This window comes from Neodiprion fabricii, chromosome 1 (assembly GCF_021155785.1).
Source record: "Neodiprion fabricii isolate iyNeoFabr1 chromosome 1, iyNeoFabr1.1, whole genome shotgun sequence".
In the NCBI taxonomy this organism is placed as follows: Eukaryota; Metazoa; Arthropoda; class Insecta; order Hymenoptera; family Diprionidae; genus Neodiprion; species Neodiprion fabricii.
In genome coordinates this window covers 22072570-22215270 of record NC_060239.1, presented here as the reverse complement: position 1 = coordinate 22215270, position 142701 = coordinate 22072570, and the positions used below count along the sequence as shown (strand labels likewise).

The 142701-nt window shown below is 38.1% G+C and overlaps 12 protein-coding genes across 32 annotated transcripts; 5 read left to right on the top strand and 7 right to left on the bottom strand.

Moving 5' to 3' along the window:
* Positions 1-42869: 42869 nt before the first annotated feature.
* On the bottom strand, positions 42870-48490 carry LOC124176665 (sperm-tail PG-rich repeat-containing protein 2-like). The gene is made up of 8 exons (XM_046558238.1): positions 48223-48490; positions 47919-48143; positions 47670-47786; positions 47300-47444; positions 46996-47234; positions 43751-43904; positions 43225-43346; positions 42870-43089 (listed from the first exon to the last, which is right to left on the bottom strand). The coding sequence occupies exons 1-8, from the start codon at positions 48349-48351 to the stop codon at positions 42895-42897; spliced, it is 1326 nt and encodes a 441-aa protein (XP_046414194.1). The 5' UTR covers positions 48352-48490; the 3' UTR covers positions 42870-42894.
* A 4966-nt stretch (positions 48491-53456) lies between these two features.
* Positions 53457-62229, top strand: LOC124177883 (mucin-22-like). Of its 3 annotated transcripts, XM_046560794.1 has the most exons (18): positions 53457-53597; positions 54734-54987; positions 55087-55146; positions 55232-55546; positions 55776-55910; positions 56093-56189; positions 56456-56571; positions 56647-56815; positions 56958-57158; positions 57229-57558; positions 57645-57941; positions 58123-58472; positions 58844-59310; positions 59392-59586; positions 59682-59759; positions 60295-60342; positions 60754-60909; positions 61977-62229. In XM_046560794.1, exons 1-18 carry the CDS (start codon positions 53525-53527, stop codon positions 62053-62055), a joined length of 3420 nt encoding a protein of 1139 aa, XP_046416750.1. In that variant the 5' UTR covers positions 53457-53524; the 3' UTR covers positions 62056-62229. The 3 variants fall into 3 exon arrangements, with proteins under 3 accessions (XP_046416750.1, XP_046416760.1, XP_046416768.1); XM_046560804.1 differs by lacking the exon at positions 60754-60909; XM_046560812.1 differs by lacking the exons at positions 60295-60342; positions 60754-60909.
* Positions 62230-64197: 1968 nt separating this feature from the next.
* LOC124177897 lies at positions 64198-70388 on the top strand. 2 transcript variants are annotated; one of them, XM_046560835.1, is made up of 5 exons: positions 64198-64437; positions 65994-66332; positions 67121-67684; positions 68546-68870; positions 69057-70388. In XM_046560835.1, the coding sequence occupies exons 2-5, from the start codon at positions 66132-66134 to the stop codon at positions 69179-69181; spliced, it is 1215 nt and encodes a 404-aa protein (XP_046416791.1). In that variant the 5' UTR covers positions 64198-64437; positions 65994-66131; the 3' UTR covers positions 69182-70388. The 2 variants fall into 2 exon arrangements, with proteins under 2 accessions (XP_046416791.1, XP_046416782.1); XM_046560826.1 differs by having other exon boundaries at positions 64198-64574.
* Positions 70389-70643: 255 nt separating this feature from the next.
* LOC124182590 (bone morphogenetic protein receptor type-1B-like) lies at positions 70644-73789 on the bottom strand. Its single transcript, XM_046570059.1, has 4 exons — positions 73538-73789; positions 72102-73107; positions 71196-71520; positions 70644-71031 (listed from the first exon to the last, which is right to left on the bottom strand). The coding sequence occupies exons 1-4, from the start codon at positions 73578-73580 to the stop codon at positions 70897-70899; spliced, it is 1509 nt and encodes a 502-aa protein (XP_046426015.1). The 5' UTR covers positions 73581-73789; the 3' UTR covers positions 70644-70896.
* Positions 73790-76653: 2864 nt separating this feature from the next.
* Positions 76654-78858, bottom strand: LOC124183682. Of its 2 annotated transcripts, none has more exons than XM_046572476.1 (2): positions 78585-78858; positions 76654-77928 (listed from the first exon to the last, which is right to left on the bottom strand). In XM_046572476.1, exons 1-2 carry the CDS (start codon positions 78645-78647, stop codon positions 76759-76761), a joined length of 1233 nt encoding a protein of 410 aa, XP_046428432.1. In that variant the 5' UTR covers positions 78648-78858; the 3' UTR covers positions 76654-76758. The 2 variants fall into 2 exon arrangements, with proteins under 2 accessions (XP_046428432.1, XP_046428421.1); XM_046572465.1 differs by having other exon boundaries at positions 76654-78006; positions 78585-78856.
* A 351-nt stretch (positions 78859-79209) lies between these two features.
* Positions 79210-81737, bottom strand: LOC124183685. Its single transcript, XM_046572489.1, has 2 exons — positions 81191-81737; positions 79210-81105 (listed from the first exon to the last, which is right to left on the bottom strand). Exons 1-2 carry the CDS (start codon positions 81504-81506, stop codon positions 80474-80476), a joined length of 948 nt encoding a protein of 315 aa, XP_046428445.1. The 5' UTR covers positions 81507-81737; the 3' UTR covers positions 79210-80473.
* Positions 81738-82366: 629 nt separating this feature from the next.
* Positions 82367-83492, bottom strand: LOC124174442 (E3 ubiquitin-protein ligase complex slx8-rfp subunit slx8). Its single transcript, XM_046553613.1, has 2 exons — positions 83108-83492; positions 82367-82910 (listed from the first exon to the last, which is right to left on the bottom strand). The coding sequence occupies exons 1-2, from the start codon at positions 83283-83285 to the stop codon at positions 82561-82563; spliced, it is 528 nt and encodes a 175-aa protein (XP_046409569.1). The 5' UTR covers positions 83286-83492; the 3' UTR covers positions 82367-82560.
* A 4139-nt stretch (positions 83493-87631) lies between these two features.
* LOC124182937 (DNA repair and recombination protein RAD54-like) lies at positions 87632-92879 on the top strand. 2 transcript variants are annotated; one of them, XM_046570768.1, is made up of 11 exons: positions 87632-87755; positions 88441-88623; positions 88776-88966; positions 89307-89509; positions 89591-89774; positions 89982-90240; positions 90431-90692; positions 90848-91013; positions 91106-91511; positions 91600-91763; positions 91894-92879. In XM_046570768.1, exons 1-11 carry the CDS (start codon positions 87753-87755, stop codon positions 92093-92095), a joined length of 2223 nt encoding a protein of 740 aa, XP_046426724.1. In that variant the 5' UTR covers positions 87632-87752; the 3' UTR covers positions 92096-92879. The 2 variants fall into 2 exon arrangements, with proteins under 2 accessions (XP_046426724.1, XP_046426734.1); XM_046570778.1 differs by lacking the exon at positions 87632-87755 and adding an exon at positions 88125-88146.
* An 11395-nt stretch (positions 92880-104274) lies between these two features.
* On the top strand, positions 104275-110160 carry LOC124180463 (chromatin assembly factor 1 p55 subunit). The gene is made up of 5 exons (XM_046566048.1): positions 104275-104413; positions 107383-107881; positions 107959-108216; positions 108879-109206; positions 109438-110160. Exons 1-5 carry the CDS (start codon positions 104395-104397, stop codon positions 109615-109617), a joined length of 1284 nt encoding a protein of 427 aa, XP_046422004.1. The 5' UTR covers positions 104275-104394; the 3' UTR covers positions 109618-110160.
* On the bottom strand, positions 110007-123277 carry LOC124179885 (slowpoke-binding protein). Of its 14 annotated transcripts, none has more exons than XM_046564939.1 (10): positions 123031-123275; positions 122500-122726; positions 118194-118558; positions 113564-113736; positions 113214-113479; positions 112355-112649; positions 112147-112238; positions 111862-111987; positions 111573-111646; positions 110007-111177 (listed from the first exon to the last, which is right to left on the bottom strand). In XM_046564939.1, exons 2-10 carry the CDS (start codon positions 122500-122502, stop codon positions 111051-111053), a joined length of 1521 nt encoding a protein of 506 aa, XP_046420895.1. In that variant the 5' UTR covers positions 122503-122726; positions 123031-123275; the 3' UTR covers positions 110007-111050. The 14 variants fall into 14 exon arrangements, with proteins under 14 accessions (XP_046420895.1, XP_046421237.1, XP_046421327.1 ...); XM_046565464.1 differs by lacking the exon at positions 122500-122726 and adding an exon at positions 111242-111295 and having other exon boundaries at positions 111042-111177; positions 123031-123277; XM_046565642.1 differs by lacking the exon at positions 122500-122726 and adding an exon at positions 111242-111292 and having other exon boundaries at positions 111042-111177; positions 123031-123277.
* Positions 123278-124249: 972 nt separating this feature from the next.
* Positions 124250-126790, bottom strand: LOC124180512 (non-structural maintenance of chromosomes element 3 homolog). Of its 3 annotated transcripts, XM_046566263.1 has the most exons (7): positions 126643-126789; positions 126018-126062; positions 125558-125937; positions 125295-125463; positions 125081-125175; positions 124713-124844; positions 124250-124536 (listed from the first exon to the last, which is right to left on the bottom strand). In XM_046566263.1, exons 3-7 carry the CDS (start codon positions 125933-125935, stop codon positions 124441-124443), a joined length of 870 nt encoding a protein of 289 aa, XP_046422219.1. In that variant the 5' UTR covers positions 125936-125937; positions 126018-126062; positions 126643-126789; the 3' UTR covers positions 124250-124440. The 3 variants fall into 3 exon arrangements, with proteins under 3 accessions (XP_046422219.1, XP_046422131.1, XP_046422304.1); XM_046566175.1 differs by lacking the exon at positions 126018-126062 and having other exon boundaries at positions 126643-126790; XM_046566348.1 differs by lacking the exon at positions 126018-126062 and having other exon boundaries at positions 125081-125130; positions 126643-126790.
* A 281-nt stretch (positions 126791-127071) lies between these two features.
* On the top strand, positions 127072-129096 carry LOC124180658 (peroxiredoxin-like). The gene is made up of 3 exons (XM_046566424.1): positions 127072-127452; positions 127799-128007; positions 128213-129096. The coding sequence occupies exons 1-3, from the start codon at positions 127405-127407 to the stop codon at positions 128667-128669; spliced, it is 714 nt and encodes a 237-aa protein (XP_046422380.1). The 5' UTR covers positions 127072-127404; the 3' UTR covers positions 128670-129096.
* Positions 129097-142701: the final 13605 nt, after the last annotated feature.

Genomic DNA, 142701 nt, shown 5'->3' with positions numbered 1-142701 from the left:
CTGAATAATATGTATAACACCTACAGATGGGATAAGAAATTTAAACACTGTCGGAGCGGTGAAAAATTGAGAGAGCAGCTTTAAACCTCCTGCCGTTTTCCAACGATTGTCTTTGTTGCAGCGAAGCTTTGTGAGAAAAACGATAATACAAAATCAGTAATAAATACAGCTTATTTGACCATGGTTAGTTTATTCACACAGACTTTTTGAACTACTGAATTCTCATTCTATTAAATGAAAACTTTTTCAACTGACAACGAGTTTGGCGGATTAAAAGCATGAAAAATATGTTAAAATATAATAAAAAATACAATAAGTACTGTCCGCAATTGTTAATTCAATATAGAAATGCTGCAAATATTTTCAACCATTAATTTCTACTTGAATTAATAGCCTAGCTGAATAAAATACACCTCAATATTCTCATTGCAGCAATATGACGCAGAAGATATGCGAGTAATACATTCCGATTAGCGCATTTGAAGTGCATCCACCCAATAGGTCTGAACTACATGCTCAACGGCAGGGTTTCAAGTTCACTTACAATTAGCAGCGTGCCAAGTCGTACGTACCGCACGGACTGAACTATGCCGGAGATATTTTAATTGTCACCTCAAAGCACTCCGCGGGGGAGTTTAATACAAAAATTCTTGGTCGCAAGTGAAATATATGAAGAGGAATTAGGCGCCGCAATAACGCCATGAGGATCCTTGGCAACGACAAGAAGGCAAATATGCGTTGCGGTTAATGCTACGTCTAAATTTAAGCTATGCTCTAATTGAACGATCCGTTTTACCACACTTCGTGACCTCTTCTGCGCTCCAAACAGAATATAAGTCGTTGATTCATACTTGACTCGGAGTCTGCGAGTCATTCGGGTTCTGATTTACCGGCCGCAGTTCAAGGATAGAAACGGTTTTCCACTCGAAGAAATTGATTTGAGAGTACCTACCAAAAGGATTCGAATGAATTTCGTTTTTCCGATTCTAATTGTTTCTCCACGACAAATCTCAAGGTGGTCGCTTTTCTTCGAACGGAAAACTCTAGTGAGGGCCGATAATTTCGTTTGCATATTTCAGTATACGAAGCACCTCGTCTTGATAGAATATAATTGAGCCCAATGCTAGCAGACGAAGGAAGCGACAATAGAAATTCGATTTCGCCAAGAGTGCATTTTTCCCTGGCTTTAATCTCCGGGTACTTTTGTCCCAGGCCTTCTTTTCTTAGAGGGACGAATAGGATCGGGCTTACTGTTAAAAAGCACCCCTCCATACCCAATTGATTTTCTCGCATTCACCGGCCTGCCCCGGTAAATAGCTTTCGCATTTCGGCTTCCTCATCGCCCGTATATATACGCATACTCCGGGTGCACACGATCGCCTTTGGAGATATAAGGATTATTAAAAAATCCAGGACTCTTTGATCATTCGATGCTGCGTCTGACGGCCACCTGCGTAAACTCCCGACAATCTCTTCAACGGACCGTAATTAGGCTTCGTTCGACTTGTCAAATTGCTCTTAACTACGTAACACTTCAGTTTCGCTAAATCAACCAATGGCTTGGCTCAAACGAATTAGCTTACCTAAGCTGGGTCACCTTCTGCAGGCTAACCAGCTCCTTAACCCGAGATGTTTGCAACTTCTGAACCGCCGTAATAACCTCGGATCGTAATTTCCAGGACCTAGAAAAAAGTAAGGCAATCAAGCCAACCCACCTCTTCTCCTACTGTAGCTTAATTTACAGTTTTAGGCTCTGGGTCAGACCGATCAAATCAGATATTTGTACCGTGTTCGCGAACTGCGCGAGACGTTGTATAATCTAAGGACAGTCGATTTCGTTTTAGGGTTCGATTCCAACTAGATTTAGAAAATAACCTGGCTGGGGTGTGATTCATTCGAAATTCATCTGTTATGCTAATCATTCGATCAACCGGTTTACAATATGCTACTTTGAGAGAACAAATACATATCAACTTCTCAGTTTGACGCGGCTATCACAAAATTTATATAGAGCCATTTGCAGTCGGGAAATGGTGAGCATTCAGTCGAAGCTATTAGGTTTTGCTGCAAGTTCCAGATAGTTTCTGACGTTTAATTGCCAGAGATGTAGTTAACTCGTGTGGATCATATATACGCGATGACGTTGGATTTCATTTTGAACTGCATACTCGCCATTTTTGTCATAGATAGTTCGAACCGTCCGAGAAACGCCGTAATAGTTATGCCAGCGAGCGTTGCTTTCACTGCTAGCAAACTGTTGGGTTATAAAAATATATTACGTCGAAATTAATACTAATTTGTACCTCATGAATTTTGGTAGCTATTTCATTTCATTTTTTCCCCCTCTTTTTCATTTTAATACCGTCAATTCCGCGGGTGCTGGATCCGCATCAAAATGAGTCTTCGTGTATAACATGGGACCTTATCATCCCGCGTACAACGACCAGGACAGGGTGTACAAGGCGTACATCTAGAACATTGAGAAGCATCTTGCGCACCCCACCACACCCTTCATTAAGCCCTAATAGCTCCCTTAAGGAGATTCCTTAAGACCGACTTAAACAATTTATGGAGTAATTATAATCTGCGTAAGCCGCAAAAGAATCTGGTTGACTCGGAACCCTCTCTCCCTGTCTTCAGGGTCACAAAGACCCGCGAAATTATCAAGATCTCAAAGAGATATAAAGATGAAGTTATTGCACGATGAACCCGTAAAGTGCTGACGAGGGGTTCAAACTCGAAACCACCGTCGGAAGGGGAACGAACCATTCAGAATCCGATGACGTGATGTTTTTTATTCAAATAAAAGTTTTGACCGGCGAGTTTGAAGTTGAAGAGTCTTTTTCACGTTTCACGTTAATTCGTCAGAACGTTAACCCCCGTTGTGACTTGTTGCAGTGAAAGTGGCGAGAAAAAAGTTGCTGAAAATATCAAGGACATCGACAAGATTTTATAACGTATTATACGATAGGAAAGAAAAATGCATAACTTGAAAATTCTTTCACTTTTACTTTTACAAAGACGTGAAGTTAATTATTTATCTACAGTACTGTTCGAAGTACAACTTTTCTTACAATTAATCATGCATTTAAAGCTACGGGAATATTTTCCGAGCAAAGTAGACTCCGGTTCCCATAAAGAGATCCGAATGTGCGCATATCATCCAATTCCGATACATCTAGGTCAACGGTTTAATACAGTCAAGACATAACTTTCCGTGTTCAATGGTACGGATTTCTTTATGCCGACTTCGATTTGCCATTTCGATAAGGGGTCGGCACGGAATTGGGGTTGGATAGTCCCGGGGGTGGAGTGGGAGGGGGGGGGGGGGAGGCCGAGCATGGATAAGGTTACGGTTACGCTTCAGGTTATGGCTACGCCCCCGCGATTTTCGCGAGCCTCACGTCGCGTCGGCCGGCGTCCCTATGCCGAAAAAGTTTCGATAGGATAGCCTTTGCGCTGGGAATAGAAACGACGTCTTACTTCGCAGGACTCGCTGTAGGCACCGGAAAACTGGCCCGCATGATCCGAATAACAACCCATTAGTAAGCACTTCAGGGTGTTTACGTGCCTCCCTGTCTTTGAGCCTCGTTTCCTCGTTTTCCCGAGGTTATCGGATGAAACCGATTCCGGCGCGTTAACCATTTCGCACGGATTCAAGCATGTACCCGCGATTCCGCATAGCTGGCTATGTGCATACACGCGATTCCGGTCCGTTCTGGACTCTGGATACGTGTCCAGGCATGTGCCGAGGTCATCGTGTAGGTGCGACGCACAATGAGATTAATTTATTGTTACCGGGTCCGAGCGAGCCCAGTGATAAATTTTCTCTTTGTTTTCTACTCTTTTGTGTGCAAAAACGTTGGAATTATTTTATAGTGCATTCATCCCGATTCATAACTCACTGGAAATAATGACCCCAAAAAAACTAATCATATCCTCTGCCGTCGAGAGTCGCCCGTTTTGAACTTGTGTACACCAGATAATTGCACGTACTCTCGTAACTCTCGACGACTATAAAATCACTTAAATTTGAATAGTATGAACAAACATTCTTTCCTCGGTTGTATTTTTACGAGAATTTAAATAAAATAATTATTTTCAAGTGAATAAACATAACCTACGAATTCAGAGTGGTGTGGTTTAGTATCAAGAGTAAACGATAGGGGCGCGCATATGCAGGCTCTAGATTCGCAGTTTTTAGACTTTGGTCGACGGTGAAATTATTGCTCAACTATTCTTGCCATCATTTCCTTCGGTGTGAAATCACGCTTGACGAAATCGGATTTCTGAGATTGATTCTGCAGCCGAAGTAAAATTCGTAGTGTGCCAATGGCCGTGATGACCCTTGTTTGTTGGTGATTTAGTCGGTTGAAGAAATATTTTCGAAAAACGTTTTTGCCATTTTAATCAAATTTAAAGCTGACCTCGACTATTTCATTCATTAAGGAGAAAGCCCACTGTGAAGGCCAAAGACATGATCAATTAAAAAAAAAAAAATTATTACTCGAATAACTAATTAATAAAGGGGTCGGTATTTTATTAAGTGTGTATTAAACTTGTTTAGCGTAAATTTTTATTAAAAAATATCTAAAATTAACAAATATATGGGCCTTGATGTAACGACTAATAAAAAAGTTTCCCCTCCATCGTGACATTGATATCTCAGTGAAGGGTTATCTGAAAATAAAAAACATCGTTTTATCAATATCTCAACAAATTTCTTTTTTAAATTATATATAAAATGGTGACGGATTGAAAATTTTTTTATTCAAGAGCCTTTTTTTCTTTCAGCCCTCGCCATTATATAAATGGTAAAAAAAAAAAACGATCACGTACAACGATAGCTACTTTTGTAGAGATATTGATAAAATTTTGCTTTTTATCTTCAGATAACCCTTCACCGAGATATCAATGCTATAATGAGGGGAAATTTTTGTATTATCCGTATATATCCGTGTATATCTTGGTTGATTTTAAATATTTTTTAATAAAAATTTTTCTAAAACAAGTTTAATATAAACTTAATAAAATGCCAACAATACGATCCCGTTATTAATTAATTAACTTTGTGAAAAAAATTCCCAAATATCGGTCGTTTTCTCAGCCGTGACAATGGCCTTTCCCCGTTAAATAGATGCAAAAAATTTATATCTGCCGTGCATCCTCAAGACATATATTCTTATGGTTCTCTCTTGAGAATTTACGAGATCTGATGAGAATGAAAAATTACATAACACCATCAATTGTGAAAATCATGCATACTCATTTGGACTTGAGAATTGGAACCGAATGAGAAATAATTTATGGAATTTGGCGAAAGACGCTTCGAGTCATCGATCGGTTCGTTTGGAATGAAGGCCTTGAATAGGAGCCTTATAAGATTATCGAGTTCTAAATTAATGTCACAGTTATTATTCATCCTTCGCAAACCGGTCAGTTTTCCATGCCGTTAAGGATTATTAATTAAAATTTCAAGCGTTAAGTGCTGGGCCGTATTAATCGCATTGACGTTTAATTAAAATTTCGTTGTATAGCTAAGATACCGTAAAATAGAATTTCCCATCCGCCAGTGCCGCGTTCTCTCGGCTTATACCACTACCTTGTCAAACCGATAAATATAATTATCGATTCCGTCAATCTAGTGCCTATAATCTGGACGACAAAATATCAAGGGATAAACTGAGTGAAGCAGAGCTTAATCATCAACTAGATTCTTCACCCTCTTTTCATCGGCAAAATAACGTTACGTACTTCGGGAAAATGCGAAAGACGAGATGGAGAAAAAGCCGAAGCGCCGTAAAGTTTTCCCAGCCAAACCAAAAACTACACTGACAACGCAAAGTCAGTTTGTTCCGTTTACTGTGATTTTTTAGTTCGTTAAAACTTTAACGTCAATTTATTGTTGCACAAGCGTTAAATTTTCGCAACAGTTACAAGAAAATATAGTCACAGTGATCGTAATGAGAAAGAATAGTAACGGATACTAGACTTTCTGGTAACAGCTACAAAATTAATTTTCATTTTGTACCTAAAACTATATTTTTCGATTGTGATAAAAAATGAAAATAGTTTTAGGACTGAGCGGTGAACGTACCTAAAAATTTCTCTCAGTGTACCAGGACTACGCGAGTCGAGCCAAATCAATCTGCTGTCATAATGATGATGGTTAAATTACAAGCACGATGATTATTTGCTTGACGTGATAAGTGAGTGCTGACATACGGTTCGTAAAACTTTGTGTTTGAGGAAAGATCGGGAGTCGGGAGTTTGGGTTTGCGTAATGCCGGGGTCGTTAAGTAGGTAGATGGGGAATGAATAAATGATTGTTGAAAAGGAGAGAGTAAGTGAAAAAGAGAAAGCGAAGAGGAAATACTTGGAAGGTTATACCTTTCCGCACCGCGTTCCGTTGGTGTATACGTAAGCGCTGGAATAAATGTCTCCGGCAAACATATCTCCGGCTACGCTTCGCCCGCTCGTATATTCTCAGGTTTTATGAATTATTAGAAGGGGTGTTTCCATTTCATGGCGCGAATTCTACGGCAGACGCCCGCGGAACTCCGAGAGACCAAGGGCTAACTCGTGCCGCTTGAAATAGTGATAAACTAATGCGCGACTTGCGTTCTGAAATTTTTACAACTCCAACTACGATAAAGGCGAATTAGATTCTTGAATTACTTATGACCCAGCGAGAAGAACATTGCCTTGGGACTCCCTCGTGCAGCTCGCCAAATCCACAACTCTCGACTCTCTGTCTCGCATTTTGCCAAGGGCTATTCACCAACAGGGAATATTTGGGTCAATAACTCCGAAGTTATTTACGGATTCATCCTGTTGTTTTAACAACGAATTGATTCTTGCTCAGCCTTCGTGGGTCCACTGCAAAGGCGATGTTGGATTGGGATGGAAGAAAACACAAGATAGAATTGCTACGCGATATGAAATTGTTCAATTACCTACGTAGAAATCCATTGCGTAGAGTTTCGAACTGTAGAAAAGTAGAAGTGCGAAAATGTTCTTTTTCATTCTGATTATCGTATATTTTGGCTTTCTACACTTTGAACTTTCTACATTTTGTAATTCTGCGAATAAAATTTTCGGTTCGATTTTTTTACCTTTCGATTTTGTGGCCGATCTACTTTTTGATCCCCACCCAATCACATTCCAATCGTACTTTTAACTATAATGTTTTTTTAAAATCCTAGACCTTATGCGAATTTATTTGAAACCGTGTTATCAGTTGAAGTGGTACAAATTTTGCCGGATGTTCATACAACTTAAAGTTGACTTTAGATTAAAATTAACTTTAAGTCACGTGAAAATATTTTTCAGCAGTTTCAAGCTGTTTGAAGGCTTTTGAAGCGGTTATCAAAGTATTCATCTTTTGAAGTCTCGTGGAGTCATTTTCAATCTTACGAAGATCTCTGAAACCGTCTGAAGCGTTTGGAAGTCTCTTAAAGTCAGTGAAATGTTTTTGAAATCACGTTTCAATTAGTCTTACTCCTCGTCTTAAGAGTCTCAAAAACCATAATTTTCAAGAGTCATAAAGCCTTGTGAAATATTTTTAATTTGGAATGTTCTGAGATCTGTTAAAGCATTTTGAAGTGATTTGTATCTTCTGAAATCGAAAGAAGTTCTTTCAAGTTTCTTGAAGTTCTTCAAAGTCTTTTCAACTTATGAATTTGCTAAAAATCCTGTGCATCCAAAGTCACGTGGCCCACGTAGCTTCACACTTACATAACCCTTGGGGAAAAAATTTCCGGTATATACGTACAATTTCAATAAATTGATTAGGAAGAATCGAGCAAGAATTCCAGGAGCTCAGATGCAATCGGAGGTGACGGGAGCCGTGAAAAATCCAATTTAATTCTAGCCCGTTATAAAATTTCCCGATTCTCCGAGCACAAAAGATTTAAGGTTATTGAAGGGCGTGTTAACGAGGCTGAAGGGCCAGCCTCCCCCGCAGAGTCTTACTGCCTTCTAACCACCCTAACTCTCGGCCCCTCCACAATCGAACTCCGGAAACTCTCCACCGCTGCCGAATCTCCTTCCGGGTCGAATAGTCTCGACGACACCTGAGACTCCGAAATTTAGCCAATTTCATATCACGTACGATTTGAAGATAGAAAAAAAATCGATTCGTTAAGGGTGGCGATTTTTGAGCACCGTAGTTTCGACCTACCATGTATTAAAACATGTTACAAATACACGAGCTTTACAATTATACGTTTTTTTCAATACCCATGAATGCGTTGGGTTTTAAAATAAAACTTGGGGATCCTGCCACCTCTGTTCAACATTCTTTTCTTGGCTTCCAGAATCTCTGGAAAAAAAGTTCTAGGCCCAAATTACAATATTCCACTCAATATCGATGCACTTTTAGATCTTTCTCTTTCTCCTCTTCCGGCAGCCCAACTCGAACGTCTACGATCGGATATAACGACACGGATTCGCGTTTAATTAGATAGGCACAGCATCTGGCGCTCAGGGTCCGCAGTTCAAGGGACCGTAATATTGCGCCTACGGCCTACTTTGTATGCATGCCAAGACCCGTACCGGGACTTCCCCTTAGGTATTTAGAGCGAGCTCGCAGGACGAAATAGGACTTAAATCCTTGGAAAATACGACCACCTTACCGCCTGTACTATTGCAGCAATTTTTTTTTTATTTTATTTCCTTTTTCATCTTTTTTTTTTTCTGTTTTTGTTTGCTTGTGTTCTGTTCGATTCAGCGGTCTTAAATCTTTTTTGTGTGCGAACTCCAAGGAACAGGAATGTATCGTCGGAAAACTGTGCGAAAAACATGTTCTCAATTTAAGATCGAGGAAGTTAAGTATCCCGGTATTTTTATTCCGATACCAACCTTACCTGGCCCGCATGAACCACCTTATTTAATTAATATTAAGAGACCTCCGGCGGCCAAGGACTCACTGACTCGCCGACTCGGTCGGAAACTGAAGATGGCAATTTTTTTATTACCTATTTATAACAAAACTTTTCCCGGTGCCTGGTTTAATTTCATTCAAAGCTTTTCGGAGCCGAGACTCTCCATTAAGTGGCCATCAACTTTTATCTGCTACAGACGACCGTTTAGGGGCGCTCCAAGCCTACTCATGCGCTATCTCACCCGCATGACTGAATTCCGTAATTATTTTTCGCGCTGACGACGTCTATCCGTGTTATCCAACCAGACTTCTCACCGAATTTCGCAAAGGTTTCAAGGATGAATCGGCTGGACCGTCCGAATAAAAGTTAGGAAGAGAGAAAAAACTGATTAAATAATCTTCGACAATGATGAATTATGAATATGAGCAAATTTGAGTAACACAAGCTAAAGTATCGACAATTTGACAAAAGGTTCTGTATATACTTCAAAATTTCAAAATGATTACATTCTTGTGTATTTTTTTTTTTTTGGTTTCAATCGCTGATGAAATTCTTACTAATTGTCCGAAAAACATTTGAGAAATCCGAACATCCGTTGTACAGTTGATGAAATTTTTCTCGGCTAACCTCTAAAGATCTTTATAACGAACAAAATGAGCCCAAAAACATTAGAATCGAATCAAAAACAATCGAATTCAATTATTCCGAATAATATATCTAACTGTGAAAGTTTTTCAGACGATACATTATTCCGATTTGAAAAAAAGTTGGAACAGAAATTAGTGCATGTTTTTTCACAATTGCAACTTTCCGCAATCTAGACTCACGATCAAATAAAAAATATGCCGTCCGATGTAACGTCCGTTACCCAATTTCGTGTGGATTTACCATAAAAAAGGGTTAAAAAATGGTAACAAAATCGTAACCTTCGTCAATTTTACTTAACGAAAATTCCACCAACTTGCATGGACGCGTAATAGAAACTGATAGTCAGTAATGTGAAGAAAAAAATCGAAAAAAAAAACGATATCATAAAGATTTCTGCAGAGATTACGGATTTATCAGGGGTGAAAAAAAAATATGGAAATTCGTTGCGAAACACCCTATCAGTATTTTATAAGTCAACGAAGCTGTAATACGGCGGGAAAGATTCGTATATCGGACTACAACGTCGATGAAGCTTTTGAGGCAGTATAAGCTTGTCGCCAAGCTCCGGGAGAACAATGGCACGTGACGCAGTGCGGAAATTAACTTCCCGAATCCTGCTGTAGATCCTGACAATTGTCTCGCATAACGGTCTGCGCGAGTTTCGACGTCCCGTCTACGAAACCGGATAGGAATTCTTAACGCGGAAGAATCCCCGTGCCGCGGGATTATAAACGAGTTACGAGCCGTCGGCTGACGTCATCATCCCCCCCGCGAGAAAAAAAAAAAAAAAAACAGCTAAAAATATCGTCTCATCTCCGGAAGACCGCGAGAGGCGGGGAAATGGGGCGAAATCAATTCTTCGTTAAGCCTGATACCCCGGGTTGGGAGTAGTGACTTGACCTTATTTTAAAAAGACGTGGCTGTCTCGCTTCAACCGAAACCACGCCTTGTTCGAGCTGAAGGGTTTAATCTGTGTAACGGAAGATTAATATCTGTTGTGGTATATTGCAAATATAAAATTTAAGACTTTCTCAATCACCGGCATTTTTTCTAAACCGTTGATTTCTTCTTGCGGAAAAGGTTTGGAGTATCTCTTCTGAGTTATTGACAGAAATGGAAAAATTAAAGTATATTTTTCCGTGACAGAAAGCTGGTGTAAAACTACATTATATTCTAATCACAACGATTATAAACAATCTGAGAAGCAAGAGAACGGTTTTATTGATACAAGCGATATTTTGATTCGGCGAGAAATGTCGAAATGAGTCCTTTTTTAGTGTGAATAATACGGGTCGACAAATATTTTTTTTCTTTTTTCGAGTTTGTATTCAAATGAATAAATTTTGATTCTATACATGGAATAATAACTAAAATCTTCATTCGTGACTTGTAAAATTTGCGTTTGTTTTTTTGCTGGCAGCACGTTGGAATAAAAGCAAACTTTACGTGATGAAACTATTGATTCTTTTATTAGTTACGTGAAAGAAATCAAAATTTGACATCTGAAAGCCATACTGAAAATTCGTGTTGACCAGTGTAATTTCTTTTCACTAAAAGAGGAAAGAAAGAAACCAGTGATCATTTCAGTGATATTTATTGTTGAATGAAACACGGCTTATTTCATTAAACTGTAAGTACTTAGGGTGAATAAATCTCTTGACAATCAGAGATATTGTGCGTCGTAAATCTAACAAATCTTTGTTCAACGTGTTGTATCATACTAATTAATCCCCGGCTACCTGGAATTGTATTATTCAACGTTTGGGGGTTGTATAATAATTTCGATGAGATAACTGCTCGGAGACGGTAAACGCGACCATTAATAAACATGTATACACGTATCTAATTCAGTTTTTGTGAATATTTATTTTCACCGCGGTTCCGGAACCGCCGGCAACGAAAGAGGAAGTTGTTGTCTCTGCCTGATTTTCCTGATTATACATTAAAGCACGCTTTATAATACGTTGTGTAATATATCCCGGCTCGTGCAAGAGGGAGGGGGAAGCCTTTTTTTTCTTGCAAAATGAAGCTTTTTAATGTGAATTAATGAAAACCAAATGTAACGTGTTTACGGTCGCGTAGGATACATTCAGGGAGAGGAGCGGGTCAGTAATTTATGCCGACCTACGGCCGGGGTTTCACCCATAAAGCAAGATAAATACGCACTCGAGTTCCCCTGCGGCCTTAAGGTGCTTTCAGACCGGCTGACCGCCGCAATCTCGTTGAAATTCAAATGTCAGATACCGCACGGAACTCTATGCATCGAAACTTGGCTGGTTTTGGTTCTAGCGGAAACGTTAAAGGTGAATTTCGAAACTTTTTATTTCGACAATCAGTCATCCAATTCGATCAAGGAGGTTTGTTTCGTTCAAAACCATATAGATCAAGCTTCACTTGCATTTTTTTTTCATTACAATCAATTGTTAAGAAGCACTAATGTTTGTGATCATAATGTTAACCATTTTGCTAGGTAGTATATTTTGCAGTATCCATGATATCTCGATAAATGGCTCACCAGATTGACTTTGAATTTGAAAACAGTATTCTTGGATAGTTTATCTTCTTTACGAAAGTCTGATTTTTTTCCTTTTTCAATAAAATGCTTCCAGTTTGTAGTAGAAATTAAATTTCCCGTCCAAAATGTACAACTTTCGTGTTTAAACAAGAAAAAAACATGATGGTGGAATAAAAAGTGAGATCGTACCAAACAGGATGAACATTCCAAGGATACCGTGTCAGAATTCAAAGTACCTCGGTCTTTCTAATACTCGATGCGATGTAATTTTTCCGCGTGAATGAACCTTAAGTCGAGATAAAAACACCCTGTCATTTTCCACGCCGACCTGAAAAGCTTTCCCTTTATTTTTACAAGCCCCTAACTGTCTCGCGAGAAATCGAAAAAATCTGTTTACTGTCGTCTCCCTGGAAAAATAATAATTATATTCAAATTCTCCTTCTTTATCTTTCGTTTCATTTGACTAACTGTACATTTTCAAGTAACTTCACCCCAATTTGTTGTTTATCTGAATAATCCTACAAATGCAAGATATGATCGATTAAGAATTAAGTGATTTGATGTAAATTTATTCTCACATCGATCGTACAAATTAAATAACAAGATCAAATCGTATATTACATAAGACGGTATTGAGAATGGAACACTTATTCCGTTGATCCACAGACTTCCCTCGTTACAAAAACTAATACTATAAGTATTGATTTATAAAATAACACGCCGGTATTAATTACAATAACAGTAATTAATTTTCCTCATATTTTCTCATCAGACATAGATTTACGCTGCAGCTCTACTAGCAGGGTTATTTCGCCATCGCGTGGGGTAATCATTAAACAGTGACGAGGTAATTATTTGGTGCTAATTGAAATGAAATTCCCCGTTGGCGATGTAATTACCGAGCTGTGAGAAATCACATCGTACAGCTGCCCCGATCCTTCCTTGTAATAAAATGAGGTCCCGATCCTCCAACGTTTCGTGGACCAGTTTGGCGCGACTCGATGCATCGACGTCGCCGTTGTCCTTTTCGCCTCCAAGATTTCTTTGTAGAATTTTTGCTCATTAGTCTTCGGGCTTCCAAGGTCTGAAGTAGCCATCAACCTTCGACACGGGTTTTTCATTAAATCGCCAGGACGGTACCCGGGAAGCCGCCTCTCGCCAAAAGCTATGGAAGAACTGGAGAACCCTTAATCACTGGCTCGAAGTGCTGCTTTATTTTTCATTGCATCCCAGGACTAAGATTAATCGTCCTTATTTCGCGACAAGAATATAAATATATACAACTACTTACGCAGCGCCCTGCACTCTCTGCTTTTGCCGTTGCTGTTGATTTGATTTTAATCAGACGATATTATTCCCTCCCTCTGCTCAAAGCTCAATAATTTATCTCTTCGAAGGCTGGAAAATTTCACACGACTAAATCAAAAGAACTCGATAATGCGAAAACGTTCGATTCGACATCCATCGGTTTTTAGAAGCAGTAGCAAAATCACAGAACAGTTTTGGTAAGAATTGCCACCTCTGTATGGTTTTTCCGCAACGATTATTCACCAGCACACACTCAGCGAACCAAAGTCTTTTTACGATCCTTTTCGGCGTAAATTGGTGTAAGGCAGTCTTTGTGAACAGCGTTAATTATAACAGAAGCTATAAATTACCCGAAGCAAGCTGCAGTAAACCATAGAAGTCACAGAACAGTTTATGTAGTTACAATATGAAAGTTCTTCGGCGAGCTGCTGCAGTTTTAAGACCGCTTTACACGGGCAATAATTGTCAGGAATTGCATTATATCACGAGACCCTGCACCCACTTACACATTCTCCGCTATTCTGACATAAATTACTAAATTTTTACGCGACTTTAGAACGCGTCGAAAAATTTCGGTTGCACTCGGCAAAAAAACCTTGATTCTTCTAACCGTTACAATTACGTATTTAAATGGTGAAAACTGAGGTCAAACTGAGGCAACAGAAACACAGCCAATCACATGAAACTGTCATGATCATGTTTTTCAAATTTGGATTGGACTATGATTGTTGCATTTTATATCCGAAAGACTCGATTATATCATCAGTATTCAACTTCGACTAATTGGAAAAATAATGTGGTATCTTCAAAGGGTTAATCGCCCGTTTGGTCTAAATAAAATCCCACAGGAGTTCATGTCACAATAAATAATGTTTATCAGACCAAATTAAACCAATATTTATACCCGGGGTCTTTTTGGGTCTCTGATTTGATTTCATAACTTATTTTTTAACTTTGCCACCCCCTAAGGGTGAAAATAAGGGTGAGTCAGCGTAAGTTTTCAGTTTGGGTATGAGTTTTGTTCTTATATTCAAATTCGAAATTTAATGTATCTGTAGGAGTTTTTGGGGTCTTCAATTCCATTGCAACAGTTATTCCTTGATTCTTTCACCCCCTGAGGGTGAAAATTGGGGTGAGTTGGGGTAAATGTTCAGTTTTATTATGAATTTTTCTTGTTACATTCAAGTTTAAAATTTGGTGCACCTATAGGGTTTTCAGGTATTGCCGTCGCCAATTTGAATCCTCCATTTTGCAATCCTTCTATTCTGATAACGGATTCGTCATCAACGACCCCAAAAACCACCGATTAATAAGTTTCAAAAGACTTATCCCACTTCTTGAATTTTTGGTACAAAGGTGTTGAGACCCAAATGTAATTACCGGTATTTGAAGCCGCCATTTTGAATCCCTCATATCAAATATTTCAATTCTGCTTCCAAATTCGGATTCAGCGACCCCCAAATCGGTAGTTTAACAATTTTCGTCGAAATCCATCGAAAGATAGTAGAGTTGTTAAAAAACGTACATATATGCATCATTATCAGTCAACCGGTTGGTGAATAAACCGCCATTTACATTTTTTTACATCAGGCGTCTCATCGCGAACTAACGCCAATTGATGTCAGCCATAGAAAACCGGTGATACAGAGAAGACGTCTAATGCACGTATGTGTCTAACTTGTCCATCGGACCTTGGCCTAACTATTTTGTATTCAGGTTACAACGATAATCGAACGGAAAAACTTCCGAGACAATCGACGGTAAAATTTTTCACTCGCGCATTAATTCGCCCGTTATACCTACGTATAACTTATTTTCCTCCGTCACTTAGGTTAACTAACTCAGATCAGCCGACGTGGAGTAGAGCGGTAAGAGAAGACTCCGATCCATCAGGACCCCGCACACCCGCCGTGTCCTATCAATCAATGCTCGTGCGGACCAACTTTACCATCGGCCGGTCATCTCCCCCTTACAAAGCCGGCTCTCTGCCTCTATCTCTCGAAAAGTTGGATTTCTTTTCCCTCTTCCCGTCTCCCTCCCTCCGATTTTTCTCCCTCTCTCTATCTCTCTCTCTCTCTCTCTCTCAGCCCTATCGCCTCTTAATTGATTCCATCCGACTGGTTTACTTTGGGGGTCCCGCTGTTTTTGTTTTTCGCGTCTCCGTTCCGCCTTTCCATGTAGGTACATACATATATAATACTATATACACTCATACCAAGATGGAAGATTGGAAGTAGCCCGGTGTTAGACGTAGAGGCGAGAAAAAGGCTCGTTAGTTTTCATTTGCCCCCACCGAGAAAGGAATTAATTTCCTTTACCCCTGCAGTCAGTCTTCCCTGCAAGCCGTACATTATATTCTCTCAGACAGGACAGGCTACAAATTTTCAAGTCCGATGAATTGCGTTACATATTTCCTACTCTCATAAGTGATCAAAACAACGTGTAAGACGATGGAAATCCATTACAAAAAACGTTCTATCGAATGTATAACTTGGGAGAAAAATTTCGTTTCACTATCCGAATGACCAAATTTTGTTCAATGTGATAAGAATTAGGTTGAGTGTATTGTTCAATTCTCAAGACACTAATTTGTACACAACAAAAAGAAAAATACTGAATACTAAAAAATCGTTTTTCAGTAATATACTGTACAAAACGAATTCTGAAGGTGTGAATTGGAACATTTTGAAAAAAAAAGTGACGAGTGGGTAGGTTTAATTTAAACGGCAAAGCTCGTCGAATCCCTGACCGCATTGGAATAAGCTTATGACCCCGTAATAGGGGCTCAGATCTATTGTGCCTCGATCCTGGATCCTCGCGGTGTAGAGCAAGATCCTGAAGCAGGTCGAAGGAGCGATCCGCGTTAGTATATCTGAATGCAGGATTTCGCTAGGAGATCCAATATCGAATCGGCTTACTGTCCCCGTGTGGAATTGGCGCCCATCTTCGAAACTCCCTTCGCACCCTTTTGCTGCTTGGACGCGACGGCAATATCAGAGGGCGATTGAAATTGTCCAGACGTTGCGAAATATGAGGACTCGGTCGTCTTCGCTTTCATAGAGGGGAAGGACTTTAGAATTATTGTATAATATTCCTGGAGGTAATCACACTTGTAAGATTTAAAGGGTAGTGAAAAATGGTAGGAGGAAATTGGCCCGCCCTTACATTTCCTGCCTGCAACACGGATTAAGGCTAATTGGCAAACCGAGCAGGAGTCGAATAATTCAGACCTTTGTACTCGATAATTCCTTGTGCGGCTCGCATACACTTTTCTATCCCAGAATACTGCAGTAGCAGCGATGTGCGATCGTTACCTCCGGATCTTGACGTTATTACAGTCATGTTACGTCGCCTCCATAAAGATGCCGGGTGGCTGTCACCGTTGGAAAACGAGGTCCTGGTAGTAGTGTCAATTCTACGAGCCTGCAGCTTCGACGTCACGTGCTGTGAACAAGTGAGGCAAACTCTTGACGTGGGGGGAAATTATTTTCAAAATGACATTTCCTTCGAGCTGCTCGCCGAGGAGACACCAGAAACACCTTTTAATGCTCTCGAGAGGTTTCAACTTCGATGATCTTAACACGGGAAATTCATCGACTGTAGATTTGAGAGGAGAATTTGCTTTTTGACGAGTGAATGTTTCTACTTGGACAGATTTGCTTGATTCGATGAATAATTTTTTATTTCGAATGAGACGCACCTAAATTTAGATATATTCATGGGATAATGTAACGGGCTGTTTAATTGAGTTTTATTTTTTCATTTCTACAAACAAGCAAGCATAATCTTAAGAACTATTTCAATAATCAAGGCTCTTTAAGTCTCCAAAATATTCACTTGATTTGTCTAAATTTTACTAGAATGTTGGCAAATTTACTCAGAACAAGAAAATTATATGCTAGATATGTATATCTAGCATAGTCCTTAGACCATATTTACTTGCTGTTAAAATGTTGAAAATTGTTTATACATGCAGTTTCAAGTACGGCATATTCAAACCAGATAAATTAATTAGTAGCTGAACCAAATCAGGGCAAACAAGGAAATTTATTAGCTTAAAAAAAGTAAATATTTCTCTGTGTATAAAATACAATTTTTTCATAACAAAATTCATCTAACATCTTATTGTCCAAATTCGTTATACGATAATGTAGCTTGTACCTTTTTGTCTTTTTGCAGTAAATACTAGAGGGTAGAAAAAAAGTTCAATCGTTTGAGTCTCCAAAGTAATGTGATTAATTTTCGAATTGATTAAAATTTCAAAACAGTTTACAATTGGGTCTGTGTGCAATATTTTTCAAGCCGTAAAATTAAAAAATGCAAATCATTTCACTCTTGTAAAAATTCATCACACCTAACTTGCGTGATCCGTAACAATTGACGAGTATTTTCTTTCCGAACAACTGTTATGTCAAAGGTGAAATCTAAACATTATTTATTTAGATTAGGTTAAGGTATTTTCATGACGAGCTTAATATCGTCAGCATTAGACACTTTCTGGTGTAACTTGGTCGTTAAACGCTGGCAGCATAATTATCAAAACTTTTGTCACGTCGTTTACGCATCTAATTGCGAGACTTAGGGATGACACGATTGTTGGCCAAGTAAACTCAGCACCACGTTATATGCTTGAAGCAATACATGCGCAATGCATATACATATGTCGCGTTGTATAAGTGAGTAATAATTTGTGGCGATTAATTTGCGTCGCGCGAAACGCGATTATAAACGCCTCAATCAGAAGTTTGTCCGTCTTGGGAATACCGTCTGGTCTGAGATCCGAGGGGGTTTATTCTTTGATAAGTTTGGGCACTCGGCGAAGTTGGGCATTGCTTCTAATTAGAGTTTGAAACAGGTTTATGGAAACAAGGCTTGATTGTGCCAATATTCGGCAATTGTTGTCTGCTGTTTACGTCAACGAGCCGTTAAACGATTCCCAGAAGATATTTCTCCGCGTCCCGTGAATCGAATTCTCATCGTTATTTTTTTTCCTCCGTTTCTTTCCCACTTTTAACGCGATAGCAATCCCCATTATTTTACTTTTTTATGTTTCGTCTTTTTCCTCAAATCGCTTCTTCTCTCAAACCCCTGTAATATTACTGCAAGCGTATAAACAGAGGGGTATAAAAACGTCGTCGTCGAGAAAAACTTTCGGTGAAAACTTTTCGGGCGGTATAAAATCATTACCTCGAGTCGCGTATATATCCGGCTGCACGTTTTCCCGAAAACTCGCTTCACGCACAGAATCCGCACAATCAATTTGCATATATTTGAAAACACTCGGAATCTCATCATTCGCATAATTTCGAGGTCGAAAACTTTTCACAATGCGTACAACATTATCCTTTTTCTCTGAAAAAAATACATTTCTCATAATTACCAGTACGATCGGTTCCGTTCATTCAATACCGGTTTGAGTATTGTTGAAATTATAAGAAAATAGTGGCAGAAATAACTACACTTAATGTGATCGTAGTTGTCAATATTATATTTTTTAGGAATTCCAACATTGAATCGATTTCTTTAATTATCTACATTTCTTAACATCGAATCATCGCAACAATTGAAAAAAATTGTCACCGCATACTAGATTTTCTACTTACGGATGCAAAACACATTTCCATTTTGTACACTCAAAGAAAACTTTTTGCTTATTCAAAAAAATCAATTTGTAGATGCATTTTGTCGAAAATTTTCCGTTGCCACACTCTTACAGTCACTTTATATACTGTATTCTATGCAACTAGCCATTCCCTTGCATCCTTCCCCCCATATATACACACTGTCAAGTCATCCTTCGTTCGGCCAACATCTAAATTCACTTCTCTCCCCTTTTTACTCCTCCACATCTTCTCAATGCACTCTCCGTATCTTTGACAATGAATCAGTTGTATACTCAAACATTCAACTCCTCGATGCAAGTTCCTGTCATTTCCTCTTATCTTTCGTACGTGCGCGTGGTTCGACGGGTTAGGAACTCGAAATAGTTCGTAATAACACCATGGCTTGAATGTATTAAGTTATCGATATCCGCTCGTCGTGATCTCAATTATCCGCCCCGTAACAGTGGGAAGACAATGTTTTGTTATAAATACCAAAATTAATGAAATAATTATTTCAAATTTGTAAAAAAGTTTTACTGAATAAGATGTATACTTACGTCAAACACGAAGTCTCGACTTTAATTTGATCAGTTTAATGAAAAAATACTTTTTTTATAGTATTATCAATACGCTCTGGTAGATTTAACTAAATCGCTTCGTACAGTTCACTAAACCTAGAATTCGGTGGATGAAGATTAGTAGAGTTTACGAAATCGTGAGAGCTACTAATTGATTACCGCTATCAAATAATATGTTCAAACATCGTAAGTTTATAAAATTTTTCGTTGCAGTAGCAAAATACTCTCTATAACGCATTAAAAATCCCTTCTCGTTAAAGAAGTAAGATGAACAGTTATTAGGAGAGACTACCGACCGATGTTCAGTATAAACAGCAGAACTAAATCATTTGTGATCTAATACCATTAAATCAACCTATCAGTTTGTAACGAAATACTCGTATTTCTTTATCATTGTTGGATGTGGTACTAGATTCATGTAGCAAAAATTATAACCAAACAAATTTTTTTTTTTCAGTAACAACAGTTAAACAGTCATTTTTCAATCCTTACAAAATGATCTACGACCTATGAACAGAATCTTTCGGATTGTGATGCCAATCTTTTCTTAAACATTAATTAAACATTTTGTTTTCTGCGTACTATAAAATCAACTAAACTTTTTGATCGTGCGAAAATAACGTTTACTCGGATATATACATATAAACCCTGAAATTTCGTTACTAACACAAAATTTTGGTCATTACAATGACATTTTTTTCTGAACATAGGTACCCAAAATTATATTCTTTGGTTATGGTTATAGTAAAAAAATTAAATCTATCGTAAGGACTGAGTATACAAGTTACCAGAACTATAAATTTCTGTCACAATCAGTCAGTGTATAAAATTAGATATTAATCCTCCGTAAAACACATCTCGTAGCCTGTGAGACACGTGACGCTCGTCCCACGTCACCCAATTTTTTGCTCCTTCCGAAATTAATTAGCCCCTTAGTATGCTGGAAAGCAATTAATTATGTCTCGTTTGAGCATAATAGAACGGAGCTGAACTCAGATCTAGACATAAGACGTACAACATACGTTGAGGCAAGGTGGAGTAGTCGGCTGCTGGCAATGTGCGCGTTGCCCTATCGGCAAGCCAGTCGATCAAACAATTACAACACCCTTAACCGAGGGGTGGGAAACCCCGAACCCGAGTTTCGCAAACCCCCAGAAGCCGTACGCAGGTTAATGCAACTATTTGATACGTGCGGCGTGATATTTGTGGCGTAAAGCTGTGTTGCGCAGAGCCAACTCGTATCGTGAACACGTCAAAAGCACGGCATCGCGTTTTGAGGAGCCAGACCTGACTCACCCCACAATTTCCATCCTCCCCGAAACCAATAACTACGCAACAAATTCACCGTTGCGTTACTCGAAGCTTATAATGTATGGTTCTGAACCAAAAATACTAGCTTGTTGAAACTAACAGAGCTTGTGGCATTTTTTTTGGTGAAAAATCTATACCTTTTTATTCATTTCATTACGAAATAGTCGTACATTAGGTATAATTGGTCGAATTTTTAGATTTACAAGGTGCAAAAATCTCTTCTGAAATGCAGAGTTAAAATTTTATGGAATCATAAACAGAAGCGTGTTTCATTTCGAATCACTTCAAAATTGTTGACAATCTTCTACATTTCTTCGATTTCCCTCCGCGACGGTTCATTTTATTCGGCAGACAGACTTATGCAAGATCACCGACTGCAAAACAAATTTTTCTTTTATATCAACAATTATCCATTCAATACTGCCAAATGCTGATAATACTCAATATTGGGTGCAATGTTGCAAAAATATATATTCAACGATGTCAACGTGATGTAAAAAAAGTTTCCAGTGAATTTGTAGAAAATATATTTATCTGAATAAAATGAACCGTCGCAAATTGAAGTGGAACGAACAATCTAGATTTTCAATCATTTCAAAGCAGTTGGAAAACAGACATCGATATATGTATACAAATTTGTTTGTAATTCCAGTATTTTCTTTCTTCGTATCTGTAAGAGATGTTCGTAGCTTACGAACATGATAATTTGATAAATACGCCATTTACGATTACCTCGTAATAATATTAATATAAAGTATCGGTTTTCAATCAACCAGCCTCCCCATCCCGAGTGAACCGATTTTAACAATCCTCTATTCTTTCTCTACACGTGATCTGCGACTGATTGTGAGGGAAACTGCATCGAGTTTTCAGTACAGAATACAATAACAGTGCTCTCACTCACAATCAGTTGCAGCCTGCAATGACGCAAAGCACAGAAGCAAACAAGATATATCGAATCGTGGTATGTTACGTAGGAATTTCATATAATCCCTATTCGCGAGCGTGCGGTTGCCTAAGATTCGATTTATGGTGTAATCAATGTAAACGTCGCTTCGGCATATGGGATTCTGCCAGGCTAGTACCAGAACGTCAAACCAGCCGCAGATACCGAGTGAAAAGTTATTACAGCATGGAAATCAGTTCAACTGAACCATAAAAAGCGTTGTTATCGATGCCATCGGTAAATCGTTCGGTTAAAATAAGACTTGCTAAATGCTGGATAATAAATAATGTATAAAAGTTGGAATTGCGAAAGAATTCGGTGATATATTTAAATACAACATAAATCCCAAAATCATACTGACAATCTGAGAAAGTGGCATTGGAATCGATGAGCTAAGTTTCTCGAATCTCTTCTACCTTGACCAATCGTGAACGAAGTCGTAGTGAGTGGATGGACAAAAGTCTTGCGATACGTTCCGCGATTAGAAAACACTAGATAAAAAAATGAGAGAAAAGAAAAACGTTATCTAAGACGACGTGGGTCTTGTCGGAAGGAGCCGAGCAAACAAGGAGCAGAAAAAGGAAAAGAAACTCGGAGAATTCAACTGGCATTTCTAGTTTTGGAAACTTTTTAACAAGTCTTTTCTTTCTCGATTGCAAAACTGCTAAATTTTTCTTAGTTTCTTTCTGTGAACTTGAAGTTTCTGCGACGCAAGCGAATCCTGGCAATCTACTTTATCTGCTGACTAAACCTGACCTCTGGCCCAGCTCCTTGACTTTCTGATAGTCTAGACTTCTCTCGCTGGGCACATCCGACCAGAAAAAGGTGAGAAAATACCGTCCGAATTTTTTTTATCCTTGGATCTTACGTTTCGTTAAAAACGAAATTTTATCGTCAAGCATATAGCGTCGAGGGTACACGGAGAAAAAAATTTCATATTTTATGTCAGGTACTCTAAAAAATTCTATTCGAATGGATAGTACGGTTGCAATTTTGCTGAAATTACAAAACAATCTGACGAAAATAACCATTTAGATTCATTTCAATTGTCAGTGCTACATCTTCTGATCACCGCAACATTAAATCTGTTTGTTCAGTTACACCAATGTGAAAATATGCCGTAGTCAACGCAATTCTACGTGCAATGTCAAATAAAAATATCCAAAAAGGGTTTTATTTTACGCGCCAGTAATGCCGAGAAGTGTATTCCTGTGATCTAATTACCACGTATCGTAGAAATACATGATCCGGTCTCATTCTTACTCGAATAAAAAAGTTGTTCAGCATTTTTTCATGTAGGCCTTAATGGTATTCAAAACGAGTGAAATTTCACTCGGTCGGTAAAGATGAACGTGTAGCATCCTCTTAAGGAGCTTGCAAGTGCATCTCCCGGGTTTCGGACTGCAGTCAGATCCCGTCTGCGAGACAACGGATCGTGTGAAATGCGACAAGGCGTAGGTAGGTGCGCGTACAAAGAGGATCACAGATCAACGTAATCCTTTGATAGCAGGAGCGGGTATTTGTCGTGCTAATGTGAGAGGGTCGATGGTTGCCGTAACGGAGTTTCGGGCCCAGCCCGGAAAGCAGGGGTCGAAAAGAGGGCCGAGGATATGTCGACCCTTTGTTTGCGCTCTGTCACGTGCGATACATTTTCTGTTCCATGCGAAGGGATGGCAGGGCACCGCTATGATGTACGGACCTTCTACTACGATTCAGCACGAGCAGAACACCGCGAATAACTCTGTGTATAATATGAGAGCTCCAATTGTTCCTCGGGACGCAAACGAGACCCTGGATAGGAGCATCTCGCACTGTTCTACACGCTTCCATAAGCGTTGATGAACACGCTCGTATTAAGAGTCCCTCTCTCCGTGAAGCCCCATCGGAATGGGACACCATATTTCACAGTGAAGTGATTTCGTTCACTGGGTATGGGGCATTCCGTGCCAACTCAACCTGGGTCTGACCCTCAAGTTTTCGGATTCGATCAGCGATTTTTCATACGACTGTTTTGAATCGCGAAAGTACTCGGTTTTTTTTTCGAAACTGTCTGAATCGATTTTACTCATCTACAATTTTTAGAAACTAACATACGGGTCGACACAATTTCCAAATTTGGATTAATTTTGAAAAATCCTGTCTTATATACATACAAAAAATTTCAAGCTCTTGAACTGGATTGGACTGACTTTTCCTTGTAATTTTAATTTCTTTTTAACGAATAACAGCTTGGCAAAAACGAAAAGGGAATTCAGACTCAAGGTTTGAAAATTTTTATAAACCTATTACACATCATTTTTCACAATTATTTCAGTTCTTCAAATTGTGTCGATCAATGTGTTGGTTGTCAACAATTGTAGATAATTCAAATCGATTCGAAAGAATTCAAAAAAAATAAATAAGTCGAATGTCATTGAGGGTCAAAACAATCCTTACAAAAATCGTGAATTAAATCAGAGAAGTCAAGGGTGAGACCCAAGCCGAGTTGACGTGGAATATAATTGCTACATTGAACGCTGAATATTGGAAAAAAAGTAACAATTAAAATTATTAATTGATCAAAGAATTTATAAAAAAATTACCGTTTTACCTGCCCACTTAGATTTTGATTGGGATATTTTTGATTTTGGCTGCACAATTAACGAAATTTTTTTCATGATTTTCGAAAATGTCGCAATGACTCTCAAAATATTATCATTTGTAGAGCTCTGGGGGCGTCAGGGGGGTTTGAAAAATCTGAAAAAAATCCGTAATGCTTTTTAAATTTGGAACAATTATATAAAAAATAGTGGATCAAATCCTAGGGCCAGAATCTAGTCGAATTGACCTGAAATACCCCATGTGTACATACGTACTACCTACATTGGGCCACCGTGACCTTTCACTCCCATTTGGATGTCCGTTTTTGCAAATTACAATACCGAGGATTGATGCGATAAAGTCTCGCGGTCCGCCGAGAGATTGAACGGCGCTTAACGTTCACCCCGTTTTCGAGTTACTTTTTTTTCTATCGGTTTCCTCGCCGTGCCAATTTTTCACCGCCTCTCTCTCTCTCTCTCTCACTCTCTCTGTTTTTCCTGCTCGGTTTTCGTTTTTATTGTTCCTTTGTTTTTTTATTTGTTTACTTTTTTTCTATTCAACATTCGGTGTAATCCGTTTGCAATTGTGATATTTACGGCCTGGTCACATATCCCTCCTGCAGGCTGACCAGACCCCGATATTTCAAAAGCTGACGATACCGCGACGTGACGTGACGCAATCTCTCTTCCGCAGATTTGCAATTTGCACGGTAAACCAAAAATGCTGTTGTATCAGTTCAGATCTGCAGATCGCTCAATTCTGCAGTCTGTTTTACTTTTTGCGCTCAATCCTTGTATTCTGAACCGGGTTCGCACAGTTATAAATATTGTAATTTGTTTGCACTTACGCACTGTCTGAATTTTTTGCTACATATTTCGCATTGGAACTATGGTTAGAAATTCGTTTCTTTTGTTTTGTGTGTATTTATTTAAAAATTGGCATCGTTCAAACAAGCAATGTTATTTTCTTCATACGGAATATGGATTTTACATTTTCTCGTACGTGAAGCTTTGTCGAAGCGATTAAATTTGTTGAAAAGTGGTCCAAATCGCATAAAACACTTGGACGTTGAAAGACGGTATAAAAATTGTTTCATACTTGCTTTACAATCGTCAATGCTCGTGAAAATCTATAACTTACATCTATTGTAACGTTTTAGGTTGGGGCGATATTTATTTTCTGTTGAAACATGATGTAAACGTTATTCGCCGAACCAGAATAAGATCCTGCCGAAATATAAATTGTTTAACTCAAGTCAAATAGGTTCCCATTCAAATAACTCATTCCAGTTTCATCAAAGAATTCTTCAAATTAATCGTGTATTACGAGATTAACAGTCGAAGTGGCATAGTTCTAATATAAATAATAACATACCTCTGTTTTCGTAGACCTTGAAAGGTCTCGTTCAGTTCACTATTTTGGATACGAGGAACAATTGGTCCTGAATTGGCAATGGATGATTTTTGGTTTATCCAACGTGAAAAACAAAAATTATCATCAATTTTTAATTATAATTTAACTCTCCACCTAATTATATCCATAAAAATAGACGATTATTTTGAAACATTCTGGGACTAAACTGGCATAAGTATGTTTTTATTCAAAAAAAAACTAGCACCTAGACCTTATTCCAGCAAAAAACGATAAAAAATATTGCCCTAGTTTGGAATTGATGAATTTTTGTACGTCATTTGTATTATCTAAACATAAAGAGGCAGATGCACCGCGCCTGCGCGAATCTATTCAATCGGTGAAATATCGTTGAAACGGCGCCGCGATTCTGCAGGAATAATGGGAAGTGACCTCGGGTCAATTGTCCTTTAATTTACGAGAACCGTGACCGTGGCGCTCTATCTCTGTCTCTCTGGCTCTCTCTCTCTCTCTCTCTCACTCGTTCCCGTCATCCCATTGTTGTTGTTATCGTCGTTGTTCTCCCGGACGTTGTGCGGGTTTGGGTAAAACCAGTGAAACCAAGCCCCATTGAAGGGCGCTTTGCATAATCGCATAGTGGTAAATCCTAATATTGATTCATGACTTCAGAGGATGATTAACACATCTGATTACCAAATAGAAATTGTAGCTGGTGCGATTTTCCAGCGAATATCTAGTGTCCGCTATCTTGTACAACACGTGCACATTTATAGATCGCACGTACGTATATTGATAAACAAACCTTGTGCTGCAGCGTTGAATCCAAGCTGCTGATTTAACCCGACAACGTATTGAAATTTCAAATGAAACAAGTAGATATTGCGTCTATATAATGATTTATTGTTAATATGAATATCCGTATTTAAGTTAAACGAAATTTTCATTCTTCAGTGACTTGGAAGAATCAACATGCACTACAACTATAAACTAACATTACCTTCAAATGCAGGAAAAGAAGTTTAACTTCGGTAGACAAGACTAATCAATTTCAAGGAATATTCCAATAATCAAGATAACAGTATGAAACTTCAATGATAGAACCGTACAATAATGTTGCTTTTCAAAACTTCATGTACGTTGTACACAATCATACCAATATTTAATTACTTCTGTGAAGTAGGAAAGAGAGTCATAATGATTAAAATCCGGGACTGATTTCTAGTTTATCAGGTGAGATAAAACAGCGCAGGTAGAGTCTCAAACTGGTGTTCCGTTTACGCAGGTCCATTAGACAGGGATGATAATCTCGAAAGTTGGAATCGCTGGGTGATAGATAATCCAATTCGCGGATATAATATGGGCGTAATCTTCTCTTCGAATCGATCGTCGACGATAATAATCCCATTGCAATTAGGGATGTGTGATTCTACAATGACGTGAAATACGCGTAAGGTGTTTGTGCAAGCGAAGAGAGCACGTCGATGCAAACACACGAACAGTATCTTGTAAACGTGCGATATCGAACCCCTAGCTTCGCCGAGGCTTCCTTAATTTAATAGTTGGCGGATCCAGGGCTCCCTCACAACCATCTCGGTACACCCCAACTTCGGAGTTGAGGTTTCGCCCGATCACTTGATAATTTAGATCCCCCTCTGCCAAGTCCACCGAAACTTTCTTGAACTTCATAACCAAACGAAATCGATCGATCGTAGCTTGCGGGAATAAGTTATTGCCGCTCTGTTCTCCTACACTTGTATAGGTGTACCTTGGGGAAACGCGTCAATAATGCACGCGTACAATTTGTCGAGGGTAAGCCTATTGCGTAATTCAAAATTCGTTGGCTGTATTGTAAAAACAAAAACCTAGTACACACAACTACGATTCATTGAGAAAGGAAATGTTGTAGTTGTAGAAGTAGAGATTCTCTATAATCATAGAGAAAATGAAGCTGAAAACTCGCCTCGCAATCAGTTAGGAAAGGATAAAAAAAATAATTATGCATTCTACAGAAAAATACATGGATAATTGGTAAGGACTTGCGCTTCTTTCAGAAGTGAAATTAAAACCAGACCTTTGTTACATCGAATCTTTTTCTTAACTTTCTTATTCATACCACAAATACTAATTAAATTTGAAATCGTACCTGGCAGTTTCGTGGTAATGAATATCCGTATCCCAAAATTCAAAAAACCCGACTTCGTTGGGCGTTTGCGTCGTGATTTCGAAAACGAAAAAAAAAAATAATACAAATGACGTCACTGCCACGGTCCTTGAACTACTAACGAAATACATATGCAAGGGATCGGGGATTAGGAATAGAGACCGGCTTGTCGATAGAGATCTTGTATCGATAAGGATCGGTAAGTATACCCATGCAGGAAAATAACTACCGCACGCAATAGACATTGTAAAATCCGTCAAACCCTTCCTGCAATTAAAACGGGACGGTGAGTATGGCTTCGGTGCCCTGCGGCGGGGCCCACATGTCATATAAATCAAGGATCAATAAATTAGCAGACAGTTAAGCTCGGGGTGGTTTTATCTACGGGCTAAAATCGCTAGCCACTGGAGAGCGGAAGCCGCCTCGATAAAACACTTGCGTTCGCGCTTACGCTCGTCGTTCGTTCGTTCGTTACGCCTTCCAGTTTCGTACCCCTTTCCCGTTTTCGTCCCGTTCACCCTGTCCGTCCTAATCTGCATTTTAAATGCCCACACACTCCGATAAGAGAACCAATCTACCGCGAAGGGCAACCGTGTGGCCAAATCCAGTGCCGAGAGCGGATGACCCGGGATTTTCAACGATAGAAATTAAACTCACGGCTATCTACCGCGTGGAGAAAATTACACAAAGTGGACGCTGGGGACTGAGTGAATTTTTTGAAAATTTTACAAGACTAGTGCCACTTTTGAAGCGGCGAAATGAACCGGCTCATCGGTTGTCCTTTTTTTCCTTTTTGTGGTAAAGCGACGATATTTAATATAGAATTTTTATTTTGCTATTGTTTTTTGTAACAGTTTAAATTTTTTAACTGTTTGATATCAGTTATCAAGACTATTCGATTTAATTCGATTGTAGTGAATTAGCTTTTTTGGAGTCTACGAAGAAATGTCAGTTTCACACGTTCCTTTCGTTATTATCATTCCGTTCTACACTAACAGACAAATTGCAACAGAAATCTATGATTATTCACTTCTAATTCTCGGAAACACGTGTATTTGTTTAACTTTTACTTAAATAAATCGCAATTACAGATTGAAAATGCACGATACATTTTTTACATCGATGCTTTTATCTGATTCGGTGAAGCCACGTTTGGGTAATAGTTAAGTTTTCTAAGAACTTTGTTCTTTCCCAGTTTAACCCATGCGATGCACCTCCTGTGTATAACACTGGTATCATATCGGGGTCGCTGGAGACCCCACATCAAATGTCACTGCATAGAAACGAAGGTATCGATTCTAATAACTTGAAAAAATTCTCGAATACTCTTGAATTATTTCGTTTCAAGGCAAATTAGTTATTTTAGTTAAAATTAAATTTTGAATATGAAAAAAGAAATCATAAAACATGCGAAAAACAAGAGCGTAAGAGGACGGTGAACATACCGTGGGGTCGTGTCGACCCCGGTGTGCAGCGTAAGGGTTAAAGAATATCCAGTTAGCAGTTAAAAGAATGTATAATCAGGCAACCTTATTTTATTTAATTAATTCAATCAAACATTATAATCAGTTAAAGTAAAGCATACTTTGAATATAACAGATTCGTGTAAAGATATTAAGTACATTGTGGAAAATTTTATTTTAAACCATGAAAACTACTGCACAATATGGCATTGAATAATTTTATCTCCCGACTAAACGAACGAATCTCATTGTCGTCGGCATTATTTATTCAGTCAGCAGAGAAAATTGGATCTCCACGCGTTTCGCCGTACCAACATAATTCGTCTCAGTCGGTTAAGCCAAGATTTAAGAATCTCACCCAAGCAAAGGTCAAAAAAAATCCTCAACGATTACGGCTAGCAATAAATCCGGTTATAAATCTGACCAAATGAGGATTGCATAGGCGTCGGCAGGTCAACGCAACTTTCCGTGGATATTTTGTTACCGTAATATAATAATTACGTAAATCGTCATGAATGATATGCTTCGAGGGAAATTCACGGCCAAGGATCGTCGCCTCTCTGGCTCTCACCTCGCCCACACGAGAGAGTCGCTCCTCTGGTTACAACTTATGACGGAGACCCGACTCGTTAATGTAAGGCCGGTTCCAGTCGTCCGTTGTCCGATTAATTGTATCCGGTTACAATAGCGATCAGCGCTGTCAATAATTCGAGGCTTATCGAACGCGGACAAGAAGCTGCGTTCTTCAGCGGGTAGAAACCGTCTTTATCGACGGAACGACACGCAACCGATCTCGCAGCGCATGTAACGACGATAAAATATTAAAATCCAGGAGCGCAGGGCTGAACTGGTGTTCCATATTTAATGTGACATTTTGCGCGAACAAAGGGAATAAATGGAACAAGAAAAAAAAAAAAGTACCGCATTCGAGTTCTTCGGCCGTTGATAGTAATTCGAAGAAAAACAGTGGCGCTGATGCCGCTTTTCTCACGCTCCACACGGCACGCATCGTAACATAGGTATATATATATATATAAATACATATATATTTATGATGTAGTGCGAAAGAACCTAGAAATCGCGTGTCAGTGCGCCAAGTTCCTTAAAAGTTTCACGGAACGGTACGAAAGGCCGGGGAAAAAAAGGGAAAGTAAAAAACGTAATAAAAAAAAAAAAGGAATCGCAGGCGCCCTTCCGCAATTACCGCATGTGTGCCTCTGCTTTTCATTTCCCGCGCATTTCGACGCACGTTCTAACCTCTCTTCAGTTTATTTTTACACATTCCGCTCCTGCATGAGCGGTAACGTGTAACGGCCCGATCCCATAACCCCTGACATCCTCGAGAGTCCCGTAGGAGCGTTTCAGCGGATGTTGGGGAGGCCGAAGGTCACGCGGGACGGCAAAGCGTGTTTACAATTACGTGCCCACGGTGGCTTCTAATTAAGATAATTAATGTCTTCGTAATTTTCGCCACACCTTTCGTCCCTAATATTCCTGTTTCTTCTTTTTTCTTTTTTTGTCCCTACTTGCGATGATCCGAAAAAATTGTCCGTGGCTCTGCGACGCTCTACAGTAAGAATAACCAAAAGTAATAAATTTTCAATCAAATCGATTATTTTTTCCCGATTAATCGAATGTAATCGAATACAATCGATTACTTTTTAAAATCGATCGAACGACCGATTTCATTAATTTTCCTCACAATCGGTTCTTGCTTTTTACTCCCATGAACGACGCAATGCAATATCAATTCATGTGATTAAAGTATGAATTATTATCATTGTCTTACTTACTAAATACCTGTTTGATGTAATAAGTGACAGACAAATGAATATTTTCCCTTGAAATTGAGAAATATTTTAAATGAAACTATAAATTATCAAAAAACTTTTCCGTTATGAAAACGACATACCGAAATTTACGTAATTTTGGGTTCGTGTACACATCGGCTTAAAAAAATACGAAACAATCAACTAATTTTTAACGATTCAATCGATTCGTGTTTAATTTTTTATTTTTATTTTTTTTCTCTTGGACTCGATTAATCGACGAATCGATTATTTTTAGCTTATTGTTAGTGGCCAACGCTACTCTCCAGGCTCAGGTTCCCGCCTAATACCGACGTGGCTCCATTTAGGGATTTCGGGAGGTTAGGCACTTGACATTCTTTTCATTGAGATTGACAGCCGTCATGTATTATATATGCTCCCGGACAGCCGGGATGCCTTCAATTGTCTCTACTTTGTTCTGGTCACGTCCGTTTCAAATGGTATCGCACAAATTACTTAATAAAAATCAATCAGCCTTTCTAAATTAAATTTGCATCGATCAGAACTGTGCGAAGCCTTCATCGCTATAATCGATGCCAAATGATCTCGAAGATTTAAAATCGTCGAGTAAATGCACAACTGACTCTCAACGAAAAGTTAAACATTTCATGTCAGTCGCGAGATAAAGTTACAACAACATTCGACTTCTAGTGCCCAAAATATCCTTCGATCTTTCTTATGTTTTTTTTCTTTTTTTTTTCTTTGTTCACTTATTTTGCGATCAGTTGTCACTAGCAAACCGTTCGCAAATTGCTCATTAAAATCCCGACGTATATTGCTTTCGAATGCGGTTAATTGTAGGTACATGTCTTGAACGCCTGCATTTGTAGCCTCGAGTTCGGGAAAGTAATTAACGTTGTACAAAGAGGTTCTCGGAGCTGACATCTTGCTTCATACCAGGTCTACATGTATACGCAGCCTATAACATATCAGAAGAATTTGCAGGGCTGGTTTTTGGTCTGCAGTTGGGGTCAGCTTCGTGACTCATGTCGAAATGAATGTAAGACAGTCCTTTTATACGTTTCTCTGTCTCATCCCCGAAGGATAAGATCAGCAATAAATTCGCAACTTCCACTCCAGCTAATGGCAAATATCACAATAAACTTTTTTATTATTTTTTCGTCATATATATATATACAATTTGTCCAATATAATTCCTCCTAAAGCGGCTGCAATTGCATTACCGTCATCATTTTTATATGAGTAATACTGTGAAGAAAAATCAAAGAGAAACTTGCACGGAAAGAAAGCTAAATCCATTATTTATACCACAAAGCTGTTTCCTCCGGTTTCGCATCGGTTGGGTTTTTCGTTTGTTTTTATTCCCCCTATTTTCAGAGTGGTGCAACCATTGCAAGACTAAAACCTCTCTGCACACACACGACACTGTCAATCAGTAATATTTGGTAATTAAAGAGCATGCAATCGGGGTGAACAGTTACGCAGGGCTCACTGATTGATCGTAAATACAGTAGACCGGTCGTTGCCGATTAAAATTTTCGAACCGAAGGTCTGATCGGTTCCTGTCTAGTTGAACTATCGTCTATATGCAACGTTAACGAGTAGAGATTTATATTTAAACCGTTACGTTACTCCAGCTCGCACGGCTATTCGCGTTAACGAACTCATCGTCAGGGCCCGAATAAACATTACTGAGAACGAGCCTTCTTTCTGCTCTGTAAATCTCGTCCATTCTCGGTACTAACCTGCCTGAAATTTAATTTATTAATGCTCGATGTTCAGTTAGTAACAAGTATAAGAAGGTGAAGAAAAAAGTTACTTTACTCGGTTGGCCCATTAACTCAAGCTAGCAAACTTTTTCCCATGGTACTTGCCGTTGATGTAAACGAAACTTTTTGACGAAAAGATTCGGTACGTCGATCAAGCTCCCAGCCAAAATGGGAAACAGAAGAATTTAATTTACCTTGAAAATTGGAATGCACGTAAACATGAATTCTTGCGGCAGTATCTGAATTCTAGTTGAATCCATTTATGTTGGCCGTAATTGCGTGCCACCACAAACATTTAATCAAAGTTTTTATGAACGAACAAATGAAATCAGTGAAGAATAATTGATCTAACTCTCTTTTCGATCGATTGTGTATCTGGGCTTAAAGTGTATCGCTTACATCAGTTCAAATTATCCCTGCCTTTTCTCACAGTAAAAATGAATAATCAGTTCTCACATCAAACGTATTTTCCGCTTACAAAACCATTTCAATGACTTGCGAGTTCAATTTGCAAGCCTGAGATCCAGTTTCATGAATTTAATGGATTCCTTAACCTATTATTTTCATTATTACCGTACTTCTATGAAAAAGAATCCGAGACTTGAAGAACCTTCCGCGACAAATAAAATACCGAAAGTTGAAAGGAAAGCCAATATACGTATGCATCGGCAGTGGGTCAGAACGTCATTATTGGTGCAATTCTTATTCGAGAACAGGATCTCGAAGTGCAATGGCCGAAGGAGAGTTTACGACGTGACTTTTGTCGAGTCACCACCCCCAGGATCGGATATACCATACGATACTTACACCGGCGTACGATTCCCGGCACGATTCATTAACTTCCTCGCAAACGTCTGGATCTCCGCTGTCGCTCCAGAGAGGGAAGGAAGATTCCTTCGCAAGCCCCTCTCTGCAAACGATCCTGCAGGAGCAGGAGCTGCAGGATGACGTTAAGAAACAGTTGTGGCATTGAATTCAATGGGACAAGAGTTATGGGATCTCGGCTACATGTATACATTCCCCCATATCGTGGCTCGAGACGACTCTTTCTCGGCTGGTCGTCGAGGGGATATCCAAGGTCGCGAATGACTCACGAGCACCGATTTTTACTCAGGATCCATGCGCTCGCCTTGGTGTCTCAACTAGAAAAATTGCAATCCCTCGTCTTGTGTTCGTCCCTCCAGGCAATGTTTTTCAAGTTATTTTCCTTGTCTAGAATATGTTCTGCATTTTTCCACGATTCTTCGTATATCTAATCAATTGTACTTCACAAGCGGTTCTGGTATGAACATTTTTTCTTATAAATATTATACCTAGTACCTGATGGATTCTAGTAACTTCGCACCAAGAGACATATTTTAGTTCTATGCAGTTTCTAGAAAACTAAAATGAAATGGAGTTTGTTATAATTGTATGCAAATATTCTTCGAATGACTGCAAATCGTGCGGAACAAATTGTCTGATATAACCAATATCGGGTGGTTTATTAATTCGAGTGTATTTTTTTTTCCAACTAGACAACGTCTAACTATGATTTTATCCGTACATCGACACGTAGCGCAAATGAGTATGACGTCGGGCGAGCAAAATCGTCAGGTTTACTACATTTTCTAGCCACGATTGAAATACTCACTTTTATTCAGTGCTCAACTGTGTTTTTTTTTTCTAAAGTAATAAAAGACAAATGGACAAATCGAGAAATATTCAGCAGCCACAACCATCTTAAACTGAAAAATCCTAAACCAAACTACAGTGACTAGTCATTGCTACACGATATCTCAATGCTGCAAAGTAAGACGACAAGACCAAGGATGGTCTTTATCCATTGTCTGCAAGACTGCAATGGAACACAGATTGAGCTGACAGTATTAAGTGTCGTTTACGCACGATGTGCACAAAGCTATGCAGCCGGATTCGAGCGCTGGTCGGGACTGGCCGAAATCCAATCGACGATTCAGACAAATCTGTTACATCAACGCGTTAACTTTTATGCGGATAGTCCACACGTGGGTTCTGGTTGTCTCGTGCCTGTAAAGCGGGAGTTTACGAGGTTTGATAACCTCGCGACAGCAGCGACAGTTTCATTGCCTCATAAAAGTCACCGTTGAGTATGTATATAAATGCACATACGTATACACGTATCTACGTATATATAGGAGATCATATGCACACATAGATAGTTTTGCCGAGTGCCGCGCGTCACCGATGCTGCTGCTTACGATGTTCTTGTGCATGTTCATACGGATGGCTACCGACGTCAACAAAACTGTCAAACTCCTTGCGTACAACTTTATTCGCGCTCGAGGAATAAACCAATCGGTGTCACCAGCTGGCATCATCTCTCATAACGATGTGCGCTTGTGAAGAGTCAAGTTCCGTAAGCATCGGACGGTTATTCGGTGAGAAGAAGCGACAGTATTCGAGCGGTTGCGGAATCACCGCGGCCATTTTGACCGTATCGGAATGACCGCGAAGCGGCGGCTACAGCTCCTCTCAACTTCTTCTCAAGAAACCCGGAGATTCTCAGGGTTTTTTATGTACCTATGGAAAAAGAAAAAGAAGCGAGGAATAAAAAATGAAAAGTAAGTGCGCCGCGCTTTGTTTCTCCACGAATGTACCGGGATGCTGTCCTCATCGCTGCGGCTTCTCGACGCCCTAACATTACCACGCAAGAAAGAACTTCCGGTTACTTTGTCGTTACTCTCCCTAGCTCTGAAAGAGCCGAAAGTACGTCCGACTCCCGGTTCCGCTGCGATTTCGTTACGCTTTTCTCTCGCTTTTCGTGCCCCTGACGGACTTATGACGTGCTTGACACGCTGTCTTGCCTAGCATGAAACGCGGAGAGTTTGCAAGTCAGGGACAATGGCGCTGCAGGGTCAAGTAAATCGGGGTCTCTTAACGCGACGAATCTACAGATATACCGCAACTTCTCTCTGAATAAACTGCGACCTTTCCCATGCAGCCTGGATGACGGGGAGGCGCAAATCGCGATAAGGTTGTGGTACCAATTATGTTCAATGGCAGATTACGTCCTCAGCAACCCTTTTACTGCGGGTGCAGAGCTACTTGAGGTATATCTGTTTTTGTCCCTAATCGCGGGGAGAGGGATTGATCCTGAGGGATCCGGAAGCGCCTTTTGGTGCCAAAAAACTAAACTCCACCGAGTTCTTGGGGTGCAATGAAGGCATTATCGAGATGTTGGAGTAATTTCGTTGATTCTCGGCAATTTACTCGTTACAATAGAACTGTGAAAATAACCAGATAACGCCAGAGCACTTAAACTGGTCCCGGAACAAAGGCGGAAGGGATGTATTTCTCGCTGGTAAACTTGAAATGATAAACCTGGGGCGTTTTCTGAGCTCCGGTACATTGTTCGGGTCTTTAACCGTCGAATTTCAGTCGAACCTTCACCGCGATACTGCACTCTGGCAGACATGTTTGAATCGCGAACAAAGCGAGTACCGAAAGCCCCTTCGGATGGAAAGAGGTATTTCTCAATCAGAAACATTCCTATCGTACCCCCATCCCTGTCTTTCCAGAAGTCTGAGAACCGTCTGCCCGAGCAGGAATTTTACCCCCTACTGATCCTCTCTCTTCACCGGGCACTTTGACCATCGGAAAGGAGTTGTTCTCATGGTTAGTTAACGCCGGTAAAACACGGAGTGGTATCGCTGCTAGGTGAATCGAGGAGACTGCAGAGCAAGAGAAGAGAGAAAGAGAGAGAGAGACGGAGAGAGGACCATTTTCAATTTGTACCGCGTTTCGGAACCCCGTTAAAAGTCGACGCATGGTACGTACAGGAGAACAAACCGGCGCTAGTTCCATCCGTCTGTCTCTCTGTCCAAGGCAGACAATGCCGTGCGTAGGACATCGCGTACTATACGAGCCGAACTGCAGGGGCCGCCCCTTCCATGTACCCATCTCTGATTGATACCCTCGGCCCCTTGGCCCCACGTCGTGCAATTCGCGTTCTGGATACCCCGCTACCGCTATCGCGATCCTGCGAAATATAAACGACAAGCCGGGGAACAAATCTCTTCGGCAAAAACTCATACAATCGAAGACCGATTCGACCCCCTGATGAACATTTATTTTCACATTCATTCACGCCCGTGTTTCTAAAAGTATACTATATCCAAATATTTGTTCAAACTTTCCACCAGCAGATGAAGATCTGTGGCTACTGACTTCTTCACTTTGCCCTCTTCATTATCACCGAAGACAGTTGTTTGAACTCATCGTGTACCAATTCCTGATCGAATCAATGGTTGTATGGTTCGAAGTCTGCATTTTGTGCTTTGATACATCTTGAGTAGTCGAAACTTTGAATGATCAGGAATTGGGTAATTCAACTACTCAGAACTGTTATAACCAGAACGCATAGATCACTTACAAAAATCAGTGCACCTCCACGCTACTTATAATGTCGATCACATTCGTGTCCGCAGCGCATGAATAGGAACAAGCTTCCTTTCAGTTGAGGCAATTCGATTTCAAGTCGGGTTGTTTCGCACTCGTGAAATAGCGAGTATTGTAATAGGAAACGGGAAGCCATACGCGAGTCCTGGGAAGTAAGACATAGTGTAGTATCACCTTCAGAATGACGTGGCTTTTTATTAGTCCTGACGACACCGAGGAAGAGACGCGCAAAGGCGATGCTTGAACGAGACAGACATCAGCCAGCCGCAAAGACTCAAACTTCGCTGGCATCCCGGGTTCGCGTATCTCCTGTCCCTTGTACCGCAGATGTCAGCCGCATCAAAGAGACATTCCAGGCTACTCAGGAATCTCAGGAATTGCTCCTTGCATGCATCAGCGCCTCCACCAACCTCCAAATTAGACGCGACGCGGTGGTGACATGGTTCAGGGCGCCTACATGAGATGTACCTCATACGTCGATACAACAAGTATTAACGATAATCAAAGACTAATTACATACATTCTGTCTTATACTCCTCATAAAACCATTTCAATAACGATACCTTAAATGAAAAAAAGCGCGTAGTTATTTCAAACTGTTGGTGTCAGCAGTTTCAGTGTCTTGTCTCTGGAATGAACTCAGGAAGCAGCTACGGTCTCGAATCAAATGAGCAATGATTGCCAATCGGAGTTCAGAAAAAAGATGTAACCAAAAGAACCGGTTTCGGTTTTGCAGCACTTTTTGCGACAGTTTTCAAACTTTGATCCCTCTTCGAGACTCATCCCAGTCTCTTGGATATAATCAAAAACAAATCATCTTACGCGCGATCCTTTTTGGTCTTGAGAGAAAATCTGCGTTCTCTGATTAAATACTCACAATTTTGAATCACTTTCCGAACAAAGAAGTCAGACTATTTTTTTCATGCTCCATCGATCTGTGGTAACTAAATATTCACTGGCCACGTACGTACAACAGGGTACCTGACCTCACAGTGATCTTACTAATGCCAAGGCGCATCACAGGTACGCGAGGCTTGCCCTCGCAGGTATAATCAGTATGCAAATTGTGGGTTATTGGTTATAACCAACCCTGCGTCGGTCATACCTACGTGGGTATATTGTAAGCCAGTCGGCCAGCCAGCCAGCCAGCCAGCCAACCACCCAACCAACTAGCTGCAGTGCACAGCCTGCAGTTTGCTTTTTTACGAGCGAATACCATACCAGACGTCTGTCGTTGCAACTTCTTCGGGGCGTAGATCACCTCTTCACATTATCCGCTATATCAACAATAGTTCTCTGCCACTAACTCGGTATCAGAGACAATTAACTATTACAACAACTCAATAAACACGCTCGGTACATCTGTCACTGACTGCCCAAGATTCTGTATAGGAAGAAAAAATGCCGGATAGCACTTACAGTCACCATATTCGATCTTGGTATTCAGAAACATGTTAGAGTTACAATTCACAATCTTAATCCCTTGAAACACGATGTATTACTTATAGACAATGTTATCTCGATTTAATGTTTCTGTCGTTTTTTTTTTTTTTTTTTTAATCTATTTTATGATCTAGGTTTGTAATAATGTAAACTAGATGAATGACATGGGATTCACTATAGAAAACTAATTCATGTACAACAGTTTAGTAGTCATAACATTGTCTTTGACATAGTGAGCTGTGTAATTAACGAAGAGTAAAAAAAAATCATGTTCAGGATTTAAACTAATTGTAAACCGAGTGTTTTTAATAGCTGTCTACGTTGAACTGTACGAACTTGACACCAGTGACAATTTTATTCTGAGGGCCTTCGGGTCCCTGATACTGAAACTAAAAAATAATGTAGTCGTTATTGAACTTGTCATTTTGAATTCGGTCAGTATTCAACGTTCAACCTTGAATTTGAAATTAGCAAATTGAAGAATCCACGTAAAGTAAATTCCTAATTCGCCATGACTGCAGAAAAATGCAAGCTGAGTCTCAAAATTGGCGATACTTTCAAATAAGGCTCTATACAAACTGAAGCTCAGAAAAATCGTCATCGAGTTAATTGCGCTAATTTATCAATCTGCTTAATAAAATTACAGAGCATTCAATTACTTTTTTCCAGAGAGACGACACTACCAACCTAAAATTCATCGAATCGCCCTACCGTACAAAAAAACCGAAGCATAGCTAAAGTAACGTAACTAATTTACTACCCTACTTAATCTGGTATGCGAACGTACGCAACTCCGGGTCAAAACTCCCATAGGAACGTGTCCAGGAATGAGAATTCACTTACGACTGCGTTTAGAGCAATTAAGGAAAGGATGTGGAACGATGTATGTACATGGGAATGAACATCTCCGTTTCACCATGAAAACACATTATCGCTAATACATGAACACATATTTTCTGTATACTGTCATCAGATCACATCTTGGTTATCACTTGAACACGACAATTCATGAACATTAGTTTCATGACTTTGCGCAAGGATAAACAGTTTTTCGTTAGGCGTGAGTAAGTTATGATTTATCCATCTTACAGCTCCGTCAAGTCCTCCATTGTGAATCTTAGATTTTAGCATCCTGCGCTAGAATGTAACTATGGCAGTGACGATAATAATAAATCGACAGAAAAGAATGCGAGATAGATTCTTTCATAGATTGAGAGCTGCTTAAAATAAAAGATAACGAATCACATAAATCGAACGGAGCAAATAAAGAACCGGCTCATATTTTGGTCTAATAAATAAAGTTCGAAGAATTAATTTATTTTAATTGGGTTCACTGGACTGTGTATTTATCGTTGTTACGGCCCGCCGACGCTCCACAGGCACGTATTCGATGCTCTGGTTTATAATTAACGCCAATCGTCGTGTGCGCTGTATTTTTCTATATACCAAATATAGACCCATTCAACTATTCCCAATGACAAATTAGATAATTAGGAATAATACCGGTCGAATAACCTCCGATAGGTTAAATCGCGTGTTTGACCATAAGCAAGCGCCTCGCGCTACGAATAATTAACACTCGCACATATATACAGACACGTTTAATTAGTCTAATTTTGGCACGACGGCACGTGATAGAGAGACCAATTCGAACATTTGAATAATCGCAAACAATGACGGAGTGATAATGTATAATTTGTCACGCATGAACGAACTAATTATTCTATTCCGATAATAATGAGACCATGCTCAACACTCTCTGAAAACATATTAAAGCTGATCAGCATTATGCTCTCTTTTCACGTAGTAACGAAATTTCTTGACTATTATCTACCCCGACGATATCCACGCCTACTATCGACTTGTACCTAGAATTCTCTGCGTGAGACAGTTCTTACTTCACGAGAGGAGGACAGTGTGCAACGAGTTTGAAATACGCCTGCAAGAGTCGAGAGTACCTCGACGAAAGTTATTGCCCACCGTTATTTTTCCAAGTGCAAAAGCAACTGCAGACTAACTATTGGTCAGTCGCCATTCCCGAGGTCAGAATGAGTTCGCAAGACTCGCAGAGATCTCTGCTGCCAGTGGACAATTAATGCCTGTAACCTCACAGTTCCAAGAATAGGAGAGGCAATTGACTATGTGCTGTTTGCCACAAATACCATGCGTCCATCACGTCGCAAGTTATTAAGTTTAGTGACGTCTGTCGAGTGGGACTCAAATATAATAGCCCAACTCTCAGCAGCACGTGCAACGTTTCTGGTAAGGAATGTAAATCTCGTCTGGTTATATTGCAATGCCAAGCAATATGGCAATCTCCGACGTGGAGAAACCTATCTGGAGGTTCAGGGCCTGTTGTAAGACTGCTGAACGCCAGGGAGACCAGCGGAACCAAGGAAGATACGAAGCAGAACGGAGATACGACGTATATGAAATCATTGCACGATTCATTACTACTACGGATGAGTGATATGAAATTTCTACGACGTTAACGTCCCCATGATCTGGCTTGTGGTTTCATGCTCGGCTGCACTCTTGTGCTTGAACTGCATTTAATCCTATGGCGGGCTAACCTTGTGCAATAAGGCGCACGAATGCACGAGTCATCCATACTTGTAGAAGACAGATGCTGAACTTTAAACACAAATCAATACCGATAAATCATCTACTGGTATTCTCTGCAATAGTTATGATACGGGTATGGAATATATCTGGAATTTGTTCAATAACTAATACTCCGTTCTTCTTTTCAACCACGATCACGAATGTTGATAAGTGCAAATTTATAAACACTGATCGACATTGATGCTTTGAGGAAGTAATTACAGCAATCATCCGTCTGCCGCTGCGGTATACTTACAATGGTCTGGAATACAAGAGAATGTACGATGCTCATCGGGGGATTCCCTGCGAGATTGCTGGTCGCAATGATTTATTGACCTCTCAGATCATTTCGATGACCTTGATTCCTCCGAATCAAGGAGCAGCACGATGTCGATAAAAACTGATATCCAAAGCAGAGTGGTCCAATACCATATTAGCTGTTTAACCCAATTACCGCCAACTGTCTAAAGCTTGCCTGTTCTCGCTCGTTATGACCATCGATATATTGTTATTAGACTTACCAGGAATCTATTAAATTTTGCGGTGTCAGGGTGAAATCACGGCAGTAGGGTTAATCCTCTTTATCCTGTGGACTAGTCCCCCTTCTAATATGTGTAACAAGTATAAGGGCCGGTGGGTCTCCAACGAGCTTTTCTGTTTAATCCTTCAACCTTTCAATAATGACGCCCTCTCTCTCGCCTGAACAAATTTACGTTACATCGTATATCGAGTACACAATCGTCTGGTTGAGAAATACTGAAAAACGTTTTCGGTTAATTGGATGTTTTGTTCAACACTCACCTGTCCTTGATATTCAATATGCATTTCAGCAACGACCAGTGACGCAGCTTCAAGCCTGTGACAACCCTAGTTTAAAGTGCTATACAAAGGACACCGATTTTGATTTCAGTATGAATCGGGTTGCGGGCTAGGGTAAGTGGCAGATACTTCAACTTTTGTCCAGTATTGATCGAGTGCCTTCTTTCTTGAAGAGGCACAATGGGCATCTTCACCCGCAGGGGGGGGGGGATCGCGCCCGTACGCGCTATCACGGGGTGAATCACACCCCATATTGAGTAGCTCCTGACTGACGTTATCAGCCGTTCCTTGTCCCACACTGTCTCGTTCCCTGGTGCGTTTTTTGTTAATTAAATTGCCCCACTCGGGAGGGGGGCCTTTACTGCAGCCATAAAGTAAGAAATTTGGGGCTGTACTCGTTAGGCAATTTTTTTCTCTTTTCACTCTATCTGAAAGTTCGAGTTTTTCAAAACTTCCGGCATCTGGATCATCTGGCAATGCATTAAATTTTGATCAAGCGTAACAGTATAATTCTATGTCTGCAATCGATTCAAAATCAAAGTGTAGTTGTAAATTGATTTATTTTATCAACAATTGAATTATACAAATGTTTCGTAATGTCATTGTTAAAAAAAGCACTTCGGCGAAAGAAAAATGTAAAAAAAGAAATGATCAAATCGTATGTGTAAAAAAAGGGAGGCACTAATGTCTGTGCGAGTTGCAAAATGCGTGGTTCTTCTCTGCAACGGCTTTGCTGAATGAACGGAGAATTTTTTTCGTCCTCAGTCGACGTACCCAGGGGATTTCGGGTGGTTGTAAATCCTTCAGCACTTTTGGCTTACCAAGAGTGACGTTAAAGTGTCTCTGCAGAATTGAAGACGCCGAATACGGATGAAGCTAAACACAGAAAATGTGGTTGACATGTGTGGGCGACACGTGTGATGCGCATATTTATCATAACTAGAATTTAATGCGCGCTGATTGAAATAGGATAAGGAAGACAGCGGTGGAACCTTACGAATTTTGACTTACACAGTAATCCTGTGGTCCTGGACCCGTTTCCGTAACCGCCTTCCTGAATCTTCGCCCGTGGGCAATCGAACCACCCTTCACATTCTTGGATATATCTCCCCTCATGTTGGTCAAACCCGGACCTATTACTCGATACATACGGTTAAAATTTGCTCGATATCTCGATACGAGATCGTAAAAGCTACGTCAGTCAAAGGGAATCACCCTCCATCGCGTGAGTATAGATGTTAGATTCCATACAATATTTGATTATTATCAACCACACTTTTTTCATATTCGTCATATAACAGTATTCGCATGAAATTTACGCTGAACGTATTATAAATTTCAACCTCTTATCCTTCTTCCTCAAAGAAGAAAGGAGAATAAGGCAAGTTATTATAATATCCCAAAAATGAAACGTTGGGTTCTCACCAAAAATGAAAAATTCGCATCTGAACGAGTCCAGAAGTTGTGCTGGCTTATTAAGAACAGCCAGATTCACCATCTATTTTTTTTTCCCAATATGCGCAGATAAGTTTCTTACCAGGGACGTTTATGTCCATCCAGTTCGGTACATCCGGCATACGAATTTGCTTCGAATTAAATGGCGCATCATCAGGACATTTCAGAAATTCACAAGGCTTGTGACACGCCTTGTACGCCGTTGCTACATCGTAAGCATTTGGTGCCACTGACTCCTGTTCATTAAAAAGATATTTAAGATATTAACAATTCTAATTAGTACCCAAATTAAAATTATTCCTTGCAATACTATTGTAATCATGAGTGTTTCAATTTTTTTTTTTTTTTTTAACTTCTGCAAATAACAACCTGGAAACAGTCGATTGACTTAACACGACAGCATCTCTACGTCTTGGGCAATATACTAAATAGTCAAAGCTTGAAGATAAATATTTTTAAATGTGATCATATACTTCTGAAAAAAATGAATGTTCGGCTGAGGGAACAAGTGAACAAAGAATCTTGGAATTTTGGAACATTATTACTTGTCTCATAATCTTGAATTATATGAACGTTTTCTTTCCATTTTCAAGCTGGGAAATGAACGACGATGGTCTAGTGAAGAGTGAAAATGTGAAAGAGGCTAAGTGCCAATTGCTGGAAATATGAATATCCCCTTTCACAGATCAATTATATCAGCGATGTGACATATGAGGTAACACTTTCATAGGATAACCTAATTTTTATTTTTAAAAATTGGCACTTAGCAACTCTCTTCTCCATTAAATATTTCGGAGCGGCGCAAATATCGGCCAGCAAGTTTTTAAATATATTCTCGTGAACAAAAAATGTTTCAACCAATGAAATATTCACGCTCACGCAAGAATCGCAGGCAATTAAGGCAAACCTATGTAATTATTATTTCAAATAATTGGCACTTAGCAATTCTCTTTTCCATTAAATATTTTAGAGCTGTGCAAATGTCAGCCAAGTTTTTAGATATACTCTCGTGAGGGAAAAACGTTTCAACCAACGAAATATTCGCGCTCACGCAAGAATCGCAGACAATTAATGCGAACCGACGAAAAGTGGGCACGATTGTTCACCGCCTTCCATTTGGCGGTTAATCGAACGCGGACAACCGCGACGCTCATAACTCAAAGTCCCGGAAATGACATTCTGTGCGTTTTCGGTTCAGCATGTGTGGGTATATATACTGTTCTACGCGCTAAGGTCATTTCCATATTCTAGTGTGAGTTTCACGTCAATATAGGTACGCGTGCAGAGAAATCACTTCCAGTTCACCGATCCGGAAATTCGAGCCAATTCTCTGTGTCGATGTCTCCCTTGCTACTCGTCTATCTCTATCTCTCTCTCTCTCTCTTTCACTACCCTATATTCCATTCGCTCCACCTCTGTTTTTCTCTGCCTCCCTACATTCGCACGTGATTCGCACGATTCCTGCAGCCGATGGGCGAGATATTTCTCTCTGCATTGCGTATAGCAACCAGTATACTGCAGGTGAGTACCTACAAATACTCGATCAAATATACGAGTTCAAAAATGTTTTTTAAACACCTCAAAGATTTTTTTCTCTCCTAGACCCAAGATCCAACTGTGAAATCTTAACTTTTTAACAACATCGATGATCTGGTATTATTTAGAAGATATGTGTGTTGAGTACCTGAAAACACTACAGCATGGCTATAAAAATCGAAAGGAAGAAATAAAAAACATAAAAATTGGCATTGGAATAAATCGTTCAAAATTCTGACAAACCCAGATGTCACCGTTAGAAAAAGTGCAGAGCAAGCTTCTCCTTGTTTAAGATGTATCAGGTGGACGTGTATATATGTACGGATGTTCGAATACCGCGCCCTGATCCAGACAGCGAAGAAATGCGACACCGTTAATTTAACAAGACACAATTATAGTGGAATAGCCGGTTTATCGATTAGCGCTTATCGGCAGGTTTAGTTGGAACATTTATATGGGCAGGCTAGCCCAGCGATAGCCCATGGACACCGTCCGGACGATCGAATGGAGGGAAAGCCGGTGCGGCGCCCTCTCAATTAACGGCGAAATTGCATCCCGGTATCGGCTACCTCAGATAGATGCATCGCCTGACTTATTACCACTAGACTGACCCTAATTAGTCGAATATTGATGGTCTCCCTCCATGTTACGGTTATAATTATTAATCCTTAGTGAAACTCGAAGATTCGCGGAATTGCGTTGCGATTGCAAGAATTACGCACACGCTCTATACGAAACCAACTCCGGATATGAAAACCAGTACAATCCAACCATAAGACCAATTGCAAGGGACCAAGGAACTTGGTTCCACATTACTATTCAATCAGCCCATAATACAAGGTTTGTAATTGCGAAACATGGTAACATTTTTTCAATTTTTGAAAGTGGCGTCTAAGAATCTAAACATAACGCATGATGTTCGAAATTGACGAAGGAGATTAACGTGAATTCAACTTTTTTGTCTTTGAAATAGTGAAGTTGGCTATGCTTGGTTTTAATTTGCAGCCATTCAAGAATATGTCAAAGAATCGACATGAGTACAAAATTTAAAATCAACTTGCAAAAACGTGTAATGTCAATACAAGCATTTCAGGATAGTGAAAATCAAGAATTTCTTCATCCCAAGAAGTTGTAAAATTTTTATAAAATCACACTTCAAGTAAATTGTCGCATTATTGCCAAAACGTTGTAAATCGTCTTTGACCAATTAAAGCTGCAAAATTATTTTCAAGGGTATAACTTCGGAAATATCCCAAACTAACTGATTCGAAGCTACAACCCTTTGCCGTGTAGCCGCAGAATTATTTCCGACAACATCAATTCGTGTACATGCTAAGACATATTATAAAATTCGCAAACCATTCAGTTCTACCTCCACACCCAGCAATTAAATTGTAATTATACGTAGCTTATAAAGAGGTTTCAGATGGTACACATTAAGCACCCTCGCTCAGTTGGACTGTCCAAAACTTCGGTTAATTACACTCTCTTTGACTCGTGTAATTAGGGGCGCCTCGAGAGCTACTCGTGACATAGTAATTATGCACCTGTTTTTCATTTGCGCTTCCGTTTCAAAGACTACCAGACACCTGGCTTCGCTGCCCAAGAACTTCTTTCCATTTTCTCGCGAGTTCTGACAAGCTACCGAGAGTCGATAACCTCGGTCTCTTCCACAAATTTATCACCCACCGCTTACTTACTGGCGATACACACTCCGTTGAAAACCAATCCCAGCATGGCAAGTTATTCAAAGTAATTCAATATGTACTAGACTCCACCTGTTTTACTGACTTTTTGTGTATACTTGAACCGTTTCGTTGTTGACTTGAATACCGAGTGATGTACCGACTTTCGAGGTACTTTTCTGTCCATATCCGTTGGGTACTTGTCCGGTCCGGGACCATCCGAACCGACGAGAGCTGAGGTCCTGCTAACCGACGAGTTGAAACCCACCTTGACGTAGTTTCTCCGGCATTTTTTGCACGCTTCATAAGCCAGACCATCGTTTGGTGAAAAATATTCTCCTGGCCCTGATAAACATGAATGAGAATTTATTTCAAGAGCTAGAGAATCGCTAAAGAAACACGACTTTTACCTGGCGATAATGTGCCGTCAGCTGACTTGAAACGCGATGCCAGGGATCCAAATGGCGCGGATATTATCGAACCAGGACAGCATTTTCTTTTCATTGGATTGTACGAACCAGGGGCTGGATTCTCGTCGGTGACGTTCACGAACCTCTGCAAATGCAACGATAAGTAATTCAAGAAATTGTTTTAGGTGTACGACCAGAGGATACGTGATACCAGAAGAATGACAATTGGTGATTATTCCAAGAGTGGTAGTGATTTATTGCGACAAGACTCCACCATGAAAATATTCTCTTTCGCAAAACACCTCCGGTTTTTAAAAACCAACCCGTTTAAAGGGAAAATTTATGTTTCAGCAACTTGACTTGGGCAAACCTTGGCGCCTTGTCCAAACGGAGGTGGCTTAAAAATGTACTCTTGGCACTCGCAGGAGATTTCTTGAGTATCGAACGGGCTTTTCGGGATGGCGTATGCATTGGGTGCTGGGTGGCCCTACGGTTCAAGATGGATGAAGGTGAGTCGGTAAGTTGCCAATCTAAGGATATTCGATGTCTGATGACCTGGAAATCGATCACAGAATGATGAGATAACAATTCTAAACCAGAAGTGAAACCAATCTTTGACCTCGCGCAAGTTTTTCGTGAACACAGCTTCGATGTATCGCGTTTGTTTGCAAGTCTTCCTCCTTGACTCCCTCAGCTTTTCCGCCAGTAGTTTTCCAGGGTTTTCAGGCTTCTGCAAATCGTATGTTCCAGGTCCCGCACCACAAGAGAGTCTGGAGTTATCATCCCTACCGGTCATACGGCTCCAAAAGTTTCCCTTGTATGTCCGGGTGGTGAAATTAGCTTCCTAAAACAAACAGTATTTTACTTAAGATTCATTCATCATTAATACGACATACTGTCGACCATAAATCTCAGTCTCGCACCTCTCTGGGAATGTCGTAAAAGAGCGAAGGCTCGTTTTCATCCGGTAAATTTTTCACCAAACAACCAAAGTTGTTTACATCGTATCCGTTCGCGTCTCGATGCGTTGGTACAGACACTGGACTTGCCATGATTGATCGTGGTGGTGGTCCCAAGTACAGCTTAAACCAGCGAAAGAACACTGAAAAACTAGTACAGGCTCCTTTTTTACCGTCTCAAGATAACTGAAATTGGTATTTACCGCTCCAGGAGCACCCCGCCATGTTCCTGGATGAGTCCGCTGCTTGGGAGGCGATCGTTTGAACACATCATCCGGCAGTCTATAGTTGCCAGGCCCAGGGCCATACTGAGCTTGATCCTTCGACCGACTATCGGTAAAGTCGATACTACAACCACCCTAAAGTAAGCATGGCAAATACTTTTTGTTGTCATCCAAAGCAAATTTTACAAGTAAATTTCGTTTCATGTGCCGAAGATTCGAATTGATAAACTGTTCTGTGTCCAATCAGGATTAGATTGTATCAAATAAACGAGATATTGCGATATTATCGGATGATTTAATTGCGACGGGAATAATCTGAAAGTTAATGACGATGCACACTGAGATAAATATGTCATCGAATCGGACAAACCGGCAACCATCTCCTGACCTATCGAATATTCATTTTACAAGAATAAATACAAGGTAGAGCAACCTAGAAATACATGCTGAAATCGACCTCAGCTTATTTGCTCTAGCTGAATCTACGTGAATCAGTATCACAAATATCTTGTTTGTAACTGAGCAGGTACTGATTTATTTGAATCAATGAATATTTTTCTCTTGACGCAACATTCAGGAGAATTTAGAATTTGATCAACGTACTGGTACATGCTTCTGAAATTCTTTTACGTTATAAGCTCCTGGCCCAGGGAAGCAAATTGCGTCTTTGGTCACAGATAACGTATTTCTCGTTGCACTTGACAGAAACGCATAGATGCCTTCTGTGAAGAATCAGGTGACCTGTTCTGAAAACTTTTTATAGATTGCATGGATTGATCATTTCTACGACTAAACAAAAGCCTTGAAATCGAAACTACGGATGATTTTTAGATCCAACAACCACAGAAACACAGACTCTGGTTTCAATGTTCGGACCAAAGTTCGTAATTTGCGCGTACCTGGGTCTCTCGATTTTTTGAAAAGCTCAAGAGGCTCATAAGTTCCTGGTCCAACAACGGGGGGCGTTTGTCCTACAGAACTCAGGAATCTTGTACTTCTGTTGAAAGCCATTTCAGTAAAATTTAAACTGCAGAGTCAAACCTAGTCACATAACCTACAATCTCAAATTGTTATTTTAAAAATCAATGCAATAATTGAAGTCTGCGCTGAAAGTCGTGTAACGAAGTAGCGCTGGATTTCACTGAAACGTTTGACTCGGCGAGTCAGTTGATCACTGAAAAAATATGTGATGATTTTTATCCAGAACATGTCAGAAATTCGTAAAATATGTTAAATAATATCTTACAATTCTTACTCTTTTTGGGAGTTGAAATCTCTTAAAACTTTTGCTTGTGATAAAGCTTATGATTGTGCTTGTAGGTTGGCTCTATAAAGTGCGAATAATTGATGAAAACACTGAACATACAACAAAATCTCACCTGCTTTAACGTGTTATTGGACGAATATTCCCAACCAAAATTGAATCTCGGTGATAATATTGAACACAATCCCCGAAAATTCCAAAAAAATGCATAATCATTCAGAAAAATCAGTGAATTCATTTTATATTAAATAAAAAAAATTACACTAGAGATTTTTTAAACAAATTTTTGTCTAAACAATTATTTAACAACTTTTTGGCATTGTTATTATTCAAATCGAATTATCTTATCAACTGGGTTATGATTGATTTTTTTCAGATTGTTATCTCATCGCAAAGTGTTCAATATTCTCACCGCGGCTCACTTTTGGTTGGGAATATCCGTCCAATAAGATCTTAAGGTTGCAATACGCTACTAACACTTGAGTCGGATGTTGTTCGTATCTTTACATCAATTTTCGAACTTTTTTTGAGCAAATCCGCAAACACAACTGCCAATACCATTATTTCTCAAAGTTTGAACCGATTTCATTTTACTAAAGATAAATGAAGTGTAAAATACGAATTGAGCACTCCGATCCCCCCTTCACGTAACTTTGCGTTTCCGGAAATCATTTTTTTCTGATATACATTACACATTATTCTAAGTACTAAACATCATTTATTAAAGCTATCGATGCAAATCGGGCAATACTCTATTGTTGTTCAGCACATTTAAACGTCCCGAGAAACATCGAGACGGATCACCGTGTGTTAGTTAACTTGCACCGAACTTCAATCAAGAATTATCAACTTATACTCCACCTGAAATTCCAGTCTATTGAAAGTGGGGCTTTATTAATTCACCAGTCATCTGAGTTTGTAATACTGTGAATTATTTAGTTTGAATATTAAAGCTGAAGATGAAACGATGAGCTTCGCGAAGAGCTTCACGTATAATTTTGTAACATATTCACTTCTCCTCATTGATTATTCCAAACAAAGACTGCGTTTAACTACGTTCAAAGCCTCGCGACCGTATCATAACATTCTGCAATAATAAATTCAGTTTGAAGTCTCAAGCAAGTGCTGACAACGTGGATTAGCCCTCGATCGATTATATTCTTCTCACTTACAATTAGCACTCGATGATTTAATGCATCTTATTGTAACAATACGTCTGTAGCGTCACGGCGATATATATAAATTGTCCCAATATTCTACACGTGTACAAACCCGAAAGTGAACTTCTAACTGATTCTACGCGTGAACAACCATGAAATAGCGAATCATCGCATCAATCACATGCGTGATTAATATCCGTTATTGACTGCAGATGCAAAAGATATCCATTAGAAATTAATCTATCTGTTGGAAATAAATTTATTCTCCGATAGTATATTCCAGTGGTTATCTGTAACATATTTTGCAGTGCAAACAGTTGTACGTGATATCCTTCAATTAAAATACATTATGTTAAAACGCATGAGATATTCGATAGAACGTCCGTGTCTTACAATTAGCTAACGCCTTGCATGGCGTATCCTTTTTGGCCCCTTGCTTATATTAACGGTTTATTACGGTCTCGCAGGCCAGCTCCAACATGCAATCTCATGCTGCAATTTGAAGAGCCCAAGAGTATAACCATACCACAAAATTCATCTACACGTATTTTAAATCGACTTATCGCTGTATAACAAAGAAAGTAGATACCGAACATTTGACATGTATTATACATCACATTGATTATCCACAATTCTGGCAGATCAATTCCCCATCTTTGAATACATCATTCATGTCGGTAGATAAAAGTCTGAATAACCTTCTTCATAATTTGACAAATTATCATTCAGACAGCATAAAAACGAAGACATCGTTAAGTTCATATCAAGAACCCGAATATTATACAGATTGGGCTAAGTTAACTTAGAACGAGGATGATCTATGTGGGCTTGACAGTCTACGAGATAAGCTTTCTGTACAATAATCCTTACTCCTAATCTCCTCGCCACCGATGAGGCGATGTTTAGTAGGAATTTTACGACTAGCTAACTATATCCAAAAAACCATACAATAATATTTTGGCCCTTTACATTGTTGGATAATGGAATCACGACACGATAATCGAATTTTTAGTTAGACGAATGATCCCTTTTATAAAAAAGTCATGAATCCTCAAAACTTGAGGTCAGAGTGTAATTGTTGAAGCACTTTAAAAGCCACAGTGATTGGCTCGTGCCGTGATCGTGAGATAAAGTACCAGTGTCGTTTTTGAAGCATTGTAAAAACGTGATCGTTGGTTGTATTGGCAGAGCTGTCGGTCGTTCTGTCAGTATTCGGTGTAATCTGTTGGTAGAATATCTTTCAGCTGTCCAACGAAGCTGCACCTCTAAGAATGCACATTTCAACTTTGAACTGTGAAAATACTAAATTGAATATTGTTTGAGCTGCAAAACGAAACTGGATCTCTAATACCGTGAAGGTGAGTTGATCAACGTCACATAAATTCCAGGCGAACATATGGTTTGCCTTCATTTATGATAATTAATTCACGTCCGTTTTATTGGTATTCTATTATTAATTTAGTGAAGAGATAGTGCACGAAGATAACGGCTAATCCACTAAAATTTGGCGAAGTAATCTCGTAATCACTCACAACTCTGCTGATTCGACGGTTAAATCTATCACAGTATTTGAAACCGCAGTCGCTGTCTTCGGTGCAGTGTGGTTGTATTGCGTGACGTAACGGTAAGGTGAAAAATAAAAGTTACCTCATTTTTTAAATCCTTTCAACAAAAAAAGCATTAACGAATGGTTTCTATATGTCTATGATAAATAGCTTTCGTCCCTTTAATGTTCAATATAGTTTGGATAAAGATATCATGAGAATGGGAGGTTGTAAATTTGCAAAATCGCCGATACCGTTACGTTGTGAAATACGAATTATTATATATTGCAAATTATGTTGAAGAATTTATTACGTAAAAATAAAGATGATCGAGTATTTGGAAATGAGAACAAAAATGCAAAACTCGAAAAACATGGTGAAATGAAATTTGATAACAAGGAAAACCGAAAGCAATTGGTATTAAAGAGAAAGATAGAAAGAAGACAACAAATTATTTTGTCGAAAATATTTCTTTCGTGTGTCTGTCAATTAACATTTTTGAACGTCGAAAAGTTCAACGTACAACGTACTCTCGAAGCAGCAATGTAAAAGTTAAGAAAATTCAAAAAAGGTAGGACTATGTCACGAATGAAAAAATTAAACATAGTTCAAAATCAATTTACTTCATAACGAAAGTTCATTTTTATTCGTTATAATCGTCTCATTAATAATCCGAATAAAATTGACAAAAAATTGGAAACTGAAACACGAAAATTAGAATCTTGATACCCTCAAAGTATCGTACATAGACAGGATAAGCATATCTGTTATTACCCACCCATTAAAGTGAGATGGAAAAGCACTTAATAAAATTAAATCCGGGACAACATTAAGCGGTGTAAAAATTAGTCTATATATGTATACACACAGAGTCAATGTTACTCTACCGATTATCGAGTCTAATTTTTATCGCCCGTGACAAAGACCTTATCACTATCGATGCTTAGATACGGAGATGGCTGTTTGTGGTCAGCTCTCAGTGTATCAGTCTAATCGTTACACTTCGACAAAGCAAACCGACGACGACGGTTTTCTTACAATACTATAGTGACAGTTTTATGTCAAAGAAGCGCGATGAGTATCCTTCATCGGATATCCGTCATTGCGATATGTGCCAGTTTCATCTACGCGGCTAATGGACAGGCCAGTAAGCAAAATATGTGTTGTGCAATTTTGTTAATCGTAGTCAACTATACTTCGTGTAATCAGTCTTACAGTGGGGAGGAATTTTTAGAAGAATTATTATCAGTTCTATCAAATTACGGTGCATTTTGTTGCATCCCTGTCTGAAACTCTTGGTGGAGTATAACGTGAGGATATAAAAGGATGCAACCAAGCAACTAACAATAAGTAGAACGAGACAGTTCTTCCTCTACTTGTTCCTTACTACTTATATCCGTAGCCTACAATATTTTGTGATGTAAATATGTATATCGAGGGGTCACGTCAACGGATTAGACCTTCGGGCTGTCAATCCTGACGACAAAGCAAGCTACAGTGTCGGATAAAATATTACACCTATTAATGAACGTGTATACCGATTATACGGATTATCCAAACTTACTCGCAACGAACTCTACTTCGTAAATCGGAAAAAATACAACTCGACATCATATTTTAAATCACGAGTTTATTTTCAGCAGTTTCAGAATACAGTTGCTTATCAAGTTAACAAATGATTAGATAAGATTTAATAAACTCATAACGGAAGTATGAGTAAAATTTAGATTCATTGTTATCGTCTACAATTTTTTTCTCACGCGCCTGAGTCAGTACCCTCTGATGCCAGCAAATTCTGAAAAACGAAATTCATGTGGGTTACTATATGTAACACCCTAAATACTTCCTATAATTACCACAGTTTCACTTATCTCATACGGAACAAATTTTAATCACAGTCGTATATTAAATCGAAGTTGGAATTTTAAAAGCTCTTCATGCGAGAGAGTTAGATATTTTCATCGATTAATAAATATAAGGAAATCAAATGTGAGACATATAAGTCTTGTGAAATTTGAATCGAAATAAAGCCGTTTAGGGTATACTTTTATTTTTGTTAATCCGTTTAAATGGATATGCATGCTCGAAAATTGCTGATACGACGATTCGTCGATAATTTATCCCTACGCATTTCGACCAGATGAAGTCACACTTAATTATAAACTAACGCGTCATGTGCTCACGAAAGCACACTTGAAAAATAATTCGGTCTGTTTTCGTTATGTGATTTAAATCTTTCATACTCATAAAAGTTATTGAGACGATCACCCGATACTATTTCAGCTTGTGCGCTGTCATATGAAAATGGAACGGAACTGTCGGATACGTATTGGAGTTTTGGATTCGTTCTGGACGCTATAGATGACACGTCTGAATCAGGAACGGTTCTGCTCAATATGACGGCTTCTTCGATTACAAGTATTAGCACTATTGTGGCTGATAGTGACAGTGGGTACTTCTACATGCAGCCGGTTCTGGAAGACGGACAATTCATCGTAACCCTGACCGACTACTTTTCACAATACGAAGAGCTCGAGGTAGCAGTCAATCCTCAAATTTGAGAACAACATAGCATTACAATATAATTCATATCCGTCCGTCTTGCCAATCTTTTTTATTTATTCTCAATGTTTTAGTCCACAACGACGATGCTCGTCACTATAACATTCGTATGTTCAGTCAACACCCGATCACTAGTAAGTCTGATGATGCGGTATCCGATTATCTATCAACGGCACACTTTGAAACTCATTAACAAATCTCTTCTCGAATTGCCGTCAGGAAATCTATCAACCGATAACGGACACAAACAACAACTATCCCGAGTTCCAGAATGCTCCTTATACTTACGAGCTGCCAATGCCTTTCCCATCAGGATTCTCTGTACAACTATTCGGCACAATTTCTGCCAAGGACATCGATCTCACGAATACGAATATCAGTTTCACTTTAAACTCTTCTGATCCCAATGCTAATGGGTTTTCTGCATCGTGGTTATCTCAAGATACATCAGATACCAAACTACATTATGCTCAGCTATTGACTACGGCTCTTCTAAATATCGAAGAAGATGTAACTTTCAAGATTTACGCAACGGTAATCTACTAAAAAAATCTAGCATTCATTAACCCTTTGTTATGTTACGCAAGAATGAGAAACATTGCAGCGATCGAAATTTCCCAGGCCAAGGAATGCACGCTGCTCCTCGATTCCGTTTAGTATCAGATGGAAAAGACTTATACTTGTTAATATTTTAATTTGGATTGTTCACATGTGGCGCACTCAAACAGCTCGACGTGTTTTACATGAATTCGATTCATTGCAGGATACCGGTACACCTGCTTTGACTTCTGAAACGAACATTACTATCAGCGTGGATGAAGAAAACAGTACTCCCTCTAGTCCAATATTCACGTATCCGATTTACATCTCGGATCTCTCCGATCTCACTTTCGAAGAGGTACTGGAAACACCGGATTATTCATTCATGTTCTCGTTCACTATTGCACTCACGCTATTACATTCACACTCAAAATATTATTTTGATCAAAGATTCTGAGGTTTTTTCTCAACCGTTGATCAATTGAATCGCATTATTTGTTCACGTGTACTTCCAATCGTTACTTATCTTAAAATTTTCAGGCAAATGGCACAACGGTGGTCTTCAATCAAGGCGACATCACCTTGAGTCAAGGAGCCAGTAATACAACGTCATTCACAATCGTTGACAATATAGGGAGTAAGTTGAATCAAAAAAAAATTAACCATGTAGATTATGGATAAGTTATCTTCCAAATGAAGAAAGAAAGTCTCCGACCTTATCGTATCTGGATCATAAACACATCGGGATCCAGCACTCAATGTGGATTCGTCATACTCATTACTCTGAAACATGCTATGCGCATTGCGGGACCGATAATTTGATTAACGCCATGAATAAATTAACATCAACGTCACCAGTTGAAGATAGCAATCTGATAAAGCTAATACAGCGTACAATCGCAGGTTACGAAGACAATTTCCTGATCACCGTTAGTGAAGACTACACCACCATTAGCATAACTCTGCAGAATGTGACTGATGAATTTCTTGCTGAATACTACGTCATCCTAACTCTAACTGTGAGTATAGAGTAACGTTATTCCGTAAATTAAAAAGTCTCACTTATTTGAAATTTAAAACATATATGTTTCCAGGCAGCAAGAACTGGCGCCACAGATACGGGAATAACCATTTTGCACATTGCTTTACCCGGAATTGTTTCTACGGAATGCAGTTCAACTACAACAGGAGAAAGTACGACCATTATCACTTCAACGGTGGGATCCACAGCAACTATTTCAGCAGTGACAAGTGAAACAGAATGTAAGAATTCCAATTACTCACAGACGAATTTTATTGTCATTTGAAAATATCCGTGTCTCACACCTATATGATGATAGTACTACCGATTTTTTGAGAACATAATGAACGATGAGGTTACGCAGTAAATTCCTACCTTATTCAGCAACGACAGCAACTACCACAATCACTGAATGCCCGACGATCACCACGGAAGAATGTGTCTGCGATTCTTCCACGACAGTTACGTCTGCATACGAAAACACCTATACGATGACTACTGACGGAAGTGAAAATTCAACAACGACTAGTACCGGTGATGGCGTAACTGATACTACGGAAAGTGTTGCAACGGCCGCGACTACAGGTAATGAAAGAACATACCGAACATCTTTACGTTAACATCGGGATGGTATCATTCCATTTGCGGTTTTCAGTCGAAACGACCGAATGCCCGGTTGTAACTGTTACCCAAGAATGTGACTGCACTGAATCAACGGTGACTACATCCTACTCGGCTACAACTAACACAGAAGCAACTGATAGCTTAACCACAACCCTATCACCGGAAAATGAAACCACAACTTTGTCTACCGAAGATGGTACTACGGTTACGACAACCACGACTGTTACTCCTGGCTTGAGTTTCTCGAGTAGTACCTACAGATTTGACAAGGACTCTACCTTCACTGGGGTTCTTATGACGCAAACAGCAGTGGCCACTAATGCTGAAGGAACCATTGTGTATTCTGTGTCTATTAACGATGGTAACATCTTCCCAACTTTGCAGACCACTTCCAAACAACTTTTGCAATCACACTCGTGAATCATTAAAAGAACTTTTATATTGCAGACGATCTTTCCTCCAGGGTCATCATAGACAGCGACACTGCTGCATTAGAAGTTACAGCGGCAATCAGCCCGGGAGTTTACACATTCCAAATTTTAGCGACTATCGATGATTTGAGCCTAAGTACATCGGCAACCGTAATTCTTGTAATCAGCACGCTAACCGAGTGCAGTGGTGACATCGTATTTGGTTATGCTCTCCAGATTATCGAACTTGAAGAAGAGTCAGCCCATGAAAATATACTCCCACTCGATGATAATGGGTGCAACTATACTATTTATTCACAAACACCTAGCCAAGGTATTACTTCAATCATATCTTTTTTATTACGATTCACTCTATGTCGTGAACTTTCACTCGGTTATATATTTTATCATTACTAATGAATCTTGCATTAAAAAAAAAACGATGTTGACCTCTATTAACCTGGGCATACCTTTTGGCATTTCCTACCAAATACTCTGACAATCTTCCGTTCCAGACTTATTTACTATTACCGGCAACTACCTCAACACGGTCGCCATTGACAGAGAGGCTTCATACTTCAGTAACATGACAGTGGCTCAAGTTCGTGTGATCATCGATGCGAGCTGTCCGAACGATACAGATGCTACGACCAACACGACGACTACCAGATCAAAACGAGACACGGAATATGAAGTCTTAACCGAGAACATCGCATATGAGCGCACCAGAACTATTTTGGTTGTCATTATCACAGACATAAACGACAATGCTCCTGTTTGGAATTCAAACACACCAACCTTCATAGGGTTCCCTGGATACGAGCTGGCGCAACTTATTCTCGTTCCCTACGTCTATCAACTTGGGGTAAGTCTGAGTGGTGAACGTTTTCTTGACATTACCCCGTCTAGCTTTCCATGGTCTAATTTTTTCATTGTACCCGCATTCCAAGATATTAAGAGAAGGTAGGATGTTAGTATGACTTCTAAATAGTTACTTATTTGATAAGAATTCTACTGCAGAAAGGATCACACTTCTTCCCATCGGTGAAGCTAACTGGCCATAACACCTTTTGACATCCAGTTGAACTTGATCACTTTTCAAGCACACTGACAATCATATTGAGAAAACAGATCTGTAATCGAAAATCAGTATTTGACTGTCATTCAAAAACAATCTTAAATAATTATTCTTTTAATGAGAAATTTCTTAATTCTTCTATAATATCCGTATTTCAGGCAACTGACGCCGACATTGATGATAATGCAATGGTTACGTACACTCTAGGAAGTGGTTCCGACGATGTATTCTACATCCACAACACGGATGGAACACTCTACATACAGCAGGGAGTCTACACCGAAGACGGTTACCAATTCACGGTCACCGCGACCGACGGCACCTTCGAAACATCAACAGATCTGACAGTTAGAACACTCGCGAGTAGCAATGTAGCTGTTCTATTCATCAGCGGTGGCCTTTTAGAAGATGTTGATTACATCGTAGAGGAGCTGAGCACGAGTACAGGATATTGGGTTCGAGCGCTCACTTCGGCTGTAATATCCGAAAGCGATGTTGCAAATTTCACCTCCTTAAAGTCACTCTCCAGCTGGACAAAAAGAGCTACCGATACCAATACCCTTCTTCGACTTGTCCTCTACGGACTGAATATCACCGAGCCTGTGGCCAGCGAAATTCTAGTCTCGTACGCATCGCGATCGTATTTGACTATATGCCGATTGCATAACGTTGTTCACATACTTAGACATTTCTTCTGCTTTTACAGAACCGTCGAAAGTACTAACTTCACTTGGGGAATCAGCGACTTGGTGACATTGGAATCCATTCTAGCTGACAGTTCGGAATCCGGCATGTTGGCAGAATTCGATACTCGCGGTTATTGGGCGGCGATCATTGTACTATCAGTGCTTTTGTTATTACTCATAATTACCGCTGGTGTTGTATACTTCTTGTTCTGCAGGTATGTTTTGAATTTACAACCACAGCTAAAAACATCAGCTAACTTCGAATCGAACCTGCTTTTACTCATTGTGAATACATTCATCACGTTTTTAGACCCAACAAATCCACGTCAGTGGAATCCGATGTCTCGTACGAGAACTTTGAGAATCGTCAATCAAACCAAAGTAACGGGTAAGTTACTGAGTATTGTTTTTCCTGCATTTTTCAAATGAATACGTGCAGTATGGCCTCAACGGTAGTTATCACTAGAAACAAAACCTTACAATTATACGTGTAATCCTAGAAAATTGAGCTTTGTAGTAAACCGTTGTTACTATTCTTGACCGATAATAATTGGTGAACAAAGTGATCCATCGTTATTTTGCAATTTATGTTTCTAAGTATTTTTAGAAAAGATGCATCGACTGTTGTATATTTTTAGAAAGTATGTGAAATTAGTTTTCGCGTTATTTTGTGAGTGATTCTTTTACAATGAAAAAAAAAATATATTAAACTCATGTTCGTACAAGTAGTCAAGGCTAAGCGTGGGAATTATTACGCGCGCTCATATACATAATCACAGTAATTACTATCAATCAGTTATATAAGCAGATTGTACCTTACTGTGAAATCTAGAGTCTACATAAGCCGATGCAGTAGTTAGTCCTAGATGAAGCTAGAAAACATTGCCTGTAATCTGATTACATATTGTTTCGTATTCTTGTAGAAGTTACTACGTGAAATCAGTAACCTTGAGCGAGTCACAGGATCATGTGTAAGCAAAACCCTAATATGTACATGTTTATTTTATGTTCCGCTTGTATTTGTTGGTTACAAAAGCTTACAATTCTTCAAGAATGTTCAAAAATCGTTCCAAGTATCAAACTGTTTTCTACTATTAATCAAAAATAGTTCTTGGAGTTGAAATATTTTTGGAACGGCCTTGCAGAGTTCAAAAGTAACTTGATTTTCTATTAAAATATTGATTTTGAAAAAAAAATCGCAGTCAACGCTTATATTTCAAGATATATTTCGCAAACACGGGAAGTAGATCCTTTTTTGTTGCTTCAAATAATTTGTTCGTATCAAATGTTATACACAAGATCGTATATTTGAATTTGATTAAAATCTTACAATACGGAACAACTGTTCTTTTAATAACTATTCGTTTCAATTCCTGACGAAGATCGGAGTCTACAGACTCAACGAATGCTGAATGGGTTTTGAATCAAACGACAAAACCAGACAAATTATTCTTCGAAAATAACTGCTCATTCAGTACTCTGAAAGGAAGTAATGACGGCGATATTACAATCGTCACACGAAACGAGAGTAGACAAGAGTAAGTTGAAATACTATTGAAATGAAGTATGTTTCGCAAACGTCAAATGGTTTTCATCAATGTTTGTTCCACATCATTCATTTGCCTAAAAATGTTCTTCGTCCGTTTCGCTGTTTTTATAACAAGTGTCGCACACAATCTCGGTGGCTGGGGGTAGCGTTTGTTTCTATCATGGTATTATTCAGCCAAATAGAAATAAGGTTTCATACAAATCAACACAACTGATGATTACAGAAATTCTTATAATACTCTCATAATCTTCGTCCATAGTTTCACTCACCTCAATTTGCTTAGTTTTGTACATATGATTATTTTTTACAATTTGATCATTCTGAAACAACGGGAATAATTTGCCTGTTTAGCTAAACTTTGCTTGGAATAGGACAAAACCAAAGATTTTATTCTGACACTTATATTAACTACTGCAAATTAATGTTCAATTAACGGTATTAACTGATATGTTCAGTACAAGTCCATCCGCTGAATATACGAATTTTCTATACTCAAGGCAAATAAACTTGCAGTTTAGTCGGATGCACATATTTTAGTGCAATTTTCTATCAACAATAGAATAATATAGTTGGCTTTAAAAACTTTTTCAACATTACACAGCGAACATGCAATGTTTCCGCGATGTAAATCAACACAAACCTTCGATTCTTCGAAAATATTCAAGTAACCACAATCGTACTTCTAATTTACTAAATAAGGAACAACACAGTACAATCCTTGTTTTTCATATACTAACTGTTTCCATATTCTTTCTTTTATGTTATTTATCAAGAACCAATGACGTCTACGTTATTTGTATCTGAAGTTTCGATCGAAAACTCAAATTATCACTGATACTGAGTTTCAATAAGCAGTTCTGTATAGGTCGCTGAAACCTGGTAAACATGAAATGATGTACTTAAAGCTGGTAACTGATTTGTTGATTATTGGAACTCGGTATTGGTGATTGTTGAAGATTTTGTTCAAGCGTGAGCGATCGAAATTTGAGGTACATTTCGTTACGGCATTTTGAATTATTCCAGTTACTCATTTATTTTTTATACCTCACATTTCAGTACCTCACCTAATCTTACGAAAAGAAAATCAGTGGCATTCAGCAGCACCGTTGAAGAAATCGAAGTTGCCAGACTTTGATTGACTACCCCAAAGATATTATGCATAATCAAAATCATTCTGATGCGTTAAGTTAGTATATAAGAATAGATATGATAATTTTATCACCTAGTCTATACATTCGAATACTTGTAATATACTCATAATTAACGTTATAGTTATAGATACGCTATCAAAAACATTGTATTATGACTATTACTATATTCATTTCTTCCATTTCTATAAAGTTAATTAAGGATGTCACGCTTAATCGGGAAGTATCGACTGCACACACCAAAGTGTCAACATAATCTGAAATACGGCTTTATTGCGACGGGGAATCTGCCAGGTACCAATTATCACTCATAGCTCACTTCTGCATGAGCAGCTTAGCAACTGCCTCGAACGCAATAGAATCGGCAGTGTTCATAGAATGCAAGACGATTGCATTACGACGCATTTAAATCAACTCTTTCAATTCATTGTCAATGCAGTATGAGTGCTCTGCATTCCTGGATGTTGATTGAATGAAAAACTACTCTACACCTTATGAGAAGTTGGTTAGGTTCCACCTTCGAAAGCTCAACATATGCAAGGGTGATACCGCGTTACACGACATGCCTCATCCCCATGTGCCGTCAATTTTAATCTTCACAGATTGCATTGTCCTTCACGTGTCTCCACGTGGATACGATCTGCCGGAACGCGCCGTTTTTGCAAGTTTGATGGACAGCGATGTATGCTTCCAGGTGTCAATCAAATTCGGTCACGAATCATCACATTATTTTCCCTGCTTCAATAAAATAAAAAAACTTTCAATGTCAAAGTATGAGACTTCGGGAAGAAGAATTATCACATTTTTGGTGAAATTAAATGTGTGATTTTCAACGGCCTATTCTAAAACGTCAGAACTTGGGCCGTCGGGAATATGTTTCACACCGAAGTCTAGAAGAGCTTAAGATGGTGTTAGTTGACCTTGCCCTTTTTTCCTGCGGGAGTCTTACATCCGTCGATTACACGTTGATATGTTTTTTACTCCAACAACGACGCTTGAACGACGCGGTCAGTTAATTAACTGGAGCGATGCGCCCGAAATTTGCTCCAGCCTCGTGACGTATAATATTCGGTAGGAGGAATGAAATTTTTACACACCACGAGAAGCAGTGCCTTGAACAAAAGCACCTCAGGGGCACAGCATCCGAAATACAGCCTTTGTTAGACGTTTCAAAATTTTTTGAAGCAGCTGCTGTTCGAGGGGCTCGTAGAAGAGTCGGGTGGCCTGTCCACGTGACCAGAAATAAAATAGTGCAATCTGCACGAAGTATAAGAATCTGAGAAATGAATTGGTATTGTACGTACAATATGGTGCGATAGCAAAAGTTTATTTATAATTATAATAATGACATGCGCACAATTTATGAAGAATGCAATCGATATCGGAAGCATAAAACAAAAGTAATCACGTATTCTAAACGATGAGCGAACGATGATCATTATGGAATGCTCAATGGCAAGGATCTTCGACTTTATCACGTATAAAGTTAATAATGTTGAGTGTATTAATGCATTCATACTCAAGATCACAGAACCATATCTATGACAACTATGATCACAATTATACCAATATGAATAATTAATTAATCGTATGTATATCGATGAAGTTATGGTGTACAGCAAATTCTTTACACGGCGTATAATTTGATAAGTTAACGAAACTCCGTCAAATTAATTTCACACAATTTTAATACACAGTAGATGAACTACTCTTAGCTCTGCACCGCAAAATGTGCCATACCCATCCAATTATCTGTAATAATTGTAGACTGACAGGTTTTTGGCCCACCTAACAACAGATTGCCGTCCTTGAAAATACGATTGACCAGCCGCGTACAGGAACCGGAAGTGAGCCTCGGATCATGTAACGCAAATCAGTTCAAAACACTTTATTATGTGAGAGGAATCAGTCGAGAACATTGTTGAAAACAGAATTTTTTTTTATACAACTAGTGAAATGGTAAGTCATAGAATGATTTAACGACATTTTTTTCTCACAAGCACGCAGCACAGACCACGCTTTCATTTCGTTCCAAACAATTAAGGTCACCCGGTACATGACATCGTGCTCAACTGAAAACAAGCTGTAAGGCGAAGCTGTTCAGTCTGGGCTCCAGTGCGCGCGCGCAGATCGTCGGCAATGTGTGGCAGCCGTCATTCGTTATAAGTTCTGCCCACGTTCCAAACGCATTGCATACCTTGCCCGTGATCGTAGCGGCAACAACGAGTCAATTGCTCTAATCCCGGCTGAAAACTTAGTGATTGTTGTTACGTGTCTCCGGCTAGTGACGAAAATTACTGTGAAATTATGTGAAATACGAAAGAATGAAATAATATCAAATCTTGTTTTGAAAACGCGCCGAATATACGGTAACGGAAAAGTTTGAAACATGTTTTGTAAACGTATAATAAGAATATCGCCGCTTCGATGTCTTTCGTGTTGATAACAATCTACGCTTCGAGTCGTTATCTTTAGGCACGGACTACAGTCGCTTTTCCATCTACAGGTGATTGGAATTTGAATTCTTACGGAGATAACATTCAAGTGTGAAACAGCGCGGTTAATTTACTTTGTTATATTTATCATACCGTCAGTGTTACGTGCAGGTTTTCTGCACCTAAGTTGCCGAAGGATCACGAGCTATTAGACGTCGTATGGAGAATTAATTGGGTGTGTCGTAGATAATTAGTTTCTACATCATGATGTAATTACTTGCCTAACTCACTAGGCACTTTAAGAATACATGCATGAAGTTGAATATACTCGCCGACTATTTCACTTTTTTTGTTCTTATATTCAGCAGTGTAGAAATGGCAATGAAAAATTTCTAATTCCTATGCTGGGAACTACCTTAGAAAATTGACAGGTTTGGCACCCGCGTGTTACGAATAGAACTGTGAGAGTTTTATAACCGCAAAATCTATTCGGCTGAAATGCGTTACCTCATTCTGATATTGATACTATTATCCGGAATACGTGCTGCTATGCCAAAGTCTTATTATACTTCTATTTGCTCGATACAAACACGTGCGACCATGTATAAATAATTCTCGATTCTGCGCAGTATAGGGAAATATGTCTCTGCTCCAACACGAATATTTTAAAAACAAACCATCTTCAGTGTCAGTGTTACAATGACTACTCGATCTGTTTAATTCGATACTTTGGATCCGATACAATCGATCAGTTTTACTTTACACTCTTCTGACCAAACGTCCGCTGACCAAATACTAAATAAAAGAATGTCAGGTGTGATCTTTCGACTCGGTAACCACTGATCATACTGCAAAACCGGATTGATCGCTACTCTTTCTAATGCAACAGATTCAAGTGAGATGACAGGAGTCTGAAACTCGGCGGAATGTGCTATAGAATAAAAGCTAAATAAAAGACTTCGAATCGGTAAAGCGTCTTTTAGGTATTGCGCAACTATAGTTTAAACAGATGTGCTCGCACGATGATTTGTCCAGCCGTTTTTTGGCTCGTTAAAATACAACCCATAAACTTTGCTGGACACCTCTTATCGAAGTCAAGCGTTTGTTCCAGTAACACTGTGCCGAGACCGCATGCTTCTGTTGCTTTAGAATTTTGACAGATCTTTATCACTGTGTGGTTTATTCCTTTTGCGGTAAAATGCTGTAACGGATAACAAACTTTGACTTTTTGCCAAGATAAGAGTCGGTAATTCGTGCGCCGATATGGTCCTGGCCTACGTACGTGACCAAATTAGCAAGTATTCATTGAATCTTAACGAAGCACTTAACGCTCTTATGCAATTACAACACTCAACGACAAAATTGTACAACATTACATACGTACAACTCGACACGTAAATGGGCAAATGTGACTATGGAAATCCATTTCGTTGTGAAAGCTTGCGGAAATCTACACTGCCTTATGGTTACACTGATAAATTTTCTTTTAGATTCACATTTCTCAAAGAGATTTCTTGATGCAGTGAAGGTATGATTCGCATCGTCGTGTAGTGACGATGTAATTTATTGATCTACGCTGAGCAGCAGTGACGATTGTTCAAAATCAAAGTCAACAACGAGTTATCAAAATGGCTATAGCTCGGATTAAATCCTTCATTGACAGTGGCTTGAAGAGCAGCTCGCTGAATCGAACGACCAATCTAGAACCGGAAGTGGGAATAAAAATTGTCCATTCCCCGGCGGCGAAGGCTTTATACGTGACTGTTATAGGCGCAAGGCACTTACCTCAGAACTTTGGCTTTACCAGAGTGAACAGTTATGTTGTTAAGGTGAGAACTTTGTATGTTGAACTTTTCCTTTATCGATATATGTACATCGGGGTATTTGATATTTAAAAAATTTTCAATTTTTCGATAGGCGCATGCTTTCTTCCGGTCTAAAAAAAGCCTCCAAAAGATTGAGCACTGTAGCTCCAGGTTTGGGGAGTACAAAATCAATTTTTCTAAAAAAAAGTGAAGAATCGAAATTAGCACCCCCTTAACATGTATTATTTCTTTTATATTTTACCAAAAAATGCATTATGACCCAAAAAGATTACCTATAGGGCATTACTACAGAGAAGTGTTAATATAGAAAGGTAAAAAAAAATTTTTGTATATTTAATTATGAGATTTTTTGTGATCCTAAAAATCGTTTTCGTACATCCTAAAACTGGGTCTACAGTGCTCAGTTTCTTAGAGGTTTCCTTTTAGACCAAATGCAAGCATTTGTTAAATGTGAAATACCCTAACATACATATGTATTTATTTTTTGTTCACTTAAAATGCGATAAGCGAGATACGTGGGAGTAATTTTTCAAATATTGCAAGTATTGCTACCTAAATAGGTGATTAAGCAAACTTGAAGTGGCTATTCTGGTTGCAAGCACAAGTATTTATCGACCCAACGTTGACATGGTTACAGTTCATAATCAAAAAGGGATAGGCTAGTGGTACTCGAGAGTTACACGTAATCGATATAAGTATAATTACCCGCACGCAGAGTGTTTTAATGCTCAAGAAATGGGCTTAGACTCGTTGTGATCGGAGTCATTTTAACAATCCCGTTAATCACTCAGGTGAAACTTCTGCCAGGGAAGGAAAAGTTCGAAACAACCCCAAAGAACGAGTCCTGGCCGAGTTGGAACGAGGAGTTCACCTTTCCGCTGACGAAAGAAACGAAATCAAAATTCGGGAAGACTAAAGTAACCGAAGAGGAAATCAGTGGGTCGAAATTCGTCGTGGCCACAGTCTACGCTGTTCTAGAGGACAAGCCACTGATAGCCACCGAAAAAAAGGAATCGGAGAATGACAAAGCCAAGGGTGAATCTTCCAAGAAAGGAAAGAAGGATAGTTCAGCCTTCAAGAGTATGGCCTCGACCTCGGATTCATCCAAGGCCAATGTGCTGACCCAATTCTTTGGCAAACAAAGTGATAAGGAAAAGACAAGCGTACCTCAGAGGAGCGCCAGGGACCGGATCTTCGATAAGAGACGAACCCTAGGAGCCGCTACTGTTAAATTGGACCCAGGAGTCTTCGTTTCAAAACCCGCCAAACCAAAGCATGCGAGCGACGTTTCCACCGGAGAAACTTGGTGGCCACTGAAACCGATCAGCAGCGGAATCTCCGGAGCCGATGAAAGGGTGAGCAATCTATCGACTAATCCACCAATTTTCGGCCAGCTGATCATGGTGCAATTTTCGATTTCGATACAATTTGGATGTGTTACAATGCACACGAAGAAGCGAAAATTCTCCAATTTTTAGAGCTCATCGTTTACAGGAATACGTTGAACAAATTTATCATGTTTTTTAATTGAACCTTTGTTTCCGAACTTTTAGCACTTCCTGACGTCGACAAAAATACTATTTTTTTTTTGATAAATACGTCATCCATTTTTAGGTAGATCTTCAGGACTTCGCCCCAAAAAAAAGTACTTTTTCACATCGTCAGTTCTCTACATGCAAAGGCCCAAGAAATAAATCGTTTTTATTCGTTTGTATTAAAAAGTAGACATTTTGTAGTTTATCCTGAAGTTTTTATAATCAGATGAAAACTGGATCATAATCAAATATTCCAGAGGCATGGAATATGTTCAGAAAAGTCGAGATCTCTAGAATATTTGTAACAATTCACCGTGAATATGATCCCATTTTCGACCCACTCTAAAAATTTCAAAGTACAATCCAAAATTTCTTCACATAGTTTTTTCAGTCGTTTTCGTAAATATATTAAGAAAGTTCGAGATTCCTAAAATATTTAAACCAAATGTTTTCCAAAAAGAATAAGGCCTAAGGGCGTGAAAATCGAAAGTATTACATATCTTATTGTTAGTATACACTTCAACATATCCGAATTGCGGTTCCGAAGATAAGAATTTGTACGTTAAAAAGCTGGTTGCAAGTTGGTGAATAGGTTAATATACGTAATTAAAACATGTCATGAATTCTATTCCTTTCAAAGTCAAACAATTTCAACAACAATAAAAATTTGATTTCTTACAGCGGGAGAGCAAGAAAGGCCAGGTGGAGATATCATTATGCCAGGAGAAGGGGGACAAGGACGGAGAAAGTGGAGGCAACTTGGTATTGTCATTGAGCAAGCTGAGATGCTCCTTACATACGATGCACGAACACGAGGCTCTGAAGGGACAACTGTATATAAAGATGTCCGTAGTTGACAACGGCATAGTCACGCATTTTTGGAAAAGCGATAGATTCACGCCGACTATCTCGACCAGCTTTTCACCTGACAATGCAAGGGTTATCGCAAAGAATCCCCAGGGCGATGTCAGTTTTGTGGTGAAATTTGTCTCCAAAAATAAAATGGGTAATGAATCTTTTCTTAGGATCAAACCTGTTGAAATAGTTTTGTTCCGCCCCAAAATTCAATTGTATAAGGTGAAGAACATTTGTTTATAGATATAGTTAAACTGAACTCTTTATTCCCATACTCTGATTGTACAAACTAATCTTTACAAAAACAATTCAACATCCATTTGACTCTTTATCACAGGTAAGAAAACCGCAATTGGACATTTCGTGATAGGACCGGATGGAGGGGGAACCTATGGTGAACAGTGGAAACAAGCGTTGGCTAAACCTGGCCAGCAAATCACCAAATGGCAACCATTCGAGTGATAAAACTAATGCAAAGTTCTTCACAATACACACAGTATTGTGTATCTACAATTGAAGTTCGATTCATTTCGCCTATTTTAATACTCGTGTCTCTGTGGTAACTACATCGCAATTTTTATACTTGTATCATACATAACATTCTTTATCGTCGAAACTGTGAATATACTATCGGTCAATGTGTTGTGAAAATTTACTCGCTTCGGTCCGCTATACAATAACTAATTATACTATTTTATTAATCCTACACGTCTCTCCGTAAAATCAAGCAATTACGTCTGTCATAAAGTATTATCAAAGGTTTTACGTCGTGAGATACGCTAAGCATGAAATTTGAAAAACTGTGTAGGCAAATTTTGCTTAGCCCTACGTTATAAGAGAAGTACAATTATTTTAATATGATCCAATTGGTGTAATAGACTCGATTAGACATTTGTGTGAGAATTTTTTCATTTCAATATGAGAAAATGCGTACGCAAGTATTTATTCGTGAAGCAATCGATTTATTACATTATTCGCTATTTTATACATTTGTACATATTTATTATACCACAAATTTGACTGCGCCTTATTTTATTTATAAACTAATATTATACATTCACTGCACAAGGTAATATCGTTTTTAAAACCTATATGTAAAAGTATTTCTCATTTATGGTGTCCAAACCGTTTTTTATTCGTCTATTACCATATTTAAAAAAATAATGCTAACCATGTTAACTTATATTATCCTTCAATTCTAAAACTGCACATAGTTCATACTGTATAATAATTGGGGCAGCAATAACTGATTTCGATCCAATTAAGGCGTAACTATTCTAAAGTGTAGGTCAAGCTCTAAGGACATTAGCGCAAAACTGCATTTGCTAATTGATAATGAACTAAACCATCTCATGAGTTATTAAATTACCAAGTAATCCGTCCAATAACGACAGTGCCATTTTAACGTGATGTAACTAGACTAGGATGACGAAAGATTCTTGGTTCGTTGAACAATTTCTGTGGTAAATACTTCAAATGCAGACAGCCTTTGAACTTTACCGTTTTTGGCAACTAAATTTTTAAAGGAACACTTTTCCACAGAAAGCCTTCAATTCGCAAGAAACGTTGTGTATTTTCACCATTTTCTATATTCCAGTCAATTAATTATATGTAATGTTTGTATAAAACTATAAGTATTAATAAAACTACGACTTATATTACATTCAAATATATTGTGTGTATACATACATATATATATATATATATATATATATATATATATATATATATATATGTCGATGTGTAATAATTAATAGTAATTTATTGACAGTTATTATTGTATAATATGTATAAATTTTCTGAAATTCAGTACTTCAATTATTGTACCGAGCTCTAATTTATATCAAATCAATAGTTACAAAAGACGTATTGATCTCGTCAAAAAATGTTTCTTTTTACAAGTCCTATCTTTTTCGAGCAATCGTTTACTTTGACCGATATATTTTCTCCATAAGCTAATCATAAATTCTACTCGCACACAACACAGTTTTGTGGTACTGAACAATGAAGAATAACGTGAAACGAATTTCTTGACACTCTTTGTACTGAAAATTGTTCATCTCAGTTGGAATCATAAAATTTGAGCTTGGTGATATGAAAATATGTATATATCATTTAACAAGAGTTCTATGCAACAAAAGATAATAATATCAAAAATTCGATCTTTTACTAAGGTCTTAAACTAAATCGTCTTTAATCATAATATTGCTACGCAGCATTGCAAGAGTTTTTTTAACTCTGAGCGCCGTCAGCCTTACAGCCGGATTTTCGTGCCAACATTCAGCCATAACCTTGCTGAGGGGTGCCAAAATCTGTGAGAAAGAATCGATGTGTTTGATATACGTTTTATATGTAATCCAGATAATCCTCTTTCAGTTTCAGATCCATTTATGCTGGTAGACAATTGATCAAGCGTAAGAACATCCGAAGTGAGCATTATTTTTATTCCAAATATATATTCTACAGTAATACATACCGAATCACTTTTCCACCTCGTTGGTATTTGTGGGCGCAATTTTTTCACGCATATCGCAAGCCTCATGTCTTCGAAGGAAGGATCTCCGGGTACAACATCGTGATACGGCAGAGCGTACGCTTCTGCCGATTGGGAAGAAGAGACATCTTCAGGAGTGCCACATCGTCTGCAGACTTCCCAGAAAACCAAACCGACGGAGTACATATCAGCCATTTTGAACGACTCGAACAAATTCGTGCTTACACGTTCCTCGAGAATCTCAGGAGCCATGTACCTCTTTGTACCAACTCTGGTGTTCGGCGGAATTTCGACGGTGCCCTTATCGCTATGGGAATTGAAAACAAAAGACACATTTATCGGTATTCACCAAGATTTTCCCCGAATGAAAATGTAATGAACACCTTACATCGTTTCTTTCGCCTCGAAACTGATGAACGTTATTATCATTCTACAAAAAAACTTGTTTTTGTTTTCAAAAGAGCAATCTTCACCAATAAAAGCAAAATTAAACGGGCTGCTGGCGATCGTTTCCTAGGAAGACATTTATTCACTGTAAAACAGGTTTAAGCCGTACAAAATTACCGTCTATAAAAGTGCATGTCACATATTCCTTGCGGTCTATTTTGACAAATTGCCTCGAAATCAGCCATCTTATGTTGATAGTTGAAAGTGTACAGTATTTTTCAGTTTCTTGACTTGCTTTTCGTTTCACGGCAATTAACTAACAATAATTTACCTTTACGTATCAACGTAATATCTGCGTTCAGATCACAAAAACAAATTTCAGGCAAAGTCTGGATACCCTATCTTTTTTCTGTACGTGAAACATCAGCAAGCTAACATTCGTAACCTAGGCACTAAACCAAATTTCTAATTTTTTAACCGAGGTAATCGACGGTTACTCACCTCATAAATCGTACGGCCATTCCAAAGTCAGCAAGAACACACTCTCCGTTCGACTTGACGAGGATGTTCCTGCTCTTGACGTCGCGATGTGCAATGGCCGGCTTTCCTCTAGTACCAAAAATTTCCATGTGAAGATGGGACATCCCGGAGGCAATTGAGAAGCAGATAGTCAGCAGGGCCGAGTGGTCGAGAACCGTGGTCTGCAAGTAATCATGGAGTGAACCCCGTTCGTGGTAATCGGTAATCAACAGCATCTGAGTCCATGTCCCGGTGCCCTTGATATCGGCCGCGATGAATCCGAGGATGTTCTCGTGTCTCATGAGGACCGTCTGATAGATCTCGGTCTCCCGAAACCAGGAGGCTTCCTCCAGAGTGAAAAATACCTTGACGGCGACTCTCTCGCCTCGCCAAGTAGCAAGCCAGACCTCGCCGTATCTTCCTTTTCCAACGCATCTGGATAACGACAGCTGCCTAGCTATCGTCCTCTGGACCAGTAAGGGAAGACCGGATCCTGACCCGCTGCTTTTGTCTATGAGTTCCTCCAGATTGCTTCGAAATGACTTCTGTATGATGGACCTTCGGCGTTTCGATTTACGGAGACGCTGCAAGACGATAAAGCCGGCGACGATAACGATCATCAGGATTATCGACGCCGAGGCTGAAGCCGCGATTGTGACGATCGTATCTGCTGAGGGAAATGAATCGGGTTGCCTTGAGGTCCACGGCTTGTATACCGGAAGGGACATCTCGTTGCACAAGTCCCTGTCGTTGCAGCACGTTATACTCCTCTGATTCAAAAGTGGCGCTAGATCTCCTTTGCACTGCATCAGGCTCTGCTCAACGGGGGGGAGACACCCGAATGACCACTCAGGAATGTATTCTTTTATTTTTGGGTCCCAGACGTCCTCGACCGCGCTGAAGCAGTAACCCCCGACCTGCTCTTCGCAAGTCCCGTTCTCTCTGCCATCGGGGCAGTAGCTTTCGCAATAACAAGTGATTCCCACTACTGAAATACAATTTTTCGAGTTTTGAAAAATTTTCAAAAATCACCTACGCTTATGTGACATCAGTGAGTATCGAACTGTATGAAACAGAGAATCAAACGTTAAACGGACAATATTCGGTAAAATATTCTGACATTTCATCCACAAGTTAATAGCGATTTGCCGTACGACTGGCTGTTGAAAACCGTCAAAATTTACGAACCCTTTCAACTCAGATAATTGAATTTTGTAACTGTTATGCGACAACCAACGCAGTATCTACAACATGAATAGTGTTTACATTATACAGATCAAAATCAAACGTATTCGGCACGTTTGTTATGAGAATGAATTTGTTAGATTTATAATCGAAATTTATCAACGTATTCATCACTTTTAAAGAAATTCTGACAAAGTCGAGCTAAACTCTGAATGAATTTTTTATATAATTACCACTTGTTGTTGTAGCAATAACCACCACAAATACAATCCACATCTTATATTCCTTACGAAAACGTCCGGACAGACCAAATCCTCGAGAGACAGTGAGACGTTGGGTCGTTAGAACGGTTCAGGTCAGTGGTAGGTGAGCACGAAGTGTTTATGTGTTGAAGTCGGGGTACTGCCAGAAGTGGGGACTAATTACGATTAGGGTGCAACGATGGGCTCTTAACTGGAAACGATTATTTTTGCAGGCTACTACGAGGATTCCTTAATAGGGGTCACGGAACGATGAGGTTCTTGAAAATAAGCCTGTAATTTTCTAAACCTTGCTAACGTGAATTTACGCATCCCGAGACAACATCTCTTTAAAGAATTCAAAGACGCTTGCTTACCTTCAAGTCCCAGTTCTTATATTATTAACTTTGATTTTATAACCAAATGAATAAAGCAATTGTAACGAATTAAATGACTCCACTAAGGTTTGTTGTTTTTTTAATTTTCAAATTTGTGCTTCACCAGACACATATTCTAATTAACAATAACAATTTTACTCACTGATTACGCCGATAGCGATGTTTTACTCATTTCTTTGTGATTGTTAGCTTGCGTTTAATGAAGCGCACTTGGCAAACAGGCATGTTTGAGCAATTTTTGTGTCAAATACAATTTTTGAAATTTATATTATCAAAAGTTATATGGTGTATTGATTCATATTTACTGTCAGTTTGGAACATGTAAAAAAGCAATCAAGGAAGGAAATAAGAACAACTGCAACGGACATGATTTCATCATTAAAAGTAAGAACAGATTCGTACATGCGGTTTGTGTATTTTTTGTTATATTTGTACTGTGAACTCTTCATTTATAATTCAGTAACTTTCATTAAAATAACAGAATAATTTATTACACAAGATCTACTGTGACTTTACAATACTGTCCTTGACTGATCAGCCAAAGTTTTTGGTATTGAAGACGATGAAATCTAAAAGAAACCATTTTGTATCATGAATTTTCACTTCACGTGAGCTCTGAAAATTAGAGAATACAGTAGTAAGATATGAAATTATGGACAAGCTGATTTGGCTCACAACGGATCTCGCAAAATGTTAGTCCGTGTTTGTTAAATCATATTAATAATTGTGAGTTTTACCTCAAATTATTCTTCTTATTGACGAATTGATAAAATGGTAAGAATAATAATAGCAAAAATGATAATAATATGACGATAACAATAATAATCACTGCATTACACACGGCAGAAATGAAAAAGAGAACAGCTAAATTATGTAATTTTTAGAAAATTATGTTAGGACTATACAATGATATTAAATTTAAATTAGCTTTTGGATGGCAGAGGTTGACTTCCAGCTATTTCATCCTCATGCTTCTTAAGTAATATTACAAATAAACACGAAGACATTTGGATATTTTTTCAGCAGACTATCATTTGAGACAGCACCATGCTTTTGCAAAGATACTGCCAAGCACACGGTGCAAAATATGTGCCCACATCGAGTAACCATGCGCTCACGCTTGGTAGTCAATGCTTCGAAGTAGATGGGGCAGGGTTGCCAGATGGCCGTTGCGAAAATATCGTACCAGGCTGCATAAATTTATCGTATACTTATCGTACGATGGTAAAAAAAATTATCGTCCTAATTATCGTCTATTATTATAAATTATCGTACTAAATTATGGTATACAGCTTTCTGTTAGGAGCAAAGCATTGAGTTGATAAATCGATTCTTACTCCGGACAGTCCTGACGAGGAGGTTAAGCGGAATACCGACTGCTGGTAAGAGGACAGAATAATAGAGAATGAAATTTTCGAAAGTAAAATTGCTACGCTGTACTTATTCATTTTCCTCGATGTTTGGGCCTAAGCTTGACGCTCCGGCGTGACGTTCTGACGTATCGACTAAGGAGCAAAAAAAAAATATCGGACAATCTCACATAATATGGTACAATTATCATACAAATTAGTACGATAATCGTGTATCGTACGGACGGTAAATATATCGTACATGTACTATAGTTATCGTACGTATGACAACCCTGAGATGGGGCAACTAATCAGTTCTGTTACACTGCTTAATGAGTCCATGAGGCAGGGCAAACCCAGGTCAGTAGCAGGTTAAAATGTCGCTAGGAGCCTAATTATGTCCGAATACAACCTCTTCCGAGTTCGCAAGGGAGGCGCGAAGTTTTGGTAAAGTATTTTGTTAATAATGATTTCCGGATTACAGTAATAAATTGACCGTCAAAGGAATCCTACGATTCGATTGACATGATTAACGTGTGTCTCATTTATTTTAATTCGGATTAGCTGTGCATCGACCAACTGTTTTTCGTAAAACAACACCGACAGCAGTTGCCCACAGGTAACGGTGGGCTTCTAGGGACATTTTCTGACAGTTGCGATTGGTATTGCCTCGGCTGCACAATCAGGTGGTAACTGTCAGCCAATAAAATTCGAACGGCTTAACGCACGCGCAGAAGGTGCGCATTTTTCTCACGAATGCACGGTATATTATGCACAGCAAACCGTCAAATAATTTAATGATACAAGCGATCTTCACTAAATAACGCTGTTGAAGTGTCAAATTATCAAATATATTCCTAAGATAAGTATTTAATTATGTTAAGTCCATATTTAAGTGATAATCGGAATGAAAATACCGGCTTCAACACGAATGGCAAATGCAAAAAGCAATGGCAAATCAAGCATGCCGTAAAATAAACTCACTTAACCGAAGAATGAAACATATTACAAGAAATATTTGACGTCAATTATCGCAGTACAAAAGGATAAAACTGATGTGTTGAAGCACGAGTGAAGGGTTTCTACCGATGAAATTGAGTACGCGTTATACTTACGTTATTAAATAAAAGCACTGTTCATAATTTTACTTTTGAATCAAATGACTCCCGTCCAACGAGAGAATAGACTTACTTCGCTCATCGGCGGGTGAAGTGGAGATAGAGAGCGGGCAATGCGTAGCGCGCTCCCCAGTAACGTATACGTGCAGTTTGGGCCTCGTGCATTATTTTTACGTAGGAAATAAGATAGATGGAATAATTTGAGCACAATATAATACGCAATCTTAATGCTTTTAATGTTATAAAAAATTTGTTTATTAGTATTCAAATTTTGAGGTCATTTACAGGATAAATAATATGTACAAATAATTACACCAAAGAAGGAAAACATTGGCAAGTAATGCATGGTATTAATCGCTACCTTCGGTCCAGAAATCTCGTTCAGCGTTCACGTTAGTTGAGAACAGTGGAATTTTATCATGGACTCTGTCTGCGATGTCGTCTATCTCCCATAATCTGTTTTCTTCATTTATTGCGTGTTTAACAAAATTGTTCCAGTGTTGGGCCGTTATTTGAGCAACTCCTTGTTCGAGAAATGCCTTCATGTCTTTAAATATGACGGAGGTATCAACGGTTTTTACGTATACTTTCATCATCGACCATGCCATTTCGATCGGATTGATGTCACAGTGATACGGCGGAAGTCTGAGCACAATTTTATTAGCTTTATTTGCCAGTTCTTCAATCACGTATCTATTGAATTTTTTCTTTTCGAGTTCGACGATATGCAGGAGTTCAGCCTTCGCCATTGTATAGTCTACTACTGCCCCTTTACTTTGTAACCACCCTATGATGGCTCCTTTCGTCCACAAAGTGTCTGGTAGCAACTCTTGTTTTATGCAATGCGGTGGATCATTGTCCATAACAATCACACAGTTTTCGTCAAGCAACGGTAAAACACGTTTAAACCAATTCAGGAACGTATGTTCGTACAATTCGCCGTGGTAGTCATCTGGATATTTCTTCGATTCGGTGCATGATAGCGCACCAGGTACAAAACCCGCTGCACTGCCGATATGTTGAAGAATTACGCTTCTTGTATCGTTAATCGAAAACTTGTTTTGAACATCACCTACTTTGACCAACATTTCGTCCAGATAATAAATCGACCGACCCTGCATCCGGTACTGTGTAATTGTTCTTAGATAGTTTCTTCGCCACACGATGAGGTCTTCATTCTCTATCAGGACGCTAATGCCACGTCGTTTGATACTATAAAAATTCAATTTCTGCAATAACTTGCAGAAGCTCGGCTGCTTGAATTCCTGAAGGTCTTTGTCGTCATTCACGGCGTCTAGAACTTTATCCACTGTTGGCACTTCGTTATTTCGATAGAAATCATGAATCATTCGCCGGATCGCATTTTTATCGCACTCGTTGGTCTTATCTTCTATCCCACGGGTTTGTTCTTTGAAATTTGATTTTAACACTCGACCAGTGCTGATGTAGTCTAATACAATCTGCTTGGTGCTAGTCCTTCCGAATCCCGTCATTCGGCTTAGTTTCTTTATTTTCTGTTCGTGCGACATGTATGGATAGTCTTGGCTTAATGTTTTGTAAATATTCATTAGAATAACTTTCTGATTTTCATGGATTAGCTGAAACCATAACAACGAAAAACAAAAGCATTAAATGATAGTAAAGAGTATGTATGTAGAGATGACAACAGAGATTGGATTGTTGACGTGGGACCCGCGGATTATTGATGACTGACTGTAGCGAGGAAGCGGGATTATAATTAAAAATATATTCTGTTCAACTATCAATAGAGGATACTTTATTGTTTGATGAGGATACGAAAGTAATACGATATATACCGCGAGTGAACAGAACGACAACTGAGGTGTTACAAGGTGAGAATACACATAGATGATACACAGACATGATTTTGCAACAGTAGATAATAGGACATAAGATACAGCGCTGATTTGTTTTGAGTCGCAACACGGGAAACGGCTAGATTTGAGGTAGAAACGAACAGGTAAATAATGCACGCGAGAGTGAGTACATACGTGAGGATGATTTCAAACAGCGAGTGAAATGAGAACGTGATGAAGGCGAAATACTTTTGTTTAAACTTATGCATAGCTACTTTGCCGAAACAGAGTAGATAATGAAATTAAACGGTAGCAAACAGTATGTAGTGAAATACTACTCTTTGTTTATCTGTATTTACCTGACCGTTTTTATTTTTCTTCACGGGAGATAACGGTCTTTCTGCGTATCGAGCTTCTGCCATTCTATCTATCACTAATCACTTTTTATTTCCAATACGAATCACTTTTTAAATAACTATCGTTTGAGCTTAACTCTGGACTATTGACAGTAACCGTTACGTTTCAAATGCCGGGGCTCCGCTGCCGCTCCTGGTTGAACGTCGGATCCGATTCCGGTGTGGAGGGGATAGATGACCATTCTGTGGGCGGAGACCTGACCGAACGGACGAATTTTCGCTCAATTCTTAGGCTGTTCTCTCGTTGAACGGAGAACCGTTCCCGGTATCGCTGTTTGAGACAACGGTAGTCGGTTGAGCACCTATTTCAAAATCTAGTTTAATATTCCGCTATCAACTTTCCGAATATTTGGTACATCTTATGAATGATTGAATGTTTAAATTATCCTATTTTATTTCGTATAACTTAGTCTACTCGCGTCATTGATTTTCGGATTTTCATTCCATTTGAAAAATTGGGTATATTGGTCTGTTTTTTAAGGTAAGTTTTAGGGTAAGTTCATACTTTAAATAAAAACAAAGATCACGGTTGATATTGACTTCAAAGATGGAATACATATAATATTGTTAAATAAATAAAATGTGTAAGAAATACAATCTATGTAATCTAAGAGATATTTGTGTGATAATAAAAACAATTTAGACCCAGTAGGTATTAAAAATAAGGGAATATACAGAAAAGACACATAATAGTCTTTTTTAAGCATATATCAGTACAAATAATTTTGTTACCAACAACAATGGATATTGTTATTATAAATATCAAGGACATGTACGTGGATATCGTAAGTTTAAAAAAATGTTGGTCATAATTTATCATAACTTAATGCTAATAACAAATTCTTCTGTCGTAAGTTATACGTATTCAAACAAAAATTTAGTCTGATCTAAAAATCACTATCCGTTACACAACTATTATTGAATTTAGTACCTAGAGTAGTCTGGTGATATTTAATTATATTACGTCGTATTTCATAGGTTAAAATTTTTAGAAATATATATACTGATAATGAGAGGTGAATTAATCTAGATGTACTTAATATGTAATCCAATATTCTAATCTTTAATTTCAGCCTGACATTTACTGATCATGCCGTTTAACCTGACTGCATGAGGTAATTCGCAAACATGATATAAACGTTTCCGGTCACACATTAAAACACCACAATGGTAAACCTCGTTTGATAGACTATATTATACATAAATTTCTACTATCATTTTCATGAGTAATTAAATCAATACAGCGACAATACAAAAGTTACACAAATAACCATTTGACAAATTGCTGCGCAAAAACAAATAAAATTATAACATGCTTTCATTAACATTTATAAGTAAAAATTAAATTTGGTAATTCAAATTGAACAAAGATCCAATAAATATTTTAAATTTTGAGGCTTAAACTGCTTCATATTTCAGGTCGCATTTTGAACATGCAGAGGCCCGAAATCTGTTATCGAATTTAGTACCCAGATTAGTCTAGTGATATTCAATTATATTACATCGTATTTCATATATTAAATATTTTAGAAATATGCATTCTGCTAATTAAAGTTGCATTAATCTACGTGTCCCTAATATGTAAATCAAAATTTAAATCTCTCATATCACTCTGTCATTTACTAATCATGCCGTGTAACCTGACGGCATGAAGTAAGTCACAGAAATGTTAAAAAGGTACCCGGTCGCATATTGAAACACTACAATAGTAAACCTCGTTTGATGAACTCTATTATACATAAATTTCTACTATCATTTTCATGAGTAAATAAAAATTAAATTTGGTAATTCAAATTAAACAACGATCCAGTAAATATTTTCAACTTTGAGGATTAAATTACTTCGTATTTGAGGTCACATTTTGGACATTTCAGAGGTCTTTGACTCGTCAAGCATCTCTGGCAAAACGCATGTCCGCAGGGCATCAACCCCGATTTGTTTATTTTCTTAATCTGAACTTGACAATACAAACATTTCTTAACACCTGACTCGCTAGTCTTGTGTTGAATATTGGTCGTCTTTTTTTGCGAATTAGGTAACTGAGACTGTTTGGTAAGAGTCGACCTTGTTTGCCTTTCGAGTTGGCCTTTCGGCAACATTTTACCGGCTGTCGCCAAACGCTTACTTCCATTCCTATTCGCTGTTTGACGAATATTCTCTCTTTCCGCGCTATAAATGTCCGGATTTTTCTGGCAATGAGACAATGAATTACCAAAGTTCTCTATCTTCCTCGTTCTCTTGTTATCCGTTGGCTTTGGAGGAAAACAAACGTTCTCTCTCAGCTTAGTGGTAGAAGAAGTGCGAAGGCCCGATGTTGACGGCTTATTAACACAAGCCCGCAGACATTGACACCCACAATCTTTTTTTGGCAGTTTGACTGCCGGCCCTAGCAAATGGTGATTAACATGTGCCGATGTGTGGAACGATGGATTGGCTCGAAGCAGGTCATCACGAGGAGTCCAAGCTATGGATCAAACGAATGCAATTAAACTATGAAAAATGAATTCTCACAAACTTGACATTTTATAATATGTTGCAATTGTAGTGACCTTTGGCTTGTGCAGCTTCACTTCGAGGACTAAGAACGTCTCCCAGAACCTTAGCAACCTGCATCCCCTGACCAATGACCTGCAAGGCTCCGGCGATGTGATGTTCAATTTTGTCGCAATCGTGCAGCTGTTGGTTTTGTTTGTTCGACGATGTTGCATTTGTCGAAAACCAATTTGCAGGGGGTATCGGCAATCCGCCAACACGTAGCACGTCTAAGGCCTTCGATGCATCTTCCGGTATCGGAATCCCACCGACCGCAGCCTGGATTCCGGATCCTACAAGACTGCCGATGATGCCGGAGAACAGCCCGGTCATTTTTTTGAATTTATGTAGATGTTGAGTTACTATTGACGACAAAATTTACTATCACGATCTCGTCAAAATTAAGTAATTGTTGCACGTTTCGATGATACTTATCAGATACTGTAATCAGTCGTATTAATAATCGTTTAATAATCGGTGAAAGAAGTTAACGTCTGACTGTGCGATCAACGGAAAGCAAACTGACAAACGTTCCTTACAGAAATCAGGCTTGTAGAGATATTATACTGATGTGTACATACATTAACTTAACGAAAACTTGAGATCTGTCAAGTGTGCCTGCGAATAATAACGGTATGGTTTCGCGCTGCGAATTTACATGTTGATACGTAGCTAATTATATACATGTAACTCACATATCGTCACATCCCCAATATCCTCTGCTATTGTATATTAGGTACATTCTAAATTGTCTCATACATTTTCTTTATATCATGCAATTTTGTTTTATTTTCTTCAACCGCTGGCATGGTTTGTCCTTGTTCTTCCTTCATTATAAAACAAAGTAATCTGAACAGTAATCTAGGTAAGCCACCTGCCATGCACGCGTGCGCCACAGGGATACTTTGAATATTTACTAAAGATTGAATAAGTGCGTCAAAAATACTGGTAGGTATTCTTTTTTTTTCTATCGAGCAGTTCAGTTCTTCAAAGTTCTCGCGTTTTGTGTCTTATAACAATATAAATAAATTATTTCAATCGCAAGTGTCAATAAGCGAAGAACAGACAAATTTAATTAATTGTGCGGTAAGCTAGAAACTGGAAATGCTCACCTAGTTTCTGATATCTGTAATGTATTCTGATAATGAAGGAGGGGATCCACGAGGCATGTGGATTAAGAGTGTAACAATAAAAAATTATTCTTTATTTCACTAGTTTGATTGGTACACGTTATATCTTATTTGTATGTGTACGGAATGAAGTAATATTTATATGTCTAATACAATAATAATAAAACTACAAAGTTCCTTATTGTTTTACAGTGTGACACAAAAATTTTGATCTGTTTAAAATGCCACAAGATTATAAGTTATACACTTGTCCGCGTTTAAAAATAAATTTTCCGCAGATCGCCAATTTCTTCACGACAAACGGGGCACAAAGGTTCCAGCCCTTTTGCCTCATCACTCGCGCATATATCCTCGATACAACACTTGCAAAATATATGTCCGCACTCTGTCACCATTTTTATGTTGCAGCATTTCACGGACGACAAGTTCTCGAGACAGACAGGACAGCTGAGTTTCACTCCAATGCTGCTACGACGTGAACATCCGTGATTTTCTCGACGCTCTGATTGTGGACTTCCATTCTTTTCCGCAGTTCTAGGCTTTGCCATTTCGAAATCTCGCAGTATTGCTCGCTGCTCTTCCAAGAAGTCAGGAGAAGAGCACAAATCTTTAAAAGAAAAAATCGAAAAAATTATATTATTCACCACATTTATGCCGACAATATTAGGCTAACTCAAAGTTACAGATTCTAACAAAACCGAACCACGTTTAAGACCTAGATTACTACTCTTAAATAATTTTTATGTTTCAGTGCAATAACATTTGTGATTTATAGATCAGTTGAGTGAATAATTATCGATATACCTTGTAAGCACACGAATTCATCTGCGCTACTCGCTGATTTAGAACCGGTATCGTTCTGGAGGAGCTCAATATCCGCAGAAATGTTCTGTAAAAGTTCTGACATTCTTCTGAAATTGTCCGATTGTTCGTTCACAAAATTAATTACTCTTCTCTCTTGTCTTCTCGTAGTTTGGCTCATACTTGATCGCGATTTGCCCCTTGCAGATATTTCAGGTGTCCGACAACTCTGATAATTAATTATATGAGACACAGATATTCATTGAAGTGCAAAAACACTATAAGTTTAATTTGAGACAAAATTTACACTTGACACTGTAACTTGACTTGTCAAAGTTAACTGTTCTAGTATTGCGATTGTTCTGACGCTTCAAAGTCGCATGACACGTTAATATGTACACACGAGCGGCTGTGAAAATTGGCTGCGTTCAATTCTCCCGTACTGACGAATTCCCTGGAGTCCAAATTTGACGCATGTAAATTGAGTGGTAATATTATCCATCACGAATGGGTTCGTTTTTGTATTTCTAGAAAACCGTTTTGTTATTATGTAGGTTATTTTATACTGAAAACTGTTGCAGATGTCCTTCCATGAGGACAAAACGGGATACTTTGAAAGAAGGTACCTGTAGAAGCGAACTTTGTTACGTAGAATTCGATACAGAAATTAATAAAACTAGCTCTTCACTTGTTCCTTGATTATCGTTTATAGTGATCTAAGATTCTCACTAAAATCGACCTTCACCCATCCGTTTAACTAATGAAAGATATTTTCTATCAAATATAATACATGCATACAACACCGGTTTGACAATTATAAACAGGTCAGTTGGAATTATCAATTTACACTCATCTATTACTTCATTGAAATATATATCAAAATAAAGATAATTTTATTGCGAACACGGTAGTATCAAGTTGACTCAGCAAAATTGATCCAGACTCGCGGTTGACACGTTTTAAAGTTTGAATATTTGAGTAAGCAAGCGAAGTGCAACAGAGAAGCACTGAACGTATTACTCTATCCAATAGAGGAAGCAGCTACCGAGTGAGAGTACGCATGCTCTTTTCTGTCTACGATTAAAAAGACAACTCTACTGTCAAGAATATTTTTCGAAGTAAATCATAAAATATCAATTAATAATATAAAAATGCATAACAAAATAATAATATATGTCTAAATAATATTACATTATCTTTCGAATTTCTTTTATCTCATAAATAAAAACGAGTGAATGAATAAAAAGATAAATAAATACTCTAGAAAACGATATAAAATGAATAACGAATGTATTGTCATGAAAAAAAAAATATATTATAGTAAAACTCGAAAGTTATTTTACAACTACAAAAAGTTATTCAGCATCAGATTATCAAATTCTCAAGGATTGTCATCATTGTTATTACATTTTGTTATGTGCAGTATGTTATCAACCTGCTAAAGGGCGTTCGGTCCCCAACAAATCCTGTAGGCTTCAAATAGGCATATATGAACAAACCGTAATTTTCAGCATATAGTTTGACACAAGGATCAGTACCATGAAGCCACATAGAATTTACATACTGTAATAAACTTGTGTTTTAAACAAAACTTTGATTTAAAATATATGCTGTTCTTCACATATTATTCTTTGCTGTAAGATTTCTTTGACTCGGCATTTGCTCGTTACGCACGAAGAACTCATTCATTCCTTTAGACACAGTCCTATATTGCCCTTAATTATAATATATTATACGTAAAATTTTTGGTTTTAGCGATTTCCAACATGGTGGAATCATGTTGAGTCAAAGCTATTTAATCTATTTCGTCAATTGTTCGCTGTCTTTCTTGAGACGATATTTTTGATAAATGTGATATCTACCATCGAAAATCCAAAGTTTCACTATTTTTTTCGTGCAAAACACTTTTTGTTCCAAAACCGATTTGTAGAACCATGTCCGGACTAATTAGACTCCCAGGAACGCAGAAAAAACATGAAAAAGAGCATAGAACCAACACCAGAGAATTTACGAAGATCTTTCATTTTTCGACAGTAAGTTTTGATCGGTTGCTCCGAACGTAATCGATCTGTACGGAATCAATTCCTCTCATAAAATTACGTCGATGTAGTGCATCAAAGTATTGATTACAGCATTATTTAAAATCGTCAAAACTATCAAGAAAAATCCAAAGCATTTGCCTTTTTTACCGTTCAGGTGTTAGCACCACTCTTGCATTATTTTACGTTTAGTAAAAGTTTACTGTTTTTTTTTTCATATGATATTGATATATTGTATCGAGATTTCGTAATAATAAAATTAGGAAAAATAAAAGTCGATTTGAGTCAGTAAATGGAAAGCACGAAGTAAGAGGGAAAAGCACCCATCAGAGTTCAATGTGGTTTAGTAGGATTAAGGATATCGCGGTGGGATAACATTTTTGCTTCGACGGTGCAACGCATGCGCAGTACCCAATAGAAAGAGATAGGCTGGTACATTTAAGTACATTTGAGCTATCTCTCTCGGCTGAACCCCCACCACCGCATCAAGCCTTCCAGTTATATTAGAGTTCACTAGGCTCCATGGTTCAGTGGTTAGCATTCGTGACTGCGGAGCGGGAGGAGACTCGAGTTCAAATCCTCTGCCCGTTAATTCGGTCCTGCACGGCAACTTGCAAAAATGTAGAACGGGTCACGCCGTTCAGGTGCCGCATTGCTGGTAAGTGCTTTGGATTCGGGTCCGGCTAGTATTACTTCGTCGTCCGGCTAGACCTGAACAAGCTTTTCGGCAGTTTCCCTTGTCTCTCGTGTAAATGCGGGTGTTTCTACTGCACTACCGGAAATCCCTGCTATACTCCTTACTTCCTCCCATCGATTGCAAATATAATTGTGATTAATGGAGGATTATTATTATTATTATTGTTGTTGTTGTTGTTATTATGGTTATTATTATTTCTTTCATCGTGGGGTAAAAAACATTTTCCTTCAAATCGATTCTAATGACCCACCAATTAAACCCCGAGCATACCAAAAAAAAGGAGATCAGAGATCGTAACACAAACAGCTCGGAAGATACGGAGAAAATACGAAAGAATCAATTTGTTCATTGATTTATTTCAATAATGGTTACATCAGATAATAACAATATAATGTTATACTGTAGGTATCGCTTCCCGCAGTGGGCCATTGCACGTGCATGCAGGCCAGAGCTTATAAACCCCATTACGACGTACAATAATAACTATCTAATATAACATATTTCATATTCGGCCTAAGGTTATGTATATAGCACTTCGTCTTTATGCTTTTGGCAGATTTTGCAACCAATCATCTACTTTTTTTGACACGTATATCAACGCCTAAAGCCGCGTGTCTGTACTTTTTGGGCTAACACGCCTTTCACTTAACAATAATAAAAATCTATGATGCGCACTTGTAACGCTAAATATTCCAAAAAAATATTTTCATATGATAAGGATGATTATGGTTTGTGGGACAGTGATCTGCATGTTTAATTATAAATACGCGCAAGGAAATTCTCGAGTTATCTTCTTGCTACACTATCTTCGATTACCGTTTTCGGTACTCTTTTTATTGTAGGTAGCTATAAATCACGTATCTCTTTTCGTACAACCTCTTCAACATTTTCAACTCCACCTTTCGGAAACGTAACAATAATATAGTCAATGCTCACTTTTCAAAATTAAATGAATGTGTAACGGTGCAAGGTCTAACTATACATGCTTCAACTTCCTTTGATGCGGAATAACAGTAGATTATAACTATGAGTATCTTTTGATAAAGGCCGTAGTACGTAAAGTAATGTCCATTGATGCATGGCACCGTGGCTAACTTTATTTTTTCGACTTTTGTTTCCTTTCTACTCGTATTTTATGTACCCATAGCCGGCGAAGCAGTCGACAGGAGAAGCTGAGAAACCACGACGACAGCCTCTCGTCGCTATCATTCGTATAACCTCTAACAATAAGATCTCGTGCTCTCGCTCTGGTTCACGGTCGTGTATACAGGTCTGGGCACTCCCATATATTTCGTATACCCCACAGTGTGCCTCTATCTGAGACACATGTTTCCGACATTAGCCGCAAAAGTGCGGAGCGCTGCAATCTCGGCGGCACGTGTGTGATTAGCGGGGCTGTAGTGCGCATGCCCCTCCGTCACTAGCGACGTGGCGAAATGTGGAAATATCGGCCTCAGTTAGAGGCACAGGTTTTTGGACGGAGTGCCCAGACCTGTATACACGACCATGCCCAGACTTGTATACACGACATCAGTATTACCGGTAAGATTACCTGCTCATCAAAGTTTTTGACAGTTCATAACTCGGTGTAAAGTGTGTGTCAAACTGTCTCAAAACTATCGGTATATATCTATATCTATCGTACCCCGGGCCAATGGCGCCCCTAGCGGATAGATAGGAAACAAAACCGTGTGCCTCACTAACGGTGACACCCCCTACCACTCAAAAGTGCCGGAGTTACCAGACCTGTATGTAAGACCGTGGTTGATGTTCATAATCTTGTGTTTATGGTCGCGCCAATCTGTAGAATTTCAATTATAAATACATATTCGAATTGTGGCTGTCCTATAATTGTAATCGTATTTCTGATTGGTACTTTACAATGCTCGAGTGACATAAAAAATCAAGAAAAATGGTGAGTGACAGCAATAATCTTATAATAAGTTTTTCAGAGGAAAGACGGTTTTTCACTTTGGTAAACATACGATAATTTGCTTTCCAAAAATCTAACCTCAATTTTTTTCATGTTAATCTTTGAACATTTCCAAATTAAAGTTTATGAATGTAAAAATTTGTCTGCATGTTCACAACTCTGGTTACATATAATCGACAGATGCAAGTGTATAAGGTCAAAAATAAATTGCCAATTCTCACAGGTTGTTAGAAAAAAATCTCATCAAGTCTAGGCTGTTTTCAACTTCTCGTGAAAGAAATGAAATGAAAAATAAAATTCTTTTTTATACATTAGAAGAAACTCATAGAATACTCACGAGTATGTTCTATAAGCTCTGAAAATTTTGTTGTGGGTATGCTGTCGCTTTCTCAACAAGATTGAACAAAATTCAAATGTGATGTGTTAGGTGTATAAAGTGGAAAGTTGTGAACATTTTTTTCCTAGTTGAAGATGTCAATGCCAAAATTTCTATGATTATATAATATGGATTAGCTTATTTTGTACCTGTGACTCCAGACATTCAACAATCATGCAATTTATGTTTACCATTTTCTATTTGCAAATAATTAGTATCTTGTATGATTGAGTTATTCTCTATCACTATGTTCAAAGATATAGTGAATTAAATGTAGGATTTATATTAAAGATGAGATCAAGCGCTCCAAGCCAAAAAGGCAAACGACCTGGCGAGTTTTCTCCTCTCCAGCCACGCTCCACCATACCACAAAGAGAGAAACGGTTGAAGACCGAGTTGAAAGAAATTAAAATCTCACGTAAGCCACTCGTACAACTGTCAATTGCCGTTACTCCAGAATCATTATCGGAACATGTAAGCTAAATTCATCTAAGTTTTAGAATGAAATCTATTTCAATCTATAAATTTTCCCACATTGAAGTTATCTTAATCAAAATTATGATTGTTGCATGGAATTTATAATGCTTGTGTTAAAAGCGACGGACCAAATATATTTGTATTTACAGGAGGAGAGAATACGAAAGTTATTGAACCGGCCGTTTAAAATTCCAATTCCTGGTTATCAACTCTCTAACAGATCTCTTGGTATGCGTATGTTGGGACCTCGAACACCGCTCCACGATCCTGATGAGGCTAATGCATTGGTTGTTTACACACCACCTGAATTATCTGAACACGACAAACTGAAACTAGACACGTATGCAATTTGCTTTGCATTTATACCACCTCAATTGGTACATTTATTAAATAACTCAGGTTGAGAAGTATTGTTTAATTCAAATTATGTCTGGTTTTTAAAACTGAAGTTATATTGTCATATCTTTGGACCATCTAAACAAATACTAGTTGATGTATTACATCAAGTCAGTGATTAGCGTGACAAGCAAATTAATGTGTGTGTTCATTTGAACATACTTTGTTTTATTTTTATATGGATGATTGTTAGTATACTACTCCATACACATACTTCTTGGAAATAACTACCATATTCAAGTTGAATTAATAAAACGTAGTTAATTTTCTGTTTTGCCATGCAGGACCAAACAACTTGTTCACGTAGTAGTTGACCCAGCTCTGTGTAATATATTGCGACCTCATCAAAGAGAAGGTGTTAAATTTATGTATGAGTGTGTAACCGGGAAACGGATCGAAAATGCTTATGGCTGTATAATGGCTGATGAAATGGGTCTTGGTAAGACTCTGCAGTGTATTACATTGTTGTGGACTTTGCTGAAACAAGGTATAACAATATCAGTTGGAAAATTACCACTTTGGTACATGTAAGCACCATGAACTGCACAAAGTACTTATATTTTTGAAGGACCAGAAGCTAAACCACTTATTGAAAAAGCTGTGATAGTGGCGCCTAGTTCTCTAGTAAAAAATTGGTATAACGAAATACATAAGTGGCTTGGCAGACGAGTGAATCCCTTGGCCATTGATGGTGGGAGTAAAACAGACATTGACAACAAATTAAAAGGATTTATGAAGACCTATGGACGTAGGTATGCTTATACAAACTTTTCTTTTATTTAAAAAACGCCCTCAAATTATTAAATCAAGTTCGTATTGTAATTGTTAAAAGTATTTTTGTCCTTCACTCAATGCTAACACATTTTAATTTTATGATTGGTCAAAGAACTACTTCGAAACTTGTGACAAATTTTTTTTTATGAATATCTAAAATAAAAATTAGAACTCATTCTATACAGATGTGCAAACCCAATTTTGATAATCAGCTATGAAACGTTTCGTTTGCACGCTCACGTTTTACATCAGGATGACGTTGGTTTAGTATTGTGTGATGAAGGTCATCGTTTGAAAAACAGTGAAAATCAAACTTATCAGGCACTTATGGGTTTAAAAGCAAAAAGACGTGTATTACTCAGTGGAACACCCATTCAAAATGACCTACTCGAGTACTTCTCACTGGTTCATTTTGTGAATCAAGGACTTCTTGGAACTGCCCAGGTACACTGATACATTTTACTATCTTCACATCAAACACGTCAGTTCTACTTTCAGTTGATAAACTCAAGAGCTAATTTGTTAAAACTTAGCACAGGCATAATATATTTCTTATAATGAGTATAAATTGAAGACCCAATAGACTTGGCGAAAAATGTTATTTCTTTACTAGGTTACATGAATTTTTATTTAGGAATTCCGTCGGAAATTTGAAATCCCGATCCTGAAAGGTCAAGATGCTGGAGCAACTGACTCGGAGCGCCAAAGAGCGCAAGAATGTCTTCAAGAGCTGGTAACAATAGTAAACAAATGCTTGATAAGACGTACAAGTGCGCTATTGTCAAAGTATTTACCTGTGAAACATGAAATGGTCATTTGCGTTAAACTTAACAAATTGCAAACTCAGTTGTATCAAAATTTCATCAAAAGCGACAGTATCAGAAAATCTATGCAAGGCAAGTAGAAGGTGCAAATCATTATATCTGCTGTCAGCCACTTCTGTATGTTTTATGTTTGTTTAATTGTTCAGCAACCTGTTCCGTGCTAATTGCACTGAATAATATTGTTTCTTTTTTCTAAGTCTCTTTACTATCAAAATTTTATTACTTAGGTGATGAATTTGGCACTGGCAAGAAAGGTAGTCTTTCAGCATTGTCCGCTATTACACTACTCAAAAAACTTTGTAATCATCCTGATCTGGTGTACGAAAAAATTCTGGAAAAGTCTGAAGGATTCGAAAATGCTGCAGAACTTCTACCTCCAAACTATAGTTTAAAGTAAATACAGTAGTGTTTTGTAAAATGTTTGTTAATTATTACTTGCGGCTATCTTGTATGCTTGTGCATTACCATTTTTATTTAACTTTCAGAGGTGTCTTGCCAGAGCTGTCTGGTAAATTGATGGTCTTGGATTGTTTACTGGCTTTGGTAAAGTCAACTACAACGGATAAGGTTGTGTTGGTATCAAATTATACACAGACCTTGGACTTATTTGAAAAGTTATGTCGAAAGCGTACATATCGTTATGTTAGGCTTGATGGATCGATGACTATAAAAAAGAGATCCAAAGTCGTAGATAGTTTTAATGATCCAAACAGCGGCGATTTTATATTCATGCTGAGTTCTAAGGCAGGCGGATGTGGGCTTAATTTGATTGGCGCAAACCGACTAGTTATGTTTGATCCTGACTGGAATCCCGCCAACGATGACCAAGCTATGGCCAGAGTTTGGAGAGACGGACAAAAAAAGCCTTGCTTCATTTATCGCTTGCTTTGTGTAAATAATAATACATTCTCACAGTGATGGAATATTAACCTTTTTAGTCTTAATTATTTGCAAACAAATACAATATTTGAATTTTCAGACTGGTACAATAGAAGAAAAGATATTCCAAAGACAGGCCCACAAGAAAGCATTAAGTTCGACTGTAGTTGACCAAGAAGATGATGTGGCGAGGCACTTTACTTTAAGCGACTTGCGCGATCTATTCACGTTGGAAGAAAACACCACATCTGATACCCATTCAAAGTTCGTATTAAACTTTCACCATTATCAACATTATCATTGACCATGCTCGATTTCTTATAATCCCAAAGTATAAAGACAAGCACTGTTGTCACGAGATTATGATTTATATTCATTTTTATTGTTTATATAGATTCAAGTGCAAGAGGTGCGTAAATGGAGTGGAGGTTCGCGGCCCACCCGAAGGAACAGACTGCAATTCTGACTTGTCGGATTGGAGACATGCCAACAATCCTCGTCATTTACCCGATCTGCCACTTCGGCAGTGCTGGGCTAGTGGCATATCCTTTGTATTCCATCATCGGTCACACGAACTCGTTAAAGCCGAAGAATGAAATCTATACAGACTATAGTAGAACGTCATTTTGATAATTGAAGCGTACTTTAAGACGAGTACGAAAATAATTGCAATCAGCTTTGTTTCTAGTTGCAACTAGTTCCTGTTAAATTCGTTAATATGATGTCTGTCATTCCTGTCTCTTATTTTTTCCATTCATCGATTTTGTAATGGCATAAAACAGATCCCTAAAGGCGGTCACGAAAACATCAATTTGTTTTATAAAATACTTTTTTTCGTTTATAAACAGTTTTCACTCAGCGAAAGATAATAATAATAATAATAATAATAATAATAATAATGATTCGAAGTTCAGTTTGTAGAAATGTTTCGTATTCTTTGATATTCGATAACAAAAGTAATTGTGATGTATTATAATATAAGTTTAGAATAATGTTGAGCTCAGGTGTGAATAATTCTCCGAAATGATTTTTATAGTAAAATCGTCATTCCGTGACAACAAAGAATGAGAATAGTATTAAAAATTAAATAAACTGTTTCATAAAATGTCGTATAAGTTCTTAGTTATACAAATGAATAGCTTTCATGTTTCAATTAATTTATATGTACATTTTTATTGTATACTAAGGGCTTCGCCCCTGCGCGCTTTGCGCCTCACTATTTCCTTATACATTGTCTATTAGACAGGTGAATTCATTTATGCTGATTTGTACTGGTTGTGTCCACTGTCTCCGTCGCTGGTGAAGAGTGGCGAGAATTGTCTTTCATCTTGGGATCCGATTTGGTGTGGATTAATTTGTTCTCCGCGATACACGATTAAACATGTCTTAAAAATGTCCGCAGCTGCAGCTAATTCTGCTTCTCCCCCGTAAATTCCATTTTTATTCATGTGTGATTTGTGACCAGGTGACATAATCACGGCACCGTTTGAGTCATTACCTGTAATAAAACCCGAAAATGTAGACCAATTATCAACTGTATTTGAAACGATACTCTGTCTCACCTCTGCGTGGCGATCTTGAGGGCCGTGTACACAATACGCCAGCGCGCGAAAACGACAATTCCCGTCGGGAATCATCTTAATAATTCTCATTTGCATATTTATTTTTTGTGAGTCAGAAACAGATAACTATAAAGATATTTGTCAAAGACTGTCATAAACAGCCGATGACAGCTGTCAATCACTTGACACTAACTTCATAGCAACAGCAACTTTATTATTAAATGAGTTTATTTGAAAATACTCCACGTTCGACTTCTCAGCGCACATCTTGTTATGAAAATAGGAAGTTTTGTTTTCTAGATGCTGTTTGTTTTCGGCATCTTACCCCACCGCCAACTTCATGCGTATACTATTGTTATTATAATCTTTTTTACCTGTTGCTATTAAAATCTTCTTTTTCATTTGTTCACGCGGAACAGGACTTTTTTATTAGATAGAGAGACTACAGTGGAAAAATTAATAAAATACAACAAAATGAAGTACATGTCAATTATTGTTATTTAAAGATGGTCCACTATCATTGTTTGCACTGATGTTGCAAATGACGAATAATCAGTTTTGAGCATAGGGAGTCTCAGCTTCAATGCAAATCAAATTCGATTTTGGCGATGCCTCGTATTCCCGAATTTTTATTAACTCGACAACGTCTTTATACGAATTTCGAATACTGTTTGATGACTTCTAAAATTTGGCATTCTATTAATTTATCCCACTGATAACATGCTCTGAAAATTACTTATGTGATAAAACATTAACATAACAATTTTCAAATTGATCCGCTGGCTTACGATTTCACTAGTGCTTTGTACAGGTAAGTGATGGGAATTGCTCAGGGCATGTTATTGCTGTCGTTGACTGAAGAATATAAAGACGAATACCCCTGGGTAAATTGTGACCAGTTTTCGACGGGCACATGTGCCCAGGTGGGCCTGGGTGCGTAAGAGGGTTCTACTCTATCGACTCTACCTATCGGGTTCGCACCGACATTCATAGCGGCCAAAGTAGTGTCGGTATGGAAGCTTGAGGTTAAGTCGGTACAAAGTACTTAAAACTACTTGTCGACCGCGACGTAGAAATGTCGATCAGCTCGATCATTCCCCTGAGAAGACGCCTAACAACGCCGTCCGCCAACCGCCACCAACGACCGCCGCGTCCACCGCCGACCACGCCAACTACCGCCGAGCATCGCCGTCCACCTCTACAGCCTCGTCTCCCTCCTGCTGCTCCGCACCACCGTCATCTTCGGTGACCAGGTCTTCCTCAACCTGCACCGATCACCGCCATGCACCGCCAAACACCTCCTACGTTGACTGAAGAATATAAAGACGGTTGCCCCAATCGGCTTTGGTGTGACAAGCGAATATCGTCGTGCGCTTGCGCTCCCTGAGATCTACCAATGGTGGAGTGGAGAACTTATTACAGAGCATCACAGAGTTACCGATTTCGAAATGATGCTGGCTACATTCACCTTCCGAGTAACACAGTCTTCGCAATGGTGAGGCCAAGCCAGTAGTTAGCCGGTGCGTACTTACCGATTTGTCGGCATAACAAGAAATTGATAATGAGAATAAATTTCTTCCAAATTTCGTAGCAAAACAATGATTCAATTAAAGTATAGGTACCCGAGAGAAGAATTTATACATGAATCGTGAATAATAATAGATCAGATGTACTAATGATGCAGATACCAAGGAATATTATGCGGTTCACGTACGATATTAATATATATGATCTATTTACGATTAATACGTGATGCATACCACAAATTTTATAATTTTCCAGGTGACAAACTAGATTATCTACAATAATACCCCTATAATATGAAAAAAGAAGAATTATTCATTTCGATATGGGATTCTATTCGATACGCGCTCGATGTGTTCCATAACATTAGTATTCATAATTATTCCAACAACTTCATTTGCTCTCTCGATCTTGAATTTTCGTAGGCATAGAATCGAAACGCTGATTTAGCTAGTCGCAAGTGAAGTATCTACGTTGGGTAGAGAAGCAGAATTGTTTTTCGAAGTGTTCGTATGGCAGAAAATTCAGAGTAACTGTAATACATCACGGATACGCTAATTTTGATCGAGATGAAATGGATGCTCCGTATATGAGACAGTATTTAATGCAGTGTAGTGATTTGAAGACCTATAAAGGTGATAGGGAGAGAAAAAACGGATCTTCTTAAAATTTCGAGTGTATTTTAACAAACATTTGAAAGGTACGAGCAAAATTTTTTATCATCCAACTATCGCAGAACATTAGCGTTATTAGCTGACCCGTTAACTGAAGAATGTATCGTTTGTCAACGGCTAACTATCGAAGGGCCTGGCCGCCTGAGTCTGGAATCGGCAGAGAGGATAAAGTGCGTATTTCTTGTACAAAACGTGAAAACTAAAATCATTATACATCATATCATATCATCATACATCACACATCATACATCATACATCATACATCATACATCATACATCATCATACATAGTATTAAAGGTCGAAACCAAAGTTTGGATGTCGGATGTTCAGAAAGTGACGTCACCAATCGAAAATCAGCTAGCCGAATTCCTCAGTCTGGAAACAACCGCGCAGTAGAGCGGACGGATGAGAGTCGCGCTCCGCAAATTTCGAGTACCGAGTTCTCAACCTCTCGGATCCCGCGCTTCGGGTCCGCTACGTATTTCGAGTACCGGGTTCTCAACCTCCCGGATCCCGCGCTTCGGGTCCGCTACGTGGTGAAACTCGACTTCCAGGATAAGCGCTCCGTGGTTCCTGGTTCACGTTTACAATAAATTATTTCAATTCGTTTTTCGCGCAACCCCAAATTCAGTAGCTGTCACTGCGCTAATAAAATTTCTCGACTTCCAGGATGAGCGCTCCGTGGTTCCTGGTTCACGTTTACAATAAATTATTTCAATTCATTTTTCGCGCAAGCCCAAATTCAGTAGCTGTCACTGCGCTAATAAAATTTCTCGACTTCCAGGATAAGCGCTCCGTGGTTCCTGGTTCACGTTTACAATAAATTATTTCAATTCGTTTTTCGCGCAACCCCAAATTCAGTAGCTGTCACTGCGCTAATAAAATTTCTCGACTTTCAGGATGAGCGCTCCGTGGTTCCTGGTTCATGTTTACAATAAATGATTTCAATTCATTTTTCGCGCAAGCCCAAATTCAGTAGCTGTCACTGCGCTAATAAAATTTCTCGACTTCCAGGATAAGCGCTCCGTGGTTCCTGGTTCACGTTTACAATAAATTATTTCAATTCGTTTTTCGCGCAAGCCCAAATTCAGTAGCTGTCACTGCGCTAATAAAATTTCTCGACTTCCAGGATAAGCGCTCCGTGGTTCCTGGTTCACGTTTACAATAAATTATTTCAATTCGTTTTTCGCGCAAGCCCAAATTCAGTAGCTGTCACTGCGCTCATAAAATTTCTCGACTTCCAGGATAAGCGCTCCGTGGTTCCTGGTTCACGTTTACAATAAATTATTTCAATTCGTTTTTCGCGCAACCCCAAATTCAGTAGCTGTCATTGCGCTAATAAAATTTCTTGACTTCCAGGATAAGCGCTCCGTGGTTCCTGGTTCACGTTTACAATAAATTATTTCAATTTGTTTTTCGCGCAAGCCCAAATTCAGTAGCTGTCACTGCGCTAATAAAATTTCTCGACTTCCAGGATAAGCGCTCCGTGGTTCCTGGTTCACGTTTACAATAAATTATTTCAATTCGTTTTTCGCGCAAGCCCAAATTCAGTAGCTGTCACTGCGCTAATAAAATTTCTCGACTTCCAGGATAAGCGCTCCGTGGTTCCTGGTTCACGTTTACAATAAATTATTTCAATTCGTTTTTCGCGCAAGCCCAAATTCAGTAGCTGTCACTGCGCTAATAAAATTTCTCGACTTCCAGGATAAGCGCTCCGTGGTTCCTGGTTCACGTTTACAATAAATTATTTCAATTCGTTTTTCGCGCAACCCCAAATTCAGTAGCTGTCATTGCGCTAATAAAATTTCTCGACTTCCAGGATGAGCGCTCCGTGGTTCCTGGTTCACGTTTACAATAAATTATTTCAATTCATTTTTCGCGCAAGCCCAAATTCAGTAGCTGTCACTGCGCTAATAAAATTTCTCGACTTCCAGGATAAGCGCTCCGTGGTTCCTGGTTCACGTTTACAATAAATTATTTCAATTCGTTTTTCGCGCAACCCCAAATTCAGTAGCTGTCACTGCGCTAATAAAATTTCTCGACTTTCAGGATGAGCGCTCCGTGGTTCCTGGTTCATGTTTACAATAAATGATTTCAATTCATTTTTCGCGCAAGCCCAAATTCAGTAGCTGTCATTGCGCTAATAAAATTTCTCGACTTCCAGGATAAGCGCTCCGTGGTTCCTGGTTCACGTTTACAATAAATTATTTCAATTCGTTTTTCGCGCAACCCCAAATTCAGTAGCTGTCATTGCGCTAATAAAATTTCTCGACTTCCAGGATAAGCGCTCCGTGGTTCCTGGTTCACGTTTACAATAAATTATTTCAATTCGTTTTTCGCGCAACCCCAAATTCAGTAGCTGTCACTGCGCTAATAAAATTTCTCGACTTTCAGGATGAGCGCTCCGTGGTTCCTGGTTCATGTTTACAATAAATGATTTCAATTCATTTTTCGCGCAAGCCCAAATTCAGTAGCTGTCATTGCGCTAATAAAATTTCTCGACTTCCAGGATAAGCGCTCCGTGGTTCCTGGTTCACGTTTACAATAAATTATTTCAATTCGTTTTTCGCGCAACCCCAAATTCAGTAGCTGTCATTGCGCTAATAAAATTTCTCGACTTCCAGGATAAGCGCTCCGTGGTTCCTGGTTCACGTTTACAATAAATTATTTCAATTCGTTTTTCGCGCAACCCCAAATTCGGTAGCTGTCAGTCCGCTAATAAAATTTCTATGACTTTATAATCTTCTCATAATCTTTTTGGTAAAATATATCGATAAAAAAATTATATTAAACCTTACGCGGTATTTTTGATTTGTTCTCATGCTGAAAATATTTATTAGCATTCGAGGTATAACTCGAGGTGGTTGGCGGTTTTCGTTGGAGGTAGTTAGGGGTGGTTGCGGGTAATCTCGGTGATTCAGGAGGAGGGGGACGAGGATTTGTGCTCGGTGAGTAAAACACTTTCATAATATTTCATGGCAATTGTAATTTGAAATATTTTATCTGAAATATTTCAAACTTCTTACGTTTACGTTGAATTATTTCAATTCATTTTTCGTGCGAGCACATATTTAGTAGCTATGAATAATCTTATACAATTTATTATATTATTAATTGATTATTTAATCAATTACTCAATTATATCAATCCTTACACAATATTTTCGATGTGTTCTTATACTGATAATATTTATTACTATTCAAGGTATAACCTGAGGTGGTTGAAGGTGGTCGGAGGTGGACGAGGAGGAGGACGAAGAGGACGAGGATTTGTGCTGGGTGAGTAAAACACTTTTATAATATTTGATGGCAATTGTAATTATATTTCATCTGAAATATTACAAACTTGTCACGTTTACAATAAATTATTTCAATTCATTTTTCGTGCAAGCACATATTCAGTAGCTATGAATAATCTTATACAATTTATTATATGATTAAATTATTAATAATTATTCTTATGATATTTAATGGCAATTGTGATTATATTTCATCTGAAATATTACAAACTTGTCACGTTTACAATAAATCATTTCAATTCATTTTTCGTGCAAGCACATATTCAGTAGCTATGAATAATCTTGTACAATTTATTATATTATTAATTAATTGATTGATTACATTAATCCTTACACAATATTTTTGATGTGTTCCTATACTAAAAATATTCATTACTATTCCAGGTATTACCCGAGGTGGTCGGAGGTGGACGAGGAGGAGGACGAGATGGACGAGAAGGTGGACCAGGTGGACGAGGAGGAGGACGAGGTGGACGTGGAGGAGGCGGGGTGGGTCGTGGGAGAGGACCTCTCCTCTCCTCAGAGGAGGGGCGGGGGGGGGCAGGGAAGGGGGAGTGGTGGGCGGGGAGAGGGAAGTGACGGGAAGGGAAGGGAAGGGGAGGGGCGGGAAGAGAAGGGGTGGGGGGGGAGGGGTGGGAAGAGAAGGGGCGGGGGGGGAGGGGGGGGGGGGAGGGAAGGGGGGGGTGGGAGGGCAGGCGGGCGGGAGGAGGGAGGGAGGGAGGGAGGGGGGGAGGGTGGGCGGACGCGAGAGGGGGGGGGGGGGTACTGCTCTATTAACTCCAACGGGCTAGAATCGACATCCATCCTCCACTCTCTCCCTCCCTCCCGCCCACCCACCCGCCCGCCCGCCCTCCCTCCCTCCCGGCCTCTTCCCTTCCCACCCCTCCCCACCTCCCTCCCCACCCCGCCTCCCAACCCCCTCCCCGCCCCTCCCCTTCCCCCTCCCCACCCACCTCTCCCCCTTCCCTGCCCCCCCCGCCCCTCCTCTCAGGAGAGGAGAGGTCCTCTCCCACGACCCACCCCGCCTCCTCCTCGTCCACCTCGTCCTCCTCCTCGTCCACCTGGTCCACCTCCTCGTCCATCTCGTCCTCCTCCTCGTCCACCTCCGACCACCTCGGGTAATACCTGGAATAGTAATGAATATTTTTAGTATAGGAACACATCAAAAATATTGTGTAAGGATAAATGTAATTAATCAATCAATTAATAATATAATAAATTGTACAAGATTATTCATAGCTACTGAATATGTGCTTGCACGAAAAATGAATTGAAATAATTTATTCTAAACGTGACAAGTTTGTAATATTTCAGATGAAATATAATTACAATTGCCATTAAATATTATAAGAATATTAATTAATTGATTGATAATATAATAAATTGTATAAGATTATTCATAGCTACTGAATATGTGCTTGCACGGAAAATGAATTAAAATAATTTATTGTAAACGTGACAAGTTTGTAATATTTCAGATGAAATATAATTACAATTGCCATCAAATATTATAAAAGTGTTTTACTCACCCAGCACAAATCCTCGTCCTCCTCGTCCTCCTCCTCGTCCACCTCCGACCACCTTCAACCACCTCAGACTATACCTCGAATACTAATAAATATTTTCAGCGTGAGAACAAATCAAAAATAATGTGTAAGGTTTGATATAATTTTTTTATCGACATATTTTACCAAAAAGATTATGAGAAGATTGTAAAGTTATAGAAATTTTATTAGCGCACTGACAGCTACTGAATTTGGGGTTGCGCGAAAAACGAATTGAAATAATTTATTGTTAGGATGAACCAGGAACCACGGAGCGCTTATCCTGGAAGTCGAGAAATTTTATTAGCGCAGTGACAGCTACTGAATTTGGGCTTGCGCGAAAAACGAATTGAAATAATTTATTGTAAACGTGAACCAGGAACCACGGAGCGCTTATCCTGGAAGTCGAGAAATTTTATTAGCGCACCGACAGCTACTGAATTTGGGCTCGCGCGAAAAACGAATTGAAATAATTTATTGTAAAGATGAACCAGGAACCACGGAGCGCTTATCCTGGAAGTCGAGAAATTTTATTAGCGCAGTGACAGCTACTGAATTTGGGCTTGCGCGAAAAACGAATTGAAATAATTTATTGTAAACGTGAACCAGGAACCACGGAGCGCTTATCCTGGAAGTCGAGAAATTTTATTAGCGCAGTGACAGCTACTGAATTTGGGCTTGCGCGAAAAATGAATTGAAATAATTTATTGTAAACGTGAACCAGGAACCACGGAGCGCTCATCCTGGAAGTCGAGAAATTTTATTAGCGCAGTGACAGCTACTGAATTTGGGCTTGCGCGAAAAACGAATTGAAATAATTTATTGTGAACGTGAACCAGGAACCACGGAGCGCTTATCCTGGAAGTCGAGAAATTTTATTAGCGCAATGACAGCTACTGAATTTGGGGTTGCGCGAAAAACGAATTGAAATAATTTATTGTAAACGTGAACCAGGAACCACGGAGCGCTTATCCTGGAAGTCGAGAAATTTTATTAGCGCAGTGACAGCTACTGAATTTGGGCTTGCGCGAAAAACGAATTGAAATAATTTATTGTAAACGTGAACCAGGAACCACGGAGCGCTTATCCTGGAAGTCGAGAAATTTCATTAGCGCAGTGACAGCTACTGAATTTGGGCTTGCGCGAAAATTGAATTGAAATAATTTATTGTAAACGTGAACCAGGAACCACGGAGCGCTCATCCTGGAAGTCGAGAAATTTTATTAGCGCAGTGACAGCTACTGAATTTGGGGTTGCGCGAAAAACGAATTGAAATAATTTATTGTAAACGTGAACCAGGAACCACGGAGCGCTTATCCTGGAAGTCGAGAAATTTTATTAGCGCAGTGACAGCTACTGAATTTGGGGTTGCGCGAAAAACGAATTGAAATAATTTATTGTAAACGTGAACCAGGAACCACGGAGCGCTTATCCTGGAAGTCGAGAAATTTTATTAGCGCAGTGACAGCTACTGAATTTGGGCTTGCGCGAAAAACGAATTGAAATAATTTATTGCAAACGTGAACCAGGAACCACGGAGCGCTTATCCTGGAAGTCGAGAAATTTTATTAGCGCAGTGACAGCTACTGAATTTGGGGTTGCGCGAAAAACGAATTGAAATAATTTATTGTAAACATGAACCAGGAACCACGGAGCGCTTATCCTGGAAGTCGAGTTTCACCGCGTAGCGGACCCGAAGCGCGGGATCCGGGAGGTTGAGAACCCGGTACTCGAAATACGTAGCGGACCCGAAGCGCGGGATCCGAGAGGTTGAGAACTCGCTACTCGAAATTTGCGGAGCGCGACTCTCATCCGTCCGCTCTACTGCGCGGTTGTTTCCAGACTGAGGAATTCGGCTAGCTGATTTTCGATTGGTGACGTCACTTTCTGAACATCCGACATCCAAACTTTGGTTTCGACCTTTAATACTATGTATGATGATGTATGATGTATGATGTATGATGTGTGATGTATGATGTATGATGTGTGATGTATGATGATATGATATGATGTATAATGATTTTAGTTCTCACGTTTTGTACAAGAAATACGCACTTCATCCTTTCTGCCGATTCCAGACTCAGTCCCCCCCGTCTTATGTAAGATTCTATCTAGTTTTTCAGAATAATCAAAATAATATCAATAAACGGGAAGAATGTGTTATAATTTTTATTCCCAAGATTGAAAATGGATAAAAATGAACACATTTCAGAATTTAAAATTTTAATAAGCACTAAAAATTTTTAAAATAAGGTGTAAATCCAATTGTATATTATAGAAGGAAAAAAGGCCAGTCGGCATCGAAATGGAAGTAGATTTCTGATGATTAATTCCGACATATAAAATATTACATAAGAATAAGTTTCATCCCTTCCCCTAAGATATGGACATGTAGAGATTTTTTTAACCCTCCCTGCCCCTCGGGACCTTTACGTAATTAATGAATGGCCCCTTACTCGGAATGTGAATGCACCCAGTATCATGTCGCAATCGGTAACTCTCTGATGTTCTGCAATAAGTTCTTAACTCTACCGTTGGAACATCTCAAGAAGCGCAAGCGCACGGCGATTTTCGGTTGTCACACCAAAGCCCATTAAAGGCAACTGTCTTTATATACTTTAGTCAACGATTCTTCGTTTATTCTTCGGTTCTTTCCAACAACGCATCGCAAGGAAGCGTGAAGCGTCCGACAGATCCATTATATTAGCTTCAACCTACAATAAATACGATTAAAAATAAATGTCCAGTGGGTACAATTATTGGTTTGCAGTCTGGAATGTTATAATGCGATACCAATGTAAGGTTGAAATTATTTATAACTGAATTATAAGCTACTTACTTCGTAACTTCAGAAATAATATTATTGCCGATAAACAAACTTCTGATTTTAATGGTACATTTGTAATTTGATTATGAATAAATGGAATGAGATGAAATATACAACCTCGTTTAATTATTTATTTAATAACAACCATATTACAACTTTTATATTCGAAACAAAAGATAATTCAAATTATCGGTTTTTTGTCGTATACGATTTGCAGTATTGCACGGTCTTACGCAGTCGATAAACAGTGGACGATAATTATTGTACACGATTACCTAACGGAAGCTCACGAATACAGCTACATAATATCGAATTCGATATTTCTATAGACTTTATAAGTCTATGGACATTTCAGACCATGGAGACTAGAGTAAAGGAAACCTCCGTGAAGTTGGCCCCCCGAAGTTGTTATTTTTAAATCTAATTAATGCAATTCGTTTGAGAATCGTTTGAGAGGGTTTGAGAGTAAAGAAAAATCGTTTGAGAGTTAATAGTTTTTCCGGAAAATTGATTTCAATTTTGGGTGTGAAGTTGGCCCCATATTTTCTATCTCCTCAAAAAATAGACTTAGACGTTTAATTTTTTTTTTAATCGTTTGAGAATCGTTTGAGAGGATTTGAGAGTAGAAAAAAACTGTTAGATAGTCAAGATTTTAATTGATATACCTCCGTGAAGTTGGCCCCTCGAAGTTATTATTTTTAAATCTAATTAATGCACCAACTTCACACCCAAAATTAAAATCAATTTTCCGGAAAAACTATTAACTCTCAAACGATTTTTCTTTACCCTCAAACCCTCTCAAACGATTCTCAAACGAATTGCATTAATTAGATTCAAAAATAACAACTTCGGGGGGCCAACTTCACGGAGGTCGGAATACATCCTCAGACAGCCCCCTGACACATGCTGCTAAAAGTGGTTCGCAAAATGTCCCTCGATTCTGCCGCCAAGTTCCACCACTAGTGGCGCTAGTAGTTACCTGACGAGCTTGCGCGCGGTCAGCGAGGGCAGCAAGCGTGTCAGAAGTCTACCAAGAGTCTACTAGCGCCACGTAGAGGAATTAAAAAACGGGGACAAGACGCGTACAATTTTTTAGTATACGAGCAGTGGTGAGTGTCAGGGGGCTGCCCTCATACATCTCGCATACGATATCTAGGGTCTTCAACTCGAGAATAGAGCCCCTATACGATAGTTTCTAGTGTATAGCATTCAAGAAATTTCGTGGAGTGCTGTTCAACGTCACAGCAGCCAGCAGAAAACACTATGAAATTTGTCGTTTTATCTAACACTCTAGAGGTGCTTCTAATTTATAGTGAGTACATCATCTATGTCCTCAACGATGTATGGCTGAGGCCTTTGACGGTTCCCGGTTTCGGAGCATTCGCGTCTTTTTGGCGGGCGCAGTGTTTGGAGGTAGCCTAAAACTAGCTGGTTGTACAGAATATCTATTTCAAACCAAACACAAATGGGAGACAAAGACGGAGGTGAGCGTGCTGAGCGATACTTTAAGCCACAATTAAGCATTATTTCTTCTATCTCTACGCACTTAAGCAATTTAAAGTTGTTATTGATACATCCCAAATCCCTTGTGAAAGACTTGTATTTTTACTAGCTTACGCGCTTCACATTCCGAATCGCATTCACAGCTCGCGTAATAAATTTATTCCTGTATTACATACACCGCGGATTTGCAAGATTATAATTTCGCAGCTCCTAGGCAATCGCGATTCTACGCATCTCTCAAATATTTCAGAACATACACAGCATCTACTTTTGCACAAAGTCGAGCGCAACGTTCGAGTCCCTCTTCGACTAGTTATTTGTAGAGGCCGGTAATTTTTTACTGCAATATAACAGTATAAGATAATATTTTTGAGCCTACGTACATTTATATGCCAACTTTGAGCGATTTGATAATAGCACTGAGTTCGAGCCATTATGAATTCTATTTGCTCATTTTTCATTGTTCGCATCTTCTGTTTGAATGGATGAGGTTATCAGCTGATCTGAAACATGAAGTAAACTACTGAATTATTTTAATGTAACCCAATGCAACAAGTACCCTATAGAAATTCATACATTACATCCACTTTAGAAAAGGCAATTGCTTCATGTTTATAGATACTGAACTATCTTTAATCGAGTTTCCGAAGATGCAGCCTCACCTTACGAAACATGATCATAGTCATATGGTCTGGGAATGTTGTAATAGTGAGGAAACCTTTAAAAATTTCAAAGTCATTATATCGAAATGAAATTACACGTTTAAAACCCTTTGCTCGCTAATTGTGATAAATATACTCGTTACTAGTCCTTGGCGTCTAGTTGCTAGAGAGAACTGAGCATTAGAACCCCATAGAATTCTATTTGCCACAAGAAAAGTTAGGAAAAGCTGGAAATATATATATTTTTTCGAATTGAGAGAATTAAAAATTTGCATTCAAACCTGTAGTTTGTAGTTTATTATATTAAACATTGGAAACATTGGAAATGCTCATGCGGATTTGAAAATAGAAAGTAGGGAAAGGGCTGATCCTAAAAGTCTTACATACACTCATTTAAACTAAGATGAAATGGATGTATATTTCGTTTATAATATTCTTGAGAAGATCAATTAACATGAAAAATGGTTTATAACACAGACAAAATACATGTAAAGCAATTAAAAATAATTCCTTAACGTGGGAAAACATTATTTTATATTTTACACATGTGCATTATTTTTCATTAACTTTCAATTTTTTCTGGTCCAGTAGTTTTGCATACATACTATTCTGAAACATTTCAGTTATACATTATATCATTTTTGTATATGTCTTTTTCACTTATGTGTTATTTATTCTGGTCCCTAGCACCATTTCTCTATATCAACGACAATTACATTGAATTGACAATCACCTAGATTTTCAAATAAACATCATCAGTATAATTATTAAAGCTTTCCGTACTATGTATGCAACCAATTTGCAATGAATAATTACTGCATAAAGTTTATTACTTGTCTCGCATCCTATATTTATTCAATGGTATTGGTTCAGTTTACTGTAAATAATATGATAAAACGCCAACTCCGAAGCCATTTAAAATCATAAATTCAAGTAAAACGCATTAAATAAGAAATCATGGATTTTCATTTTAACATTATTCTCACTTATAGATCATAATTTTCATACTGTTTAAAACACGTCTAAATAAAGTTTTATTGTGTTTATTCTCTTACTCAACATTATAATGTGATTTACAATTATGTCACTATGAGGCCAAAGAATTAGTTGGAAGAATTGTTCATAATATTTGATCAGGTTTGATTTATTGAAACCTGTTGATTTGATGTCGAAACTTGAAAAATTCAGATAAAGCATAGGAAATCTAGCAGTATTTTTTGATACAAGAATGTAAAGGTAGCAATACCGCACAGCGAGTGCAAAGGCATAGCACGAGCTCAACATCGCCACCTTTTGATCGTGTATCCAATGCTACTTTTTTATTACATCTGCAACGAAAATCCTGGTTTTTTTTTTATGCACCGTCCACCCACATTAAAGAAGTCTTTTAAACCTGAGCACGAGACAAATTTTTTTTTTAAACTGCTAGCGGTACAAGAACACTTGCCTGCAACTCTATTGGCCGCTAGCGATTTGAGAAAGTTTTTTGGCACTGGTGTCTAAAAGAATCCTTCAAGTACCTGTGGATGGTTCATAAAAGAGTGCTTTTGGTACAGGTATTACAAAAAAGAATTTTAAATGTTGCATTTACTAAGACTTTGTACAGTTGTCCAACACCGGACGCTACCCATGGTATGATGTGTAGTTACATTTATATCTTGCCAAAAAATATCAGAGTGTTCCATTTCGTTATTTTGTAATCATTGCAAACAAGTTTTTCTATCCATGTTTATTGATTATTAAAAGGTGTTAAATTCATACAGAATAGAAGTTTTTTTGGGTAGTTATTTGGTTTTGCAAATTTTCAGCAGTCATGTTCCGACAATGTTTAAAAAATGTAAATATTGCATAGATTAAACTGGAAAACTTACTTTCACGCACTTCAAATACAAACTGCAGTCAATGAGCAAGAAATCTACCTGTTGTTACACAATCATGCCTGATGCTTATTTTGCCAACTAAACGTTATCGGTGACATGTAGGATGTAGAGTAACGGTCACAGGTTACAAAATAAGGATTCCGCGACGGCAATCGGCATTGAGTTTCGAATAGGAATTAATTTTATTTGGTTGCTGGACAACTTGGTTGTGAACAGCGACATGTTTACACCATCTGTAGTGCTAAATTTACTCCAGAGAAAATATTTGCTCAAAACTTGTATCATCAATGGAAAAATTGCATAATATGAACGTGTAGTCTTCTTGCGAGTCATTCGTGTTGACGATAAAAAATTAATTTCCTCATATTGGTTATGCGATCACTTGACGAATGAAGGAATATTTTTCAGAAACATTTGACGATGCGGTTGAGGAACGTGTCATCAATGAAGAGTACAAAATATGGAAGAAAAATACTCCCTTTCTGTACGATCTTGTAATGACTCATGCCCTGGAGTGGCCCTCCCTTACAGCTCAATGGTTGCCTGATGTTACAAGACCAGAAGGGAAAGATTATTCTGTGCACCGCCTTATTTTGGGTACTCATACTTCCGATGAACAAAACCACTTGCTAATTGCCAGCGTACAGTTACCCAATGAAGATGCACAGTTCGATGCTTCTCATTACGACAATGAGAAGGGAGAGTTTGGAGGATTTGGATCTGTCAGTGGAAAAATTGAAATCGAGATAAAAATCAATCACGAAGGTGAAGTCAACAGGGCACGTTACATGCCGCAAAATCCATGCGTCATTGCTACAAAAACTCCCTCCAGTGACGTACTAGTATTTGACTATACCAAGCATCCCAGCAAACCCGATCCAAACGGTGAATGCCATCCAGATCTCAGGTAAAAAATATAAATAATTATTACGTTCATTGTCAAATTCCTTGCATAACAATATTATATGCATCACACTTTCGTAGGTTGCGTGGACATCAAAAAGAAGGATACGGCTTGTCGTGGAATCCAAACCTGAACGGCTACTTGTTGAGCGCATCTGACGATCACACTATATGCTTGTGGGACATCAATGCAACACCTAAAGAGCATAGAGTAATCGATGCCAAGACTATATTCACTGGTCACACAGCTGTGGTGGAAGATGTCGCTTGGCATTTGCTCCACGAGTCCTTGTTTGGATCAGTAGCTGATGACCAAAAACTTATGATTTGGGATACAAGGTATAATGCTGTGTTACGAATCCGACTTTTTTCATGCTTTAATTCATTTCTCATACTAAAGGCTTTAAGCCACTTGAATATGTAAGCAAATTATTTTTCATTTTACTAGCATGGTAATTCGAGTATATACCGGCGTTCTATAAAGTTACCCACCGACCATAGTAGCTCAGGTGCTAGCACCCATGGCTGCGGAGCAGGAGGACTCTGGTTCAAATCCCTGGCTTGTCAATTCGGTCCTGAACGGCAATTTGCAAAAATGGAAGATACTCACGCCGTTCAGGCGCCGGATTACTGGTCGATGGTTTGGACTTGGGTCCAGCTACACCTGAACAAGCTTTTCAGCAGTTTCCCTTGTCTCTCGTGTAAATGCGGGTGTTTCTACTGCACTACCGGAAATCCCTGCTATACTCCTTACTTCCTCCCATCGATTGCAAATATAATTGTGATTAAAAAATAATTATTATTATTATTGTTAAAGCTATTTGGACCACTGATTTTTTTAAAACCGTTACTGAGACAATTTTCAATTACAAATATTACTAATTACCACTTATTTCTTTCTGATTATTAGCTATTACAAACATTTCACTAACACTGAACTGGTTCAAATAATATATTGAATAACCAGAGTTTTTCTAATGTGTTTTTATGCTTGCGGGCAGATGTAATAACACAAGTAAGCCGAGCCATACTGTGGATGCTCATACAGCAGAAGTAAACTGTCTGAGTTTCAACCCTTACTCGGAATTTATATTAGCCACAGGCAGTGCTGACAAGACGGTAGCTCTGTGGGATCTGAGAAATTTGAAATTGAAGCTTCACTCATTCGAGTCCCACAAAGACGAAATTTTCCAAGTACAATGGTCACCGCACAATGAGACAATTTTGGCTAGCAGCGGAACCGACAGACGCTTACATGTTTGGGATCTGAGTAAGATCGGAGAAGAACAGTCCACTGAAGATGCCGAAGATGGACCACCCGAATTACTGGTAATATTCACTGAATTCTACAGTTTGCAGCCGATTTTGACTCGTTTCGTTGTTGTTCTGTATGTTAGGTACTATTATAACACTGGTAAAAGAAAAATCACTTTCATTGTTTTTATTTCATTATTGTATTTTGTGGTTAGAGAGAGTGAACAACAGATGTAGAAACTTGGATTTGTAAAAAGTAATTTTTTTTTATTACCATTGGAAAATCACGTAATATTTTTGTTTTAGTTCATTCATGGTGGACATACAGCTAAAATAAGTGACTTCTCTTGGAACCCCAATGAGCCATGGGTTATTTGTTCTGTGTCAGAAGACAACATAATGCAAGTTTGGCAAATGGCTGAGAACATTTACAATGACGAAGAACCAGATACGCCTGCAAGTGAGCTTGAGGGTGGAGCGTCATAATTTGTTGCAAGTAATTTATTACTAATGGTTTATACCTAATCTTCTTGTACCAAATAATAATGGTTCATCGTCATATTTCATAAGTTTTATTGTATAAGGTGTTTATCATTTGGTTGAACGTTACTTACGAGATTTCGGAAAAATCACTTTGAGCTGAACAAGCAGGGTATTTGTAGATATCCTTGTTAAAGTCAGGTTATTCCACGTTTATCTTTACTTTTGTACAGCGTTCTGTTGATCACGCAAGTTGATCCCTTGGACACATGAGGCTGACTGCAGTTAACAATCATTTTATTTCGGGCACATACAGAGAGTTTATTAGTATGTCATTAGTGAGATAAAAATTTCTCTTGCTGAAGTTCATTTATGTTGATCGTTAAATTGTCTTCATATACCTAAAAATCTCTTTGTAATATTGTAATACATATACCCAAATTTCTCACGTTTTTTTTTTTTCGACATAGAGCAGAGAGTTTTAGGAGCATACTAAAATGTAATTTTCAACAGTTATGGAATAACAAGAATTTCTATGTGTGTCCACAATATATGTAAGTCAAAAAATTGAAATTGTTGGTTATCGATAAATCCGGATGGATACAAAGATAGTAAGAATAATCACTTCATGCAAATTGTGTGTTCAATGGGTCATCTCTTACTTAATTATAAATATTATCACTGAGCGAATTGACATTATTACTTTTTCTACGAGTGAAAATATTCTTCTAAGACATTAATTAATGAATAAACATAAATAATTTCACAAAACTCACAATCTATTATATGTACCAGTGTCATGTAATCTGGATCAGAATCTGAATTGAACTGTTTTTTATATCAGATCTACTGTTTGTCTGTTGTCAAAGTTTTACAAGGTATCCTGGCAACAAAAAATGTGTAATGAGTTATGTTATTGTGTTGATTAAAAACTTTGATTACATGATTTATGATTATTGATAATTCATCATAATGTACCTAACCGTTGGCGGGAAGTTTAAATTTTTCATCTAGAAAATTTAAAATGAAATAATAACGTAATCATTTTGTGTTTCATTATCTATTCTAATACCGCGATTATATTATATTTGTATTAGGTGTTTGATTTATTCTTATCATAGTCTTTAGTATCTCAGGAATATCATTAGTTCAAAGTTCGTTTGCATGACCATACTCGTACGAGTAGTTTCTCAGCGTTAATTATTGTTTTTGATAGTAAAACAGTGAAAAGTTGATTGGAGTGTTGATTCATTTTCTGTTTATATTTACGAGGTATACGTGGGTATACAGTATCGTATAAGTGACTAACAAAAATCTACAATGGTTGTTTTTTCAAACGCAATAAAGAAACATTGTTTAACGCGATAAAATTAAAATAAACCCTGATAAATACGAAAAAAAAAAAAATTTACTCAATTAAATCGCTCCTGGTCTGGATTTTAAATAGTTGTAGTCGAAAGCTCGTCGTATATCTCAGCAAGAAGTGAAGACTCCTCAATTTCTTCTCTATGTTCCGGTGCAGGATTGTCAAGCGATACAACGTCCTCACTATCAATACTCTCCAGTCTGTAGGGCAAATCAAATTGTACTGATAGCATTTGAGATTAGCATGTGAATATTCACACATTACCAGTAGATTCTTCTCGCGGCTGGCACATCGCCTGCGGAATGAGATCTGTGTCTGCTAGCATGCAAATGGAATTAAAATAATTCAAAAATCAATACTCAGCATTCCAAAATTGACTACAATTAAAAATAAATTCGCATTTATTCACACCACAATTAGTTTCTTCTATTTTTCAACTTAAATATTCATTCGCTTGAATTGAAGTGTTTACCTACAAAACTTGTATTTCTGCTCATCGTGGTCTGAATAAGCAAAACTTAGGCAGGAAGTAACTACTAACTAAATCGCGATAAAAATTAGTACAACGGTTACATTTTGAAAATAGCCAGGTTACCTCTTGTTGATATGTTTTCGTTTAATTCCATCTAGTAAGTTAACCACGGGAGGTGATAAAGTTGGACGGAACATCTGTAACAAGTATAGGTTGAGACTGTATTCCGCTAGGTATATTCTAAATCATTTTGCAAGTCTTTTTTACACTTCTAATTAGATCTTTTATAACCTGAATCTCCAGAAATTTTTTAAGATCATAGGCTGAAAAATTTACCGAATTGTGGCCCCACATCCATGTTACAGTTATAGATATCTCTTTGTTTATAAATTATTTTACAGAAAATTTTTACCGTTACCGGCGCACTTCGCATTTCGCGAAGATCAATATTGCGGAATAAATCATGTAACAGCAGCTCCTCCACGCTGGGATAGCGAGCATCTGGCTGTTCAAATATAAGCTCCAAAATTTCAAGAATCTGGATGAATGAGAAATTGAGATTATTCAAATGTCACTATAAATAACTAACATGAATGATGAATCGATTTATATTTTATCGTAGGAAATCGTCGCGAAAACTTTTACCACAATATAGTCAATAATTTAAAGAACAATTAATATCGAGTAATCAACAAACCTGAGGGTACTTGTTGATATCGGACAGTTGCGTTTCTGTTGGTTTAAATGAACACAATTCATACCCTGCGCACATCTCGAATAACACATGGCCTGGAAATAAAAGATGAGAATTTTATTCAGATACTGTAAATTTTGAATTGATGTCATTTGGGATGGATGAGTTCTGGTAGAGCAGGAAGATTCGATAAAATTAGCAGACTCCTTACCGAAACATATCGTGTCGATAAAGTTTAAGTGCGACGATCGGGAAGTGACAACGGGATAGATACGGCTTGTGAAACCGAGCAGAGTATTTTCTAAACCTGCTAAACGAGCGACTCCGTTTTGAACAATCACATTGCCAGAATGTAAGTGTGTCACTGTTGGGAAGCCACGCTCTTTCAGAAATAACAATGCTTCTAAAATTTGACGACCTAATCGCTGCACCTGTGGTAGCGGTAGACCCTTGCCACGAGTCACGTATTTTTGACTCCAATCTTCATTCCAACAATTCCTTTCGATCTGAGGAAGAGTTTTTTTTGCTTCATATTCGTACAATCTTTCAAAATGCTTATCCAAGTGTTTAGAAAATCTGTATTATTTGCCCAACCTTTGTAACGTGTATCGTGTGTTTTGTTTAGTCCAGTATTAAGTTTTGGGAAGTTATGAATGACTAACAATAAGAAGGTCAAATTGTTTATTTAGAGCGTTCCTAATAAAATGTCACTTCGAAGTTTCTTGGTAAACGCTTTTAAAATAAAATGAAGAATTATATGAAACAAGTTTTATAAACGGGATATTTTCACCCATCGGGCTGTTACTTTTAAATGTGTACGAAGTTTTTGTGGTAAAATTAGTGTCAGGTTGTCAGCAGAAATTGATACGTTACAATAATTCAGAGGTCCAAACTTTTCCAGTAAAAAACAGTACCGCTTTTTTTAAGCACGTGTAAATCTACCGTTCGTTAGCAAATTGAATATTCTACCGTCACTGTGGACGCAATATATCGTAGATTTTGGTGACTTCACACGGTAACCCTAATTATGGTCAATTTATTCTTAGTAAATATAGTGATAAGAGCCGTACCCCATATATGAGGTCCTTCAAACTTCCTTGATTGATGGGTTGCACAAGAATCACATAATTCTGCCCTTTGAATTCCTTGAAGTCGAGATCAAGCACAGGGCAAATATATGGGTGTTGCAACGCGAGAAATAAATGATTCAGCGTCTCTCGTATGGACGAACAGATGTTTATTGGGCAGTTTCTGCTCAACGGTGCAAGCGTTAAGAGCCTGTCGGCTTTCAGCGTTGTATCTCTCACCGCAAACCAATGTTTGTCGACGCGAGATCCTGTCGTTGAATTTGAAAATAGTACGCATTGCTTGTAACATCGGGTATAATTAGTGACGAATCTCGGAACTCTTTGCAACTTACCAACGTTGTTTAGTTGTTTTGTCAGACTGTACCGTGTTGATCCTTTAAGATGAGATTGGCAAATCGTTAGTGCTTGAATCCTAGATCTTTTCTCCATCTCCATACATTCGCCGACATCCTCACAAGCGGATGGTCCGTAGCAATCCAGAGCAGTGTACTGATGCCGTCCGTTTCTATGACACGTGAATGGGATACGTTTTAAAAAAAAAAAAAAAAAAATTTCAAACACAGAAATTCCAACTATGTACCTGCCGAAATTAAAAAGTCTTGTCGCTGCAGAATCGTACTTCTTTGGAAAAGAAATGAATTTGAGAACATGCCAGTATCAGAAGATAATTAAATGTCAATCATTTCAGACAAGACTTCGTAATTGCAACGGTCAAAATAACTGAAATTTGGTACTTTCGATCCGATGCTAACGTTTTTGTGTTCATTTTGCTTGCTGATCAGATACGCGAAAAAGGGCTCAACAGCCCCATTCTAAACGCAATTTTGAACAAAAACACTCCAATGCATTTTCATTTGACGCATAAATAAATGGATTTTAATATGGATTTTACGAAATCGCAATAGTAAATAATCAATCGATATTCCCACAATTGAATTTGGAAACTTCACTGAAATTTTTCGATAAAAAATTATTGTAACTAATGAAAAAAAAAAACGAATAAAAGTATTTTTGTATAAAAAACTCTTGTGATTTTACCTTTTACGTGTAAGTGTAATCATTTTATTGGTCTGAAAACTAGAATATTATTGAAAGTTCACAATACTAATAATAGTGCTACTTTTTCCCCGTAGATGAGGGAAAAGGTATGTGAGAGAACTTTATGCTACTTTTCTCCCATTTGTCAGGTCAAAAAAGTGAACATTATCGTTGAATCGAGAATAAAAACTTTTTTCAAATCGTTGATATCTCGTATTAGCTTGTGTTATTCGAATTTCCTCAGATTTGTTTCGATAATAGGAAGAATGTTCACTATCATTATTGCAAATAACATTACTGGAGAATTCTTAAATGGAATTCATGACTCTCTTCCCAAATTTTTATCAAGGTGGTCCCATTTATCGTCAACTATAAAGGGATCGTTTTTAACATAGGTACCTGACTTTAGCAGCTACAACGAAGGATCTTGAATTTGAAGGTTTTGTTTCGAGTTTTGATTGTATTTTTTAATTGAACGATAGATGCATGAAGGCATAAAATATGTTGTACTTATGTATATACATTTCGCGATAACATTTATAGGTATAACATGTTAAAATCAATAACAAAAATGTATACTCTTATTTTCATACATCATTCCTTCATACTATTTGTTACTGACATAGCATCAATTCGTTATCTTTTTGGATGGTAATGGAAAATTCGGAGTGTCAACATCTCCTTCATCCGACCACAGAGCATCGTCGTGATTGTTTGTCAAACAGAGTCTTGTATAATTTATTTATTTTTAATGACAAATAAATAACAGAACTAAAAAACAAAACGACTGTCAAGGAGCGAAAGAACTTGATTTCTGTATTTAGAAATTTAGACTAATTTTATGACCTTGCATGGCGATAATAGCAGGACGAAAAGTTTTCGGGTACGTATGAAAAGAAAAATTTTCAAGTTGAGCAGATTTTTGCGTTATAATCCACATCAGAATTTATCCAATTAAATACATATACAGGAGTTCCAATCTGTAACCATTTACTCGTCTGCTTGTTACACGGAATATTAATGTACGCAAATATAGACCAAAGAAATATACCATCATACTTAGACGCGAGATTCGTAATTATAAAGATTTATCTTATTGTTAGTCGATTACACAACTATGCAGCAAATTTTTTTTCTCTTTGTCCTGAAATTTAATTCATGATTTTTCTATTCATTGTGCTCCAAAATAAAGGAAAAGTACCCATATTCCATATAAAGTTTGCCTTTGTAACAGTTTTGATAATAATAAATTTTTTCGAGTTATCGTAGCAATATTAAATATTTCTGGTATAATTAAAAATACCGCGAAAAAACAAGTTTGAATAGTTTTAAAGCGGTCGTCTCTGAATTTTTAGGGAACAACAAAGTTAAAAATTACCAACAGCTAGTTGAAAACATGTTTCGAGTTATCAATAAATAAAAAGTTTTAATTATGGATTTTCTAAAACACCGTTCAACCATTCTCCTGAATACAAACGCAAACGTATTCAGGGCATATATGTTTTTTTCGTCTAACTGTCGATAAATCTATCGAAATTTCATGCCTTCTTATCAAAGTCAAAATTCGTGTTGACCTGTGTTATTGATTGCGGGTCGAATTGTAACGTATTGCACTTGAGGTGTATGTGTAACGTGTATATGCGTTGCGTAATTCGTACCTGATTTGACCTGAATAATTCGTACGCATGTGTAAACCGCATACATTTCGCCTAATTAAATGATGATCAGGAGATGTGGAACGCGGAGACCAACACCGGACCAACCGCGAGAAGCAAGGATTACGTTTCGTTGCCCGAAGATTATCGTCATTGTCATTGTTATTATGCCACAATTCCGGACGACTGCAAAGGTTTCATCCAATAAAAACAAACAACAGTCATAATAATATTATTGCAATCTGGTTAACCACCTTATTCTTAGCAGGAATAACGACATTCGACGGTAAATATTACGCAAGTTTCTTTCCCATGTACGTATTTTCACCAAACTGAAGAGACACATTCAAAGGCATGCCAGAAAATCATACCGAAATACGTAATTTTATTTTTATTCCTAAGAGTCGGAACATTGAATTCACTTCAGGAAACGTATTCTCAAAGCCAAGTAAAAATAATTACGCAAATTTGCTCTTTGAAATTATTGTCTCGAGCACCGTGGCGATGAAACGTGACGTCGTTAGAATAAAAATTATTTCAAAGGCTTTTAAAAGGGTATTCAAATGCTTGCAAATAACATCAGATTTAGCAATTAAATGTGAATTGTAAACTCGGATTTATTGTACCTTTGCGGTCGTCTGGTTCTGGGCCTAATTGCATTCATGTAAAAATAAAAAAAAAAAAATAAAAAAATGTATACTCGCTTTGTTCTCGAGTAAATTTACGGCGTGAATTTGTATCACGAATCCCTTGAGTTTAAACAACTACTCCGAACTCTTATAACTGCGATAGATCAATACACGATTAAAAAATGATCGATGCGTAAATTCGTCTTTTCGTACATAATACGTCTGGTTTTCACGTTCACTTCACCCGCACTGTGATACGATATACATGTACAGTTTGTTTGTCGTTCAGTTTAGGTTCTTGCGGTTACAGTTGGCGATACTCAAGCTGTAATTCGACGGATGTCAGCAATTACGATTAACCATAACTCACAAATTAGGACATATTGTACAGTGCTCGTGATACTTTGCTCATTTCACCTTTCAGCACCAATTTTGGTGACCGGTACACATGGATTGGATACAGCGTTTTCATTGGTAGTATAATTGGAAGATTTCCTGTTTAGGGAAGACCTAAATTTTTTTTCCTGGGTTTTGAACACCGGGTACAAACCGTTTTGACCTATCTCGAACAAATTCATTATCATTTTGCCATGATTAAAATAAAAAATAATAATAATTTCTAGAGCACGACGGAGCCTCGCCAAAAATTTTTAAAATCATTTTTTCATCTTAAATAACTCCGCATCCTTTAACTCTACCTGTACTAAAAAAATCATTGATTAATTATCTACCAATATGTATGACAAGAAAAATGTATATTTCGGAGCAAAAGGCCTTTATTTAAAATATTATTCTTAAAAAATCTTTAAAACAATTTCTTTTATCTCAAAAGAATGTTGCATACTCTAACTCAATACATATTAAACAAACGTCTGATAATATCTTGATATTAAAAAAAAAATTTGTCAAAATTTCTTACGAAGTCCGTCGTGCCTCGTTTCCTCAAATTATATTTGTAATTCGACGAAATGAATTATTTTGCATGTTCATACGTGACGTCGTTATAGGCTTATCTCATTTATATAGGTATTAGCGTAAAATCAAACTAACATAATTATTTAATTGTTTTAAACTCTTCAGCACCTATTAAACTGATAAAAATTAGAATTATATGTTTGCAATGAATCTTATTGTAAATTAGGTATATTCTTCAGACTGCAACAAGCACTATATTTGCTATATGCAATCTGTTGTCAATGATCATTGCTTATCGCAGAGTAGATATTTTCAACACACTTTTTCCCTACTACTGTATTTTTTGTGAAAATTGTTTTTTTGATTTTTTTATATCTCTAGTTCATTTCAATCCAAATTTGAACTTCTTTGAAGTCTCACTTGAGCAATACTTTCCTTATAAATTTTAGTGCCATCGAGTGGTCCCATCGATTTTTGATTTAACACGATAAAGGGCGAGCTTCTCGCGTCTTTTAAATATTTAGGTACTGCAACGAAAATTCGTGAACATGTTCGATAAATCAAGACAAAATTTATAGCACAAAATTTCTCTATCGCATATTACAATGCTTGATTTTTCTAGCTCTCTTTCGTTTCTCTCGAGCTTATGAAATACTTGAAACGGTGTAAAGAAACAAATCGATCAACAACAAGTGCGAATGAATGAATAATAAAAAATGACTTACCTAATGTCATTCTGTTCTCTGTTACGCGCTGCTGTAACTCGGTTGAATAAAATCTTGGCAAGACTATCAATTTTGTTGGTCAGCTGGTAGCCTTTTTCTTCTTCACTTTCGTCGTCCTCGATGCTTGCGCTTCGTCCACGCCGATCAAGAACTCCTCTGGCAGAGAGCATAGCCTCAGTGTCCAATTCGATTGCACTTTGGGCCCGTCGAGTTACTTGCCGTCGTTTACGCCGTGACTTTGGCCGCACTTGACAGAAACGATCGTGTCCGGTCATATCCGGTTCACGACGATTTTCACCCTCTTCTCGCCGGTTCATATTTTGATATAAGTTGAACATTTTCACCCGGCGAATTTGGTCCCAAGTCTGTGACATCGGTAAAATATATCTTTGCGAAGCGTAGTATTAACAATAAGTAAAGCATATTGTGTTGCACTCGACCAAAGAACGATACTTGAGTATCTGCACTTAGCTCTTTTTGCTCAGGAGCAATTATAATCAATGGTATTATATCGTTAAGCCTAAACCGAATCTCAGGCAACAATTAATCGTAAACCAAAAATCGTATAAAGAAAAAATTATTACAAGTTATAGAGCAATAGAAATCTTTGAGCTTATGTAATCTGTAATTTACTTCGAATGAATTTCAGTTTAAAAAGTCATTTACAAAAACATAAATTTTTCGATGTCCCTGATACATCTTTTTCCCTAATTGTTATCTGGGATACCACCTAGGCTGGACCATAAAAATATCCGCAATAACAGAACAACATGCACCGACATGTAATTTCCTCATAAAGATGATAATTAAAAACCGTACTAGGATGTATAAATTGTGACTATGAAAATTTTTTCAAGCGTTGAGCGAAATATTTCGCTGCGTTGAGGTACGCACGTTAAACATACAATCATAAAAAATATGTACTTAATGACAAAATAAACGACAAATAAAGGAATAAATAATTATGTCACTAAGAGAGGTCATAATTACAATTTAAATACCGCGTTCATGCGTGTCGAAGCTATTGAGAATAACAAAATCAGCTGATCATCAGCATTACTGATACTGTCCGTTTTTTTTCGTGTACGCAGTCTTGTCAAAGCTATTATTCACAGCTATGAATCTAGACCGTACAATTATGTCAATTTTGTCAAGAGATTTCCGAATGACATCTGATCATCGAAAAGCTATACGTGAAATTCCACAAACCATAATTTAACAGTCGATTTTTTCACATTCTCCTACTGACCAACATAAGTTGATATCATTTAACTTTAAACTTTGAAGAGTTAAATTTTTTTTTAGTTACCCTGCACTCGGGTGATCGAATAAAATATCGAGAACTATCCAGAGAATTTTTATGGTATACCTCGAGACTTCATTTGATATTTGTATACAGTAATGATTCACATGAATATAAAAAAAGGTTACAAGTAAACGTTTTCGGTACATTTTGAGTTTCACTCAAATCGCGCACGGTGTGAAACGATTGTTCAGCTATGTATGCAGAGTAAATTTATAAAGTTGGTAAATGGAACGCAAGATTTTCTAAACCAGTAGGAAAAGTATCGAGCACAGATACAGATAGCAAGAATTTGACAGGCATAAAGAAGGTCGAGTTTCCCAATTTAAAATATCCGTGACTGATCTTACTTGGAAAATACCTGCTGCTGGAAAAAAAATTCCTTCACGCTTGTTCAACGTGTATTATTTACATGCAAGGGTGAGACAACATAAAAATATATTCATACGTACTCACAAAAAGAAAAAAAAAATTACTACAAAGTTGAAAAAATGATTCAAGCATTACGTACACTTATAATTAGTATAAAATTTGTAACAAAAGCGCACGCCAAAGGAATATTATACTTACTTGTTTACTAAAAATGGTAGAAATGATTGACGAGAGATGAAAAAAATTCTACTTTGCAAAGTAACGATTCTCGGCAAAGGTGCAGGTTCGTGATTTATCTGCACTAGCGTTAACTTTCATCGCTGACGCGACTCGGAGCCCTCGAGGACAAATCTTGGCGGGACAAGATGCTCGGAAGTAATGAGCGGAAGGCCGGGAGGGCGGCGGCGGCGGCGGCGGCGGACTGCAAAGCTTGCAGAGCCTGCAGAGCTTGCAGAGCTTGCAGAGCGAGCGCGAGGGATGCACTGACTGTGACATAGATTCACTCGGCGAGGGGCTCGCTGCCCCGGGGGCAGAGGGCAGAGCTGGGCGAGGCTGGGGGCGGAATGGGGGATGCGGGCGGCGCGTTACCAGCCGGTGGTTGCGGCCCGCAGCGCGGTATCCGGGACCAATCTGAATCAAACCGAAAGCTCAAAGCTGTCCGTTGCGGGGACAAGTAGATGGGTTACGAGTGGTGCAGCATGCAGGCTCGTTAAACGACAATTGCAAAGTGGAACAGTGAGCAGCTTGGCGGCACCGGACTAGCGGCTAGCTGTCTCCTTGTCGGGATTAACGGACTTTCCGAAGCCGTGTTAGGTCCTTTCTATACGATCCCGCCTGAAAGTAAGGTAACGCTGGCGGCTTAAATACGCGAGGGGCTGCAGACCTTTGACCTCACGCGGTTTAGAGACAAAGAAAATAGCTGGGTGGGGGTTGAAATGTAGGTAGATCGAGAATTGGAAGGGCCGCGATAGCGAATTTTTCAAGAAGCGAAAATGTTATTCGGTGTAATTTAGAGATATGGAAACTCGTGGTATGGAATAGTGAAAAAATAGAAAGGTCAGAATAAAGAATGTCAAATGTAGAGACGACAGAATTCGTTTCGATAATATAGAACCGTATACAGATTTTAGATTCTGCCGTTCCACGTTTTAAACTTTCTATATTTTGTCTTTCTGTGCTTCTCGTTTCTGTATTTTCAATTTTCTGTACTTGAACTTTCTACATTATGATAATTCTACGAATTAGATTTTCGCGTCTTTGCAAATTCGATATTTTGGTCCGTTTGTCGATCAGCTATTCTGGCTTTTTAACTCCACCCAAATCGTTTACATGCACGTATGAGTATGATCGGTGTAGAGTTGCGTGTACCGGTGTTGAAATTGTTAATTTTTTCAAGTTTCATTACGCGGATGGGTAATTATTTGGTATTCTTGAATAGGATTGTTAATAAGCTCTGGAATCCCTTTCGATAACTTTTTCGAAAAGTTGTGCGAAGATTTTTAAACTGTACCAAACTTATTTTGAAATCTACATGAAAACCTTTGGTGAATCGTCGCAGGTGGTGATGATGATGATAGTTTTAAAGGAAATTATGCTGCCACGAAGTGCTGAACTGAAGAAGTTTTAGCATACCGCATGCACTGATCGACAAATTTTCCCGTATATGTTTAGGGAGGAATTGAAAAAAAAAAAAAAAAAATTTCCTGAGGCAATTTTCCAGTTTCTACCACAGTTCAATGGTTTGAATGTCTTGCCGCTTGATTGTCGCGAAATTATACAAGTTTGGTTCAACAGTGTTGAATATATCCTTTTGAGAAATAATTTAAAAGAAAAATACATTTACGTACTTTAAAGAGAACGTTTTTTGTTCCAAAGCTACTTGAGAAGAAAAATACCTATAATTTCGGATCCCTTCGGAGAGACTTAATATATCAAAGCAGATCACACAAGAACAGATTTGAAAATAATGATATGTAGTTGCAAAATGCCGTCACTGGGTAATTTTTGAGTTTTCAATAGCGTGTATGTACTAACAAAATGGAATATCCGTTCAGTTTACGTTCATATTTCATTTTTCGAATTTATAACACTCCTCGGGTTCTCACAGCGATTACGGCTCTACGACCGAAACAATTTTCGATTTTTTGATCACTCTGACAATAAGCGGAGAATCCTACGTAAATTTATGCCACAATTAGCTGCTACAGACTTGTGTTGTTTGAACCTGAATGACGTTCATGATACACATCTCTGGAATCGAAAATGAATTCATTATTCATCTACTTCTGACATTCTGGATTAAAAGGACAATAAGTCACCTTGAAGAAGAAACGACATATTTGAAATAAAAATATAAGAATTTCAGATAAACGTGTCAGTTTCTTTTTAGTTCACATGAATTACGTAATAAATCCACTCTAGGTTTCAAATTTGGATATGTAACAGTAATTTGTGCTGCAGTCAAATAATGCACAGACATTTTTTTCGTGCATCAAGCTTACCTGCGGAATTAAACCTAGAATACCTTATTTCACTCCCATTTTGTTACTGTCGCGAGCTTGCACTTCGATTCGAGTACAGAAGTAGACATGTTAGTATGTCTACGTCTACCGTAGACTCAATGTTATGTATCATTCACGGCATATGTATGCACAATGTACGTCGGTTGAGACGGGAGATTGGAGTCGACGCATTAATAATATAACTGGGTCATCCGCGTCGCCGTAGACTTCTCTCCTAGTCGTACCCGTTCCGTATGACCTCTGCGTGAAATTTGACCATACTTCTTCGTCCCGTAGGTAATCTCACCTGCATGCACGGATGCCTAAGCCCACGGCTTCTGCGAGTCACGTTGTTTTCTTTTCGGAGATACGAAAAAGCACAAAGGATTTTGCCAAGAAAGAAACATCAATTGGGGTGACGAGTATTTTTCGGACCTCTGACGGCTGTTAATTTCTTGCGTTTTTCGATCATTTTCTCCGCACCGTGTTTATCGGACTTCAAATGTAATTATTTCTGTGGTGATTAATGAAATGAACAATTGCATGCACTAATGTTTCAATATATATCAAGTATTTTTTCATATAATGTACCTATATGCTGTTTCAAATTAAATTAGTACAGTTTTGTCATAAATATACATAAAAATTTCGAAATACGTACCATAAGAATCTCCTTCTGAATTCCCAGATTCATTTAATTCCTGTAACTATCCAACGGAAATTGGAATTTGCGATGATTTTTGATTTGATATTGACTTCTAGTGAGGTAGCTAGGAAGTTTTAATAATATCCTCATCGGTATCAAAGTATTATGAAAGAGCAGCGTATTACATATTCAAGAACTTTGGATGCGATAAAATGTAGTAGGCCTTTTTGTTTGTTACTTCAATAACACAGGTCTGCAACGAAAGCCTCCTTTAAAAAAATATGCCGAATATATATCTGCTTTCTATATTTTGCTATCACGTATATATTTCATATTTTTTTTTTTTTAAATTCAGAATTTGTGTTTTGTTTTTGCAATTGCACTACTTTAATGTATTTAAATAGTATCTGTACATACAAAACCAGTTCGAACTGATAGAAAGTGAATTAAAAGAAGTTAGAAAAGAGAAATTAAGAGAAGACGTTCGCTGTGAAACTCCAATCAATGATATAAAAAGAAAGAATACTAAAAAATAACGAGAATCATACTAGAAGATAGATTCTTTGACGATTTTAATGTTTAAACTTTTCAAATTTATAACTTTTGTAAATATTGTTGCTATCATTAGTGTTTGATTATAACGAGGAAGCAAAAATAGCGTTTTACTAAAAAAAACATTATATGAAAAGTATACGTGGTACATACTTTTTATTACTATATTTCGATGCAAGACCATCGAATCTATTATAATTGCATATAATAATGAGAAAATATTTTTTTGCAGATATAATGAATACGTAGTGTGTTCATCCGTTTCAGCCGCAAACGGATATTTATTTATGGTAAATTATAAAGCTAGTTTTCAAATATTCAGAAAATAATCAACACTGCTTTATACACCAAAAAATGTGCTGTAAAATGTTAAAAATGAGTGGTTAAGTTCTCTTTAAAACACAAATTTTGCTTCTGTCTCGCGATGAACATTTTAAGGCACAAAGTATTCCATACAAGTATTAGAATTGTATCTCAACCACTTTTTTTCTCACGTGTTAGAATCAGCTGCATGTATTCGTCTAAAAACTTTAAATATGTTCTGTTGTCTGAGATTGAGTTCTGAAAGTGAAATACTTTATATTGGAAACATGCATTGGCCGATAATAATTTTCATCTATGTTCAATCTTCTACTCAATATTTAAGATTGTGAATATAATGATGCATGAAATTAATGTTACAAAAAGTTTCAATACATGTTTAATAAAAAAAAAGTCCATAATACATAAAATTTAGCACACTAATGTATGTAGTATAAAATACAGAAATAATTAGACGGACACGGTTAAAAGTCTTGTTACAAAAATAGTACAGTGCTTCATTATTTCCTAATTTTCATGTCAGTTTATTAAACTCTTTGCAATAGGTTCACCTTAGTTATCGTCTTCACTCTCTATGCTTTGGCATTCGGACTCATTCAAGGCATTGAATTGTTTAGGCCAGCTTTTGATCGGGCGATCGTTATACATCTAGAAATCGAAATTAAATATGAAATCATCTTCACATTACTAAACGTAGTCTAATGTTAGAATAAATATTTCTAATGTTATATAAATATTAAATATGCATAAAGCTTCAATAGACTTTTTACAAATATTAGAAATAAATCGAGTATATTTTTGTGTTTTGGCGTATTTAAATTTACCTTCGAAACGAATTCCAACAAATGACGTTTCGAAACCTCTTCCTCGGCACGCACACCCCAATGAAACTCATATGCAGGTGGATCCGATGATCCTATCTTGGGCATTTTTAAATACTGTTGTTTCACAAATTCCTGAATAGAAATAATATTTACATTAGATAAAGAAGAAGAATAAAAGTTAGTTGACGGAAAAAATGTTTAAAATACTATAATCTTTAGATGGAGATAATGTATATCATTACCGCTAATAAGATAAAACTTTCTGAGGATATGCATAAACATATTATACACCTTTCAAATGAATCTTTGGTATTGGTATAAGAAGTTGAATAAAATTTTTTTTCATTATTTTTATTACTTATACTTACAACAGTGATTATTTTGTGTACATCACCAAACATCTGAGTCTTAAAACCGTCTCCAGGAATTATTGTCAATTTTCTTAAAAAGTCCCATAACAATTCTGAAACATCAATTACAGTGAATACACAGATCGTGTATGATTATCACACAGACTGATCCACATTTAACTATATTAAATTGCTCAATGAAAGTAACGTTAACAAGCAAGTAAAAACAAACCTTCCTTGCATATACCATCCAACATAAAAATATGAGCAAGAACCAAAATTAGTAAAATTCGACGGGGTTTTTCGCTCTCCGGACACGAAAGATGTGGAGGATTCGTTGTAATAGCATTTGTCAAAATGTATTTGCCAGTTTCAAATTCTACCAGATTAAAACCAAACACCTAGAAAAATGAGAACAAGAATAAAAAAATGTTCACCAAAACATATCTAAATTCTGTATTGAATTACTTGTTGAATTTTTCTTTCCATTCTTACTTGAGTCAAAGTGGCTTTAACTTTGGTCATAATCTTGCGATAATGTTTATTATATGTTCCAAAAACATTTTTAACCAATTGTGGTCTTTGTATGACATGCTTAGTTCTGTCAACTGCTAATAAATATCTTATCACGCTTCCGACTAGCTGATTTTCTTCTTCAGCAGTCAGATCTTTGCTTTGAGTTGCTTGAGACTCTGTCATGTATTCATCGTCATCATTTTGCTGGGTTCTCTGGCTGGTTGGTGAAGTGTTTTTGGTATTTGTTTTACTGGCTTGCGAGGCGTTTCTAGTAGATCGTTTAACTGATGAGGTATTTGTAGTAGAACTCTGAGTGCTTTGTGCGGTACTGCGTGTATTATAGTTTCTTTGAGACATGGCTAAAAGGTATTGATATTTTTATTCGACATTAGATAAACTAGGAACTAACCCAAATTCTGCTTAATATAATAATAATTACTGCCAGCACCCGCCGATAGGGTATGTCTCCAGGAGGCGCAAATGCCTGTGCGGAGCAAAAGGGGAAACGAATCAGCAACCATTATATTAACATTGCATATTTTTTAATAACATTTTGAGAATAGCTGCATTGTTGAAAAATAGTTGTATAGTATACGTTAATATACTTTGTGTGAAATACTGAGTTTATGTATAGAATAAGAGTTTATGAAAGGTAGGGTGAGATTTTGATGACTTCAATCACAAGACGAAGGCAGGCATAATTACATTTTAATACTGATAACTTTTAATCACAAATATCAAACTTATGTTAATTATAAATTGTTTGCTCCATTTCCTCAAATTTTTTAGCTAATGTTGACGTTGCAAACTTTAATATAATGATTTGTAAATCAGACCACAGTTATGGCATTACTCTACATAAATTCCACATTGACAAACAAAATTGTAAAGTTATTTACTATCTCACTATTTTGTGCAATAAATTAAATCCAGCCCTATGGCATTGCAGCAAATCACCGTCCCGAATGTAAGGTTATAAATTGTTTGGACTATGAACATCAACACTGAATTACTCGGGAACAGTGGGCGAGCATTATTTTCAAAAAGCAAAATTCTTTACGTACCCTCATAAACGTGAAATACTTAATGGATATACAAGTCGTGAGCACTTAATAACGATCAATTCCAAACGTAGACGAATGATTTATTCCTTAAGTTTTGTTGTCTATGTCAGGTTTGTCGTAATGATGTTGGGAAACAATAACACTGATGCTTCTGCAGCGCTACCTTATGTTGACGCCAAAAGCATGTACTTACTTAGTTTTTGAAGAAACAGATTTAGGTACTTACCACAGTATTTACACGTCGAATCTTTGATTTACGTAATACCGTCGGTAGCATAGGGAACACTGCTGGGATGTCGATAACAAATAATACAGTGGCTACCCTAGTTTCCTTCCCTATCGACTAACTATAAATTCTTTGGTGACATTGTGATATTCATTGAGTACCGTCCGTCTGGTAAGGCACACCTCCACCAACCATGACTCGGCCGGCGCGGCATTAGAATATGAAACGCAACAAAACCAGATTATAAGTTAAGAATGTAAAAAAGTATGAGAGATGCCGTGCTCACCATACGAGCAAATTTATGACTAGCTTGTAAGAAATTCAGTCATTTTCTACTGTATGGATAGGACGTCAGCCTAAGAAAGTAAGACCGATCTTAAAATGTGTATGAATTTGGTTACATAACCTCTTCGGTAACCGCTAACTCATTTCGACGGTCGTGCGATCAGTGAAATTAGTCAATCAGCCTATGCGTTACTTTTCAATCTGCCGGGCGGTATCGACGTCGTCGTTAGCGTAAATCAAAGAACAATCTCATGATGTCTGGACTAATCAGAAATCTTTCACTTCAAGCTAAGCACTTGGTAAGAAGGACCATGGCTCAACTATTTATTGTACTACTATTAACACTTGTTTCAAATTTTTTTAATTTTCAAACGTTATTGTTGCTTCAAGCATCTAGAGAGTCCCATCTTATTTTGGAGCCTCAATTTCTTACCGCTAACTAATTTCTGGTAATTGTTGGTCATACTTCAGAGAAATGTTGTGTGGATTTGTGCAAATTTGGGAATTTGCACAATATTAACATCCTTTAGTCGCTGTTAAATTGAAAACAATTACCTAGATTTATACTGTTGTATAGTTTAATGATTTTATTCTAAGTCATCAGTGATTAAAAAGTGTCGTCAAAACTAACGTTTTCTCTGGCAGGTAAAACAAGGACTGGCACAATCCGCAGTAAACGCAAATATCCGTAACTTTACTGTTGGCCCCAGGCTGCTAAATGCGTCGGGACCTCAGATCCAGAAGCCAGCCCCATCATTTACTGGCACCGCAGTAATCAATGGAGACTTCAAGGACATAAAACTAGAGGATTATCGAGGAAAATACGTCGTCTTGTTTTTTTACCCATTGGACTTGTAAGTAGTTCATAATTTACAAGTAGAAAAATAATGTATTGGCATTTTTGCTAGCATTTAGCTGATATTAATGGCAACTAATTTTCATAATGCAAATATTTGCTACATTGTTTCTCTAGAAATTAGTTTTATCGCGCTGTGCGGTATTTGTATTTACATATAGACAGAATATCTTTTACCTGAATGTACGACCACAATGTTTCAGCACATTTGTTTGCCCAACGGAAATAGTTGCGTTCAGCGACCGAATGAGTGAATTTGAAGCGCTCAATACAGAAGTTATCGGAGTGTCAACTGACTCCCACTTTAGTCATTTGGCCTGGATTAATACTCCAAGAAAGCAGGGGGGGCTCGGCGGACTTCGTTATCCGTTGTTGAGCGATTTCAGCAAGCAAATTTCAGCAAAATATAACGTTCTCATCGAAGATGCTGGGGTTGCCCTGCGAGGACTCTTCATCATCGACAAAGAAGGCGTATTGCGTCAACTGAGTATAAATGATTTACCTGTTGGCAGAAGTGTTGATGAAACACTGCGTTTAATAAAAGCATTTCAGTTTGTTGAAAAACACGGAGAAGTTTGCCCTGCCAATTGGCAACCGGATTCGAAAACAATTAAGCCTAATCCTAAAGACAGCAAGCAGTACTTTGAATCCGTTAATTAATCAACTCCGTCATACTTACGCAGACTACAGAAACAGACTAATATGGCAAGAAATACTGCGTAGTGGCTTCGGTTGTTTTTTTCTTTGTCCATTTTTCCCCGAAGGACAGAATTTTTCGTTGTAAGTGATGATCCTACGTTTCAGATAAATTACTGTCTGCAACATGTAAGAATGCAAAACTGATGCATTTACACACAATATGTTTTCTGAGACATTGGAACTGTAAGAAACAATATTTATGTATAAAAAATTAAATTGAAATGAGAATGATGGTAATTGATATAAAATGTAAGAGATACCCCATGTTTAAAATATTTTCAATTTATTTTTCTATATCATTTGGTACTTTAATGGCTGGGTAATCGGAGCTCTGGGTTTTCTTATACTCACTTGTGAAGTATGAATAAAGTACAAGCATAGCACAGCATTTCAGTACTCCTTTTTTGTCAACATATTTCCCTTTTTTCTGTTTTCAAGGTTGATGATATTAGTTAGACAAATTTTGAATGACTTCCACGGCTTCTGTTTAAGTCAAGATAATACTTTCGTGATAAAAAACACGGAACACTTTTTAATCATGTAGGTACCTACCACAAAATTTGCTGTATCCTCAACATTCGCCTATTTTATTTGTGGTTTGATAACAAGTAAGTTAGACCTCATCAACCGTTATTTGAATTTCACGCAAGTTTGTCGTTTTGTAATCGTCTTTCGAATTTAAGTTATAAATATTAAGAGATCTACACATACCAAATATTCAATGTTCTCACTTCTGGCATTATTAAGCTTCTCAAACCTTTGAAGCATACATTTTTCCTTGCAGTCAAATTCTTTGAAACTGGGTATATGAGGTTTCTCGTGGTCGCTGATTTAAAAAATGGGGTCAGATCTTGAAAATTTACAAAAATTCCGAATTGTGGATCTAAAACGAGCAAATTGGATCAAGTTTTACATTTTCAGTCCTCCATATTACATCCGCTATTTCGAATTTTGTAATTTTAACGTCCGATTCGTTTTTAGCAACCCCAAAAAACCTAGAATACCGCGTTCCACTTTTATAGTCCCCATAGCCTTTCCACAATTAGATTTAGTCTGTAAAAACAGGCGTTTCCAACAATTCGTTAATTTATATATATTATATATTATTAAACCATCAACATTGACGTCTCAGAAGTCCAAGTGTGCAAAGAAATGACAGCGATATCTCAAAAATTGAATGTATATCTTGAATAATCGATTCAAAAAAGGTGTCTCATATGTGAGACGCTGTGCCGCAAAGTGTTAAAGAAGGGTTTAATTGTAAGTTGCCTATTGAAAATCAATGTAGAAATTCTTCTATCTAATCGGATCTCAACTCTTATTGGTTCGAATCGCGTTAATCGAATATTTGCGTACAAGAAACGATGAAGTTCGATAGAAATTAGCAAATTCAATGGACTCCACGGGAAATATTTAGGTTTATTGCTAACATGTATGGTTTAAATTGAGCTGCCAAATGTGTTTGGCCAATAATCTTAAAGCTAGTGTATCGAAAATCGGCAAAAAAAACTTTCCCGAAAATGGTTCTGTTTTATCTAAATTTGAATGTTTCAAATTTATTTTTAAGACCCCTGGTTTCCCGATTACATTTTATTACGTGGAATATGTTCTGAAGTTAACACTAGAAAAAGGTTATAGAGAGTATTTTTTCATTTAGGATTAAAAGAAATGGTTGTTGAACGTGAAGGCGCGTCAACTTCTCCCAGTAAGCGGCTCAGCATGAACCGTTATTGTTATCTAACGGATATAAAATGTCGAAAAATAACATCGGAGAATTGAAGAATTGAATTTATTCGAAGATGAACAAGTTATTAAAGCATGTATTGGCTGACACAATTCAATGCTTTGGGCACACTCATTTCCCGTTCGGTCAACGGTCCTGACGATTCGGAAATCCAAATTCTGGAAGTTACTGTTTACAAATCATTTTGAAACGCCGGCGATTCGAAGTTTTCATTTGCTATGCAAAAAGTGTAAATGGGTATATTCACCGATTATTGACATGATTCTAAGCCAGAATTAAAATTTTCATGTATGAACTACAATATCTTGTAGTATATACCTACTAACGATAAGATGCAAAAATCCTGCAAGTTTCAGACCTCCAGGTCTTACGGTTCCGGAGAAATGTGCTGATCAATTTTTAAACATCAAACACATTAATGTTTACATAAAATTTTTCATCTTAATCTGATCGCGGATACCAAATGTGGTCTGAGATGTTTTTGATGTCAGAAAAGTCTGACCTTTCCAATTAGAGAGTCCATTTTTGGCTAGATCCCCACGAACCATGAAAAAACATGATTTTCCGCAGAAAAAACTTGTTTCCGGTGCGATCCAACTTTTATTGCAATTTAACCTCACCATTTGAAAGCTCGTCCTTTTTCCGACGTTAGTAAGAGTGATAACAGAGTTTTAGGTGCTTCGAACGGGATCGCACGAAAGCTGTAATTGGTTTTATAAAGTATCAATTTTTTTCTATTGGTGAAATATCTTCATTTTGTTGACGTAAATTTTATTTGTTATGGTAACTAGAAAAATTCAGTAAAACAGGTTTCGTTAAAAAAAATAACTGTTTAATTATTGTTGGAATTATGAAAAACGAGGTTCAAGTAACCATTTTGCGCTATTGTTGATCTTTTTTTGTTAATTGCAATGCAAAATCAGTTTGTTCGGTTACTGCGCTTTTTTAGTTCAACCAAGGCTTTAACATCAATTTATTGTTACACAAGCATTAAATTTTCGCAACAGTTACAAGAAAATATAGCAACAGTGATCATAATGAGAAAGAATAGTAACAGATACTAGACTTTCTGGTAACAACTACAAAAATAATTTTCATTTTGTACCTAGAACTATATTTTTCGATTGTGGTAAAAAATCAAAATAGTTAAGGACTGAGCGGTAACCGGAACTAAAATTTTCTCGCAGTGTGAGCACCTTTCGCCTCTGATACTTTCGAGAATCTCGGCTCTAAAAATTTGTCGTATTTTTCTTTGTCATTTTAAGTGCAATAAACAAAATGCATCTTTTTTAAATTACACCTTCACTTTTCACATAGATCCGAAGCTTGAAGGATCCGTTGTGTCCCTGACTGAACTCTTGGGGGTGCGATTAACGATAAGCGGATAGTTAGACGCTCAAGTCTTCAGTTAGGGACACAACAAACCTTGCAACCTCAAGATCTATTCGAATATTGAATGGTATAATTAATGAAATATACATTGTTGTCCGACCCTCCTTGTATAAGACGCCTTTTTTTGAAGAAACGAATCGAAACGAAAAAACGGTGCTTGACTAGAATAAAAAAAAACCTATGCATGATGAGCGCAAAGTGATTTCACTGGTGTGATCGTTTCAAAATGACAGCTCCAATGGAAGAAATTAAATTAGATCTAAATAACACCAAATTTTACCTTGGGGTCAAGTGAATTCGGGCTTGAAACTTTTTGAAAACGTTCTTTTTCTGGATGCCAAACATTTTACTCCTACTTCAGGCATAAAAGCTTTTGGGGTAATTTTTGCATACTCACCCTACTGGACCCTTTAGTCAGATTTTATTTTTATACCCGACTTATAAAACATAATGTTTTATAATTGTAATTGAAATAATATAAAACGAATGAAGCTTGCTTCGATAAGTCGGCGGATCATCGTTTCTCCAATTGACACTTCAAACGATCGCCGCTCTCCACTAACCAACCGCATATTAGCAGAGATTTGAGTCGCTTAACTTCCCATTACGTCCGGAATCCCCGGGATGTCTGCAGGTCCATACAGAGTGTACAGACCTACGTACGCATGCTTAGCTTAGAGGTTCCGCCGTGTTGGGACCACCTAGCGGGTTTGCGGGGGTGGAAGAAAAAGGGGCAGGGATGAGGGGAAGGATGCGGGGTGGGCGACCCGTTTGGTTCAATCAGGCGCAGGGGGACAAGGGGATGGGGATGGAGGGCGGGGAAGTATGGGTTGAATAGAGAGCAATCTCTCGCCGGTTGATTTGATTCTTTGTGGTGAATGGTGATGGGAGCGATAGAGGATTTAGTCACTGGAGTCCGGACTGGATTATCTGCACTCTTTCCACTTCGTAATTACATGTAACATGTCTATATGATATACGCTACCTGCCGGCCGTATATACAACTCTTTCGAATTGGGGAAAAATTTTTTACTCTGCTGGAACAAGGCCTGAACGTTAATTTTTAACGTACAAAAAAACCTTACGAAGCATATTAGGATTTTCAGTTCAAGTGCAAGACATGCATCACAGCATGTAAATTTCTCCTAGTCAAATAATATGTAAATCGGCTTCAGTTCACCATTTTCAAACAACAAAAGATAAAAGTGACTTGATTTTGTTAATATCTAGTTTCCGGTAACTCCAATGTAAAGGAAAACTATTTTTCGAGATAAATTAATTACCTACAGGATTATACCTATAAAAAAGCGTAATTAAAACTGGAAGGATTATATTTTTTCACACGAAATTCATATGGGAAAGAGTCATATATGGTACGAGGCATGTCTTAGACTTGAGTTAAAAATTCCATACTGCGGGAGAATTTTCAATTTGGTAACAAATAACGGTTAGACCTTGTTCCAGTAAGAAAAAAAAATTGCAGTTATCCAAAACCATCTTATGTATACTTATTATCTAACCGTCATTTATTATCTTGATTGTACAGCGCTTGATAAGTTACAAGGACATCAAAAGCTGAAGAAATTCAGAAAGAGTTTAAACGCCGAGTCTCAATTTAATATCTCTATCCAGATTTATTTGAACTGCAGTTTCGTCCTTTTCTCGGCTGACGTTGTGCAGCAGCTTCAACAAGACAACGGGTTTGTGAGTCGTCCTATGGATACGATAGATGAATGCACGGATGGATTGGATACATGTACATACGTACGTACTTCCGAGGATTTGGCATTTGCAGGACTTCATTTTTGATGCTTGGCATTTTTTGGCTTCGCAGCATTTGCTAGCCCATTTCTTCACGTACGTCGGCATCGCGTACGCGTGTATGCAGGGTCGATTATTTAACCGAGAGACACGCAGGGCGAGCAAGGTGGTCGTATCTCGCGATTTACTTTGCGTAGGTAGAACAGAATTTATTACTTATGAACATCAGTAATAATTTTAGATTTGATCCATCGACTTCCGAGATGTATATCCTGAACAGTATCTCCCCTTCGAGCGAGATGGACGCCGCAAGAACTTCAATCTAACAAAGACAAATTTTCAAAATTTTCGACATAAGGGACTACTTGCCCGTAAAGTACAACGAATGACCCAATCTTTTATACACCCAGCTACTTTCATACCTTTTATGTGGTCCGAAGGGCGATGATTCTCAGATACGCCAAGCTTTTTTTTTACACCGATGCAAATTTACAGCCAACTCCGAACTGTTTATCTTTACCGTTACTGGAACTTATTATTATATGTGCTTCTTCGAAAATTCCATCTGCTGTTTATCCTGATAATATTCTGGGCCGTTCCCGTAAATAGAAAGTCCCTTTCTCAAATATTAAATGTGAACTTGAATTGTTTCTATCTGCGTTTCGGATAGTACTTTCCGTTACTTATAGATTTTATTACGATAGTTTTTACTCATTTATTTAAATCGAAATTTGTGCGAGTTTACATAATACCGAGTCTTTGGAGTGACAATGTAACTGTTACACGAACACTTATGAAACACAAAGTCAGTATCGTACTTCATAAATTACCGATTTCAAAGTCGTCCATAGACTAAATAGATTGAGTTTTGTTTCACGGAGTTTTGTATGTGAAAACTAATTATAATTTTACATGATTGTTGTTATTCCTAGGGTAAGATGTATACCACGTGGGGTCGTCTTCAATTCTACGTAAGCGTGAAAAAAAGAAGGATATTGGCTCGAACGTTATTTCAAATTAGTTTGTAGAAGGTGCGCTTTTAATGCTCTCGAGATTTACGTCGAACGGAATTTCGCCTTAAGCTACGTAATAAATTGCCCCACGTCGATACTTTCGCCAAGCTTGCCGAGAATATACAAGCAGTTTCCTGTACTCGAGTTTGACCTTATAGATCTAGAGATATACTGCTGCTCTAGCAAATTGACCGATCGTAATTTAACGTTAAAACCATTTCGCGTCATCGCTGTCGAAATGCGAAGCCTGCATTTTGTAAAATTTTCCAAATTCTGGCTTCACATTTTCACAAGAAATGGATATAAATTTTATCCTCGCGATGTACACGAAGTGCATAAAGTTATCAGCGTTGATTCTGTAACCACAAGATCAATACGACATGTGACTTTCCAGTCATTGCCTGCAGGCGTTGTCACCTAACTATATACGAACGAATGTGTAGACAGTTTGGGGCCATACCTTAAACGCGAGATCCGTATAATAAACTTAAAAAACAAAGCCTATATACGGATACACAGGTATACACATCGAAGAAAACGAGGGTAGTTGAAATGGGGTTGGCGGCTTGCTTGAGCTAAATAGAGAGGCGGTTTTCGTTCTCCGGTGGTAGTCTTGGTTTGATGGCCGGGGGATGAGGCGAGGACGGAAAAGCGACACCAGGGATAAACGGCTCATCTTATCCTTATATCCTTATCCTTGTAGCCCCCCTCGCGTCTCAGCTATTTCACGTCTTATTCGACTTTTTACGTGGGGTCGCGAAGATGCGACTTTCTCAGGCGTTCTACGTTCACCCGACCCCAAGATTCACGAAAGTAAAGTAGGAGTATCTACGGTTACTTCCTCCCAGATTCATCCAATCAGCTATAACAATTCGATCACCGCAACGGTGATACTTATAGATCCAGATCCTAACCATTCCAATAGCTATTAGACAATATATTATGTAGACGTATGAATCAATGTTTACCTTTTTTTCGCCGATCTTGAAAACCGTTATCGATTACAACCAACGGATCCTTTTGTGATTTTCAAGTGCCGATGGATAGGTTTCAAAACACTGTGTGAGCAGCGAGTAACGTAACCTCCAAAACAGGTGTATGCATGATAGCCCCTGATGACGAGCATATTTAGCATTGTATTCCTTTCATGTTATTCCAGCTAAAAAACAATGCTTTTTTTCCAACTCGTATGAGTCGATCACTGAACTTTTACGAAAAGCAGAGCGAACCATTTCGCCGAATTTAGGGGCCATCTGTTTTAGCTGGTACGCGCAGAAAATGCAGTATTTTGCAATGCTGAGTATAGTTCTAATGGCCATCGTGCATATGAAGCTTATGTTACTCGCTCCATTAATTCATATAGTGCTTTGAAAAGATAAATGTGACAACTTGAAAATTACAAAGAAATCGGTAGATGTTCTCATTTAAAATGGTTTTCCAGACTGAGCAAGCAAAGAGCAGGAAATTAGTTTCTACACCTGATAGTATGCGACGTCTCAACCAACCCATTTTAAATACCACATCAATTGAGAATTTTCGTTAAAAATATTCTACAATAAAATTTAGTGCTCCACTGAAGCGACCGTCTAATTATTGGCCAGGCGATAGCTGCTTAGACGATAAGGCCACTGACTGATCGAGTTCCCGTTTCCCCTCTCCGAGGGTTGGCGGCGCGTCCTCGACCGATTCTCGAGGTGGTTCATCCTTCGCCGGGGTAGCTGGAAAGCAGCGAAAACGACGTCGTATAATCTACGAGGAGGGACTGACGTGCCGAGAGTGGGGATTCCCGACGATGGGGAAAAGGGGGAAACGGGACGTACCGGAGCTTTGATTACTTGTTTTAATCTTCTGACTGCCGGGCGAGCATCTGTCCCTCAAAATCTGTAATTGCAGGCCACCCCTTCGCAGTCAATGCACCGTTAGTAGTGGTTTCTATTACTTTTCTATTTGCCAGTTTAAACAACCTTGCACAAATTTAGCCCAGCACTTCACTTATGTGGTACGTGGTATTAACACTTGTCAGCATGCACAATCAAAATCTGATAATGTAGTGCATTAAATTTACGAAATGATGAGCGACGAGATGTTGCCGATATTCTTCTCGGGACAATGTTTAGTAGGATTACATAGATTGAGTGCTAATATTGTCATTTGTTAAGGTTTCTACGTTTTTGGGAGACTAACGTTAAAAGCTGCAAATACCAATTCAGATTGTCACTTTACATTCTATGTCGGGTAAATTGATTTCCTGAAAGTTAGTTCAAATTTGTCACGCAATAATAATTTCTTAGATTCAAATATACAACTACACTTGACTAAATGTTAATATTGACAGATTATGAAGTAACATTTTTAACGGGTTCAAAACATAATCTAGCTGCTGTTTACACGCCTGGAATCTTACTTCGCATGCATGATTATTTTCATAACTTTTGAGCTATCCAGCTATATTTCAGTCCGCCTAAAAGAATCAAGGGTCGGTTGAAAAACTTGTTCCATATCGTTGATTCTCAATTAGTGCTACCATCCAAACAGAATTTATTGCGATGCAAGGCAAGACTGGTAGGAAAAAACTTCAAAGTTTGACAAAACTTAAAAATGTTTTCTATTTTGGACGAGAATCGAATGTATAAGTTTCTCTTAATGATTTACGCGCATTGCACATTGCAGTTATTACACTGTTGCAATTTTTTGGGTAATATTACCATTACTTGGAGGTGGCGTCAAAAAAGTGACTGCATTACCAAATTTCATGTCTTTTGTATCAAGATAGATGCGAATGACTCCTTCCACCTTTTAGAGAAATGGATATTTTCCATAGCTTACAAATGCTAAATTTATCGGTGAAATTTCACAACAGTTACAAAAATGTTGAAAATGGTCAAAAATGAAAATAGGTCTGTATAGAAACCACAGCAAGAAACTCTTGATGAAGGTTTCACGCTACGTACATTGAGATAAGTTTGTGGAGAGGGATAATTTATTATCTTCCTTTGATCTGCGAGTCTGGCTCGTACTTACACACGTACTCGTTGTTAAGTGTACCCGATAGTTATTCGTCAGAGAAATTAGTGAGAGTGACTATCTATCCTATCGTGTTGTAGTACTTATCTATATCTCTTATGTGAGTACAAATCCACGTCCACGTATACATGCAAGTCACAAACACCTGGAAATTCGTATCTGCACGATGCGTGTATGTGTACACGACAAGCACACCGTCGAGCAGTAAGCCTCTCCACCTCTTCGTAGGGGTGGTAAAACGCGAGTTCGAGTGGACAGAGGTCATTAGATTGATGAGAAGATTCGCGACACGCCATTGTGGGGCTGTAATTCTCAAACGCGGGAGGGCGACGAGGTCAGGGGTAAGAAGAGATGAGCGGAGCGGAGAGAGGAGGGCCGTCGTCATGCAATATGCATAATATGTTCATTTGCATCCCCGCGGCGCCCCGAAATGGTTGAATATGTTTGATTTAATGGGGCCGCGACATTTGTGTTTAAAGATGACCCGACGAATCGTCGGGGGGTTGGGAAAGTTTAAATTTCAAACTCGTGCGGTAAAACGTAACGCGTGGATGTATAATAACAGCTACGTGGATATGCTATATTTTTTATGCTCTTTGTAAGAGTCACTCGCTTTTATCTCTTCCATCGATCGTTTTGTATACGGTTACGGTTATTAATGACACCGCGGTGCCCTTAATTACGTGGGATTCCGCTAAAATCCTTAACCTCATTCATTAATTAAATTACATGTAACATGGTCAGCGATTAATTTAACTTCCATTCCTTTCATTCGGGTTATTGTTGAAGGACGAAAAGGGTGAAATGGAAACGTTGATTTTACGCCGTTTCATATTATACAATTTTATTTGTTTAGAAATGTCGGAGAGTTATTAATTTTAGTAGAATAGAGAGAGGCCAAAATAAAAGGAATTACCTTAATAGAGAGCGGCTCAAATGAAGGGATCATCCGAGGGACGATGTGGCGAATTATGGACCGCGAACTAATGACGAACCAGTCCGTGCTCGCGCGCTGCCGAAACTTATCTGATCTAATCGTATGCGCTCGTCGTTATTAAAAGGTTTCAGACCTGCCCTCTCGCGGCGAGTGCTATAATTAAAAACTAATCAAATAGCGCTTGGCCTTGAAAGCTATAGAGAGCACACCAGGCGCGAACAATGGCACACAGCATGGTATCAGCATAGAACAGTGGCTTACGGTAATTTGACGCATGGAGAAAATTGCACGTAAAGTTAATATTTCGACTCCTTGCTCAATGAAACACAAAAGGTTCGGTTAGAGCTCTGTGGCACACATGATTTATTATTATAACATGTAAAAAATATATCATGTAGCTTTATTGTGTACTAAAATGATAACACACGGCCAACACCATTGGGTTACAAGTGCGAAAAGTAGGCGATTTCTGACGAGTGTGGAGTTTGGTAATCAACCGAGTCAGATATCGCTCATCCACTCGTATGAGATACGCTATTTTTCTGCAATACCTGTGAAAGAGAGTTTGATTTGTAAGCTCTATAGTGCCATGCCACTGACAGCGCTTAAAATCGAGGTTAGATAATTTACGCTCAATGACATAGTGCGTATAATCGAGTTATTCGAAAGTGCAGATGCGCCAAAGAAAGCCCTAGGGTGTAAAATATAGCCTTTCAATTATGCGCATGCGCCAACGTTGTTTTCCCGCACTGTTCGGACATGGGGCATTTTGCGCACTTTTCACAGGCTTTGAAAATCGAACTTTCCAAGCCGGTGTTGAAAGATACACTATTCTTATTATCAAGGAAAACTCACTGTCAGTGATAAGTGTTTTATTTTGCAAAATTATACATGTGTTGATACTTTAACTGTGTAATTAATAATTGACGAGTTTTTGTTAAACTTATGGTTCAATAAACCTTCATTAGCCTGTACAAAACTTTTGTACATACACTATAATTAACGGTAAACATGACATCACCGGCATTCCGTTTACTTACACCTAATATGTATACCGATTGTCTAATGTTTTCTCGCTTTATTCATAAATTCTTGTCTACCGAGAAGAAATACTAAACTTATTGTTAGACGGCCGAGTAACGAAGAACGTACCGCGGCAACATTTTGCCAACTTACTGAAAATAAGGTACGAGATGTCGAACTCCCCACCGCGGCCAAGTGGCGAATTGAAATGAAGTTGGTGATTCTAATTTCTAGCAGTAGTCAGTTCACCAACGGTCAGTCATCACTAAATTAACAATAAAAGTTAGCCAAACTTTTTCGAATTACGACGTGAAGTATTTGAGATGTGCTTAACCTAAAACAATTCGCATCACTTACACAACCTCAATAAACCGTGGTTGACAGTTGAAGCTTCAGGTGGTCAGCCTGCGTGAAATGACGACGAAGCTCACGCATGCGCAATCTTCTCAATTGAAGCGTCTCCTCTCGCCGTTGTATGTAAAATTTATAGGCTGTAGTGAGTGGCGGCGATAATGACTCAATGATTGCGCGGTTCACTTGTTTTGACTAGAAACGATTGACAGCGGTTCGGAAACGAGGTCTCAGCGGACGCAAGCGGCGTATGACGACTTTCCTCGGGCGGCCAGGGGATGGGGTGGGGGGACGTAAAGCGAACAAACGAATGGGCGAACAGATGCAGGGGCGTCGGGGGAGTCCGCGAATTGTCTCTAGGGGTTATTTTCGGTCAATTATCATGCCAGGGATTGCAAGGGGAACCCCCCACAGCTTAGGCGGAGTGGGTTTAGAGCGGAGTTCATATGTCTATACGGGCAGGACGCGAGTCTATTAGGAGTCAGTCTGGTGCTCGGCCAAACGTCGCCTGGGTCACACCCTCCATCCCCATCTCGTACTTTTTCGTGGCTTACACAGGCATCAGCATCTACCCGTGTATCTATCAATCACGCTTACGAGTTACGACTCCCCATGGTCCTCCATGCCCGTAGCCTAGGATCGTCTCTCGCGCTTACTTACTCCCTTACCCTCTTCCTCTCAGCTATTTAATTCTCTCTCTCTCTCTCTCTCTCTCTCTCTCTTTCTCTCTCTGTCTCTTTCTCTTTCGGGGTTTTGCAGTCCATTTATTTCCCCCACTGAATGCCGCCACAGTCAAGAGGGGTCTAACCCATTTTTCGAGATTTCGTTTACTGTTCAGTTTGGGCAATAAGGTATTTGATGCATGCAATAGGATTTTGCGGATATTCATCAATCTTGTTTGATATTAATAATTAACCCTTTTAGTTACGTGACTGAAAGGGTCGAGGAAATCAATGTTTCAGATGGTCCCCGATACGCAAGTCATTTCAAAAGTTTCAAAAGCCAGTCAGAACCTTGAAATGTTATTTTCTCTTCAATTTGTTCTTAGCAACACCTATGGCAGCGCCGAGGGAAATTTTCAGTTTCGGTTACTACACAGTTCTTAATTATTGACATTTTTTTACGATAACTACAAAACAAAAATTAGTTTTGTAGTTGTTACAAGAAAATCTGGTATTTGTTTCTGTTCTTTTTCTTGTGATTGTATTGAAAATTTGATGTTTGTCCACAATAAATTGATGTTAAAACCTTATTTAACTAAGAAAAGTATAGAAAACAAAAAAAAAAAACTGATTTTGCGTTGCAACTACCAGAAAATGTAGTGAGGTACAAAATAGTTACTTGTACCTCGTTTTCTTTTAATCCCAACAATATTTAAAAAATTGTTGTAACGATACCGATTTTACTAAAATCTTTTAACGACTGTAACAAATGAAATTTCTCTCACTGAGGGAGCTGAACCCTACTTGCTTCTGGATTTATGTCAAGTTATCTCAGTTGCCGTAAAAGAGGATGCGAATCTTAGCATTGGTGTAGAACCTCATTTTCAGGGTTCTCGGATCTCTATCCAAGTACCGATTAATTCGTATACCTGGATTTGATATAATGGTTCGAATTGACGATGTTACACTATTAGGACGAATTCATGATACTTTGATTTCATACAGGTTTTTGAACTGAAGTTTATTCTGATTAGCTAGTTCTCCCAACGTAAGCCGCAATCTTTCAAAACAAAATCTTAAAATTCTGTAAAATATTTTACACTCTATGATCACTCTGAAATTAATATCGATACTTTGGTATTATACGTGTTCGTAAAAAGTTATAGGCTAGTAGGGAAAGTTGTGGTAAAATTGAGAATATGGATGAAATAATGATAAGGCAGACGATTCTCTTATTGTTAGTCGACATTGATTTAACACAAAGCTTGAGTAGAAAAACATTTAGCGATTGATTTCAGATCACATAACATGATGTAAAAAGGTCCCCTAATTAGATTTACGTCGTCTCATTATTACTATTTGGACCATTACAAGGCTTGTAACCAATGAATGGTGATGTACAAATTAGATTTGTAAATGATTTCATCAACTCATGGTAAAATGCATCTCGAGGAAACTGTAATGTTTAAGAGCACACAAAGGAACAGCATTCTCTTGAAACAACTAACAATAAATTGTATGCAGATGTCAAAAAGAGGGTGGATGGTTTTCTTTCATTCATTGTTTGCGATCACCGATACGAGCAGATTTTCATACGTAAATACGTCTATGTACCTAAAAATACATGTAAGAAAGAATAAGAATACGCGTCTCCATACCTTCGGATAATCCTCTGACTTTCATTTTCCGTTTTAATATTCCTTTGTTGCGTGAATTACGGGGAAAACTCAGTCGCGTCTTTTTCAATTGTACTTTTTCACATGCTTGAACGTTAAAAGTCAAGTCAAGGTATTCGAGAAATCAGGCAAAGACCGACGACCCCTGATGCTTCGAGGATCTTCACCGTTCGCCCAGCTTCTGTTCAAGTCAAAGTCAAAGCTTGCCAAATTGCTGCCACAAAAGTCGTCTCCATACGAAAATGAGAAATAAAATTCCATCTGCTAGGCATCAAGCGATTGTTTACCGCACGTTGAAGCAAGTTATCGAAAATTTTTCAACCGATCCGACTTCGTAGCAAGGAGCTTGCAAATTGTATTTTAGAATTCGGGATAGCTGCCTAATTCAAGAGCACGGGCAACTTTTGGTG

Excerpts from the sequence above, each read along its gene's own strand:
- LOC124176665 (XM_046558238.1), bottom strand. The coding sequence starts at position 48,351 with ATGGCAAGTCCAGTGTCTGTACCAACGCATCGAGACGCGAACGGATAC. Across the intron at positions 47,445-47,669 it reads CGTTTGGACAAGGCGCCAAG|AGGTTCGTGAACGTCACCGA; the intron begins GTTTGCCCAAGT and ends TTGCATTTGCAG. Across the intron at positions 43,905-46,995 it reads GGTTCAAGTATACACAAAAA|GAGTCAGTGGCACCAAATGC; the intron begins GTCAGTAAAACA and ends TTTAATGAACAG.
- LOC124177883 (XM_046560794.1), top strand. The coding sequence starts at position 53,525 with ATGAGTATCCTTCATCGGATATCCGTCATTGCGATATGTGCCAGTTTC. Across the intron at positions 53,598-54,733 it reads CGCGGCTAATGGACAGGCCA|CTTGTGCGCTGTCATATGAA; the intron begins GTAAGCAAAATA and ends ATACTATTTCAG. Across the intron at positions 58,473-58,843 it reads CCTACGTCTATCAACTTGGG|GCAACTGACGCCGACATTGA; the intron begins GTAAGTCTGAGT and ends TCCGTATTTCAG.
- LOC124177897 (XM_046560835.1), top strand. The coding sequence starts at position 66,132 with ATGGCTATAGCTCGGATTAAATCCTTCATTGACAGTGGCTTGAAGAGC. Across the intron at positions 66,333-67,120 it reads TGAACAGTTATGTTGTTAAG|GTGAAACTTCTGCCAGGGAA; the intron begins GTGAGAACTTTG and ends TTAATCACTCAG. Across the intron at positions 67,685-68,545 it reads TCTCCGGAGCCGATGAAAGG|CGGGAGAGCAAGAAAGGCCA; the intron begins GTGAGCAATCTA and ends GATTTCTTACAG.
- LOC124182590 (XM_046570059.1), bottom strand. The coding sequence starts at position 73,580 with ATGTGGATTGTATTTGTGGTGGTTATTGCTACAACAACAAGTG. Across the intron at positions 73,108-73,537 it reads TATTGCTACAACAACAAGTG|TAGTGGGAATCACTTGTTAT; the intron begins GTAATTATATAA and ends ATTGTATTTCAG. Across the intron at positions 71,032-71,195 it reads CGAGGTGGAAAAGTGATTCG|ATTTTGGCACCCCTCAGCAA; the intron begins GTATGTATTACT and ends TCTTTCTCACAG.
- LOC124183682 (XM_046572465.1), bottom strand. The coding sequence starts at position 78,647 with ATGGCAGAAGCTCGATACGCAGAAAGACCGTTATCTCCCGTGAAGAAA. Across the intron at positions 78,007-78,584 it reads AGAAAAATAAAAACGGTCAG|CTAATCCATGAAAATCAGAA; the intron begins GTAAATACAGAT and ends TTATGGTTTCAG.
- LOC124183685 (XM_046572489.1), bottom strand. The coding sequence starts at position 81,506 with ATGACCGGGCTGTTCTCCGGCATCATCGGCAGTCTTGTAGGATCCGGA. Across the intron at positions 81,106-81,190 it reads TGAAGCTGCACAAGCCAAAG|CTTGGACTCCTCGTGATGAC; the intron begins GTCACTACAATT and ends TTTGATCCATAG.
- LOC124174442 (XM_046553613.1), bottom strand. The coding sequence starts at position 83,285 with ATGAGCCAAACTACGAGAAGACAAGAGAGAAGAGTAATTAATTTTGTG. Across the intron at positions 82,911-83,107 it reads TGAATTCGTGTGCTTACAAG|ATTTGTGCTCTTCTCCTGAC; the intron begins GTATATCGATAA and ends TTTCTTTTAAAG.
- LOC124182937 (XM_046570768.1), top strand. Across the intron at positions 89,510-89,590 it reads GTGGACTTTGCTGAAACAAG|GACCAGAAGCTAAACCACTT; the intron begins GTATAACAATAT and ends ATATTTTTGAAG. Across the intron at positions 91,512-91,599 it reads TCATTTATCGCTTGCTTTGT|ACTGGTACAATAGAAGAAAA; the intron begins GTAAATAATAAT and ends TTGAATTTTCAG.
- LOC124180463 (XM_046566048.1), top strand. Across the intron at positions 107,882-107,958 it reads GAATGCCATCCAGATCTCAG|GTTGCGTGGACATCAAAAAG; the intron begins GTAAAAAATATA and ends ACACTTTCGTAG. Across the intron at positions 108,217-108,878 it reads CTTATGATTTGGGATACAAG|ATGTAATAACACAAGTAAGC; the intron begins GTATAATGCTGT and ends GCTTGCGGGCAG.
- LOC124179885 (XM_046564779.1), bottom strand. The coding sequence starts at position 123,063 with ATGAATCTGGGAATTCAGAAGGAGATTCTTATG. Across the intron at positions 118,559-123,030 it reads TTCAGAAGGAGATTCTTATG|ACTTGGGACCAAATTCGCCG; the intron begins GTACGTATTTCG and ends CCGATGTCACAG. Across the intron at positions 113,480-113,563 it reads AAAACAACTAAACAACGTTG|GATCTCGCGTCGACAAACAT; the intron begins GTAAGTTGCAAA and ends ATTCAACGACAG.
- LOC124180512 (XM_046566175.1), bottom strand. The coding sequence starts at position 125,935 with ATGTCTCAAAGAAACTATAATACACGCAGTACCGCACAAAGCACTCAG. Across the intron at positions 125,176-125,294 it reads GGATGGTATATGCAAGGAAG|AATTGTTATGGGACTTTTTA; the intron begins GTTTGTTTTTAC and ends TTGATGTTTCAG. Across the intron at positions 124,537-124,712 it reads TGTTGGAATTCGTTTCGAAG|ATGTATAACGATCGCCCGAT; the intron begins GTAAATTTAAAT and ends TTCGATTTCTAG.
- LOC124180658 (XM_046566424.1), top strand. The coding sequence starts at position 127,405 with ATGATGTCTGGACTAATCAGAAATCTTTCACTTCAAGCTAAGCACTTG. Across the intron at positions 127,453-127,798 it reads CACTTCAAGCTAAGCACTTG|GTAAAACAAGGACTGGCACA; the intron begins GTAAGAAGGACC and ends TTTCTCTGGCAG. Across the intron at positions 128,008-128,212 it reads TTTTTTTACCCATTGGACTT|CACATTTGTTTGCCCAACGG; the intron begins GTAAGTAGTTCA and ends ACAATGTTTCAG.